The 144,179-nt window shown below is 25.3% G+C and overlaps 5 protein-coding genes across 7 annotated transcripts in view; 2 read left to right on the forward strand and 3 right to left on the reverse strand.

Moving 5' to 3' along the window:
• Positions 1 to 27,307: 27,307 nt before the first annotated feature.
• LOC145828624 (protocadherin Fat 4-like) lies at positions 27,308 to 61,087 on the forward strand. The gene is made up of 56 exons (XM_082936380.1): positions 27,308 to 27,426; positions 29,382 to 29,579; positions 30,168 to 30,400; positions 30,853 to 31,054; positions 31,542 to 31,792; positions 31,873 to 35,288; positions 35,593 to 35,732; positions 36,113 to 36,304; positions 36,447 to 36,711; positions 36,804 to 37,004; positions 37,260 to 37,391; positions 37,450 to 37,605; positions 38,150 to 38,405; positions 38,518 to 38,585; positions 39,638 to 39,787; positions 40,078 to 40,314; positions 40,381 to 40,583; positions 41,079 to 41,274; positions 41,342 to 41,510; positions 41,601 to 41,743; positions 41,915 to 42,028; positions 42,097 to 42,260; positions 42,717 to 42,912; positions 43,005 to 43,159; positions 43,727 to 43,847; positions 44,402 to 44,531; positions 45,364 to 45,529; positions 45,875 to 46,020; positions 46,275 to 46,367; positions 46,426 to 46,513; positions 46,570 to 46,654; positions 47,448 to 47,641; positions 48,269 to 48,510; positions 48,983 to 49,094; positions 49,189 to 49,309; positions 49,671 to 49,818; positions 50,811 to 50,967; positions 51,287 to 51,425; positions 51,546 to 51,665; positions 51,728 to 51,943; positions 52,119 to 52,313; positions 53,276 to 53,425; positions 53,507 to 53,615; positions 53,882 to 54,095; positions 54,246 to 54,497; positions 54,561 to 54,696; positions 54,839 to 54,930; positions 55,326 to 55,541; positions 56,292 to 56,530; positions 56,666 to 56,826; positions 56,926 to 57,135; positions 57,725 to 57,930; positions 58,635 to 58,895; positions 59,118 to 59,505; positions 59,896 to 60,043; positions 60,475 to 61,087. The coding sequence occupies exons 6-56, from the start codon at positions 32,993 to 32,995 to the stop codon at positions 60,725 to 60,727; spliced, it is 10,941 nt and encodes a 3,646-aa protein (XP_082792506.1). The 5' UTR covers positions 27,308 to 27,426; positions 29,382 to 29,579; positions 30,168 to 30,400; positions 30,853 to 31,054; positions 31,542 to 31,792; positions 31,873 to 32,992; the 3' UTR covers positions 60,728 to 61,087.
• An 8,180-nt stretch (positions 61,088 to 69,267) lies between these two features.
• On the forward strand, positions 69,268 to 88,414 carry LOC145829421 (importin-7-like). The gene is made up of 24 exons (XM_082937201.1): positions 69,268 to 69,363; positions 69,782 to 69,996; positions 70,312 to 70,470; positions 70,597 to 70,747; positions 71,134 to 71,235; positions 73,176 to 73,246; positions 74,574 to 74,647; positions 74,813 to 74,961; positions 75,932 to 76,031; positions 76,407 to 76,518; positions 78,029 to 78,200; positions 78,327 to 78,531; positions 79,009 to 79,127; positions 80,871 to 81,090; positions 81,367 to 81,467; positions 82,757 to 82,891; positions 83,093 to 83,194; positions 84,053 to 84,151; positions 84,599 to 84,723; positions 85,031 to 85,173; positions 85,260 to 85,345; positions 86,031 to 86,160; positions 87,761 to 87,856; positions 88,164 to 88,414. The coding sequence occupies exons 1-24, from the start codon at positions 69,286 to 69,288 to the stop codon at positions 88,241 to 88,243; spliced, it is 3,024 nt and encodes a 1,007-aa protein (XP_082793327.1). The 5' UTR covers positions 69,268 to 69,285; the 3' UTR covers positions 88,244 to 88,414.
• A 5,816-nt stretch (positions 88,415 to 94,230) lies between these two features.
• On the reverse strand, positions 94,231 to 102,533 carry LOC145829404 (uncharacterized). 2 transcript variants are annotated; one of them, XM_082937185.1, is made up of 11 exons: positions 102,398 to 102,533; positions 101,998 to 102,156; positions 101,707 to 101,861; positions 101,082 to 101,188; positions 100,791 to 100,890; positions 100,623 to 100,701; positions 100,093 to 100,283; positions 98,569 to 98,657; positions 98,224 to 98,331; positions 97,265 to 97,356; positions 94,231 to 94,484 (listed from the first exon to the last, which is right to left on the reverse strand). In XM_082937185.1, exons 1-11 carry the CDS (start codon positions 102,401 to 102,403, stop codon positions 94,455 to 94,457), a joined length of 1,116 nt encoding a protein of 371 aa, XP_082793311.1. In that variant the 5' UTR covers positions 102,404 to 102,533; the 3' UTR covers positions 94,231 to 94,454. The 2 variants fall into 2 exon arrangements, with proteins under 2 accessions (XP_082793311.1, XP_082793310.1); XM_082937184.1 differs by having other exon boundaries at positions 98,194 to 98,331.
• Positions 102,534 to 111,520: 8,987 nt separating this feature from the next.
• Positions 111,521 to 113,176, reverse strand: LOC145849764 (uncharacterized). The gene has a single exon (XM_082954815.1). The coding sequence runs from the start codon at positions 113,145 to 113,147 to the stop codon at positions 111,606 to 111,608; it is 1,542 nt and encodes a 513-aa protein (XP_082810941.1). The 5' UTR covers positions 113,148 to 113,176; the 3' UTR covers positions 111,521 to 111,605.
• A 17,788-nt stretch (positions 113,177 to 130,964) lies between these two features.
• LOC145829172 (uncharacterized) overlaps positions 130,965 to 144,179 on the reverse strand; it is a 14,122-nt gene continuing 907 nt past the window's right edge. The window contains exons 2-11 of one of the 2 annotated variants that reach the window (XM_082936895.1): positions 143,538 to 143,624; positions 142,901 to 143,032; positions 141,960 to 142,088; positions 140,474 to 140,565; positions 137,466 to 138,439; positions 136,880 to 137,049; positions 133,647 to 133,725; positions 132,923 to 133,040; positions 132,541 to 132,640; positions 130,965 to 132,094 (exon numbers count right to left, since the gene is read on the reverse strand). In XM_082936895.1, coding sequence (XP_082793021.1) covers positions 132,019 to 132,094; positions 132,541 to 132,640; positions 132,923 to 133,040; positions 133,647 to 133,725; positions 136,880 to 137,049; positions 137,466 to 138,439; positions 140,474 to 140,565; positions 141,960 to 142,088; positions 142,901 to 143,032; positions 143,538 to 143,560 — 1,893 coding nt within the window. In that variant the 5' untranslated portion in view covers positions 143,561 to 143,624 and the 3' untranslated portion in view covers positions 130,965 to 132,018. Of the gene's footprint in view, positions 132,095 to 132,120; positions 132,641 to 132,922; positions 133,041 to 133,646; positions 133,726 to 136,879; positions 137,050 to 137,465; positions 138,440 to 140,473; positions 140,566 to 141,959; positions 142,089 to 142,900; positions 143,033 to 143,537; positions 143,625 to 144,179 lie in introns of those variants that run through there. The other variant, XM_082936894.1, reaches the window with a different exon arrangement.

Raw genomic sequence — 144,179 nt, forward strand, 5'->3', positions numbered from 1 at the left:
ACTTTTTAGGTTTTTTGAATATTAATTTTGATAAATTTAAAGTTATGTTTCTTGCTATTATTAGTAATTTTGAAACAGTTCTTTATTGCATAATAATATCAATGAGTTTATTAGTATTAATAAGTTTATAAAAACTAACTTGTTGAAAATAATAAACTAAGTTAGTATTTATAAAAATATTATTTTTTTTTACTAGAACTGTGTGTATTTAAAGGCTTTAACCAATAAAACTTTTAAGATTTAAAAAATCATTAAACTTGATTTATTACAAATAGTAAAAATTAATATTTGATAACTTAAAAGTCAAGTTTTTTTCAAACTACTCAATATAAATTTAATTAAAAAAATAATTTTGAAAATTGTAGTTATCTTTGATGAAGTTACTAAAATGTTAATATTTTTATTGTAGACGTTTTTTCAAATAGTATTGTAATCAAATTAATATTTTTTTAACTAACTGTTCAAAAATATAGGTTTAATCGTTTGCTAACAAAAGATCCTAGTGAAGTAACTTCACTGGAATATAAATAAAAACAAATTGTACAGTAATCTTCCTTTATTGTACCAACATATGTTTCTGTGTGTTAACGAATCAACACACTTCAACTGGGTTGTTAATGGAAAGAAAACCATTTTTGTGTTTTTCTTTCCAAAATGGTTTTCTTTCCATTAACAACCCAGTTGATATGTGTTGATTCGTTAACACACATAAACATATGTTGGTACAATAAAGGAAGATTACTGTACAATTTGTTTTTATTTTTTAATTATTTATTTAAGAGCAAATAGAAAAATACAGAGCTATTAAATCTAAAAACAACATGTTTATTGTTTTAACAATTAAATTAGTGGTTAAAGTTAAAAAAAGGTTATGCTTGTATAAAATAAGTTCTAAAAAATTTGCACATCAAATAAAATATCTTTGCAAATAAGTGAAAAACTTATTAATTTTATTTACATTTAAATTATGATATAGTAATTTGCTTAACCTATATGTTTTTTATGTTTATTTTTTAATTCGGGAGGATTCTTTATATATAAGTTTGACTTTTCTAGAGAAAATAGGCTTAAATTAAGACTAATTTAACTAATTTTTTTTTGATAAAGATAATGCCTAGCATTATGTAATCAATTTTTAATTTACTTGTTTAAGTACAACGCTACGAAACAAAAACTTCTCATATGAAAATTAAAAATTAGTTGACAATATTTACTAAAAGTTTATTGCAAACTTGTACTAATCACTGATTTTTAAAAGTTAAAAAATTTATTTTACTTTTAAATGCAACTTAAAGCACTTATTATCCAACATAAGGATTATTATGCATTAAGTTTTTTTAATAAGTAATTCGACTTTTAAACCGACAAAAAAATTTATTGTATTACTTTTAACAAAAAGAAAAAACGATTTTTTTTTCTAAATTCTTAGTCGTTTACTGTAAATTTGTTCTGTTTTAAAGTCATAAAAGAGGTTAAATAAATAACTACTAGGACTTATTTAATTTATTTTAAGGTTTAAGTATGTATCACTTGCTACAATACCACTAGTTTTATTTAGCGGCACAACTTAATTAAAAATCGTTTGTTGTTACTAACTACCTTGATTTGCTTTGCTTAATCTTTAGTTAAAATTGAAATAATTATCGATTTTATGTACCGTGAAAACAGAAAAAAATGACGTTAAAAAATTCATAATAAAATAAATAGTTTGTTTATTTCATTATGAATTAAACGTACGTATCACTAAAACTACATATGTTTTAATTAGATGGTTTTATTACATGAATCTTCGTACGGTAATCATATCTTTAACAAAAGGTTTTAATGCTTTTTTAGTATGCAATTTTACAGTTCAAGCTTTTTTTTCTAATATAAATATAAAATAACGAAAAATGTTATACTTACGTTCTTGTAACTTAAAAAAAAATTTATACTTTAACAAGACGTTAAGTTTTACATAGACTTAATAATATACAAGTATGCTATTTTTCATGTAAACGTTTTTATTAAAAAATAAAGGAACACTTGAAGTTGTATAAAAGTACAAAAAAATAGTTCAATTTCATGTAAGTTTATAAAAATTTATAGTATAAAAAAACTACTGTATAAAAAACCAATATAGTAAAATTTTTTACTAGGATCACTTAAAGCTCAAAACGTATTAAATAATTTTAATTCATTGAAATGGTAAGCTAGTGTCATATATAAGTAAAAATTAAAAATTTTTTTGAAAGCATCAATTAAAATTTTGGGTACTAATTTAGCAAAGTATTTAATAAGTTATAATAGTTTTTGTTCATTTTAGCTAAAAATGTAAATAAATCCTAAGTAAACTTTTAATTATCATAAAAACTTCTTTATTTTGTTGTAGGTACAACCAAATTTATCAAAACCATCTGTCTTGAACGTTAAATAAAACAAGTAATATATTATTCAAAATTATAACAAGCTTAGTTAAATTGCATAGTTTAAATTAAAGCTATAACATTTATTATCTGCCTAAAACATGCAAACTTAAAATTTTTTTTAATTAAAATTAAATTAGATTCAGAAATAATAAATATTGAATATGACGATTTACAACCTCTCAACCAGATTCAAAGTTGTTTTCTAAAGCAAAATCGTTACAGTATAACTTAAATTAGTATTAATTATTTTGTCTTTGTTATTATTTTAGTTTAGCAAAGTCTATGTCTTAAGTAATATTTCAATATCAAAGTAGAGTGTATTATGTTTAGCAACATTTAAATAAATAAACAATTTCGGCTAATTTATAAAGTTTCTATACTCTAACTGACGATAAAACAAAATATTTTTTATATTTACTTTTATTATATTGTAAATACCAGACTATAACAATTCATTATTTTCTTTTCAAAAAGTTCATTTATTCTCGGGTGCTTATGATTCTAAAACTGTTAAAAAGTTGTGAAAATTTGTAAGGATACACTAAAATTATAAAAATATAGATTTCAATATTTTTTTTATTTGAAAGCGAAACAAGTTGTTTGTACTTATAATAGTTTACAAATCGATTGAAAAAGGTTGAACACATATTATTTTAGATTGAAATTAATTTAATTTAATACTTTATGTTGACGCTTAGTTAAAGTTAAAGTTTTAGTAAAATTATTTGAACAATTTAAAAATCTACTTCAAAAATTTTTTAGAGTTTTATTAAAATATGCAAGTTCAGTTGTATTTACTCAGGTAACTGTTTTTCAAAAGGCATAATTGCAAATAGCTTTAACGAAAAAAATAACTAAACTGAATTACAAACAGTAGAGTTAGAAGACTTAAAAACACAATGGAGTTGTAGAAACTTTGAAAAAACTCAAATAACTTACATATGTTTCGATAACTAATGCCAAAAAAATTGTTGTTAAAGTAATAGTATTAATTAAGTGAGATATCTGACGTAGATGGAAAAAATTCAGGGGGTCTTGGAGGCGACAGTTTTACCGGTTGCCCGTCTGGATTTTCTGGTTTCAGAGGTCGTGGAGGTTTTAGCGGCGCTGGTGAACAAATAACAAACTCCTTAGGTTCATATGGATCTAGTACTGGTACGGCCAAGACAGGTATATTTTGAGAATCATCATACTTTCAGAGTACATGAAAATAATGAGTTTAAACATTTCATTTTGAGTGTTAAAACTATTTAAACTGGTAAAAATGTAAAAGTGACTAACAGTCTAAATAAAATTAAAAATTAAAATTACTTAACACTTGAAATATATTAGTCAAATACACTAGTTACGAATATTTTTACTGAAATACTTAGTTGCTTTAAAATAAAACTTATTCTTAAAAGCTTCTTGTTTAAAATATTTATTTACAAATTCAACAGTTATAAAAAGAACGTTTAATTTTGTGAATAAATAGTTAAACTTTAAAAGAATTTGTACTATCAATATATAACTTAGAATTTTATTTAATAAAGTACAATAATTTATCTTTATGAAACTTACTTATTTTCATTTGTTTCAAAGTAAATATTTTTAATTATTTTATAACTATTTTATTATGTTTTAAGCTTAAGTTTTTTTTGAACTTTGAAATTTTAAAAGACAAAAAACTTAAACCATTAGACATAGTGTTTGTTGAATTTATAATAAAGTTTATATCAGGAACGTTTGTTTTAGAGTTTGACTAAATTAGGTAGAAGTTTGTTTTGATAAAATTATTTCAGGTAAATTGAATAATACTGTCAAAGACTTTTTTGTCTTCAAATATATAAGTTGCAGCAACGTTCAGTCGGCATGATGTATTGAAACTGATTTTACAAAATACTCCTGAATTATTCTGACGAGTATGAAGTTCCTATGAAAACAACTTTAAGCCAAGTTAAATTAGCAAATAGTTATGTAAAACTTCTTAGTTGTTATTTAAATACTATGTTACATTTGTAATTAGCACTTGACTGCCAACATTAGTAAACGCTAACAAGAAAGCGTTAAACTGTTATTGAGATAAAATGATGAGATGGTATTAAATAAACCAATAAGTTTAACTAAGTACTAAATTGAAATAGTAATAATTTACGTAAATTTGATTTAACATCAATTAATATTCAAACTAAATAAAAGTAGTGCGTATAAAAACATAGATTGTATTTTCAGAAACTAAATTGAAATTTATTTCAAACAACCGTAATCAAGTTTAACTATATTTTAACTAAATATTTCTACTGCTTTCCAAATCATTTAAGCTTACTATAGTTTATTAATATTACGTAATGTTGAACATTTATTCACCCTAAGCTCAGTCCCAAGACTAGTAACTTATAAACTGAAAAAATAAACTAAGGATTACTTAAAAACTTTCTTACTCAAACAATTTAAAATATTGAATAAAAAAAATCTAATATATACTCTAATAAAAAAGCTTTACATACTTCTTAAACAGTTAAAAATGTTTGTTTTAGGCTTAGATAGTTAAATTAAAAATTTTAATGACAATTATAGTTTTTTTTACATGAGCTGTTTGAAACTTAAATTCAATAATATATTGTTATAAATTGCTAAAAAGTAAAACCTAGTTTTGGTTGATACAAAAATTTTTTTTTTCATTAAATATACTGTACAATTAATTTTTTATATTTAAATATATAATTTTTTTCTAAACTAACTTACCTTGTAGCCAAAACTAAGATTCTTCTGTTTTCCTACTGAATTCTTTTGACAACCGAAGCAGTTACCCATTTAAACGTTCACAATGCTAGTTTATTTCTAGTTTTCATACAAAATTTATTGAATTTTTTTTTTTAACAGTTATACCTTAAACTATATATACATTTTGCATTATTTAGTAGTTCAAACTTTTCCAAAATAAGTACTATTAAATTGATATAATTCTTCTTTATTTAAAAATACAAAATATTTTCTAGAAGATTTCAATGTATAATTTTTTACCTAGATAAACTTGATCTAACCAAAACAAAAAGTTCAAAACATGAATAAAATACTTTTAAGTTTTGTAATAATTTTTCTAATGTTCAATTTTTCATTTAATTTTGAAATTTACTTAAACATGATCAGCACTATAAAATGCTTTTTGTACCAAACTACTTAAGTTTTAATAGAAAGAGAGTTAATAAAAAAACGAACTACATTCTGGTTCTTTTGTTTATAAACTTATAAATTTTATTACTTTACATATAAAACCTTTTTTACTAAAGTTACTTTATATATATTTAATCATATGGTAATCAAATAAAAGATTTTAAAACAAAGTTTTTAATTATGCTCGTTTTTAAAGCCTAATCAAACTTTTCTCACATGTTTACACAGATGTTTTTAATATTTTACATACAATGTTATGTAATATTTTGTTGGCAAAATTTAAAATAATTTTAAAGACGTTCTTATTTTAAGTCAGTATAGCTCGAGTTATATATCACATCAACAATAATATTTTATGATACCGTGAACCTTAACTATAAAAATATGTAACACTTGTTAAACTTTATCATTATATAATTTACAGTTTAAGCTAAGTTTGAAAACTAACCAATTTTTTTCTCTTTATGAAATACAATAGATTTATTCTTTTAATAATAAAAGCTAGTATATTTTATTTAATAAAACTATTAAAAAAAAACAAATAAAAATTATAAAAAAAATGAACAGATACAAATAAATTAAAAAGAAAAATAACCTACCAACCGAAGGTAAGGGTTAGGGGTAAAAGTGACAGTAAAAATAAAAAAGGTACCGACCGAGGGTAAAGGTTGGGGTAAAAATAAAAGTAAAAGAAAAAAAAATACTAATAAAAAAATCATAAAAAAAATTCAACCCGTGCAAAAATGTCTTCGTGCAATTTTATCCCCTCGTGCAAAAGTACCTTCGTGCAATTTTGTAAACTAGTGCAACTTTGTACGCTCGTACAATTTAGACATTGGTTATATAGTATTGTAAATACCAGAGTTTCACAAACCGGGCCAAGTGGCCCCCTTGAAGGCCGTTACAGAAATTTAGGGGGCCATAAGCAGCAAAGGGGCCACACGGTGGCCATGAGGTCGGCATTTGAAACTTACACTAGGTATTCTGGAGTTGATGATGATGAGCAAAATAAAAATGATCATAGGTGTTTTAAATGGTATTTTTGAAACTTATATTAGATAGTATGGAAAAAAAGGAAGTTTAGGTGGCCACATGCCGTTAAAGGGGGAGCCGCAAGGCCATAATTTGAAACTTACCCTAGATGTTCTAGAGTTGTTGATAAAGAGCTAAAAAAATGTTTAGGCTGATTTAATGGTAGTTTTTTTAATAATCTTGTTGGAGGGGTCATATTTTAATTACTTTAAAGAAGGCCTTTTGAAAAAAAGTTTAGGAAACCCTGACATATACACTATAATCTATTAGTCGTAACATTCATTAAAAATAATATGAAAAAAATATACATAAATGTAACTTATGAAACAATACTTTAGAGTCAGCTTTATATCAGCTGATATAAAATATAATAATTGTGTAGCTTTAATTTTCTTTTAAATAAAGTACGGAATGAACTGTAAAATGCTTCTGTATTTCAAAAATATAACAAAACGCGTTTCATTTTTTAAAATTTATTAGAGTACTTTCAAGTAAAACATGTCAAAAATTGTATCTTACTAAATTATAATAGATTGTAAATAAATAAAGTTAAAATATAAATAATTATAACGTTATAGTTAAAAAAAAAAAAAAATTACGTAATAGTTATGTGTAGACCAAAAATTAACTAGATGCCAATACTAAACAACTTTGCTGTTATTATAAAACTTGTTGGATTGAAATCAAACTGAAATAAACCAGCGATAAAAACTAACAACAAAACTACTATTTTAAAATTACTTAACGTAAAGGTTTAAATAGTCTAGCTTTATATACGAACTTTTTCTACTTACATAAACTGCGCCTTTAAGATTAAATGCATAAGGCTTCTAGAATATGTAGCTTAAAAGAGTTTCCCGCTCTCATTAAAACTAAAAAGTTCTTTTTTATGTAATTTTTCGCAAAAGTTCCAACAATTGTTGTCCAATTCCAAAGAAGTATTTTATCGCAGGTTTGTTGTGTATTTATAGAATCATTTATATAATACATTGAACAAAACTCATTTACCCTAAAAATAGTTTAAAACTTGTTGATATCTAATACAATAAAATTACCATTTAAACAAAAAAAGTACTATTTACTTTAAAATAAAACTTGTTACAACAACAGAAAAAAAAAACGTTTAAGCCTAGATATAAAAATAACTAAAACTGAATTCAGTTTACTTTAAGTAATGTGTTTAAAACAATAAATATGGTACCCAATTACATTTTTGATAAATTTATAAAATTTTACATTTCATACCTTTTCTAAAAACGGACACGTTCAAAATCCACCAAGTCAAATTCGAAAACCGCTTACCGATCGAGGGTAAGGGTTAGGGGTAGCGATGTATAGGACTCACTATCCGGGTCCAGGTCCGGCCGGATATTGCCATTTTTGTCTGATATCCGGATCCGGCCGGACTCTAATTTGAAAAAAAAGTCCGGGTCCGGTTCCGGCCGGATTCTAATTTGAAAAAAAAGTCCGGACCCGGATCTAGTTAGTAAAAAAGAGCATACTAAAGTATTTTTTCAAAAAAAACCCTGTGAAAATTAATAAGAGTCATTTTCGTCAGTTAAAATTAAACACCTACCGTGATTGGCTCATTTTGTACACGTGACTAATTTACATTTGTTTACATTTAAACTATAAATAAATATTTCATGAAATGTAACTCTTTACATATGTTGTAAAATTGAAAACTTTGGAATGAATACTTGCATTATTTATTGTTTAAAGTCGAGCTAAGAGAATATTTAGAGTTAATACGGTTGAATGTACGAGCCAATGAGAATCATATGACGAATTGTTTCAAACTAAATACTTATGCAACAAAACATCAGAACATGACAGGCAGTTTATATGTAAGCAGTTAGTTAGTTTGGTGTGTAGCTTGAAGCAACAAAATATCTTGAACGTTTTTGTGAATGCTTATTGTAAGTTATGTTTAGTGATGTACCGGACTCACTATCCGGGTCCGGGTCCGGCCGGATATTGCCATTTTTGTCTGATATCCGGATCTGGCCGGATTCTAATTTGAAAAAAAAGTCCGGATCCGGGTCCGGCCGGATCCTAACAGAGATCCGGCCGGACCCGGTCTAGTTAGTAAAAAAGAGCGTACTGAAAAGTATTTTTTCAAAAACAAACCCTGTGTAAATTAATAAGAGTCATTTTCGTCAGTTAAAATTAAACACCTACCGTGATTGGCTCATTTTTTACACATGACTAATTTACATTTGTTTACATTTAAACTATGAAATAAACATTTCATGAAATGCAACTCTTTACATATGTTGTAAAATTGAAAATTTTGGAATGAATACTTGCATTATTTATTGTTTAAAGTTGAGCTCAGAGAATATTTAGAGTTAATACGGTTGAATGTACGAGCCAATAAGAATCATCTGACGAAATGTTTTAAACTAAATACTGATGCAACAAAACATCAGAACATGACAGGCAGTTTATATGTAATCAGTTAGTTAGTTTGGTGTGTAGCTTGAAGCAACAAAATATCTTGAACTTTTTTGTGAATGCTTATTGTAAGTAGTGTTTTGTTTTAAAAGTGAATATTTCATCAAGTGTTTAATTGTTTAAATATTTAATACAGGTTTGTAGTTTAATAGTTTATTAAAAATTTTTCAGTTTCTTGTTTACTAATAGTTTAATTTAATTTTAGTTTTTTGTTTTAAGTCTTTTGATATAGATTTAAATAGCTTCCAGATTTTAAAGTGTTACCAAAGTAATTAATAATTTTGTATATGCTAGTATTTCTTGTTGTGTTTTATATAAAAGATTCATCACTCAAAACTGTCGTGTCTGATTATAGAAAGTAGTCTCAGTTATAATTTAGTATTTGTTAGATATTAATTAAATAAGGTAGTTTTTAAATATGATGGGTAGTACTAATAAGTTAAGTGTACCACAATCAGTCCACAACTTTACTACCAAATTGTCAACCTTTGCTAGCTGTTCTACTGATTATTAGATTAATGTAATTTTAAAGTTTTTAAAAACCTCATTCTGACTCAGGCTTGTTTATACTCACTCTAGTTAGTTTTATTGACTTAAACAGTGGCAACTATTAGTTTAAAATTTTTTGGTAATTTTAGAAAATCTTGGACTGCCTCAGGCTAGTTTAGTTTTTTATAAAAACTCAGGCTAGTTTTCTTTTAGATTTTGAATGAGTTTGAGCTGATCCAGTTTTCAATATTTTGTAATTTTCTAGTGTATTTTGTTTAAGAAATTGATTTCAGATTTTTAATTGTAAATAACACCTAAATTTGTAAACCTTGTGGCTAGCTGTTCTACTTATTATTAGATTAAAGTTCTTTTTTTTCAGTTTTTAAAAACCTCATTCTGACTCAGGCTAGTTTGTTCTAGTGATGTACCGGACTCACTATCCGGGTCCGGCCGGATATTGCCATTTTTGTCTGATATCCGGATCCGGCCGGACTCTAATTTGAAAAAAAAGTCCGGGTCCGGTTCCGGCCGGATTCTAGTTTGAAAAAAAAGTCCGGATCCGGGTCCGGCCGGACCCGAAACTGTGGGTCCGGTACATCACTAGTTAGGGGTGACAGTGATAGTGAAAAATAAATAAAAACATGCAAAAAACATATGAAATAAATAAATAAATAAAAAATTGGGTAGATTTTGAACGGGGGAGGATTTAGATAGTATACCCTAAATTTATGAGACTTCGCGTCGCGGCTTTTTAACTGCTTTGTTTTTATTGAATACGTTAAAAGCTAAAATGCAGCTTTGTCAAAATTTTACAAGGAAGCACAACTTCACTACAGATTATCTAAAAAAGGCAAACAAAATTAAAATTCTTCTGTGTTTATTTACTATTATATCGTGCATTAATTTCTATACAAAAGAGTACTTTCTTTATATTTATAGCTGATAACATGATATAGCATATACAATTTCGTCAAGTTAAGAGGCTGATTTTTAGTGGAGGAAAATACAAATTTATATATAAATAAAATTATACTTTACTTAACTATGGAAATAACAGAGATTATGGACTAAGAACACAGTATACTCGGCAAACAGATTTTATTTTAAGTACAAAACAAAATACTTTGAATGCTAACTTCTTTAAACATTTCAGTTTTGGAGTCTAATTTATTGAAGTACGAAATTTTATGTTTCTTTCTAGAATTTTTTTGGGTTTCACTAGATTAAAACGATTAAACTAAATATAACTTTCAAGTTTAACTATGTAAAAAATCATTAAAAAAGTTCAAAGTGGTCTATTTGAAAAAAATACTACTCTTTTTATTTATTTTTAGTTGAGACACTGTAATAATCGCTTTATATTATGCTAAAATCAAATGACATGTTTAAATCCTATCAGCTCACCAACTAATAATGTTATCTTTAACTTATTTGGTGAGAAGACTGTTTAAGTAAAAGGGTAGTCGACGAGCCTGGGTTATTGTCCTAATTACTGCCTGATGAGTCCTAATTAGGACGAAGCCGGTCGTAGGATTGTCTCGGATGCTGTAGTTGTTGATCGTGCGGTGAAGTTCATTGTTTATTATCTATACTTTAGGTCAGGGTTTCCCAAAGTGGACCATATGGCCTCTTCGGAAAATTACAAAAAAATAGCAGCAAAGGAGCCATAGGGAGCCGTGAGGCCATATTTTAAAACTCACTTTAGACATTCTGGAGTTGACGGTAAGGTGAAGAAAAAGGTCTTAGGCGTATTTTATGGTAGTTCTGAAAACTATACAAAATTTTACAAAAAAAAAAAACAGAAATTTATAGGGCCATCAGCTGTAAAACGGGGAGCCTCAAGGCCATAATTTGAAACCCTGTTTTAGACGTTAAAAATGCATAAATAAAAATAGAAAATACAATTGAAAAAAAAAGTTTTTTATGTTTTAAGTGTCTTAAAATATAAGTAACACTTAAGTACTGTAAACTTTAGAACCATCTAATTGTATTCGTGATGTAAGACTCGATAATCGAAAGGTTTTTTTTTGTAAACTAGGCCTTTAGACTAAATATTTTCAGCTTTTTTTTTTTCGTCCAATAAAAAGTGTTGTTTATTGAATAGTAAATAGTATATTCAAGCTATAATTAAGTTTTTATTATAGCAGGTGACAAAAACTGCCATCAGAAAAGTTTTTTTTTCACCTCACTAAGTTTTCTGTGACCAGCAAAATAACTTCTATGCACACTAGTGAGCACAGGTGCCAACCTGAAGATTAGACAGTTTAGGACAAAAATGTTTCATTTGTTTTGTTTGCAAGCACTAAAACCAAATTAGCTTTAGCAAAAGAAATTAGTATAATAATTAGTTCATCACACAACTTTTGTTCGAAAAGTGCCATAGTTCTGTAAATTAATACTATTTAGATTGTTGTTGTTTTGCTTGTAAAACAATTTTGTACAAATCTTAATGCAACTTACAACTTGCATTAAATTCTAAAGTTTCATGAGGCATGTTTTTATTCTACAAAACATATGTTTTATGTGTGATATTGTTTTTATTTTATTCAAAAACATAAAGTTTTTAACTTAAACAATCTCAATATTATTTAATACAATTGAAACTGTTATTTATTTTCAATATATATAGTAATACTTTATTCGCTACTTAACTTGTGAGATCATCTTTATATTAATATTAAACACGTTTGAATGAACTTAAAAGCAATCTCAAAAAAAAAATAATCTAAACAGTAACATTCACTAGTTTTAAAGTACTACTATGAATAAATCTACTCTTATCCAGTTTTAAGCTAAAAATATTTAGTTAAGATTTGTATTTTTCTTCTGAAAATAGCTTAAGAGAAAAAAAATTCTATAAATTTTTAATCACATTAAAACTTATCAATATATAACTTAAAAATTTAAATAAAAAAACAAACCAAATATGTTTAGATTAAAATTGGATATGTTTAATTTAACTTAGAATAGTTTGGTTTTAAAATTAAATTAAACAGTTTAAAAAAATAAAAATAAATAACTAACTACAGTTTGTAATCTTTTTGAATATATTGGTTTTTTCATGTATATGAATCTCTAAACTTACTTGTTTTTAGTAATCTACCGGATCCGGATCCTAAACGTTTAAAGTTTAATGTAGTTTCAATAGAGAACGAACTTATAAAATTTATTTATTAAATACGATTGATTAGTAAAAATTGTTTAATAAAAACATTTTGTTAAAAAAGAACAATGTTATTGTTTTAATATTTTATTAAGCACTAGGAAAAAGTACATTGAAAAAAAAATCTAACTTAACGAAATCTCAGTTTTAATGTTAAATTTCAAGCTACATATACGACTAAACTTGAATTTTGTACCTTGTATGACATAAACGAAAAAAAACTAAATGTTACAATGCTTTGAAGAATACAAACTTTATCTTTTTTTATGACAAGCTTTACATTATACATTTATTTACAAAAGTTCGAACTATAAGAAGAACAATAACTTCTTTAGCAGCTGTTTACATATATAAAAATAAGTAATTCAGTCACATCAGCATAAAAATTTACTCACATCAACTCCATTAAGCTAAAAATTCTTAGAATTCATCATTAAGAATTCTAACCTATTCTTGTTTTTTCAAGTTGTGATGAATTTTAACCAATATATATATTTCAGCCATCATCAATAAAGTTGAAATGTTTGCGCCATCAACAATATTAGACGAAATAGATATTGGTTAAAACTGATCAAACGAGCACAGACTATAATCTCACAACAAGCTGACAACGTCTAAGACGTTAGGCTGTGAATGATTTAGCTGTGTTAATTTTTTTAAAACTTTACTCACAAACGGTCACTTCAGTACTTTGTACTTAACCTCACATGTTGTGGTAAGATCACAACAGCAGTTTCTTGCGACTGTGCCCGCCTGGTGAGTCCTAATTAGGACGAAACCGGTCGTAGATTGTCTAGGATGCTGTTGTTGTTGGTCGTGTGAAGTTCATTATTTAAAGCTGTGATGAAGAAATAAAATATTTTCGCTGGTTTTTGGAAGCAGTTGTTCGCTTTTGTTCGTACAAGTTACCAGCTTCTAAAAATAACCTCTCAGAATACGGTGGTGCCGAAAGATACCTTCTTGCAAACCTGGCAGATGTGTGAGGTATTTTTTCTTGCTTTATTTCTACCAAGACTTCATCTTCTTTAGCAGATAAATTTTCTTCAACTAAAAAAACTTGATTTCTGTCTCAATCTCTTGATCAAGTGAATCTTGTCGCTCACTTTCGTGAGTACTTGCACTTGTTTCCCAATTAAATGTAGAATAGAACGAAACTTTTCTTTGGGAACATCATTTGTAGGTAGTTGAGCTTTAGGTTTATTAGGCGGTACTAGAGGAACTTGACCAGTCTCACGACAATTATGATTTTTTACTTCTGATTTCAGTAGCCTTACAACCTTCTATTTTAGATAAGCAGGGAAAAAGTCGAGTCGATAATGTGGATCAACAGTTGTTGTGAGCAAAAACAAGTCATGAAGGTTTATTCGTGTGCTGTTATTAGTTGTATATAGCTTCTTTCAAAAGCCTATTCTAAATTTTCTTCCAAGGTTGCTAAGGTTGTAGAACTGTTTTGACCTGGTGAACTATAAGCTTTATGATTAAAAAAAAATCGTACTGCTGCATGCGGGATTACACTTGACAGCAATGCGTTGTTTTTACTACACTGCTGCGTTACTATGTAGAAAGGTTCGAGCAGTTCATAAGAAGGCTAACAAGTTTCCATTCATCAGTTGTAAGAATATTTCCAGGTTTAAATTTGTTGTTATTCACGTAGTTATGGACACTTGTTTTTAATTTTTCTAGTCTTTTCAGCATATGGTAGGTCGAGTTCCACCTTGTTTCAACATCTTGCACAAGTAGCAAGAATTTCTGCATTGACACTGATGAACCTAAAGTGACCTGGATTTTTTTAGTTTCTTGCACGCTGTAGAAGAATGGTTAAAGTGGCAAACAATTTGCCGAACTAGCTATTAACACACTTATGTTGTTTTCTGAAAACAGTGAACCTTTAATTATCAGTTGAAGCGTGTGAATGAGACAGGATTCTAAAGAGGACTTTAACAGCAACATACCAGCCTTAATGTTAAATGCATTGTCGCGCAGAAAAACGTAAATGCGGTTTAATATCAATACCCCTATTTTCAAGTATCTTCTTTATGTTATCACAAATATTTAAGCCAGTGTGAGAACCTTCTATTTCTTTACAGTGCAAAGCTCGGTGTTTGTACTCAAAGCTTTCATTTAATTTAACCCATGCGCTGTTTAAAATATATTTACTTAAAATTATAAGAAACAATTAAAAGCGTACTTGTAATGCAATGACAGCTAAATAAGCTAATTATTACTATTTACAATTAAAGTAAGAAGACGTTTGTAAATACAATTTTTTTTTTCACCTAAAACAAGAGTATATTAGTTTTAAACTAACGGTCGCTACTTTAAAACTTCTAAAATAATTTAATAGTGTACATAAAGAAAGATCCAACCAGGTTATGGATAAAGGTCAAATATGACATAAAATAATTCAATATAGTACAATTTAATATTTTTAAGTATGTTTGATTTCTCTTAAGTTTAAATTTCCTAAAGTTTTGATATTTTTATTTATTTTTTCTAAAAAAAAGGTTAAGTCTTACATGTTATATATTAAAAAGTTTATATATAATAATCTACAAAAGCTGTTTATAACATTTTTTAATATTTAACTTTTTAAAATTTAGCACAAAAGCAATGTTTAAAAATTAAATATTTTAAAGAAAATGCCTGAGGGCTCAAATATGATTACACTATAAATAAAAAATATCTTTTTTTTGTGTACAGAATTAAAAAAATAGAAAACTTTGTTAAATAATTAAAACTTGTAATAGCTTTAATATTTACACTGATCTTTTTTTTTGGTATTTCGAGTTTTTATGCAAACTTTAATTTGGTCGTTTGTTGTAAAATTGTAAGCTTTGATTTTTTATTTATTTCTAACAAAAAATAACCTTTTGCATTCTCTGAAATATTTGGTTGTAGTTAATCAAAAAATACCTAACCATTCTTTTAGATAACTAAAATATCTTCGATTACTAGTAAAACATTTTCATAGTATGAGCCTAAGTCTAAAAAAAATTAATTTATATTTTAGTTTGTACAACCAGTAATATTAAAACAATAAAATTCATTTATACTAAATTTGTGATAAAGAAAAATGTATTAAATTAAGCTTTAAAAACTATTCTAGTTCATTAAAATTTTGGTTTTTAAAACGTGGATGATATGAAGTTCTAAATAGCGGTTGAATACATCAACCAGATGTTTAAGATAATATCAAATGTTTCATTTAGCTATAGAAAAATAAAATTATTACTATGTTTTTATCTAATGGACTTACTAATGCTCAAAATGTTTAAAAATACTTCAACAAATCTTAATCGTGAAGCTTTGATTTTAGTTGCATGAGCTTTAAAATAAGCTTAAATTACTAAAAGTAGTATTACAAAAAGTTACTTAAGTACTTCATTAAAAGTTTAAACTTTGGTTTATTAACTTTATTTTTTACTTTACTTAAAAAAAACATGTTAAAGCGTGTTGTGTGTAGTAGAAAATTTTGTAAAAAATGATGATCCGTTGGATCAGAATCTATTTTACAAAAATATATAGTCGGGTCCAGATCTATTAACTTTCTAGAATTCTAAATCAATAATTTAAACTGTTGAAAAAAGTTAATGCTAAATTAAAGTTCTAACACAATTTTTTTTTATCACTTACTGTTAGGTTGTAGCTAGTAATTTAATGAAACTATGTTAAACTTTTCTTTAATTTTGAATTTAATTTTAATAAACTTTGTGATAGAACATCTAGTAAAATAACTAAGATTTAAGATTAAATTTGTTTGGTTAAAAGTTTAAAGAGTACAAAAAGTAAAACCAAACAAATAAAAATATTGTTGCATTATGACAAGAAAGAAGCAAAATGATTACAAATCAGTCATTCAACATGCCTTTATTGATCCAATTAAGAAAGACATATGTCAAGGTGCAAGTTGAAAATTTACTTTCAAATTTTTATTGAACATTTTGTATGTTGTACTGTAACAAGAAAATATTTATAAATGTTCTTAAACCTTTACAACACAGGTCAACTATTACTTTTAGAAGTATACAATACTGTAGATTAGTTTGTGCTTAATGTTTGCTTGAGTTTGTGTCATTACATGGGATATTTTGGTGAAATTAATACCTTTTAATTGAAAAAATTCGTTAAAAAAACTCAATGCTCTTTCCAAATAAATGGATCAATTAATTTAGGATCAGCCAAATCTGCTACATCTTTAGTAAAAATATAGTTTAAATGCTAACTGTCGTTAAACTTTTCCAAAAACTCGTATAAAAAGTTTGAAAATATCTTTTATACCGATTTAGCTATGGCTAAAAAATATTCTTCAATTATACAATTAATTAAGTTCGTATGTATTTGGTAATTAAAATTCTGAATACTATTTTCTGTAAAAGATATTAACACTAAAAATGTTTGTATTGCATAAATTAGTGGTTTTCAAGCGAAAAGTATCTGTGCACACTTAAGTCAAAAAAAATGTTCTCTGTGATCCACATTGTAATTTGGTGAGCCGTCTAGTGGCAGGAAAACCATATATTAAATTTAAAGACATACTTTTTTTTGTCACTATCAGGACAATAAATGGTTTGGAGTTACTTTCTTTTTACTTGCAAAACTTATATAAATAGAAGTATTGTAATTTAAAGTATGTATAATTTAAGAAAAACTATTTTAATTACCTCAGTATAGTTAATGGATTCAGTGTTTGGTTTACGTTTGTTTGGGGAACGGATCAAATATGCACGAAGACACTTTTGCACGAAGCGTCAAATGTGCACGAAGAATTTTTTTCACGTAGCGAAATTTTTGCACGAAGACACTTTTACACGAGGGGTCACTTTTGCAAGAAGACACTTTTGCATGAATGGTCACTTTTGAACGAGAATTAAAGAATAAAAACAAAATACAAAAAAAAAGAAATTATTATTAAGAAAAATGAAGAATAAAAATTTACCGACTGAGGGTAAGAGCTAAGGGTAACAAAGATTATAAAAAAAAAGAAATAAGAGAAAAAAAAATTGTTCAAAATATAGATTTAAGTGACAAAGTGTTTATTAACAAAGGATTCTAGTGAAACAAGTTCATTGGAATATAAATAAAAACAAAATATACAGTAATCTTCCTTTATTGTACCAACATATGTTTCTGTGTGTTAACGAATTAACACACTTCAACTGGGTTTTTAATAGTTATTCTTTCCATTGAAAACCCAGTTGAAGTGTGTTAATTCGTTAACACACAGAAACATATGTTGGTACAATAAAGGAAGATTACTGTATATTTTGTATCATTAAAAAGATAATATTAATAAATAAAAACAAAGACGAAAAATAGTTACCGACTGAGGGTATTGGTTAGGGGTAAGAGTGATAGTAAAAAAAAATAATAAAAATAAAGTAACAAATAAAAAATATATTTTTTTTAAAGTTATTAGGTCATAAAAATACAAAAAAAGAAGAAAAAAAAAACACTGAGGGTAAGGGTTAGGGGTAACAGTGATATTGGAATTAAAAAAGTAAAAAAAAAATAATAAAACTAACAAAAAAATTAGATTAATTAAAAATATTTTTAACCCGTGCAAAAGTTTCTTCGTGCAACAGTGACCCTTAGTGCAAAAGTTTCTTCGTGAGAAAATAACTCTCGTGCATAATTGACTCCGTGAATTAGTGTCTTCGTGCAAAAATTACTCTTAGTGCAAAAGTTTTCCTTCGTTCATATTTGACACCTACCCGTTTATTTAACTTTATGCTAACTACAAACACAAACTGACTTTATTTGTTTTAGGCCGGTTATTAACAAAACCTTGCGTTGGTTTCAGTTTAGAAATCATTGACCTTTATACGTGTAAACATATAATTGAGCACAAAAAATCTCACGACTAATAACTTGATTAACAAAAAAGTTAGCACATGTTCATAAAAACATTAATTCAAAATGTTTGTTTTTAACTATGTAATATTTTAGTTTAATTAGAGTACAATTATACATAAACTATGTATTCGAGCGTAGAAGTGAATTTTTCTATAGTCATTAAATGTGCACGATTTTTTAAACATTCCGAATCAGTACTTACGACTTTTTTTGTAGTGTGCACCTGTGCACAATATAGATTTTATAAATATTTTTTTCTGTACACAGAAACTTAAATGAGTAGTTTAAACACTTCTAAAATGATTGCGTATTATATCTTCATTTTCTTTGAAAAAAAATCTATGCTTTTTAAATAGTTTAATATGATATTTAAAAACAACTCATCCATTATAAGGTTAGTTTAAATAACAATAAAATATCTATAGCATAAGTTGTTTAGTGTGAACATTACTTTTTTTTTTGGTAATTCACTGTACTCAAGTTTGGTAAATAAAAAGCCACACATTTGTACCAAATATTCTATATGGTGTTTTTCATTATAGTCTTAAATTGAAACACTAAGATACTTGGTCGTAAAAAAATGTTGTAGATTTTTGAAAGTCACAAAGGAGGTTTAAGAACATTGTTCATTTAGTATGTATAGTGTAAATTATGATTGATTCAAATCACCTTGCGCTGTAAACTTTTTCTTTTAAAATCGTTATAACTTGTACTTAAAAAAAGAAAACAAGTTTTAAGTATAAAGCGTCTAATATCTTTAAAAGGATTCTTATACTTCCAATCACGTTTGAACAACTCAGCACATTCTATAAAATTATTTTAATCAAATTTATCAAAAGTTTAACTTTTTTCTAACACATTTAAAATATGACTCTAGTTTATTTCAGAATTAGTTGTAACGTTTTACACTTAAAGTTTTTATATTGCTCTATTACATTTTAAAGATAAAATTTTCTTTATATTTTACACGAAATAACATTGCAAAGTTACTTCAAACTATCAGAAACTTTGATTCCTACACATAACTTTAAACAATAATATTAGAAGTAAAAAACTACAAAGTTATTCGAAAGTGAAGAAAATAACTGACATTCTAAGAAGTGTATACAAAAAAATAAAGCAAAAAATTAAATTTTAATTTTTCTCAAGTCTCAAGCTTGTCAATTTTCAATGAAGGGCAACCACCCAAGTTCGAATTCCTTGATCTGCTCGACATTCCTTATTGATCGATACTTTTCCGTTGCCTAACGACTGGCTGGCGGCAGAAGCAAACGCTCCAGCAGCATTTTGGTGCGCACTGTTGCCAAGAGCAACAAAAACAAAATGAGGCCAACAAAAACGAATCAATACGCGCTGCCAATGGCAAATGGATCGTCGTGCTTTAACTTTGATAAGACGTTTCCGACAGTCATGCACTTTGAAACGCGTCTTTTGTGTTAGACATTTTTCTTTTCGCTCCGTATATTTATATATATATTTTTTTTTTCGGACGCGGCTTGAATTTATTTGGCACGAGAATGAAAGAAGTTTTCTATTTTAACGTACATTTTATTGAACGTTCAATCAAGCTAAATAAACTTTCAATCGTAAAATAAAGTGTTTTGATTGATTTTTTTCTCTGATGTCCTGATTCTAAAAAAATATGCGTATAGACTATAACCAGAATTTTTTTCATGTACCATTAGAATTCTAAGAAATACGCTATGATAAAAAAAAATGTCATACGAAAGTTAAGTTTTGTAATATAAGAAAAAAGAAATGCTTCAATATCAAATATTACTTTCATAAAATGATTTTTTTCAATATTTTTTCTAACTACTGACTTATTTATTCACACCTAGTACAAGTGTTATTACGACCAATTAGTAGTAAATAAATTCTGTCTGATTAAAGTATTTATAAAGTATTTTTTTTAATTTCCCTCAGTTTTGCTGTAGTTATATAGTCTTGTACAAAAACTGTTTATCATAAATATTTAAAATGTGTTGCTTTAAAAGACTAGAGATTTTAATTTACAGCTACTTATTCAGAAACGTCAAATTTTAAGTATTTTATCGTTTATAAATAAAAATTGTTAAAAAAAAGTTAAAAAAAAGTGATTGTTTATATGTTATATGCTAATCAAGAAATACAAAACTGATCAGGAAATTTAAAGCGTAATTTCGAAAATTAAAGATTTTTTTTTAATTTAAAGTTATAAAAAAAATACTATGAAAAAATGTTCATTTGTGAATTTAAAGTCGTACATATGTTTAAAGAAATCTATTTGATTAACATAATAAAATACTCTTTGTGCTTTTAAAAGCAACTATAAAGCTTAGTTTAATCATACCAAAGTTTTAAAAAAATTGAGAGTATAAAGCATTGAACGTTAGTTAAGTTAGCGATATGTTTCATATATTATAGTTTTTTTTACTTATTTAAGAGTAACAAGAAATTAGTACATTTAAGAGACCTTTCTCGATTTAAATGCAGATTTGCATTTACTAGTGACAAACTTAAACAATTTAAAAGCTTGTTGGTGTCAATTTGAAATTGGAGAGCTTTCAAGTTTAAAAAGTTTCGTTGTTGAAAACAAAAAGGATATTCAAACTAAGTGGGCCGTTGATTGTTGTAGCGACATGGATTTGGAAAGTGTTTTCAGCTCAGTGATGTTATAATGATGTTTTTTCGATTAAGTTCACCACTCGTTCAAGTGGCGAGCTAAGCGTAGTAACTAGTAACTTTAATTTGTTCTGAAATGCTTCCAAAACTAGTTAAGTGATATTTCTTAAAGTTTTCAACAGAAAGACATTTGAAAAAAGAATAAAAATCCATTAACAACATTTTTTTTACTAAATAGGTGTTGTGTGAATGCATTTTGTTAAACTTTAAACAATTAAAAAACATTTGTTCCAGGTAATAAAAAAAGAATACAAAAATGTTAAAGTTTTAGAACTAAATTATATAGAACGACAATATAATGTTAATAAGTCACAACCAGTGTTGTATCAGTTTCAGTATAGCTTTAAAATTTTAAGATAGTTGTGTTGGCACATAGATTAGTTTCCTACAAAATTTCTATTAAAAAAAAGTGACTTGTTATCTACTGCAAGGTATTTTACAATAAATTTTTTATGGTATTTAAGAAAGCTCTATTTTATTTTGTTCTTATTTTTATACTTATTTGATTAAATAGCCTTATGTTTATGAATATATTTTTTAGATTTTTAATAGTTCGTATAATAAGGAAAAATAAATAATTTTCATTTAAATATTTTGTTTCGCTTCATGAAATATAAGTTGTATAACGAAGACTTGAACAAGTTTAGTAAGTGTTTAGGAACTATGATTGTAAAAATAAAAACGAACATATGCTTTATAGTAAAACCGATGTGTTTAAAATATGTCGAGCTTTAGTGGAGACAGAAAATTGTTTTAACCCTACAAGCGAAAAAATCAAAACATATGTATCCTACAGTTTTAAGATAATTTTATTGAAAACCTTTATAAGTTTTTTTTTTAATTTATTTGTTGTTTTTAAAGATGTTAAAACTATGAAATCAAAATCTAAAAATTAGTTTTGAATCGATCTGTTAACTTTATAATTAAATTTTTTAAATATAGTTTTTACCAAATAAATTATACACTGAACTAGGAAAACTAATGAAGGATACAAAAAAATTTCGATGTAGACTAAGAGAATTTTTTTTTAAATAGCGTAGACATTTTAAAGACATATGATCTAAATGCAGTTGATAAACTTTAATTTCCATGATTTTTAATCAAGTATCCAAAAATTAGCAAGTACCTACTGTAACTTGATGCTTGCTTTGTGAACACAAATACATGTCTAATAGCATCATTATCACAAAAAAGTGTTGTTTGCTGTGTTCATTGCGCAGCGACAACAATAAGAACCAATACGGTTTTCCCTGACGATTTTTCCCAGAAGAAAAGTTTGTTTGTATAAGTATCCATTCATTCTGAAGCAAAAACACGTTCAATTATTTTCGTCTTGCCACTTACTTCTATTGAGTAATAATATTTTATACTGAAAATTCGTTTCTTAGTTTTGATGTTGTTTGAACGTTTCTTGTCGTTTTGAAAACTTTTACATTTTAAAGTGTACGGTTTAAATCTAAAATTTGCAAGCTTTTAGCGTTTTTTGCCACTTTTATTACTCAAATTACAAGTCATTCAAAAAATTTAGTTAAATCATAATGCTGTACAAGGAGTAGATTTAGCGTATTAATATATTTTCAAATTAAAGCCTTCAACAAGACTAGTTCTTATCTTAATTCAGTTATCGGTTTTATCAACAATACTGCAATGCTTTTAAGTAGGAAAGTTTCGACATATTTTTTCGTCAGGCAGTAAATACTTATAGTATACAAACCAGATTTTTCTCTAATTCGCTTGCGAATTAATTTTAGCCACAAACTTTTTTTTTACAACTATGTTGTTGGTTGCATGAATAATATTTATTATTATTGATACTGTTATCAAGCTTTGTCTGACCAGTTTTTTGATAACGCTGCCATGATGCAATAGCGTTGCCTCATAAAAAATTGTACTTTTATTATAGTTTTTAAGGCTTTTATCATTTACTTTTGTGACCAAGCGTGCGCACTGCGCAATTCGAGTAAAAAACAAATATTTAAGCTTTCCCTTTTATCGTAGCAATTAATAAGCTTTGAATTTTATATTTGGGTCTATGTTAAACTAGTACTCGAATTTGTCAGAATACAACTAAAAGAAACCTTTTGTTACTATGACAACCGACGGAAGATGCGACGATCGATACTTATTTGCACAACTATAAAAACTTAAGGGTATTTCCCTTTAAAAGTTTATCCTTACTTTTTAAGACTTTTTGTTGATGTACTTTACCGGATGTATGTTGCTTAGTTTAGATTGATGACATAAGATATAAAATAAAATTGTAATTTAATAGTTTTTGAAACAAGTTTATCTTGTTTTTTTATTTTGCTACATAAATTTTTGCAATTTAAACTGATACAAGTTGTGAAAACATATTTTCTTATAGTTGTAAAAATACTTACTTCTAAGTAATGTTATTTTAATAATTTTAATTATTTTATTTTGACCAATAGTTTTACATTAATTTGCTTAAATTATACACTTTTCTAAGATTTATACAAAAAGCAAAAATGCTAAAGAAATTTTAAGTTAAACTAAGCTCAAAATATTTTTTTAATGAGATAAAATTAGATGTACTTATTTTTAATTTTAGTATTGAAATTATCTTTGGTTTCTATATTACTTTTCGGTAAAACTAAAGTGCTTATAAGTTGATAATAAAATTATAATTGACTGAATTTATTTATGATATTGTATATTTTAGGTTTCAAGTGCTACAATTAGAGTTTTCAACTCGGGTTCAAAGAGAAAGTTACAAATATAGTATTTTTATTTTTTTTATATAGAAAGTAAATCTTTTTACGGTATTAACCTGTTCGTATTTTTCGAGTATAGCAGTAACAAAACAGTGTATATTTTTTTAACCAGAAACTAAATGATAAGCGTTTGAAAAAATTTACTCGCATAAAAATAAAAATCCTGCGGCTTAATTTTACTTAATTTACTATGTGCAGTCGAGTGCCGAAGCTCGCATAAGAAGCGACAGAGGAAAAAAGACAAAGAAAAGGAAGATGTTAAATAAACGCGAAGCCAAGTAAACAAACGACCACGATGTCTCAATACACGCGCGTGCACCCAGAGCATCTTGAATACTTTGTAGATAAAGAAAAATTACCCGAGTAGCAGCTTTTTCTTTGATCAGATTCACAACTCTTATTGATTAAATTCGAGCTCATTAAATTATTTTACTACTTGCAAAAATGCAGAGCCGAGTTTTTTGCGTGATTTGTCTTATCGCCTTAAACTTGTACCTAACTCGACTGTGAGGAATTACTTGCATCACTCATTTGCTAGCAGAAAGTAGTTTTTTGTGACGAAATAGTTGATATTAGTTTTTTACACAAAAAATTGAAAAAATTATAAAGTATACTTTGTTTTTTTGTTTTTAATTATATAACTTAATCGAAAAGAATGAATGTCTGTTTAATTTTAACAGTTACCAAAGGTTTACCTTTGTTGTATTTTAGAATAGTTTCTTTAAAAATTTTAGTAAAAGTCAATTAAATAGACTGTTTTGAAGAAATATATTACTTAGTGGTTGTAATTTATTTTGTTTGAGTAAAATTTAAAAAGTTTTAACAACTTTTTTTTTTAACTTTTGTCAAATAAGACAGAACTTTTGTTAAACTTGGGTTAAGAAAGTACTGAATAGATGATAAAATAAAAACTTAAAAAATAAGACTGTAGACATGATCTTTTAACTACGTAAATAATAGTACATAAAGAATTATTAAAATAAAAAGATTAGTTGCTACTTTGATTAAAAACAGTTTTTAATAAGAATTTTGAAAACATTTAGATTTATTATGAGTAAACTGATATAAAATTCTTTATTTAAATATATATATATATATACTTTGTTAAAGTTAAATAAAGTAAAAAAAAAAACTATTAGTTTGCTTTCTACTTTTTCGATGAGTGGTTTGTTATTTAAAAAAATTTAAATACTTATTTTGTCTTTTTATAAACTTTGTGTAAATGGTTTAAAATTACTAGTTATTAGTTTTTATGAATTATATTTCTGATGAGCTTATAGTAAAAAAAAAAATAAAAATAAAATTGAAACTTAATAAAACTTCACAAAATAAAAGACTAAAATTTGATAATAATTTACAACTAATTGTTTTTTACGAGATCAATTTTACAAAATATAGATTATACACTTAATGATGTTATGAATTCAAAAACTGAAGTTCAACCAAAGACTTATATCTAGTAATGCAAGTTAAAAATTTACACTTGTTTGTAAACTTAATGGCAACTTGTATGTTTTTGATACTTTTGTTAGCTACTATTAACTATACTAACTGTGAAGAGACAATTTACATAAACGAAGAAGAGGATATAAATCTTCAGATAAAACTTCCAAATTTAGCTTCAAGATATAAGTATGTTGTTTTAATTTATGAAGTATTTCTATTTTTTTTTATACTTCTAAGCATTAATAGAAGTTACAAAATCTGTAAAAAACGTTAATTCTATGTTTAAAAATTTACTTGAAATATTTAAACTTTTAAAACAAAGTATTGATTTTCAAGACAACTTAAATCATTGCTGAGACTAAATTAAACCGCTTTGTTTAAATCCTTTTCAATATAGTCGTAAAGTAATCGCGAGTTAAAAATCAATTTACGCTTACAAAAAAGAATGGTTTTTTAAAGTTAAAAATTATCTTTATAAATCTTTTCAAATATTTTAAACTCAAATAAGAAAAAGCTAAGTAGGTCAAAATCTTTAAAGTATTATGACTATAAACAACTGTTTTATTTTGTTTTTATTTTGCAGATAAAATACATAGATAAAGAGAGATTTTTTAGACGCACTTTAGACGTATTGACGTAAAAAAATATAGTTGCTATCGCAAAATGATTGAACTTAGAACAAAACAATAAACGGAACTAAATGCAGCAAAAATGTTAAAATATTTTATTATAAAAAAATAATTTTAGAACATTTAAAATATTCAAGTTTTTTATCCACTAAAAATCTTCAAAGTATTTTAGTGTTTTTTTTCAGGGTTTATTAAAGCTTAAAAACGATGTTATTTATTATAAGTTCGGATTCGAGAAAAATAGCTTCAATTTAGAATAACAATAATTTTTTGTTTACAACTACTTTTTCAGAGTTGAATCAAATCCGTATTTTACTTTTTCTGCGGGTATACTTAAGTCAAAAACTAAAGTAGACCGAGAGTCATTAAACGATAGTGTCATAAAATTATCATTTACAAATAACGTCGATGAAAGAATAACAAAACACGTGTTTGTGAAAGATATTAACGACAACCCACCGATTTTCGGGCATAAATCAGCTGTAGAAGTAGATGTTAGCGAAAACTTACTACCTAAGGAGGAGGTAACAAAAATGTTTATTTTTACAATTACAATAAACGACTTTACCCTTAAAAAGTTTTTTGCCATTTAAACTTATATGACTGCCCTAAACAATAAAAACGTGTATAATAAAATATACTTTGACATTTACCAATTTTTATTATACATATAAAGTATTTTTATTAAAAAGTTTTTGTTTAAATACTATATTACTTTATAATCTGTATCACAGTAGAATAACATAGGATAAAACTGGTTTTAATCACTATAAGTAACAGGTAAGCAATAACTATTTGAAACTCAATTTAAAATATTTATGTACTAACTACTTTGTTTTTAGTTTAAAATTAAAAAAAGTTTTATTTTTTTATACTATAATTTTTATAGTGTGGTAGGCTAATTGTACAATTTTACAAAATTATAATTTTTCTATACTCAATTTTTTCATAGCAGTGTTAAATGTCTTAATATATTTTTGAATATGCGTTAAAAAATATGTATATGTTTTGTTTATTTTGAAGTTTTATGCAAGCATGTTATTTTTTTATAAACAATATTTCTTTGCTGTAAAAATCACGTATAAGCGAAATGCTTACGTTTTTTATTGATTAGTTGCTGTTTTTCTTACAAAAAAAAAGATAAATTTAAGAAAATATTCAAAGACTTGTTATTTGCTGTACTTCATTTTATAAGTATTAAAATAAAAGTGGTTCAATTTCTAAAGATTTATCTCACAAAAATAACGGACGCTGACAAATTTCCAAACAATTTTTCGAATAAAATTAAGATTGTAAGAAGCAACAACGAAAGTCCATTTGAATTAGTTCTAAAAGAAAAAGGAAACGAAACAAAACTGTATTTAAAAATTTTGTCGTCCTTGGATCGTGAAAAACAGGTCAGTAGTTTCAAGTATAAAGGAAACAAAAATATAAAGGTTACTAAAGTTTAAATAAAAAAGGTTATTAAAGTATGCTTTTTTATTTTTTTAGCATTGTTGTTTCACTGATGATTTTAAAATTTGCTGGTTCGAAGCATTATGAATTTAAAACTCAGATGAAAGTATTTTACTTCCTTGTACAGCTGGTTTTTGTATTTTATTGATATTGATTCTTTGTCTCCAACGAGTTTAATTTCTATCACAAAGTTCAAACACTGTGCACTGAGTAACCTCTGTGTAGTTTTATTAAATAATTATAATTCATGAATTGAAAGACACTTTTTAAAAGAGTTCGTACTTTACTTTGAACTTTCTTGATTTTAAAGAACCTATGACAACATTTAATTAACAAAGGCTCTTACCTAAAACAAAATAATATATAATCATAGTTTTGAAATAAAATCACTTACACTTTTTAACTAACGAACTGCATTTTTTTGAATTTCTCAGTTATTAAACTCATACGTAGGTTAGATTACTAATGTAAAGTAAGAGCTCTGAAAAACTTTTATAGAAAATATGTATCGACAAGAAACTTGTTTTAAAATATCTATTGCTAAAATACTACTAACAAAAAAGTACTTAATTTTTTTTGTTAGAAAACTATTGAAAATACTTTTACATTAAATAATATTTTTTTTGGGTGTGAAATATGCAACACATGTGAGGTTTGATGCACAAAAAGTTTGTTACTATTAGGAGAAAGATTAAATTAAACTTTTAATATGTTTTTACGAATGTAAGGTATAAAAGGTAATATTATACTTTATCAATTTTTATTTAATATAATTTGAAGTTTAGTAATTATAATAATATTTAAAACAGAATAACTTCAGTTATTTTAACGAACACTCTATTATTTAAAATAAACGTTTCTGCTTTAAAATATGCATAAAATAGTTAAAGCTTTTTTTAAATTTTCATTGTTCTAGCCCTAGCGTATGGAGGTTTTTTTAAACTAACGAATAACTTTTATAACAAAAAAAAAAAGAAATTATTAATATTTTTATTTGCATTTACCGTTGTATTTTCAAACTTAATTTGAAATATTGTAGCTTTACAAACACTCTAAAAAAATAATGCTACATTTCATTAGTTATAACTTGGGTCTTTTCTTAAATTTTTACAATAGTACTTATGTAATGCTTCTAAATCTGTTATAACTTTTATCATTAAAAACCTTTTGCGGTTTGCTTAATCAATATTAGTAAAAAACTGAAACGCATTAGTGTTTAATTAAAAACATAAGTTAACCTTTTATTAATTTTAGTACTTCACTTTATAAAGCTTTTACTGAAAATATGATTTTAATTACTTTTTCAAGCATATATACAAACATTTAACTTTTTCAAAAATTAATTAAGTTTTCAAGTTTACATTTTTCATTCTATGTATGTATATAAAAACAGTATATGGTAGAGTTTAGTTGATAAAGTTATACAACAAACTAAATTGTTTTATTTTGTCTTAGTTTACTGATAAAAACTAACAGACGAGGTATTTAATGACTGCTATTGTTATACATAAAAGCAAAATTGCGGAAAGAAATAACTGTCCTAAATTTGAAATATAATTTCTTAGTTTGATTTTGTTAATATCTTATTTAATTTTATCGATATTACTTATGCAAAATAAATTGATAATAGTAAGTCATTGTTAATGTTTCAAATATTGTAAAAACTTTAAAACTATACTTTATTTGTTTGCAAACTACCTTCAGTACTTCTGTTGTTGAAATGGTTAAACGATAATCACTAAACAAGGTTTAGTCAATAGACAAGTTATAATTTAAAAGCTGTAAAAAAATTGTACAAAAAAGAGATTTAAAAACAATTGAGTACTCATAAAAACTAAAATTTACCCAAGATTAATTTATATATGATACAATATTTTCTTTATTTTATGAAATATAGGACTTTTACGACATCTTAATAGAGGCAAAAGACGACGGTGAGCCGCAATTGAGCACTCGAATTAATGTCAAAGTTCACGTGAAAGATGTCAATGACAATCCACCAAAGTTTGAACGAGAAAATTATTATCTTTCGTATGAAAAACAACCAGTTTTCGGAGAAGAATTGCTGAAAGTACAAGCAACTGATGATGACTTGGTTGTTTTTTCTAGCTTCTGATAATTGTTACTATGTTTTCGATGTCTTATGTAACAGCTAAAAATTGGTACTTTAATAAAAAGCGTATATTATTATATAATCAAAAATGTTTACTTTTAGCTTACTATTAATACCTTTAAATCATTTGCTGTATGTCGTTACAAGTTTATTGTATGTAAAGACAACGGACGCTGACAAATTATATGTATGCAAAGTTTTAGCACGCGCTAAGGGAAAGTAGTTTTAGTAGAAAGCATAGCTCCTACTAGTATTACTTAATTATACAGATTTTACATTAATTAAAACTTTAAATAGTAATAATTTATAAAACCATACTTTTTAGATATACTTTTGTATTTTTCAAACAAAAAATACAATAGCCTTATAGCTTTTCAAAGCGCGCACAAACTTTTCAAAATTAACAAGCTGTACAAACTATTTTCCTTTTTTATATCATATTTTTACTTTTTTTACCTTATATTTTATTTTAAGAGACATCTAATAAAGTTTTATGTATTGTATTTTTTTATAGATTTGGTTAACGTCTTAAAAAAAAAAATTATTTTTATTTTCTTCTTAATTTACTAGGGTGAAAACGGAAAGGTTTCTTATGGCTTATCAAACAGTTCTGTCGACAAGAATTTGTTCACAATTGATTATATAACAGGGGCCTTAACCATAAACCATCAAGTTATTTTAGAACCAAATAAACTTTATGACGTAATTGTAACTGCACAAGACCACGGAGTTGTTTCACTCTCACAGCAAACTCATGTTTATGTTGTAGTAAATTCAACAAAATCACTGAAAATAAACTTCAGGTTTAACTATTTTTTACTAAAGTTGCTATACAAACGAAAATAAATTACTGTTTTTAAGCTATTAACAAAAAAAAAATTACAAATTTTAAACTTCTTCAATCTAAATAAATTGTATATTTTAAACTACGATAGTTTTGTATAATAAATTTAATTTGTATAGTAAATGAATAATTAAAATGCATGTTTTAGAAGTATTCTTTTAATAAATTTAGTTTTTACATTATTATTTTGCAGTAATGGTAAAATACAAATTCTCAAATGATAATAAGTTTTATTGTAAATATCATTAGCTTTTTCTAATAAGTTTATTTGTGACTTTCAAAAGCTTTTTTTATTTGAACAGCTTACAAAACTTTTTTTTAACTCTCTGAATCTATAAGCAAGCTTAAGTTAACTTTAGCACAATTTTTAGCTTTAATCTTATTTAATAAAAATAAAAAAATATTGTGCAGTAACATTCCAAGTACCTCAAGCATTGCATCAGTTGATGTAGATAGCGATGTGGGCGTTCAGGTGTTGTATGTTTCAATTACAGACCCAGAGACTAAAACAGACACATCTGAAGAACATCACCTCGAATTAAGCTGCTGTAGCAAAGCTAAGACACTGTTTGAACTGAAAAAATACACTTTAGAATCTATATACATTTTAGAGGTTTGTCAAACTTATTCTAATGTATTTTAAAATCAATAATGATTTGTTTTCTTAAACTGTACTATATATTGATGCTGTGCTAGTTAAGTTCACAGCCTAATGAATTGTCGATTATACATACGTAGTGTACATATAAACATACAATAAAAATGTCTTAGCAAACCAATTGGCAAGCAACTGTTTTTCAAACAAAACTATGATATTGTCATATTATTATGATTTGAAAAAAAAGTTATTTTTTAAAACTTACAAGCTTATTTTGTGTAGCTGTTAGTTTTACGTATAACTTGTTAATAAGATGTGCATTATAGTGCAGTTTGTAAAAATTTTAAGACATATAATTTAACTAAGATAAAACAAAACGTATTAGAGATATTATATTAATAAATTAAGTTTTATATTAAGTATTATATAAGTGTATTTAGTTCAAAATATGTTGATAATCAAAAAGTAAATTTTAGTTAAAAACATAAATAAAATTATTTAGGTGGCAAGAAAAATTAATGAAACACCAGGAGAACTTGTTTATGTTGAGTTTAAAGCATGGAGACAAAGTTTGCCTGAACAAAAAGTTCATCGTCAGTTAGAAATTGTTGTCAACTCAAAAAACGAGCATAAACCTACATTCGAAAGCTCGTATACAACAAGCATCAATGAAAACTTACCTTATGGTATTTATGTTATAAAAGTTTTTGCTTCTGATAAAGACTATGGATCAACTGGAAAGCTTCTTTATGCGTTAGTGAAAAATGTTCTTTTAAATTTAATACAAAATTTTGATGAAAAAAAATCAGCTTATAAATTACGCGTTTTAACAGAATCGTTGATGGAAATAAAGAAAACTGGTTTCAAATAGACCAAAGAAGCGGTGTCATAACTACAACTCAAAACAAAGCAAAATATAAAACCTTTGAAAGCAACATTGTCACATTGGTCGTTGAGGCAAGAGACCAAAGCCGTTTTCCTAAAAGTACCAACACAACTGTAAAAGTGTTTATTAACGACGTCAATGATAAGGCTCCGAAATTTATTGGTGATTCTTTTGAAATTGTCTTGCAACAAGATGTGCAACCTTTTACGAGTGTATTTGATTTAGTTGTTGAAGATTATGATAGTGGCTCAGGAGGTGAAATAAATCTATCAATTGATGCAGTAATAAGTTACCCAGAATCTATAACTTATTCAGGGAATTGTCAACAAGTTTTTAGTTTATCTTCAAACCATACGTCGTTAGTTCTTTTGAAAAGTTTTGAAGATTTAAAAAGTAAACGGTATGAAGTAGTTATACATGCAAAAGATAGAGGAATTCCATCGTTGAGTTCTAAAAAAACAATAGCAATAAAAAAGGTCAAAAAAGAAGCACAAATAACTGTGTTCAAGTTTTATCCAGAAGTTTATTACGTAAAATTATCACAGAACCTTAAATCTAACCAAGTTATTCAAACTAAAACTCTAAATAAATACCTTTTTCATCCGAAGTTTTTTATTGCTCAAGAAAATGAAAACTATTTACTAGAGTGTTTTGATATAAACATTAACACTGGATTGTTGACTTTGAAAAGTTTACCTTTAATCAAAGAAAACAAATTAAACATATTAAAAATAGAAGCTTTTGATAAATTTAATAATGTAGCAAATGCAACAATTGTTTTGTTTTTCTATAACAATTCTTATACAGATGCATTCTACAAAAAAAGTTATAAACTATTAGTTAAAGAAAACAATACTAATTATAATACTCGAGTTTTAACTGCATTTACCGCACACTCTTTTTTTATTGATACTGAAATATCTGATGAAAACATAACAAAATGTATAATTCAAAGTGGTGACGTTGACAAATCATTCCGGATAACTGCCAAAAGTAATGGTCTGTTTGAGTTACAAACTCATCGATCACTTGACAGAGAGTTATTGCCTTTTCATAACTTAACCATCATGTGTGAAACCAGCAGTGAAATGACAAGCTATGTAGACAATTTTAAAGAAGTCAATGTTCAAATAAATGTTACAGATATCAATGACAATTGGCCTATTTTCAACTCTAGTTTAGTAAAATACTGTAACATGATAAATTTTACAAAATTGTTTAAAGCTGAAGTTGATTTATTTTTACCAATCGCTCACGCTAAGCTCGATGATTTTGTTTTTAATTCCGTTGCAGTTGATGACGATGCAGGTTTTAATTCAAAAGTTGTATATAGCATAATGGATCCAAGGGATTGGTTTAACATCAATACTGAAACAGGAGTTATTCAGGTCAATTCACAGTTTGAAACAAAAAGTCGCGAATTCGTTCATGAAGTAAAAGTTGTGGCTTGTGACAAAGGTGTTCCGATGAGATGCTCTATTTTATCGCTTGAAATAAATTTAGTCAAAAATATAGGTGATTTCTTGCCAAAAAAGCTTACTTTTGGAAATGTTGTGTTAGGCGATCAGTTTTTTGTTTTTGATTGCTTATCAGCAATAAAGTTACCGTTTCAAACCTCTACCGATAAAACTAATAAAAACGTTAGAGCGACTTTTAAGGTCATGGATAAAAGGTTTAAAGTTTTTCCTGACGGAAAAATTTACAAAAATGCTGATTATACATTCAGCAAAACTGTTGAGCTTAATATAACTGTTAAATTAGAAGATAGCTTCACTAATGCTTACTCAAAAGTTAGTTTCACCGCTGAGTCGTTATTAAAAGAAAACTTTGAAACAAACGAGTATTTCAAATTTAACGTTTCTCTTCCAGTAAGGCGTGGAGATGTTATAGGTAATATCATAGCAAAAGAAACAAGTTTTAATACACCAATACGCTACTATTTTTGCCAAGATTTAAATGGTACTATAGTTAGTAAAAAAATAAAACCCTTAGCTATTGATACATTGACAGGTAAACTATCTTTTTCAGTAAATGTAAGCACTCATAACTTGTTAAAACACTTTGATGTGAATACGCAAAAACTTGTAGTTTTTAAAGTTTGCTACGGTAGCGCAACAAGTAAGTTGGTTCAATTGAGATCTGAACTGAGACTAAACTTTTTAACGTGCCAAGAGCAAATCTACATTCAACAGATCGACCGGTTTAAAACTATAAAGGTTTATGAAAACTCTTCGATAGGAACGGTTGTGTTAGGCTCTTTTTTAGAAAGTAATGCAGTAGCAAATGTTAAACTTTTACATAGTCTGGGTACAAACTTTCCGTTTCAGCTCAATAGCAGAAATGAGGTTATTACGACTTCTTTACTAGATCGTGAGATAAAAAGTTTTTATGAGTTTCAATACGTAATTGAATTAAACAAAAACAATTGCCGTAGCTACCAGAATTCACACACAGTTGCCGTATCATTAGTTGTTCTAGACGTAAATGATTTTGCTCCATGTTTTCCTATTATTAATAAAAATTTCACAGTAAAACGAGATGCAAAAGCTTACTCTCTAATAGCTTCTGTTACTGCTAATGATTATGATGAGATTGGAAAACTATTTTATTCTTTGACATCAGCATATAGTAACTTATTTGAAATCGATAGCCTTACCGGCAATATTTTTCTAATTAAAAGCCTGTTGCACGAAACTAAAAGTAGTTTTAAACTAACTGTCGCTGTAAATGATGGAACAGTATTTTCTTACACTAATGTAACTATTAAAGTTGAAGATGTTTTTGACGGAAATCTAAAATTTGCAAATGTTTATAACTGTGAAATAACAGAGAATATATACGTAAATAAAACAAAAGTATGCCGAATTAACGTCTTAAAAGACAGTTGGTTTAATAAAAGTTTCACTTACGAAGTTTTAAAGCAGCGATCTGATGACAAAGTAAGTGTTTCTATAAACAACAAAACAGGCGATGTGTATATCATTGGTAAAGTAGTTTACAATAAATACAGAACAAAAGGCTACTTTGTCATAAATGTTATTGCTAAAACGAACCAAAGTACTACAGGTTCACCAAAATTCTTTACCAGCGTTCCCATTTTTGTTCTTCCAAACAAGTCAACTGTTCATGAGGTTGAAATGACGTCACCAACATCAGTGTTAGTTGACAAACGAAATCTTGTTAAAAACTTCTACGTATACGAATTCACATGGTCGGGTATGAGCAAGAATGCTGTAAGCTTAGAAATAACTGATCAGCAGATCAAGGATCTTTTTACACTTCGTGGTAACAGGCTGTTTAGTAAAGTGAATCTTCAACTAGACAACAGTCGTGTGATTCAAGTAAAAGTGTTAGCTTCTACAGGTGAGATATTTTTATCACTCTTAAGTTTGCATTAGTATAAGGCTTTTTATAAAGCTTTTACTTATGTTAATTTTTTTTTTCTGATTTTAAACGACTTATTCAAATTAAAATTTGATCGTTAAACAGTTTTTTAAACAAATTCTCTAGCACAGCTTAAAATTTGATGAATATATAAAACTCTTTAATAAAATAGTTGAATTTTCTATAGAAATCTAAATAAATAGCATAAACTAAAAAGGGAAGCTAGAGTGTATTATTTAGTTTACATAAGAGTTAACCTAATAAAAAAGTCTATGTTTCAAAGATTCATGGAAAAGTGTTTTTGTACTGTACGTTATTTTATACGATGGTGAAATAAGTATGAGGTCTTCCAAAGAAGTAACAATAAATGAAAATATTGGATTAAAATCTCTAGTTACAACTTTAAAAGCTACTACATCTTCGGTAGTTTTATTAACTTAAGACTTATCTTAATTTTTTACAGGAGTAAAAATTTGTATTTATAAATAAGTCTCAGCATGAAAAATAAAAGTTTCATTAATTTCTCTAACGCTTTGATGTTTCGAATACTTTTAAATAAATACAATTTTCTACATATGTTAAAAAAATCTTTTTTTTTTAAATTACTATTAACAAATTAAAATTTATTTTGCGTCAATCTAAAAATTTAACTTGACATTTATTTTTCAAATTTATAAATATTATCAAAATATAATAAGTATAAATAAAAGTACAAATTAAGTATAAATGCTAAAATTACTTACTGGTAAGTGATATTGATTGTCTATTTATAACTTGATTAAGTAAACATTTGCCATTTTCAGAGTTTTTACATTACAAATACAAAAACATGCAATTCAACGACAAACTTTCATTCAGCTCCTATGTTTGTTATTAACGAGAATGGGAATATTTTTAATTCTAAAAATCTTGACTTTGAAAGAATGAAAATAAAGTCATACTGTTTAAAAGTTGTTATTGTTAGCGCTGTGGCTTTTAGCATCAAATTAGTGAACGTAAGAAATGTTTTATACTAAAAGTTTTTTTATGTTTTGTTAAAACAACTGTAGAAAAAACATACTAAAGCATAAAAAATATATTAGTTTCAATTAAAAATACTTCTTAAAATTGCAATTTATATCAAGCTATTTGCTTTAGGTGAACATCATTTTGACAAATGAAAACGACAACTCTCCAGTTTTTGATCCTTTCTACGAAACCTACTACGTCAACGAATCAGAAGCTGGCTTCGACCGACTGATAACAGCCCTCTGTGCGCAAGACCCCGACAACGATGATCTTATATATAAGCTTAAAGGAACTCATTCAGATGATTTTAATTTTGTTTCAACTAGCGGTCAGTTAAAAGTTGCCAAGCAAGAAGGTTTAGACCGGGAACGCGTTGAGGAATATGTTTTGTTCGGTAAATTGAATACTTGAATATATATATATTTTTCCTAATGTTTACCAGAACTAGTTTTCTTTTTGAAAATTTATCGGTTATTTTTTTGACAGCTTCAGTGACAGACGGAAAGTTCAAAGTTGAAGTTCCGTTTAGAATAAAAGTTTTAGATAGTAACGACGAGTATCCTGTTTTTTTGAAAAAAGAATACTTTTTTGGTATTTATGAAAACTCCAGCAACAAAACGAGTGTTGGTATTGTTCAGACATTAGATTCAGATCTGAATGATACAGCTACATATAGCATAGTGTCAGGTTTGCTTTAAAACCATGTTAGCTTAGAATTAAAAATAAACTTTTAAGCGTGATTCTGATCAGATCCATAGTATATTAATTCAGCTTAATAACTTATAAAAGTAATTGTACTAGCTAATAAAAATAGCTGATAGAAGTAGTAAATACTAAAGAGATATGAAAAAAAAAACACTTTTATAACACTATTCCAAAGCGTTGTTAGCAAAGTTTATAAAAAATTTAATTATTAATACAAAAGTAACCAATAAAAAAAAGGAAACTACGAAAGTGCGTTTTCCATTAACGAAAAAACTGGAACAATCAGAACAAACGAAAACATGTTGTTTGATTTCGATAGAGAGCGTAAAGATCTGTATCTTTTAACAGTTTCTGCAACAGACAGAGCAGGTCAGTAATTATAAATAACTTTTTAAGTCAAGTGGTTAATACACTATTATACATCAAGGCCACACTTCTGAATGCAGAGTTTTCATTAACGTGTTAGATGAAAATGACAACGCACCTGATTTTCCAATCGAACAAGTAACTGTAATTAATATCAACTCGAGCGTCCCTGTTGGTTACAGTGTTGTTGATTTGTTAGCGACTGACAATGACATCGGTAAGTCTTGTTTTAATTTAGAAATTGAATCTCAGCACAGTAATTGTACTAAATATACATTTTTTAGATTAAAGTCTCTTAGTACTTAAAAACTAAAACAACAAGGTAGATTTTTAGTTCTTGTATATGATTAAAAATAGAAAAAAATACTTATTCAGAAGAAATTTTAGCTTAAGCAGACTGTAGGAAAATTTAGTTTATACTTGTTAATAGTTAATTTAAGTTCACTTATAGCAAATGCTTACTTTTCAATGTCGACCACAAATACATTTTTAATGTAAAATTTGAACTTGAGAATTATTGAAACTATAAAAAGAAGATTTTTTACTTACACAATAAAAAAAGCTTTAACAAAGCTTGGAAAAATGTTAAAACAAAAGTACATTAAATTTTTAAGCTTAAACTGTTTTTATTTATTTAATGATGTAAACTGTTTGAATCATTATTTTTTTTAATCTACTTAAATTTGTAGATATTCAATGTACTCTTTCTTTATTTTATTATATTTTTACTTAAATTCTAAGTTTTTAACGATTTTTTTTAGGTATGAATGGTGTAATTATGTACAAAATACGATCTGGAAACGGCAGTAACCTTTTCAGTATTGATACTACTATAAACAATGTTATAGTAAATTCTCCAATTCCTGCTTACAACAACTCATACAACTTAGTAGTTTGTGCATTTGATATGCCACCCTTAATTACTGATAGAAAGTCATGTTGTATTGAAATAATTATTAACTCAATAGCAGAAGATAAAAAACAAGCGCTTCCTATTTTGAGTATGCCATCAAAAGTGTTAGTCACTGCTTAATTGAATTATATTCATTACAAAAGAAAGTGTTTAAAATGAAAGTTTTTTTAATAATAACTTGAATCGTTTTTAAAACCACAGATTATTTTTTTACAGATTCATACCAGAAAACACGAAGTGCGAAATAGAAATTTTGCAAGTTCAAGCACTAAACGTGAAAAACGGTTTGCTAATATCATCAATATTTTTGCTAATATTTCAAGTGCGATGTACGCAGCAATCGATTAACGAGTTAAATTTCATCACACTGCTTGCGCGGCCAACAAAAGCCCGCTAAGTTTTCAGACCACCGCAGAATTAAAATAATCTTACAGTTGATGATTGTAATTTTTCAACTCGCTAATCGATATCGATCTTTTCTTTGCAAAAGCTCACACATTCGCATTGACCCCGCTATTTGTTGAAGATATTTTGTTCAAAGTGTTAATGCAAAAGCATTATTGCCGCGCGCTGTTATTGTTTTACTTTTTATTTAACGTTTATATTGGATTTATGAAAACAGCAAATTGATTATTTTATTATGCCAAGTTCTAATATAATTTTACTATATTCATAATAGTAATGGTAAAACATTAGGTTTATTATTATTTGTAAACCAAGAATCAATACGAGTTAAACTCTAAACATTTTCGCTGTAGTCTTTTAAGAGCATTTAATACAGTTTAAACTTGTCTTAATTTTTTTTTTGAATTTTTTTTTAGATAAAGATTTTTTTAATCTGTAGATTTTGAAAAATAGTCGGCTATAAAAGTTGATTGATTTTTTTTGCTGAAACATATTTTTTTATGTAAAAAATTAAGATTCAAAAAAAAAAAGTTTCTGTCAAATATTAATATTTAATTATAAAACTAATATAATATAAGTTAAAAAAATCAATTTTTTGAAATAAATTATAAAAGCATTCAAGAACTATTTTTTGAAAACGCAATCAATTAAAAGCATTAGTTAAATTTTAAACTTAGTTTCTTCTTTTATATTCTTATATATATATTTCTTTTTTATACTACTTGTTGTAGGATTTGTAATTATCAACAAAAAATAAACTAATATTTTGGAAGTTTTATATTGTGATTAAAATATGTATATAACTTGAAAACATAGCTGACAAAAAAAAAAGGATTTGTTTTAAAAACTATGTTTTATTCTGATAATAAATAAAATTTTCATTTCAATTGCAATTATTCACTTGATATTTTATAAAAATATTTTTATACAGGAAGAACATATTACAAACTTTATGAAGATTTTGAAAGTAATTCATTTGAAATAAACAAAACCTCAGGTATAATAAAGACAACAAAAACGTGCAACTTTGATCGTGAAAAAGTTGACGTTTACAACTTAAATATAGAAGTAAATAGTGATGGTGAGTAATAAATTGGTAACAGTATAAAACTTTTTAAAACTAGCATATCACTAAAACTTTGTATGTAAATAGGTTAAAGAAATAATTTATAGTACTTTATCGTAAAGATCTTCTAAAGTTTCAAATACTTTTCTTTAAGTATTTATATATATCCCAAATAGCTGAAAGTGTATATAAATATATAAAAATTAGAAGAACTAAAACTCAAAATATACTAATATATTTTTAAACGTCAATCATTTTAATATGTGTACTCATGTAACTTATAACAAAGTATAATATAAAAACAGAGACAATTTTGAACGACACATTAAAAGTATACATTGATGATGTGAATGATAACTCTCCAGTATTCGCACACGATGACCTAGCTGTTGACATAAAATCAACTGAGATGTATGAAGGAATGTTTATAGTAAATGTAACTGCAACAGATAAAGACTTAGGAAAGAACGGTTATATCTACTATTTCAAAAAAGACACTAATGATCAAGACTATGATAGCTTTAAAATAGAAAGTTTAACAGGTTTAATTTTTTGCATTTTTTCTAACTAAAGTTAAATTTTATTGTTGACAATTTTTTTTTTATCAGGAAGTATTTACTTGGATAAAAAATTGACTAAAAAGGAAACGAACATAGTTATTCAAGCAGTAGACGGTGGACACCCTTCTAAAGAATCTGAAATAAGCTTAATTGTAAGACTAGTTGGAAGCTTGCCACCCACCACGGCTATAAAAAGTACTGGATCGTTTATTCGAGTTTCTGAAAATAAGAAAAACTTGAAGTTATTGAAGGTAATTGAAAGAAAAAATTAGTAAATTTTTTGATTGTTAAACTTTAAACAATTTATTTTATTTTATTTTTTCTGGTTAAAATGAACAAATAAAAAGTACTATATTTTATGTATCATAAAAATATTTAATTAAAATATCAGTTTGTAATGCTGTAGTATAGCTTTATAAAAGAAGTGTATAGTTCCTAAATTACATGTTTTTTAAGTAATACACGAAAAGCTTTAAATTAAAGTTGTCACTTTATTGTCTTGCATGTATTAATATACCAAAAAATACACCTACAAATCATTATAATATTTATATAGTTTAAACAATTATATTTTTCTTTCAAACTTTTGATGCATATACTAAAAAAAATCACTAACAGCTAAAAATACATAAAATGCTAATAACTTTAGGTGTCGATAACAAAATTTTATTGTAACTCAGTTAAATAAACTAATAACAAATCCAGCTAAAAATTTAAAACTTACGCTTTAATCTTTATGCTTACAGATACCAGCTGAACAATATCAGAACTATTCGTACTCTGTCAGAATTATTTCTGCAAAATTCGAAAACACTCAGGAAAAAAACGATCTATTAGATTCAAGTTTTATATTTGTAGATAAAAATGAACTGGTTTTGACTAAAAAACTGGACCGAGAAAGAGTATCAAGCATTAGTTTAGAAGTGACAACGCAAAAACAAGGTTTTTGTTGTTAACAACTATCTAATATTATATTTTTTAAGTTTTAAAACAACGTACATTTTTAAAGGAGTCTCAGTATTTTACGTGCACATTGAAGTTTTAGATGTAAATGAATTCAAACCTTCGTTTGATTTTGAGTTCTACAGAGCAAAAGTACTTGAGTCTGATAAAGTAGGATCATCAGTGTTGAACGTTTCTGCATCTGATAAGGATGCAGGGATTAAAGGTCGCCTGAAGTAAGAAAATTGTGTGATAAATTAAATAGAATGACAAAAATTAATAGATTCTTATTTAATTTAAGGACTAAACCTGAACTACTTTTTTAGGTACTATGTTTATCCTCAAAGCGACAACAACATACTTGATCTACCTTTTTTAATTGATGAAGTTACGGGAAACATAAAAATTTCAAAATTTTTAGATAGAGAAGAAATCAGCTTATACGAATTTAAAGTAGCAGTTACTGATGGTTTGTACACTTTTTGAATTCTGAAATTGAATAAAAATACATCAATATAGTTTATTTTTTGTTAAATTTTGCTAAAGAATTTTTTTAAACATTCAAATCCTAGTATAACATCTTTAAATAAACAAATGAACTCAAAACTGTCTTAATTTCAAATATTTTTGTTCGTTGCAGGTGACAACACGAGTTTGTGCAAGGTGCAAATAAATGTTTTAGACGTTGATGACTGCCCGGCATTTTTTACAAGTGATAGATACAAATACTTCGTTTCTAACAACAGCAAATCAGGTGTTTACTATATGTTTAATTGTAGCTGCTTTGTTTGTGTATTAATAATAAGAACTTTTCTCTGGCAGGAAAAGTGATAGGGTATGTGTCTGCTGAAGATGACGATTTAGTAGATAATATTCGTTACAATATCAAAACATCTAATCCAGTTAAATTACCATTCGAATTCGATTCTACTAAAGGAGTTTTCACGATAAAAAACCAACTAGAACTAAAAAGTTATACAGTAGAAGTATGTTAACAATTTTGTGTAAAACTTTTTTGTTGTCAAACAAATAGGTAAATTTAGTTCATAAAACTTTAATAATGAAATAATTTAAATGATGTTATTTGAAAATTTGCAAAACCAAAATATACTAAAATTACTATAATGGTTTTCTATAAATAACGTGAAGTAAAACTAGACTTTGCTTGTTTGAATAGAAATTGAATTAAAACTATGTTCCTAGATGAAAAACAATCTTTATTTAGTCAAGACTTGAATAATTTCAGTTGTTTTTGTTTATTTTATTAATTTTTAAAAACTTATATATCAAACGTAAAAAAAAATCCTATCAAAATAGTAAAGGTAATATTTAAATTTTATCTCAACATATAGTAAGAAAAAGAAAACAATAAAAATATAGTGCTTAAGTTAATGTTCTACGTTCAATTATTTTTCACACGCTACTTCTAATACAAAACATAGGTAACAGTGAATGGAGGAATTTATAAACGACAACAAGCAACTGTAGTTTTTGAAGTAGTAACCGATACGCCGCCTACTTTTTCGTCTCCTGTTTTTTCTGAACTGTTTGTTGATGAGAATGACTTTCCTATCGAATCTATCGACTTCTCAGCAGATTGTGATAATCCAGCATATAATCCTAGCTACTTTATATCAAGTTAAAAATTATCTATTAATTCTTTTAATTAGTGTATTAAAGTAAGTGCTTAGTAAAAAAATTGTATGATATTTTAGTTTAAGCTTTTTTAGACAACTTCGGGAAATCTTTTGAAATTGGAAAAACTAATGGCGAGCTTGAATTTTTGAAGTCATTCGATCATGAAACACGACAATCGCTTGAGTTTTTAGTAGTTTGTAATTGTGAAGACTCTCTAGTGCCAGCTTTCAAACTTTACACAATAATGGTTAATAATGTTTTGTGTATAAAATTTTCACTCATCATAGAAAAATAATAACTAAAAAAAACTTTGGTCTCAACTACATATATTACAAAACTTTTTAATATTTCTTGCTATATTTTCTTACAATGTTAAAAAATAAATGTAATCTAACTAATAACTTAAACATCTTTAAAAACGTATTATATTAATTTTTAAGATTTAAAACTTTTTTAATGCAACATAAGCATTTTGAATAAAATTTTATCAATCAAAGTTGTTTATACATTTTGAAACTTTTGGTAAGAAATCGTTTTAGAGGTTGTGTAAAGATCCTAAAATACTATCAAAAAAATTAATAAATATAACGGAGTAAACTATGTGTTTAACATATAATCATTAATATTACAAACATAATCATTTGATAATTTTCAAAACGGAACATTTTTTCTTATCTATTTAAATACTTTGTTTTAACTTTGTAGATTTTATATAGAAATTAAGAAAAACAAAACAACAGTTAGTTTTTAATAATATAGTTTTATAAAACTTTAGTATTGATTAACAAGAAACTAATACAAAAATATGAATTAGGTAAACGATTTTAATGATGTTGTTCCTGAAACTACAAAAAACATTTATTATGCTCATGTTACTGAAAATCGAGCTCAAGGTGAAAAAGTTTTCAAAGTTGAGGCCGAAGACATAGATCTTGGTTAGGATTTTTTATAAAAAACATTAAACTTCAACTTTAAGTATTCGATTTCAAATAAAGTTGTGTTTATGTTTTTAGCTATAATTACTTATTCTTAAATTTGTTTGTTTCAAAACTTGTATCTTTAAATTTAAATATTAAAAGTATTTACATAACTGATAAAAGTTCGTTTTTAGTGAGGTTATTATTGAATACTTTTAAAGGTAGAGCAGCTACAAAAATCCTTAAAACTTTGAAAGAAATAATGAACTATTATCCTTCATACAGCATTGTTGTTGTTTAAATTATAATGTATATATAATATTGTCCAGCTTTATAGAATCTTTTATTGTGATCATTGCTTCGTGCGTGAAACACAGTTTGAATTAATAAACTTTAAGTATAAAATTTTGTTTTTATTATTTATTTTATCCTAAAAAAAAAGAGCTCTGTTTTGTAAAATAATAAATTGTTTTAAAAGATACTTTTCTCTAAATAGCGTTGTTGTTTATTTAAACTAAACGTTTATTGTATTTACATATTAGCGTTTTAAAAACCAATAAATTATGTGTTAGGGCTCTATGGAAAAATAGAATATATATTAGATATAAAGCGAAACGATGAAAGTCACCATGCGTTTGAAATAAACAAATATAGTGGACAAATACAAACTCTTTTACCGTTGAATAGAGAAAAAAAGTCAAGGTAAATTTAGTTTTAAGTTATTTGAAATTTTGTTGTAGCTTTAGAGTGCTTCAATTTTTAATTAAACAAAATGATCTTTTTTGCAAACGATTTTAGATTTAAATAAATTTACAACAGATTTGACTCCATATAGTTAAAACTGTTTAAAAACAAAGAAATACTTTAATAAGTTTTCATATATTCTACAAAATGAAAAGGGTGTTAAAATACATAAAAAGCTAATGAGATTAAGCTTAATTTTTCCAATTTTTTTTCTAAAATTATATTACATGATTTATTACTAAAATAAAAATAGACATACTTACAAAACTTTTTTATACTACTTACTTTCTAGTTTAACACCTTTCGCTCAGATTAAACAAAAATTAAACAACTAAAATTAAAACGCGGCAGTTTAATTTTTGATTAAATATCTTTTTATAAAAGATAAGTCTTTTTTTTAAATGGTGTATTATAGTTTTCATAAAATCTTTCAATTTTTCAACTTCATTTTTGATTCAAAGCACTATATGAAAAACAACTCAAGTTACTGATTTTTAAATTGTATAAATACGTTTGGCTCATAAAATTAACTTAAAACTTCTTAATCAAAAATTAAGCTCATCAGCTATGCAGAACTAAAAGCAAACTATTTTGTTTAGATTGAACATTTTTGTTATAAGCAATTTTTGTTTTATTAGTTTTATAATTTGTAAAAAAATATATTTTTAAATATTTTTTTTTAATGTTAAATTTAAAAAAGACAAAACTTAAAAGGTTTCTAACATCTATTGTTTTGTTGCAGGAGTGCAACTTAAAAAAACATGTTTTTCAAAGCTATTTTTCATTTAAGATACAAGCTACTAATAGACATCAAAGACAAAGGAACTCCGGCTTTAACAAGTAGCTGTAACGTCATAGTAATTGTTGATGATGTGAACGACAATCCGCCTTCATTTTCTCGTTTGTTTTCAAAAAAAATTTCAGAAGACACTCTAGTTGGAGACTATGTTACTAAGGTTTATTTTGGTGTTTTTTAAAAACTTGCTATTTAATGAACATTATTTGAAAACGAAAATAAGCAAAACTTTTGTTTGGTTAGTACGATATTACAAAATAAAATGTAAAACAAAAAAAAAATTAGTTTTTTAAAATACTAGTTATCTTTCACAAAAAAATGTTAAGAGTATTAAAAACTTTAACTTTAATTTTAATTAACTAATTGATTACATACTATACCTCTTTATACAAATGTTTATAAACGTACCATATGCTTTTATTATCTAAAATTGTATTCGAAAAGCTAGAAACTCTATCTGATATAAACCATTTGTTTTTACACTTAAAAAAGGTAATAAATAAAGGTTAAAATAACTGATCTTGATACACTGAAGAATTCCGAACATAATTATCGAATTGTAGAAGGCAATCTGCAAGGAACTTTTAAAATAAACCAGACGACTGGTGTTATATCATTAGCTAGGAAATTAAATTATAAAGTCCAATCAGAGTTAGTTATTTTGTTCTTAGTCAGATTAACTCTTAGTCTGTGCATTAATATTAAAATAAAATAAAAAAGTTAGCTTACTTGTTGAAGTAAAAAAGCTAAAACTACTAAATCTATTAAACAACTACTTTTACTTTTGTAATTTAATTAAACTTGTATTGATACAAGTTTATAAGTTAAAGTCGAATTTTTTTATCAATTAATTTTTTTATAAACAGTGTCTTTTTATTATTAATAAAACGAATATTTTGTTTTAGATACGATTTACTTGTACAAGCTTCAGATGAAATTTTTAGCTCACGAACTTTAGTGAAGATATCTATTGTTAGAAGTACAGACCAATCACTAATGTAAGTTTTTATAAGTAAACAAAATTCAAGAAATTAAAGTAAGATTCAATTTTTACAGAAAGTTTAACGAAAGATTGAAAGTAGTATGCGGTTCGACAGGTCATATTGGATATGTCAATCCTACCGAAAACAAAACAAACAAAAAAGTTAGCACATAATAGTTTATAAGTAAGTAAGAATAATAATTTTGGTATTCAAACAGGTGTTCTACTCACTTATTGATGGAAATAGCATGTTTGCAATTAACAGCGAAACTTCTGAGTTGTTTACAAACCGAAAACTGTACTGTGAGTAAAACAATTATAAAAATAAGAAAACTATAAAACTTTTTTTAATGATTTTTTCTACGATTTTTTATGTATTTTAATTCATTTTTGGCTGCTTTATTTTGTAAATTTTTATATAACTATCAATACAGTAGAATAGGATGTCAAATTGAACTTACAAATACACTTATAAAAGCTCGTAAGTAATTTGTTACAAAAAAAAAACAGTATAAAGTATATTAAATGTAATAGTATATATAAAAATACTTTGTCTATACCAAACTGTTTTTTTAGATGTCATAATTTTTAAAAGCTTACTGCCTAAAAACAATAATCATATAAAGTCATAGATTTATAAACTTCATACAATTTAGAAAGAAAAAAAAAAGTTTTAAAATGTAGGCAAATTTTTTTTTAAATAAGAATGAATTAAGAACTATAATTTAAAGTAAAGGTGAAACTTTATAGGCTGAACTATTCTGACAAGCAATTTGTTGATATACGTTATTGATTTATTGTTATATTAAGAAATATTCGTTATTCTAAGATTAAATCAGAAAAAAACTACGACAATATAACTATAAAATGACCTAATTATACTTTTTTTAGATAATAAACTACATGGTAGAATTTTAAAGAAAACTTAAAAAACAAAAGAGTTTCTAGTATGTTATATAATCTTTTAATATGTAACTATAGATCAATTAAAGTTAACGTACTTTGACTAATTTCAAATATAAAACAACTAGCTAAACAATATATATTAAAACTCAATCTAAGTTTTTTTAACTAAAAAGTTTAATGTTTTTTAAAGGTTTACCAAACACGTTGAAGAAAAGTATGATTTACAATTTAACGGTAAACGCTTTTCTCACTGACAAAAAGTTTTCAAGTTTAGCAAAACTTGGTGTTGAAGCTGTACCTTTAAACATAGAACAACCTGTTATTTTAAAGTCATCTAAACTAAAGAATATTGCACTTGACAATAGTGCTACAAGCAACACTGTTGTAAGTTTCAACAAATTTTATATTTATATTTTAAAATTTATTAAAAATTATTGGTAACAACTTTCTTGAAAGTTTATATAATTTGAAAAAACGATTATCATTTCTTAACTCAAAAATTCTTAATAACACTTGTGTTTATTTTATAATTTCTACAAAAAAAAAACGTTTAAATGATAGTTTTGTTACACTTATTCTGATACACTATATAAAAATAAAAGTAGATTGAAGTTTATTAGTAATTATAAACAAAAAATATAGAATAAAAATATTAAGAAATAAGTTTAATATTTTCAATTTTTAAACTAACTGTGTAACGTTTATACTCCTAAAAAACATTTTATCTAGCTATAACTATTTTTTTTCCCTGTTTTGTTTCTAAAATCTTTTTTAAATTTTTGTAGAATTATTCAAATTTTTTTCAAAGTATATAAGGTATAATTTTTGCCAATATATTTTTGATATAAAGTGAAGAAATATACATAAATATAGTTCTAAAATGTACTTATATAGCTAAGCCTAAGAAATCATTATATTTATAAAGAGGTATAATCTCAAAAAAAAAAAACTTAACTGACGAAAATTATTTGTAACTGTTGTACAGCTTTTATTTTAGTATTTTCTTTCTAGGTATACAAGATAGAAGCGTTTGACCCCGAAAACACTTCACTTTCTTATTTCATTGCTGGCAAGCTTGAAAACTTCTTCAAGGTAAACAAGACATCAGGTGAAATCTTGACTGCAACTAATATACAGCCATTTGCTGTTGGTACTCAGTTTTCGATCAAAGTTAACGTGTTAGATAGTGGAGTACCTTCTTTGAAAACTGAGACGAACGTAAATTTTGAGGTTGCGGGAGAAAATAACTATTCGTAAGATATTTAATGTTCATAATTGCTACTGTATAATGTAGAAAATATACTTAACTTTAATAAGTTTTATTGTAACTAGTATAATCTCTGACTCTAATAAACTATTTAGCAAATATTCGGTAAAAAAGATTTACAATTGTAGTATAATTTAATTGCTTTAATCATCTAAGTACGAATTTAATTACTATAAAACATATTAAAAAAAAAAAAAAAACTAATCATAGTTTTACAGAAAAAACGATAGGAAAACGAAAACTAGTTTTTTTTTACAGTTGAATAACTAATTAAAACGTTTTTTTAACATTATTTACAAACTCTTATATAATAAAGTTAAACTTGCTCAGTAAAGAGTAATAAATAATAAATAAATAATATCTTTCAAAAAAATAATCTAAAAAAGCATGTATTTTTAGTTTATACCTGTCTTTTCAAACATTGAATTTTTTTTTTAAAACTTCATATTTATCTTTAGACCAAAGTTCATAAAAAGTATTTACACGGTCAATTTAAAAGAAAATTTAGCGAAGTACTCATACGTTACTAAAGTATTAGCATTCGACAAAGATTCTGGTGTAAATGGTCAGGTTAGAGTCTTTTAAAGTTCCATTTCACGTTGTTTTTCTAAACTACCAATATTTAGAACTTGATATAGATTATCTTTAATTTATAAAACTTTAGGTTTACTACAAAATGATGAGCGATAACATACCATTTGAAGTTAATGAGCTGAATGGCGTGATTCTTACCAAAGAGATTATTGATCGAGAGTTTCTATCTTTATACAAATTCAACGTCACAGGTGTAAAACTTGAACAAAACTGCTAAGTATAGTAATAATAATATAAATTTTTTTTTTTATGAATAGTGACAAACAACGAATACTTTTTTGTTTAAATTCACACAAAAAAAACCTTTAGGTAAAAACTCTTTCTTAATGTTTTCAAATACTTAGCATATAATATAGCATACTTGTTTTAAGATTAAAGTCTATACAAACTTAAGTTTTTAGCTATTGAAGTTTAGATTTTATCTAACAAGAAAAAGTACTTCTTTTAACACTGTAGAAACTTTAGTTTTTATATATAAACTTGCATCAGGAATTTATAACATTGTTAAAAGTTTATAGAATTTCTCTACAATAGCAAACAACATTTTTGCAGCGTATGACCGCGGTGTGTCACCAAAGAGCAGCACTACTACGATTGTAGTAAACATAAAAGACGTTAATGACAACAAACCGTTGTTTAACTCCTCATCCTTTGACATTTATGTACCTGAAAACGCTGGATCTTTATACGATATCGGAAGGTTTGTTTAAGTATAGAAGTAGAAAATATTATTTTTAGTACGCAAAAAGTCTTTTCTGTGGAGAACTTTAGAAGGTTTTCTATAATTTTTAGTCGGTTATATAATTTGAATATTTGAAAACAATTTCTTTTTTCAAATAATATTTTAAATACTTCGTAGAAAAAAAAATAGAAGAAATAATTAAATTAAAATTTTGTTAAAAGCTTCTTAATTTATCTAATCTAAACAAGATGGTTATCTAGTATATATCACTAAGTAAGCACAATAAAATTTGTACCAAAAAACATTTTTGATTTTTATCAAATTGTTTGTAATTTTTTATTGATTCATTGACAAATTTTAAATTCCATGTAAATTTTTTAGTAATAGATTTTAAAGCAAAAAACTAGTTAATAAACTAAACTGGACTCAAAATTTAGTATACTTGTATAAGTTTGTAAATACTTTATCGGAAACTATAACTCTTCAATGCAGGTAAGTTTTCAAAATAAAAATGTAAATCGACGAACAGATACAATAAATAAAAATGTTTTTTTCAAAATAGAATTGAAATTCATATTTTTGTGTAACTGTATAAGAACTGGTATTTTTATATGTTTAATTGATTTAAACTTATACTCTTAAGCTGTTTAAATTGTGAAAGTTACTTTATTTTAAACTTATATAGTTTATTTTCGTACAGGTCATTTTCTTATCAAAAAATTTCCCATAATATTTTTTTAATAAACTTTAAAGTATATTTATAAATATTTTTTGCTGTTTTTACTCATTCAATGTTAAAGTGATAAAATTTTAAACGAAATTAAAAAAAAAACTACTTTTACGGTATAAAGCTGCTTAACTTTTCTCAGAAATTTTTATTTTTTTAATTTGATTATAAAGTCTCTGAGGTTTTTTATTTTTGATTGACAAAAATAAAGTGAACTGTTATACTTACTTATGTTACTGTTTATTCTTAAGTTAAGTTAAACAATAATAGTAAATTAAAACAGGATAACATCAATCGATGCAGATCAAGACCAAAATGCAGTTACCGAGTACAAAGTGTTCCCATCTAATACTTTCACCATATCAAACTTGCAAGGAGTTATCCGTCTAATACCCGGAAAAGAATTAGACTTTGAAAAAGAAAAACTGCAAATGTTTCAGGTAAAAACAATTAAGTACGCTAACTAATTTTACTTTTTTTGCTATTTTTAATACCAATTTAGTAATTTATTGCACTTTCTCAAAATGTTTAGCCTTAGTTTTAATTATTGAAAACAACCTATTTAAAAACTAGCTGTAAAACTATTAAAATTGTTAAGTTATGTAAGCTGCAAGCATTTATAAATTAGATGAGACTTTAAAAATAGCCCACATTTTCTATTCATTAAGCTCTATACAGAATTTTTTTTATTAAAAAAAAAATATTTACCAAACTATTTATCTGTTTAACCCGTAAGTAGTTTCCTATTTTTTATTATAGATACTAGCAACTAACGAAGGTAATAAAAAACTTAAAACACAATGCAAAGTTGTAGTTCATGTATTGGACATAAACGAGTATAAGCCTACATTTGTATCTCCAAAAATCACAACCTTTAACATTTCACAAAAAATGAAAGGTTTCTTTAATGTGTTTTAATTTATATTTAGTTTTTACCCTAATTTTTTTTAACTTTGAAAATATACAATTTTTTATTTTAAACTACTAAATTTTTGTTTCATTTGAGCTTTTTTCAAAGAAACTTCGTTATCAACAATAAAAGCGTATGACAGGGATGAAGGACAATTCGGTAAAATTATTTATTATTTATTTGATGATTCAAAAAATCAAGAACATGAAAACTTTGCTCTGATTAAAGGTAGTTTTTTATTGGTCATTATTGCATTATAAAGGTTTAAGGTTTTTTTTTTTTTTTTTAAGATGAAATTCATTCGAAGAACAAGGAACTATCTAAAGGAAGTTACGAAGTTCTTTTACTAGCAAAAAATCCTGGTGAAGTAACTACTGAGGCTCAAATTTCAACGTTGAATATCGCAATAAACGTTTTAGATGAAAACTGTTTGTCACAACCTTGTCAAAATGGTGGTAGTTGTTTATCTAATGGTAAAGATCGTGTTCAATGTGAATGTACAAAAGGTAATGACTACTCTTTTTTGATAAAAACAAGATGAAAAATAGTATGTTTTTTTTTTAACTTTGATGCTGTACACTATATTTTTATATTTGAAAGTTTTAAAAAACGTGTTATTTGAAATATCGTTGTAAACTAAAAAAAAATATTTATAAAAACTATAGTGTAAAATTAATCTAGAATTCAGAGGAAAATATTGTGAGAATAAAGTAGATTTTTGTACATCTGAACCGTGTTTAAATGGAGGAAGTTGTATAAAAGAAAATGCCAAATTTAACTATTGTAAATGTCTTCCAATGTATAGCGGAAAATTTTGTGAGATCTACTATAACAAATGCTTAGATGAAACTTGTTTAAATAATGGAGTATGCTCTTGTTAGTATTTGTAAAATAGCTGTTTTAATTTTTTGACAAACATATTATATTTTGCTTTAATAAGCTTAATAACTAATTGCTAATAACAAAATTTTACACTTTAACAAAAATAGAATTACACTTAACATTATTAAATAGTCCATTTTTGTTCTAATTATCTATTTTAGTTTTTATGATTAGTTTGATTAGTTTTATATTGATTGCTTCTTTAGTTTACTCGTATTTTGTTTGATTAATTAATTTTTGTGAGTATTTGTTTTGTTTTGACAAGGAAATAAGTTAAATTTTGAAAGCATTGCTCAATAAACCGTTTAAATGAAAAAAAAATGTTATTAGCAATTAATTGGTACATAAAATCATGTAAACACCTTTCGCTATATTCTGCTTAATAACTAAGTATATGATGGTTTTTTAATATTTGAAAAGAGCCTTATAGATTGACATTTCCTTTTGTTTGTTTAAACACTTGATAACTTTTAAACAAACTAAGACTATAAACAACGCAATCTGACGTTTACTTGATGCTTGTATACATTTTAATTTATTTTCTGCTTTATACTGCAACTATAGTTAAAATTTTATTATATTTCAAAATTAAGTTATGCTCCGATAATTGTACTTAGAGTCATGAATTAAAAAATGATTTAAAAAACCTTTTTTTCATAACCTTTAAGTCAAAAGTTAAATATAACTTTACAAATTAAAAATATTCTATATAAATTCAACTGAAACATTTTAGTAGCTTTACTAGTATTTTTCCTAAGTTTTAAAAACTAAATTTAAAAGACTCTCTATACTTAGAAAAAAATATTAAGCTACATTTTAGTCCTGGTATTTTAAAAACTCTACATTTTTATCAAAAATCTTAAATTTTATAAACAACATTTAAAATTTTAATTAGAAAAAATATTTTTAACTAAATTTGTAAAATTGTTTAAACTAAACTTTTTACATTATTTAAGATAATAGAAACCAGTCAAAATGCTCTTGTAACTTTGGGAATTTAGGAAAATATTGCCAAACCGATACATTTGGATTTGTTTGGAACTCATTTGTAAAACTAAATGAGTTTTATCAAAGAACAGCATCAATTTCTTTCGAGTTTTCCACTGGTTTGTAATTAACAATACTCTAAAAAATATATTTACTTGTTATCACTATGCAAGAACTAAACTACTAACTTAATAAAACAGTATCAGAAAATGCATTGCTGTTACACAATCTTGGAAAAGATGAAGGTTTTATGTCATTAGAAATTGTGAACAGAGTGCCAATACTTTTTTATGGAACAAGCGAATTAAGGTTCAGGCGGATGTATAATTCGTACTAGCTAAGTTCTTCTTTTTTATAATCTGTTTTTATTTATCATCAAGAACAAAATTTCTTGAACATTGTAATATTGAAATTTAAATTAGCTTTTTTTATTGAGTTTATGATTAAAAAAGATATGATAAAAAAAGTTTACAATTTTGTACTAGCATGAAAAAAAAAACATCTAAAAATATAATAAATAAGTAATAAAACATCTGTGCATTACTAACAAACTTAAAAAACTTTTTTTTCTACAGCACAAGCTCATTAAAGTTGAACGATTCTGTAAACAGAGATACTTGGAAAAGTTTACATCTGCAGATAAAAAAAGATCGTCTAGTTTTATCTTCTGGATCAAAAAGAAACTATAAATTTGGAAATTTTTCAGTCTTATGCAAATTACTACGTCAAAATTCAATTGTTGTTGGAAGTTTGAGCTCATTGAGACTAAACACAAAAGTTACCCATAAAGTAATAATTAACTTGCTTGTATATACAATAAAGTTACTGAAACTTCTAAAAATACTAAAAATACTATAAAAAGTAATAGTCTAGTGTTTAAATATTTAGGTAAATAAAAACAGTTAGCTATTTTTAAACATTTATAATTATTTTTAACAGTTTTCGTCGGCGTTTTTTACTGGTTGTATCAGAAATTTCATAATAAATTCTAAATTGATATCTTTAAAATCTTACTACGATGTCGTTAACGCGAGTAACATATCAAATGGATGCCGGCGACTAGAAAAAAGTAAAATAAAGTGTACAAGTGACAAATCGTGTGGGATAAGCGGGAAGTGCGAAGACCTTTGGACTGAAACACGTTGTAAATGTCCATTGGGCAAAACCGGGCCTAACTGTGAGTCAGAACGGGTAGGAACACAAATTTCTTCTTTCAACAAAACACATCTTTCTATGAAAGGTTATATTTTTCAGACTGGTTCTACTTTTACCGGAACTGGCTGGATCTCATTTTTATTTACTGAAATGCACCAAAGAAAAATACATTTTCAGCAACATAATACACCAGTTTTAACTGTTTCAAAACAAAAACGGTCAAATTTTAAAGAGTGTAAGTTTGTTTGTGTGTTTTTTAATTTGAAAATATCTTAATAAAATAGTTTGAAACACCTATTTTAAGTTTTTTTAGAAACTGAAAGCTTTTTTTTTTTTTTGCAATTATTATAACAGTTAAAGTATAACTTAAAACATAGTATCATCTTTGACGATTAGCTTTCAAACGCGAAAAGTTACTGCTGAAATTATCAGAGTTGCATCAAATGAAACAGATTTTCTCGTTGTAAAAGTAAGTTAAATTAACAACTATATTTTGGAAAATATTTTAAGAGTTTTTCAATGTAAAAAATGTGTTCAAACTTACAGATTTTTAAATAAATTCTAAGAAAAAGTAGGCTTTTCTGTTTGAAATTTGGGATAATAACTACTAATTTTCACGGAATACTTTTAAAGTTTTCTAAGTTAGATAGCTCAGTATTTGACTAGAAAATGTATTCGAAAAAGCTTTTAAGACGAAAAAGTGTTCACTTTATTTAAGTAAAAAAGATATAGACTTTTTACCTCCTACGATGAAGAATCTGAAAAAAAAAACTTTTTTGTTTGTTTGCATTTTAGACTGATTAATAATAAGTATGAAAACAAAACACTACTTTACTTATGAATGTTTAACTTATAACACTCTAGGTTTCAGATGGAAGACTATTTATAGAAAACTCAGACTCAGAAGCATATTTAGTTGACAAAATTTTTAACTCTACTTTATCAGCTAGTTTCAATTACAAACTTGAAATTAAGCTACTAGATTTTGGTCGAGCTCATGTTTTTCTAAACGATTTGTTTCAATTTCAATTTATTTTATCAAAAAGATTGCGAAGCTTCACAGATTCAACTCAAATTACGGTTAGTTCGATAGTTGATCAAAGACCAGGGCTGGACGGCCTTTTAGTTGTCTTCGGGCCGATTTTTGTAAAAAAAATATTTAGGCCACATATCAAAAATAAGTTCAGTAATGAATATAAATTTACTACTTTAAACCATAATAAGATAAAACATGCAAAAAATTAAATCAAATGTAGAAAGTAAGTATTAAATCACGAACCTAGTTGTAAGTTATACCATTAATTTTCTATATCATTGTGTTAGAAAAATATGTTATCAGCTCAGAAGTACATCGTGAGTCACAAATATTTGTTTTGTGGGCTACAGTTTTCCGACCCCTGTTTTAGACGAAATAATACTACATCATTTATTTAAGGCTTTAAAAAAAGTTTCAAACTCTATTTGATAATCTTAATGAAAAGATTATTTATTTTTATTATAAAGAAGTAAAAGTTAATTAAACAATTAGATTGTATAGTTTTTAAGTATAATATTTATACTAATATTTTATAGAAATGTTGTTGTCTATTCTATTTAATATTTTTGTTAAGGTTTACCGTTTGCATAAAATTTATTACTGTAGAGAAAAAAAAATTCAATCATCACTTTTTATTGAGTAAAATTTTACAAATATATCGGTTATTAAAAGTATGATCTGTTGAAAGCTTTAAACAGCTACTAGTTAAATATATTTCTTGTTTATCTGTTTGCAAAACAATTGAATAAATACTTAATAGTTCCTAATAACTACAACATTTCAAAACAAACTAGGAGGTAAGAGTCGGTGGTGATAAAGACAACAAGTCAGCTTTATTTAAAGGATGTATAAGATACATAGTGATAGACGAAGAGACTGTTCCATTATCAAAGTATGACTCAAGTCTTGTGTTTAAAGTCAGCAAAGAGAAAAGTTTCAACCAACAAGAAATAAAAAACTCGATTTGCTCGGCGAGCTGTGGTGAAAAATCGTGCAAAAGCGGCTTTGATTGTATTTATATTGAGAAATTAGGGTAGGCATTAAATGTATTTATTATGCAGTAATAAAAAAAACATTATCAAAGTTAACTTTAGTATAAAAAAAAGCATTTATACCTCTTAAATAAAACAAAACTATAAAAGTTTTAATGACTAAGTAAGCATTAAAGGTTTGGCTGTCAATGCAAAGAAAATCGTTGCAAAATACCAAGTTCAAAATGCATCCAAAACAGCAACTTAACAAACTCAAATGATTACACCTGCTTGTGCAGAAACGAATTCGGAGTTTACTCAGACGAAATGTGCAAAACAATTATAGCATCTAGCTCAAGTATTTTTTATTTATTACGGTTTTAATGTCTATATAATTAAAAAACTAGAAAACTGTAAAGTATATTTTTTTACATAACTTAAACATCCTCTTTTTTAGCCACTAGCAACACGATAACTATCATAGTTGTCGTAATAATAGTTATTTTGCTTTTCTTCGCGTACTTGCTTTACAATTATAGACGAAAGAAGATAACTTTGCAAGAAATAAAAAAAAATAAAACATTCAAGTCATCTAAAGAGACTCATTTTGAGCAGAAAGAGTGCACAAAAGAAGATAGTGACAACAAGGAAATCTTTCAACTTGCTAGTGAGAAAAAATAATTCATAAAATTTAAAAATTCCATAACCTTTATTAAATACAAACAAGCATGATGTTTAAACTATCATTATTTATCACTGGTGCATTTTAAATTAAATTTACAAAGCTAAAGTATATATTTGAAAACTTTGCTTTTGCTTTATTTAATATTTTACTGCTACATTAATTTTATACTAGCTTTACAGGTACTATAGCTAAGTAAATTAAGCACTAAGATTTAAAACCTAAAAACTAAAAGTTCGTATACAAGCTCAAATAATATCAAAAAATAAAGAAGGTGAAATTTAGCCAGTAGCTTAAAACTAAGGTCAACAAAAAATAATAAAATTTAAACAATTAACTAATACCGACACCTTTTTTTACTGATATAGTAATTATTTTTTGTAAATTTAAAGCTTAAGTATAAATTAGGATATTTATAAAACAAATTAAAACTTAAAAAAAGTTTCAAATAATAGGAAAACAAAATTTTTCAAAAACATATATGAAGAAAAGTTAAAATTTATAAACATATAAAAGAAAATTATTTAATCTTTAAAATAGCTATTTTTACGTGAAGTGCACTTATTTTTATCAGATTTACCTAAAACTATTGATGGAGTTTTGATATCAAATGAAAGTAGCAAAAACATCGACCACTCAGTTATCGTAAACAAAAAACTACCACGTCCAGATATTATTTCGAATACCGATTGTATTAAAGTTACAGAACAAAAAGATTCTGTTATTAAAACCGACAAAAAAATATACGATTTTATGGAAAAACCCTTAAAGGCTAACAAAGTAATAAATTTCGCTTGATTTTTAGTTTTATAGTTTTTCAATATCATTTTTAAGGTATACAAACGCTGATAATGCAGTTTTCATTTCTACCGAAAAAAATAGAAAATATAGTTCAATAGTTTTATTTTTTAGTGTAAATAAAAATGTAATGTATTTGTATTTATCAGTGAATATTACTAAAGAGTATTTTATCTTAACTGAAACATATTAAAATTTACTTAAAAAAAAAAAATTTATAATTTTCCTTAAAAATAAATTACAAAATTTACAATTGATAAAAACTGATAAAAGATTTATAACAAAAGATAAAAATATTAAGTAATAACAGTTTTATTATCATTGTTTAAAATAATAATTTCAAAAATTAGGGTGCTTTTAAGTGGTTTAAAATAACAAGAAAAGTTTTAACTATGAAATATATTTAAGTCAAGTAGCTATTAATAATATACATGTTTGTGATACTAACAATAATAGTCTTAAATAAAACTAGATTATTTTAAAATAGTCCACGATTAATAAAACAGACACATTTTCAATAACAGTAAAAAGGAAATTAATTTTGAAAACTTTTTTATGTAGTTTTTACCTGGAAATTTTAATTTCTTAGCATTACTTTTTAGTTTTTTTTACCACATTATAGTTTTTTAATACTTTAAAATTCTTTTAAAAAACGTTAAAATGGAAACAAGTAAAAATTACTTCAGCTGCACGAAGAAAACTCTAAAGTATACGATGAAGTTCAAAACTTGAATCAGCTTAGAATGAGTTCTGTTGTGATGGACGACAATCCTAAAGTACTAACCTTTGAAAGTTCAGAAATATTACAACAAAATGACGACTCCTTAAGGTGTTCTAGCGACTCATACAGCTGTACAAAGATGAGTTGTTACGATAACCACAAACCCGCAGTCGGAGGAAATTTTTCAAAACAAGTTTTGTATGCTCCTTCTGTAGAAATAAATGAAGTTTGTTGTTAAGATGCTTAGAAAAACAAATTAATTTTAAATAAAATAAGATTTTTAACACAAATTTGTAAAGTTTAAACAATTTTGACTGTGTTTTGGTTATTATTTTAAACAAAACACAAAAGTATCTTTTTTAACCCGTGTTTTGTTAATTCAAAAATGTGTATTTGAGCTTTTTGAAAAAAAAATGTTTGAAATTTTTTCTTTAAAAAATTTTAACAGCCTAAATCAAAAAATCTAAAACTTGTTGGATACAAACAAGAAGAGTACAAAGTTCACTATCAAAATACCTCTTGCGACTTTGACTCAAGTTATGGTAGTGAAATAGCTTCATCGTACTACAAACGAAGTGATTCAGAAAACCTAAATTCTGTAAACAACTCACCTGTTTTGAATTGTCACCCAAGGCCTCAACTGTCAAAGAGCGAAATAGAAGCGTTGACAATGAGTAAGAAAGTTGCAAGCCGTAAAATTACCAGAGCCAAATCAGCTACGCATAATCCTTGTAACGTTAAATTCGACATGCAATCTCATTGCTATGTTCCACAGAGTCATAATATCAATGAACGTTTAGATGCAAGAAAACTAAAATTCAAAACTGAAAATTATTGTAAGATTGTAGTTATCATCGACTAGTAGTTTTTATGTTATTTTACTTTTTAATTTACCTAATTTTGATTAAAAAAACTTAAATTAAAACTTTTAATATATTTTTGTATACTAAAATTTGTGTTATTTTTATGACAACAATATTATTTACTTTATCAAAATATTTGGAATTTGTTTTTATCTAACCGAACTATTTATAAAATATCACAAAAAATTCCTTGTCGCAAAATAAAATATTCTATTTTAATTACTTATTTTTAATTTGTTTAGCAATTTTCATCAAAATAATATTTTTTAGACATATAAAAATTACTTAATTTTTGCTTGTATAACTCTTCTTTTAAACGTTCAATTTTTATTTACATCTACATAAACTAATAATACGCACTAGATGGCGATGGTGATTTAACAGTGAAAGTAGGATGTTATTACCAATACGGCGAGTACTTTCAAGACGTTGCACCTTTATTCAAAGAATTATCTGCATTGCCAAGTCAAAATGAGCATTTGTCTCAAAGTGATGAAAAGCGTTTTCTTAAGTAAGTATGTCTTAAAATCTAAAATTTTAAGCCTTAAAATATGTTTTTGTAGAAAAAAGTTTATAACAAAACAAAATAAAGTTTTTTTTTTCTACTAAATTTGTCATTTAAATATCTAAGTCTTAGTTATCCATTGTTTTTCAGTTTTCTTATTAAAATATTGCAAAGTTGAGTTTATTAAAAAAAATTCTAAACTACTGACAAAAGCTATAAAAAAACTTATATTATCACTTTAGTTTTATACGATTTACAACAGTTTAAAACAGAACAAAAATATAACATTTAAGAAACAAAAAAACCTATACTACTATCAAAAAGTAAAAAGAAAACTAAAGATATATCAAAGTGCATGGTTTTTGTAAAAAGTTTAAAAAAAGTTTTATGAAAATTTTTATTTACTTTTAAACTCTTTAACAATATATTTTTTTCAGTAATTTCCGAGCTAAAACTGCTCCACAATTTGACAATCCCAGTTTTTTTCTGGTAAATCAAAAAATTCAAACTCCACAAGTAGCTACTATTGATAACTGTAAAAGATTTGAAGCATCAACACTACGTCATGGTAGAATGAGCGCACCTCCTACTTCTATTCTAAGACACAATCAAGAAGTAAATCATTTTTCTACAAGTAAAAGGACGCGACCTAAAACAGTATTGAAGAAAAAGTTCGAACAACTTGTTTAGTTTGCTATCATTTGTTTCATAAAAAAGCGCTGCTTGGATATAAATCTAAAACAGGAATTTTGTGAATGTACAACAATGACAATATTCTAAAGAATTAAAGTTTTAAATTAGTAAATTTTTTGTAGTAAATTTTCATTTGCAGTAGATAATTCTATTTGTTTATTTTATGTATTTTGTAAAAGTAAATTTGTTTACATCGTGTTATCATAATTTTTGAATATTTTTTACATAGTTTTCAAACTTTGTTTATAATAGTTTTCAAAAAATTACATTTTATAATATAAAATAATTTTCTAAGACTGCATAAAAATAGGAAAAATTGTGTTAGTCACTTCTATGATAAAAAGTTATTTTAAATTAAGTCCAACAAACATTTTAATGCTTTTTATTTTCTTTTTTTGACCGCATTTTGAGTTTTTGTTTTTGTTTTGTGAGTAAAAGTGTTTATAAAAGCTTCCGCAGATCATCTTTTTACTGTTTTTGAACTGTTTTTTTTCGACTTCTAACAATTGAATAATTCGTATTTTACTTAACCTATAAACCTTAAAAAAAAGATAAGTTAAAGTAAAAGTTAAATAGCTATTGTTAAATTTCAGCTTGTGCAATTTTACTTCAAAATACTTACTTTTTTAGATATTAAAACATAATTATGAGATGCAAGTATCTTTTCTTAAAAGTTCTTTATTTTTAGCTTATGATTTTAAGTTTTGGTGTTTAGGTTCAGATTGTTTATTGAACGATAAAAAAAAGCGCTCAATAAGTTTGGTCTAAGGATTTGGTGTACAAAAATACCTTTTGGTTATCGAGTCGTACACCACATGCTTATAAAGTTTCTTACGAGCTATTACACATAATTTTTTATGTTTTAAATATTTAAATCATTACTAATAAATCAATCAGTTAAATTTGTGTATTATTAATACATGACTAATTCCGAAGCAAGAAAAATGTACATTCGTTTATTTTAACAAAGTTTCAGTGATACTACCAATAAAAAAAACAGTTAAAAAAAATAAACATGACAGAGTTTATATTTATAAAAACGTTTACCTGTTTTTGTGACAACTTTAAAAGAATCTTTTCGTTTGCAAAACATATAATTTTTATAAATGGGACATTTTTTGTTCAGTTTAAGGAACAATTAGTAAGAAGTTGAAATTGGCTATAAGTAGCGTGTACAAAGAATTTGTGTTTACAGCAGCACAAAACACAAAATATAGACAAAAACAAGTAAATATAGCAAGATTAATAAATGTATACTTATATAAGTAAATGAAATGTAAAAAAAAAAAGATTGTTTAAACTTATATCAAAGTTAATTATAAAAAAAACATTATTGCAATCCTTTGTCCTCTTGAGCCTGTTAAAAGTTTATTAAATGTTAATAACTTTCACTGAGTTTTTCACTGATGATTTGTCACCTAAATTTTGCAATCATATCATCAGTTAGCTTTACCCATTGAACGATTTCTATATCTAAGTCTTTCGTGTAAGGCTTACAAACGTCTTTGTAACGTAGACTTCGGCAGCCAACTTTACAAAGACCAACGAGCTGTATAGCAAAGTCTTTAAAATGCGCTCGTCATTATTCACAAAACATTACCCAGCTAATGAAGCGTGCGCTAACTTAGAGTGGTGTACATACAGGTGAGATCAGGAAGTATTAGATACTTCGCAAAATAGGCTCCGAGTGCATCATCATCAGCAAGAAGTAAATCTCGTATGATGAAGTTTTTACCTTTTGCTTTGAGTTCAGATGCACTTACTTAACATTTCTTAAATTTCGTGGTAAGCCTATCCCCTGTTGTTAATAAACAGGTACAATAATTTAGTATAGGGGTGGGCAACTTTTCTACTCGGCAAGCCAGGGTTATCAGAAAAAGGTTGTTCGCGGGATAGATTCGGTAATCGTTTTCTGAGCGAGCCAGATCAACTTGAAAATTAGCACCATAAAAATTTGTTTAAAAGAAGGGTATTTCTAAGACACCATTGAATAAGCACTTCTGTGTACTGATAACAAAGTTGAGAGAGAATATTTGTTTAAATAAAGTCTCAATTTTATCAAAAAAAAATATTTGTAAAAATTTAAACTTTAAGAAATAGGTATCTCGCTGGCGAAAAGTTGCTGTTGGCGGGCTAAATTCGGCTTGTAAACTATACGTCACTTCCCTCTTCTTCTATAAGCCACAAAAAGGAAACCACAAATTCAGTTATTGTAAGGATAGCCTTGCTTCACTTCACTTTTAATTATAAATAATAATTATCAGAAACTTCACTATCATACTGACGGTTACCTTTCTAGTCACAATACTAAATAGGCCTGGAGGGCAGGTAATCTTAAACAGTATTGTAGACACTCTTTTTATACTTACTAGATAAAAAATTTCAATAAAGTTGATGAAAGTGATGTACAAAGACTGTTGCAGCTATTGCAAAGAGAAGATTATTTCAAAAGCAGGGGTTGATAAATACCTATTAAGTCCGAAACTTACTTAAAGTTATTGTTTGTTTTAAAGCCAATATAAATTGCTTTGCGTTTTTTATAAAGTGTTAATCGCTTTAAATAGATTTTAACAAAAAAATATTAACTATTAAGAAAAATAGTTATACAACATTTTTACTTAAAAAAAGATAATGTAAACGTTTTATTAGCATGAATAAAAAGTTACATAGTTTTTTTTTTCAAAATAAATATATATATTGATTATTTAACGACAAAAAACGCTCAAAAGAATTGGTCCAAGAACCTAGAGCACGAAAAAATATTTCGGTTATCGAGTCATACACCAGAACAGTTTAACGTCATATCCAGCAAAATTACTATATTATACAAAGCTTTTTTTTTTGTTTTCTACAACTGTAGTTAAAAACAAATCGTAAAAGGTTAAAAGTAAAAGATTTCGTTTAATTTAATAATAAATTTATAACTTTTGTAAGTGATTAGGTAAATAAAACTTTCAAAACACTAAAACTTAAACAGTTACTCAAATTTAAAAATATATTTTAAATTCCTAATTTTTGGTTTCAAAAAAAATATTACAAAAACTTTTTTGTATTCGTTAAATATTAACAAATTGAACCAAAACATTTTTATTTGGTAGGGCTGTTTTATGATCTAAATTCTAAAACATTGTTGAAGTACTAAGGTGTTTATGGGTTTTAAAAACTTTTCAAGCAGTGTTTTAAAGTTTACAGAAATTTCAAGTAGTAATAAAACTTTTTGTAAAATAAACTGTATAATAGTACTTTTTTAATTTAATTTTCAATGCTTCTTAAAAAGATTTGTTAAACCATTAGTAACTAAAAAAATTAGATTATAAATAAGACTTGTTTCAACAGAAAAAGAATTACTAATAGTTATTTACTTTGTACAATTTTTTATAATAAGGGCACTAAACTGAACCATAAAAAAAAATCCATATACAGTTTAATAAATATACTGTAAATTAGTTTCGTATTTATTATTAATGCATTTCAAGCATCCATAGCCTCAATAAATTGTCGTGTCTGTCTAGCAAGGTGAACTTGAATACCACAGCATTAGCACCAAGGCAACTGTTTATAGGTATTATCGGAAAAAAATGACGCAGCTAAAAAATCTTCTTCAACATTGTCTGCAACATTGTGAGATTATAGTTTATGCTTGTTTTAAGTTTATAAGCTATAAATTTTGTAGTAACAACTTTTTTCTATCATCGGCAAAGCCGAGAACTTTTCTCTCCCCATTACAACTAACGCTAAACTGAACACGACCATTCACGAAACTATGCAACCTAGTTTCGTCGTAAACTATTTTGCACATCTTTTGACAACTTTGAAAACCACTTCTTAAACAAAAGAAAACAAAACTCGTGTGTTTACTATTAAACTAGTAGTGAGTTATAATTGTTTACATTTCTTTACAAGTTTAAAAAAATAGAACTCTTACTTTTTAACCTTAATTACAGTATTAATGTTATTAAAAATATTAGTTAAAGCTTAAGAGATACAGATTATTTCTAGTTTCTTTAATAATTAGGCGCATAACCAGTTTTAAAATTAGTACTCATTTTAATCCTATGGGTATGGACCCATGCCCTGTCGTTTATTTCTTAAATAAATTTTATACTTAGTTCTAGTTCATTTTATTATAACTACATATAACATTTTCAAAAGATTATAGCTTATGTCGATCTATAAATAAAACGTTTAATTGTGTAAATAAAAAGTATCATAGGTGTTAACATAAGTTATAAAATAATTAAAAAAAATTAAATAGTGTACAAAACATTTGTGCATTTTTTTTAATAAACAGATTTTATGTTAAAAAAGCGGTTAATAAAAACAAAAGTAAATAATTGATTTTTAGACTTTTTAATTTATGCTAAACTTTGTTGCATAAATAAACAGTTGGAAAATAAAGTAAAAAAGTAACAATTTTTGGTTTTGGTATATGCATAAGAAGTCTAGATCTGGACCAGAGAAGTAATAAGTTGCGGGATTTTTAATAAGTGTTAAAGTAAACAATGCTTTTCAAAATGAGCACATGTAAACATGTATTTTCTGCTATTAGGAAATGTTTTAACAAATTAGGTTTTCTTTATTTAAACTTGTAATTAAATAAACTGCTACAGCTGGCATTTTATTTTTATTATGTTTAGCACAAGCTCTAAGTTTTTATTAAAAAAAATACCATAAGTTTTATACTAAATAGGGAACCTTAAAGCTGCTTGTAATCAAGCTACCAGGAGGCATGGAATGGTAGGCAGTATGAGGGTGGGAGCTCTGAAAGTTGTTGCTTTTGTTGATAATAAATGGTACCTGTTTCAAGAAATAAGATACATGTAGGGACAGAAAAGAATTAAACAACAAATAAAAGAGCTCTAACAAGTTCTCCTCAAAAAAAAACTTTTTTATATATACTTAGGATGATGTTGTACCAATATCGACCTGAAATTATAGTATGTTTGATGTCTTATTTAACTATAATTTTAGACTATAAATTTATATTTTATAAATACATAAACAAAATTAAGCTTATTTATCATAAAACAATAAAACTACTTTTTATTTGTATTTATTTTACAATAAAAAGCAATTATATCAAGACAATAATATATATCAATTACTATGTAGTAAAGTAAAATTGATTAAATATTTTAGTTTATAATAATTAAATTTAATTCTTACTATGTAATTTTATAGATTGTTTAAAACAAAGTATTTTTTAGGTTATATGTATTAGGATTTATACACTGATTTTGGGTCCCTTTTGGACAAGGCTGAAGTTTGATAGAAATTCATATTTACTAAATTCATTCACTTTCTAATTTTTTTAAACTATAGACATCCTTTGTTGTCTAAGCTATTGAAGTCGTCCTAATTATATTAAACCAATGAAACTTTAAAAAAAAAAAATATTATGCGTTGAACTACAAATCCTAAAAGACTCAACGATTAACTTTGAAAACTAAAGTAGTTACAGTGTATGGAAAATATGTATGAAGAAATTCTAAAAAATAACCAAGTTTTCAAAAAGTTCAACTACACCGATTATTGTCTAAGCTATTGGAGTCGCCCTAATTATATTAAACCAGTAAAACTTTAAAAAAATTGTTTATTATGCGTAGAACTACAAATCCTAAAAGACTCGAAGATTAACTTTAAAAACTAAAGTATTTACAGTGTATAGAAAATATGTATTAAAAAAATCAAAAAATAACCAAGTTTTTGAAAAGTTCAACTAAACTGATTATTATATAAGATATTGGTGTTGCCCTAATAAAATTAAATCAATGAAATTAAAAAAAAATTGTTTATTATGCTCACAGATAATTTTTTCCAGGTTTTTGAAAGTAGAACTTTTTGGGTCTAATTTTAGTATAATATTAAGATTTAGGTAAAAAACTGTCTTAATTAGTACAAATCTAAGACCAATCTGACAATGTTCATTTGTTCACATTTGTATGCATAGGAATAAATTCAATGTGCACAGAAAGTATATTTAGATTAAATAACAAAATTTTGTTGATCAATATTAATGTTGATATGATGTTTTAAATGTTTCTGTGCACACTAAAATTTAATGTGTTGTGATTGTGATAAAGCATCTATAATAATACTTAGTTATAAACTACACATTTAAAAGATATCTAAATTTTAAAGACATGATACTTTAGTTAATTACTATGCATTTCTTTTAGACACATTGCAAAACATTTATATTTAGTTAGATTTTTAGTATAACAAAATTATTTTATAGAGCTCAAGTACTACTGTAAGTTCTTGTTTTGGTTCAGTTGTTGCTATTGTAAAAAGGAAGTTATTTACTAAAAAAGGAAAACAACTGCAAGAAATCAAAGGTCTTTTACAGTTTTAAGTCTAGTAAAAAATTTTTTGAAACATACCCAGGGACTTAAAAATAACTTAATCAAATTAAACCATTTTTGTTCAAAAAAAACAACTTTAATTGATTTGATGGGCGAACCACATTTACATGCTTGCGGGTTTTTCTTTTGTGGGTCATATACCATTCAGAAAACAATAATGCTCGCGGGCTGCCCGACCCCTGTTATAGTCGTTCTCAACTAGAAAAAATAAAACTGAACAAAGAAAGTTTGGTTTTTAAAGTAAAGGTCAACTGGTGATCAAATTTTAGAACAATAGTTAGAACAAAAAAATGTTATTTAAACTAGACTGTATACTTGACAACATGAGTACAAAAATTGTACAGTTTTATGTAAGGAATTATTTGTGTCCAATGGTAATGACTAAAATTTAAAAAATATCTTTGAAAACTATAACAAACATAAGCATTTCTTTTTCAAAATTAAACTAATACAAAATGTTTTTTAGTAAAATATTTCGAAAATTATTGTTAGTTATTTATTGTACCCAATTAGTAAACTAATCTTTAGTTGCAAAGCTATATGTTCAATGATATAGATAATTTATGATTTTATTTTAAACTAAGTGATTTTAAAAACAGTTTAAGTTGTATCTTTCAGAATCAGTAGCTCTACGCATAATAATTTTTTTTTTTAAGTTTCATTGGTTTAATATAATTAGGGCCACTCCAAGAGCTTAGACAATAGTTGGTGTAGTTAAACTTTTTGAAAACTTGGTTATTTTTTAGATTTTCTTCATACATATTTTCTATACACTGTAACTACTTTAGTTTTCAAAGTTAATCTTTGAGTCTTTTAGGATTTGTAGTTCAACACATAATAATTTTTTTTTTTAAAGTTTCATTGGTTTAATATAATTAGGGCGACTTCAATAGCTTAGAAAACAAAGGATGTCTAAAATTTAAAAAAAATTAGAAAGTGTATGAATTTAGTAAATATGAATTTCTATCAAACTTCAGCCTTGTCCTTTACTGATAGTTGAGTTTTCCCTGGACAAAATTAGACAAAGCACTCTAACACAAACAATTCTTTATAAAAACAGTTCAAATTATGCAGACATGTTATTAAATGTACAACCATTCACTCTTTGCTTTTTACTGTTCTAACAAGTGTACAAAAAATTATAAAACAGTCTAAATTTTACTTTAAAAAAGAATACCTTAATTTGCTATTTTAAAGTATAGGTCACTACCCAAAGCACTTTAAAACAAACGATTAATTACAAAAAGAGTTCAAATTTTGCAGAAGTGTTGTTAAATGTGCAGTTGTGAACCCATTTGTTTTTCATAGTTCTAACTAGTGTTTTAAAAAACTTATGCCAGTTTGAACTTTACCTTCACAAAAAAAAACATGTATTTGTCCACTCTGATTATTTATCTAATTAATTAACAACTATTCAAAGAGTCATCATTACTTTTATATATCTTAATTTAATCAGCTTATTTTAGAATCGAGTTTGAGTTCAGGCTTTTTATGTCTCTTATTACATTTCTTTAACTTTGGGTATAAAAATAACTTTGGTAATAAACTTGAAATTTTGTAATGTATAGCTTATGGAAGTATTAGATTTTCTATTTAGCAACTAATTTTGATATAAAAACTTAAACATATATATACATTTTTAGTATTTGTTGTTCTAGATTTGTGAAGTTTTTTGTTGTTGTTGTTGTTATTCACAATTACAGTATGGATTTATATTAAAATACAACGTATAAAATACCACTTGAAATTTTTATTAAAAAAGACTTAAGGATGTCAATAGAAGTATATGAGTTAAAAATACTACAAAAAATGTATTTTAGGTAAGAAAATGTTTAGAGTTTTTTTTTATTTGTTATGATAACATATTACTTGAGTTCTTTTATTATAAAGCTACTAACTAAATTTGATATTTCTTATGTAAATCACTAAAAAATTTAATTCTGTTCAAGCAAAAATAAAATATTGTATCAAAAAATTAGAAAATCAACAAGTTTATTTAAAAGTTTGCTGTTGTTTGTATCTTATCTGCTTGTAGTTAACAACTGATAAAATAACTTGTTAATTTTGGATTCTTTATACTAATGTAGTTATAAATTTATTAACCTTTTAAAAATAAAAGTTTATATAAATATTGAAAGAAAAAAGCTGTCAATTATTTTTTTTTTAGTTTTGTTGTATTTATTATTGAAAATGGATGAAATTATTCATCAGTTCAATTTAGCAATGGATCCTAGGTATCACAAAGATGCTGAAAAAAGACTTCTAGAAGTTAGAATTTTTTATAAGTAAAGTTTCTATGTTACAGAAATTAATAATTTTTTTATTAAATTTTTAAAAGTCTAATGAATAACTGTTTTGTTTCTTATAACTTTTTACTGTTTAAAAATTGCCGCAATTGAATGTAAAAAACTTCAACTGGTTTATTTATTATCTTAAGTTTTGTATTAATTTAGTTACGATTTTTACGAGTAAAAATATTAGATACGTTTTTATTTATCTTGGCTTAATATTATAGAAATATTTTTGTAAATACTCAAAGTAATTTTTTAATAGTATTAAACTTTAACAATTAATATACAACTAATAAGCGGGAAACTACTAAGATTTTAATAACTTAACATATAAAAAAAAGTTTCATTAACTTTCCTACCTGTTTGCATTATGATACATTAATAAAAAACTGCAGATGAGCAAAAATACTGGGTTTCCTGAAGCTGTATTGAAAATTATAGTTTCACCAAAAGTGGATTTTCATGTATGCCAACTAGCAGCTATTTTTCTGAAAAACTTGTGTATAAGAAGCTGGGTAGAGCTTAGCTGTGTTATAAGCCAACATGACCAAGAATATATCAGAAAAAATATTGTCAATGCTATTGTTGTTATTTCTAATACCACTTTAAGGTTACTTATAGTTTTGGTTTTTTAATTCTTTTAATACAAATAACAAAATAGATTTATAATAAAGTTTGTAAGTTATGGTTTATTTTTAATTTTATTACTAATACAAGGTAAACATTTATATGTTTTTAAGTTTTAAATTTTTATTCGTATTATAACTTGATTAACAATTTAGTTTATCAATACTTTTTATACAAATGGATTATACTGATTAATGTATACTCATTAAACTTATACTGAGTAAAAGTTTTAGTTTTAAAATGACACAATTGATCTTAATTGGTTTTTCTTTCTAAAAACTTGTATAACCGTTTTCAGAAAACAGTTATTAGTGATTGTAGAAACTATTTCACAATGTGAATATCCTGAAAGTAGTATGAATTTTTTAAATGAAGTGAAAAGATTGTTGCTTCTTGAAAATGCTAATCATTTTTTTAGTATTCTTTCCATTTTTTATACTGTTGTAAAAAGTTGTAGGTAAGCAATCCTTTTTTGTTATTGTAGAGTACTTTTAATATTTTCCCTCAAGCTTTATAGTTTAAGCAAAGTAAATAACGAACTGTATTATAACTTTATTTGTAAATAAATTATTATTTTATACAGGGTAGATGATCGAGATTTAATTAACTCTCATTTAACTTCAATTTTTCCAATGTTATTTAAAATATCACATACTTTGTTACAACAAACTTTTACTCCTGACTCAGTATTGATTTTGAAACAAATTATTAAAATTCTCTACTACTTTTCAACAGTGAGTAAATTTTGAGAAACTTTTATTTACACTTTTTAGCCAAAACTCAGTTTCAGTTTTAAATCTAGCTGCTTTGTTTGAATTAAGATAATAAGTTTTATAGCTAACGAAAAAAAAAGTTTGTAATATTTAGACTAATTTTTTTATTATTAAAAAGTCTATTTTTTATCATTTTTTTGCAAATTTTGATTGAAAAAACTTTATACAAAATAAGGTTGAAGTAAGAACTGTATAAAATAATTATTCTTGAAACAACTAATATTTAAAGAATAATTATGTTTGATTGAAGCTTAAAATTTAGTAACCTTATTTAGCTGTAGTCAAATTTCATTAAGTTAGTGCAGAATATATATACAACTACATTTAATTATATAATAATCTGACAGTTGGAGAATTCATTAAAAGTCATATCTGATAAGGAATTAAATAACATTTTAAAATTGTCTAAAGTCTTAATGCGACAGCCTTCTATTTCAGAAATACAGCAGGTAATAGTTTATATCACTGTAATTTCGGTGTTGTTTTTAAAATATCTAACACATATTTTTATGCTATTTTTTATGCTTTATATAACTAAATGTAGTATAAGTTTTAACGATTAATTAAATATAAACTTTTTGTTTCATTACAATCAATAAAAGTGATTTTTAGTTTTGCACTAAATTGTAGTGATAGCTAAAAAAGTAGTAGTTTATGTTACTATAACTATTTTAAAAGTCTTATTAGTTAAACTTACTTATAGTTTTGTAAGTAGTTTTTCAAATCACTGTAATAAAAAAACTAAGTTAAACATATTTAAAAAAGGTAAATATTTTATAATCTGTTAAAATTGTGATAAGTTTGAACTTTAATGTTTAAAATTGTTATAGTTTGTTATTCAAATTTTTTTTAAGTATAGAATATGTCATCAAGATAAACAAATTGCTTAGTTTATAGTCTAAAAACCAGTATCTTGTGTTTATTGTTGTCATATTACTAATGTTAGGAGTGATTAAAAATATATATCAATAAAATAAGCTAACAAGCAAAAATATACATTACTCTATAGCCTATAGTTATATATAAAGAAAAACAAAAGCAGTATTGCAGTTGTATCAGGTTCAATTTCTAACAATAACTTGATCAAATTTAGATCTCCCTGAATGTTTAATCAAAAATGAGATAAAATTACCCCTGAATAGTTAATTAAAAACAAAGTTTAATTAAAAACGTATTAGTAAATGCATGTAAATTAAAACTAAACAATCATTTGAAAAATTAAGCCACGAAAAATAAAGTACTCAAACATGTATTTTGATTATTGTTAAACTATAACTTATAAAAGTTTTTTAAAAACAACTGTTTTTAGTTTATAAGTCAGGTTTTTAGCTTTAGGTAATTCGAGTTTACATGAATGACTATAACATAGTCAGGAGTTAAATAATCAGAGCAATTAACTAAAACTAAACTGTTGTCTCATCTTTGATGTGATGTCTTGTGTTTGAAATATAGTAAATGAACATATGGAAATTCTATATAAAAAACTGTAGTAAATAAACATTTCCAAACATAGTTTTCATTTTGGGATAAACGAATAGCCAATAATTATTTAGGCATAATATCTAAGTTAAACAAATTTATATTAAGTTTTCAGTAACAGACAACTCAATACAAGAATATGTAGTAAGTCAGTGTTGCTACTCACTCAGGCTACTCAGGATAACTCAGGTTAGTATAAAAAAGGGTAATTAAGGCCAGCCCAGTATAGATATTAAAAAAAATCATTATTTTAAATTTTACTGACTCAGGTTTGTTTGAAATTTTTTGCAAAACTTTTGGTATTTCGAGAATTTTATTACTTACTTTGAATTATTTTAACAGTCATCTAGTCATCAAGTAATTTATTTGAATATTAAAGCTTGATTAAAAGTTTTATTTTCAGTTTTCGTTTCTTAAAAAAGTAAGAAACGAAAACTGAAAATAAAACTTTTTTTCATACACTAATTTGATGTAACCCAGAATCTCATTTTTATTTAAAGAGCGTCAACCCTGGTAGATTAACAATGCTTATTTAATATAATAATCTGTAGTAGGTGAACAACTTCCTAATGTCTTCGGTATAATCTCATTTTATTAACTCAAGTACAATTTTTATATAATGGTGTGACAATTAAATACTTGTTGCTAAGATCTCTTTGAAGACTACTTATGGGCGCAATCAGTATTTTTTATTTTATTTGAATAAGATATTTAAATCCTTAACAAATACCATGTCTTTTTTGTGTTTATAGATTATTAATGTAAATAGAAAAATAAAATCTCTAATAATTAGATATACATATGAATGACATAAATATATTTCTTCAGCTTTACATTACAGTTTTTCAATACTTTTACAACCTTTAATTTTTTTTACTTTGGTTTAGTAATATGACTGTTTTTATTATAGGTAGTCAGCAATGAAGTGTTTTGGAAGGTGAAAAAATGGTCTTTACGGCTATTAGTAAATTTGAACAGAAAGTTAGTCATGTTTTTTAGTTTTATACTGTTTTTATTTATTAAAGTAATTAAAATTAGACAACCTTACATCTGTAAACAATCTGTAAATAGACAACATGTACGTACAGTACATGTATACAAATGTAGTTTAGTATCAAAAATAGAACATTTTTGCAAATGAAATTGAAAAAATAAAATTGTGCTGGTTTTAAAAACAAAATTAGTCTAACCTGACTAAAGTATTCTAATAAAAGGTTTTAATTCTGTTTTCTATAGTTTAAAATAAGCCGTATACTTAAATAAACTTTAAAAATCATTAAAACTAATGTTAAAATGTGAAAAATTATAGTGTTAGAATCATAAAATAAAATTTGATTCATTAATTTGAAGAATTATTTTTATCAATTTTAAACTACATGAAACTTTTGCTTTCAAATGATTTAAAAAAAAAATCTAGAAAAATTATATATTCTTAATCCAAATATTTAAGTCCAAAAAAAGTTCTCATATTGTTGACATAGGTTGATAGACTATAATATATCTTATTTAATTTTTAATATTTGGATGATTAAGTTATTGTACGTTATGATAATTTTTTAATTTTTTTACTTACTTTGATTATTTTAAATAGAAATATATTATAATAAACAATGCAGTAGTGTTTTTAGAATTGAACTTTACTGACTTATATGAAAAAAGGTATTATAAAATTTTTAAACGTTAGTAGCTATAACATGTAGTATTAAAGTTTACTGAGTAATAATTTTTAGAAAATATCTCTAACTAAATTAGAGTTAAGTTACTAAACGTTTAAAAAAAATTGTTAAATATGTCATAATAGCTATATTAAGTATTTACGTAAATGATCTATGTTTTAAACTAAAAAAAATCAGAAGTAGTATTTTATAGGACTAAAGAGGTTAAAAGCTGAGCTATGTTATTTTGTTGTTTGTTTAATATAGTTAACTTATTTATACAGCTTTTAAGGTTTTACTTTTATTAATTTTTATTATATATTGTACTCCATAGTTACATTTGACCAGTTAAAACTAATAAAATTACTTAAATAAAATAATAAAAGTTAGAAAAAAAAGCAGAGAAGTTTCGTTAATGAATGTAGGTTTATTTACTATGGGCTATTTATAAAAAAACGCCTTAGAAGCGGTATTAAAGTCTTATGTACTGATAAGTATTACAGTAAAACTAAAACAGCTAGATGATGTACAATCTTTTTAAAAACTATTTAGACTAATCTAATTGAAATACACTAAACAAAGTAAGTAAGTAATTAAGCATTAGTTTCTGTTACGCCTAATTACAAGACTTATTTTATTTATAACGTTTTCAGGTACTCAAATGAAGATTGTTCAAATGATCCTGGTTACATAACTTGTAAAAATATGTTTATAAATGAGTATGCAAGTAAGTTTATCTTTTATAGTTATTTTGATTAGTTAATTAACATATATAAGGTTTGATCTGAAGCTCTTAGTTTTGCTTTATACTTGGTTTATATATTTTTTCGAGTATCTTGTTAATTAACCTACATTTGGTGTTTCTTCCTTACATAGACAAATATAATTTTAGAACCGTTCATGATGGATTGCCTAGAATACTTGAATCAGTTTATTCAAGGTGTGGACATACCTTCTACAATTATAATAGCCGTTTTTGAATACTTGATTGTAACCTTGTTAAACGAATCCACTGTTCAAAACTTAATGCCATATTATAAGGTTATTTTTTATAAAAATTAAAGTTTTGATTTTGTCATGATTGATGTATTTTTTTAAATGCTACCACTATACACTTTTAATATGCTAAAAGTATGTTTATAAAAATATCGATAAATAACACCTATGAATTTATTTTAGTGAACTATATTTTAATTTCGCTTGCAGTGTGCACGTTTTTTTATTAAGTTTTTTTGAAAATCAGAAGTTCTCAAAACAAAAAAAAGGTGTTTAAAACCATATATCTATCATTATTCATTTATGCCTATCACTTTGTGTAGTTGTGAACTACTTAGTAATAGTTTATCAATCAAAAAAGAAAGTAGTAGTTTTCTGTTTTAAAATGGAGCTAAAAATAGTTGTCTAAGATTATTAGACGTGGTATTATTTGTCATTTGGAAAATCATTTAGTTAAAAATATTCAAGCTATTTACAAAGAATCGTACACTAAATTGTAAAAGTCAAAGCTGGTTTTAAGCATAAGTAAATACTATTAATAAACTTGTATGTAATGAGCATTTCCTTAAATTTTTCTTCTGCACTTTAAAAAAGTTATTTGTTTTGTACAAAAAAGAAAATTTACCAAATGAATAAAAAATAATTCAATTTTTGTTCTAAATTGATCTTTTGTTGCCCTAAAAGGTTATTAGAAAAAAAGATTATTATTTATTTAGAATTGCAAAGTTAGTGCAGTTGAAAAAAAAAAATTATTTTAAATAAAAATCAGTTACAAAATAAAAGTATGTGTATAAATTTGCTTTAGTATAACCAATAGTTATGGTAACATAATTAAAGCTAGGTTTTCATTGTTAAACATAAATTCTGAACTATCGATTACAAAAAATGATAGTCTTTAAGTCTTAAACTAAAAATACCATTTTGCGACGTTGAAGTTTAGATTGTAGTTAATAATTAATTAATTTGTAGTTCTTATAATTTTAATCAGTTGTAAACACAAATATCAAAATATTAGGATCTGATTGAAAAAGTTATTTTGCCAATGATTTCGTTAGATGAAGAATATATGCAGATGTGGCAAGAAGATCCGCAAGAATACACTTTGATGAGACTAAGTAATTTGTTTATACAAAATATTTTATAATGCAGTCCCGCAGTTGTTAAATAATTTTAAAAAGTAATTACTGATTTTTCTTTAAAAGCGAAGGAAAGTAATGTTTTAAATAATATTAAATTGGCTTAGTAAATTATCAGCAGTGTATTTTCAGTTATCAGTATTGCTTTTTATTTCAGTTTTAAAAACTTACTTTAAGCAAGTGTATACAAAACAAGAAGTAAGTAGTAAAACCTCACTAATCACCGTTTCACTTATAAAAAACAATTAATTAAAGTACACTATAAGTATATATATTTTTGAGTATGCTTTGTGAAATTACTTTTTATGATGTCCTTGGTCGTTTATCAAACAAAGCTAACAACTTATCTTGCAGGTGTTGTTTCTGAAGACTTTTGTTCGGTCAATACTTCAGCTATAAAATTTATTTCCATTGCTTGCTGTGACCTTAATGAATATATGCAAGTTACCTTGGATATCTGTTCAAGGTTTTCGTTTTTATTATTATTTTGTAATAAATGTTTAATGACGTTAGTAATTAATAACAAAAAGTATATTGAAAAGAAGACTTAATAAAACAATAGTTAAATATAACATAATTAAAAAGTTAGTCAGACAAAATTTATAAAAAAAATTTCTGAAAAGATACAACCTCTTAAAGAAAAACCATTAACACAAACAAATCTTCATTAATTAAAACTTTGACAGTTATTGACCTATGTTCTAAAGGTTTATAAACATTTTTAAATCTTGTGCAGGTGTTATCAATACTCAATTTTTTATTCAACAATCCAACAATAAATTTTCAACTTGTTCATTATTGGCATTTTGTTTTCCTTCATTGTTTCAATAAAAGCAAAAATAAAGTTGTTATTGACACATTGTCATACTGCTTCATTCGTTTCATGACACAAAATTTACTTTTATTTGCTTTTTCTGTATTTTTTTACCAAGTAATAAGGCTATAGGGGACGTAAACCACTTTTTTAAGTTAGTTTTTTTTTATACATTAAAAACTAAACAACTAGTTGCTTTTTACTGTTTTTAAAGTTTTTCAGTAACTTTTTACATATAAGCCATTAAAGTTTGAGGTTTCAAAATATTTCTATAAGGAGGTGCAAACTAAAAAATGCGAAAATACAATATTTACTTTAAAATTATCTGCTGAAGTTTTGAGCAGTTATTTAAGATTTTTACAGTCTAATTTTTAATGAAATATAAAAATATTGTAAAAATACAACTTTTTTTAATCGAAAACAAACAAAAAATTTTTTTTTTGCTAAATTTTTGTCATAATTTTTTTATTTTATCTACAAAAATTCCCTTCTACATGTTATTCGTAATATCAAAAATAAAATTTATACTTTTTTCAAAGTAATTTGCTTTAAAAAGAAAGATGATTAAGATAAAAGTAATTTTTGAAAATTATATTGACCAGCCATGACTTTTTTACATTATAAGTTTAAAATCGAAAATTTTTTACAAAACTGGTTATATCTCAAAAATTAATCGATTTTTTATCTATACAAAGTGTCTTATAGTATATAATTTAAACTTTCAAATAAGAGTCAAAGTTAATTTTTGTAGAAAAAATCCCCTTATTGCGTTTATGTTTTTTTTAATAAACTAATTCACCTTTGTATACTATATCTAATGTTCTGTAACGAAGTTGACTGAATTGAACATCATTAATCTATAATTTTTTATTGTTATTTGATTATTAGCTAGAACGTTATATTAGGTAAATAAGTAATATAAAACTGTAGTTAGCATAAGGTTTAAGATTCATTTGAAATTTTTTCGTTATCAAGATCCTGTACAGTTCTAGTTTGTGGGTCTGATAGATCAGTATTTAACATATTAACTAAAGTAACAATCTTTTTTTTTATATGCAATAGTTTAAAGAAGCATATATAGATAAGTTTCTACAATAATTTAGTTGATTGTTTAGTTTAATTTTTGAGAATAATATTTGAAAAAAAGTTGAATTTTATAAAGATGTTTTCAATCCTCGAGTTTTGATGAAAATAGCTTTCAAAACGAAGCAATTTTGACAGTTTTCGGTACTTTAGAAGCTCACAGCCTTCAACAAGTCATACCAGCTGAAAATCTTGCTAACGAAATATTGTTTCCAGCATTGAAAAGCAAAATTAATTTTGTGAAAGCCAGGGTAAGTTTTTAGCATAAAATTTTCGGAAAAAAAAACTTTGTTTATACTATAGTGTTATTTTTAAAAAGAACAAGATAAATTTACAAACGAAAAACTACAAACTAAAGCTATTCACAAACATTGCAGGCTTGCTGGGTGGTAAAGAACTTTCACGAGTATGAGTATAGCAAAGAAACATGTTTTGAACTTGCAAACACTCTGGTAGAAATAATCGCCTGTCACAAAAATCACATACCTACCAGGGTGGAGGCGGCTTTCGCGCTTAAAAGTCTTCTGGCTGTCCAGCGTCACCTCGGACAATGGAATCCTGATATTAAAAATCTTGCAAAAAGTTAATATTAACTATTTATGACATACTAATACTACCTAATTGGTCTGTATAAACATTGCATCATCTTAGTGAATTAACTAAAACAACCTTAAACTATTTACCTCAACTCTAAAAATGAGGAAGTTTTCTATAAGATTTCTTAAATTATTTTTAACAGATAGTGGTTTGTTGTTTGACATATACTAAGTTATGTCAAGCACTTTACTTATTTAGTATAGAGTTTGTTAATCAACTTTTAAATACTTTTCAAAACAATAAATATCTATAAAAATATCAACACTAGAATTTACTTTAGTTTTTGATTTTCTTAAATTAATTTTGTTTTTCAATAACTGAGAGTCATATTAGTTTAATGCTAAAGTAGTTTTTTAGTTTCTGATATAGAATCTGAAATAGTAATGATAAATTTAAAATATATTAAAACTCTAAGTCAAAATAGCTTCTTACCGCTAGTTGAAAATTAACATGTGTTTGTAGGTCTGTTAGATCTAATCAGCTCAACTGAGTACAGTGAATTAACGTTTGTTGTCGGTAACATATTCAGCTACTTCATAACTGAAATCCAACCGTTTACTTCTGAAATCACTAAAGCTCTAGTTAGTTTTTTTGTTTTTTTAGAATAAACTTATAAAAACAAAATTTTACGCTAATAAAGCTCAAAAAAGTTTCAAAATTTATTATCTTTTTTTTTTTGTAAAATCGCGAAAATAGAGCGGTTTTAATAGGAAAATTAATTATAATAAGACAAGGTATTTAAAAAAGTTTTGTGTGAATAAAGTATTTTACAAACTTAAAATAACACATTTTTTTAAGAGTGGATAGATTGTATTGTTGATTATTATCTTTTTAAGGGTCTTAAATTAAAAAAAACATATTATTCCACACTAAATGTAGTATAAAAAATTTTCTTGATCAAACATTGTGCAAAGTATTTACTTTTTGTATACCTTTAGGTCTTATTTAATTCCTTTTAAAGCCTATGGTAAGAGAAAATTGTAGTATTATTATGATTTTAAAGAAACTTATTTGAAAAGGAGCAAATTGTAAAAAGTTTTACTGCGCTGTCTTTAAAAGTATGTACCGTATTGCTAATGACAAAACTTAAAAAAGATTTGGCAACTGTTTTAGTCGGTAAGCCAAATTTACGAGAAAAAGTCATTCGCGGGCCCTGTATTTTTATACTATAAGATAAGAATAAAAATTTATAAGCAAGATATTATTTATTTTTTTATTTATAAAACACTACCGGAACATACTTCATAGTATTTGCAAAAGCTTGTATTTTTTTTACAAGTTTTTTACATTGTGGAAAATACGTCGCGGGCCTGAGGTTTCTGTTGTCGACCTTGACATTACCCAACCTTAATTTAAAGAGTTAAAATGATAAAACAACGTTATGTTCATAACATCTTGTGAAGAAGTACTCCGTTTTTAATTTCCCATTCAGTCCCTGCAGGTAAGAGATGACCTCTTTGTGCTCATTTCGTCCAAAAAGTACTTTGTGTCCATGTTGTTGCTGACAAGTTGCTTTCTTTTACCAACCTATTTTTACTATAGCTCACTTTTGCTTTCCAATTTCTATAACACAACAGATATTGCTGTAAGCAAAGTTAAAGCTAATGTTGAAAATGTAAATATATTCCTCTAAAAAGCTGCTGTCATCACTTTTTTCAAATGTTAAGAAGATACTTTTCCTCTACAACATCTTCCCTACCGACCATCGGATGTTCCACGTTGATTGTATACTCTACAATGACTGGATATTCCACATTGACTACTGGATGTTCTACGTTGGATGGATGTGCCACATTAAATGCATGCCTGATTACAGCTAGTAATTTCATCAATTCAGCTACGCAGTTCTTAGCAAGCACATGATCATCTAGCTTTTTTTGTGCACAATGGAGTTGCTGGACTCCTGCATGATCAATACTTACATTTGACCCACACTCAACCGCCTCTCACTTTCTGATAAACGCTGGCCATATTTCTTTATTATCTCCTTAGTCAACTCTTGGTCGAATTAGCGGTGTTTTATCTGTAAAACCTCGAATGAAATGATCGACCGATTATGCACATTGCTGTGAATTTTAAGAAGGCTACTTACAACGGTGCTTGATACGTCCGGCATTTGATAATTACATCCATGAGTTGAACAGTCAATGATAACCATAATACTCAGTTATTTATAATCGTTCATGAAGAATATATCCTTATTTAATTAGTTAATTTTAGCTAGTTTTAAATAATCAAAAATTGGTAAAGGTAATAACATTAATGTAATAAATACAACAAGCTACATAACTCTACACCTTGGAATAACACAAAATTAAAAAAAGGTCCAAAAGTTTTGCTCTTTAGTGAACAATGGGTTGAACGATGAAGTGGGAGGCAAAGGCGACGGAATCAGTTCGAACAAAAAAAGAGACATGGCCCAAGGAGTTCTAGCGTCCATAAGCACGGTTATACAAATAACTCATGATGATGTTGATGCCCTTCGAGAAATGGAACTCATTGTTTTACCTGTAATCAGAAGTATTCTTCACAACGAAGTTGTTTGTAAGTTTTTGTTTAACTTAAGTAAACACTTTAAAATTGTGTTCGTTTTTCTTAAATTTATTCCTTTAGTTTGTACTGTGTGGTGTTTTTATTCTATTTAAAAATACTTTTTCTAACTAAAGTTTAAAATTAAAACATGTTATAGCTACTACTATTTATTTTTCGTTTTGTTTAATTAATTCTTTTATTTCATAGTCTTTTAAAGGATATCATTCCTTGTGTATGTTATGATTTTAAGTACAATTTAAACTTTTATACTAGTTTTAATTTGTGTAGACTTCTATGATGAGTTGTCCATGATTGTAAGTGCGTTAACGAAGCAGTCTGTATCAGAGGAATTGTGGCAAGTTTTTCCATTATTATGTGCATCTTTTAAAGTTAGTTAACATAAACTTTATTTGACTTATTTACTAAACTTTAAAAAAACCCTTTTACTTTGTAAATATATTTCACTCACTAGACTTCTATAAGTTTAGTTAATGTTGGCAAAACTGTCCTAAAATTATTAAATTGTTGTAAGTAAATGTGTAACTGATAGAAGACCTAACAAAATTTACTTTTTGTAACAAAATGATTTTTTATTGTATATTTAGATTTAAAGTTTCAAAAATTATTTATTTATTAAATAATTCTTTAATGTATTATTGCTTTATTTTTAGTACTCACTTGATACAAAAAAGCATAAATCATATGTCTTATACCAAAATAAAATTGTCTACTTGCTTCAAATTTTTATAAGAAATATAAACTTAAAAGGTAAACTTTTTGAGTTATTTTATTTAATTAATTTTAAAGAGCGATTGCATCATAAACAATATTAAAAATGATTTTGACTAGATTTAGTGATAAATTTATTTATGATGCAGATGGAAAATTATCTTTAAACTATTTATAAGCTTTTAAGAAAGATTACGGATAGTTTTTTTACTAAAACAAAACAGTTATAGTTTATTTTTGAAATTTTTATTTTTCTATGAATGTTGTTTTCGTTAGATTAGAATTATGATAAATGATTCAAAACAAAACATCTTACTTTTAAATTTACTTTGTTAGGACTTAAAATGCTGTAGTTTTCTTTATAATACTTTATTGTTTTGTTAATTAAGAGATCTAGTTTGTAAAAATTGATAATTATATAAATTATTACAAGTGAAACTACAAACAAACAAAATACACGTTTAAAAAGGTAATTTATGAGAAAATAATAATTGGTCAACTAAAAAACTAGCATAAAGTTTATGCACTGTAAATTAACATTATTTAAGCACAATAGAATTTTTTTGTTTTGCATTTAAAATCAATTTACAATCATGGATGAACAGTAAGAAAAAATTGGGGTGCAAAGATACATCAACTATATTAAAAATTTTTTTTGATTATCGTATACTATTTCAAATTATATAAAATATTATTTTTTTTGTTTTTACTGCGAACCCCCTTTATTTTTTCATTCGTCTCAACTGCCACTTTTGATCCGAAAACTAAGATATACTATGAGAATGTTTTGCACAGCTTTTAAAAATAGATTAAAACACATTTTTTCATTCTGTCGCAAAAAACTATATTTAAATTATTAGTTTTCAAATATTTATACTAAGTTCCAATGACTAGTGTTGTTGTTTCAGCAGTTTGAGAAGTACTACTAAAACTTGTATTTTTTTTACAGAAAAATTTATCCAAAACAATCTATTACATTGATGACTTTGGTGAATGTGTGTGCAACTTTATTCTAAACGGAAGTTTTGCTATGTTTTCACCAGAGACTGAAAATTTACAAACTATTTTAAGCATTTGTCAACAGGTTAATGTAATTATTAATAAATTTTAGTTATTACTTTTATTAAGCTCGATTTAACTTTAATTATTATTTTTTCTATAGTATAAGCAGTTTATCAACTCAGTTAGTTATTATAGTTATAAATAAACTAATCATTATTTTTAATGCTTTAAAATATTATTGAAGTATAATTTTTATTATTAATTTAAAGCAAATTTCTTACAGGTTATTCAGTATGGCAATGATGAGACTTATTGTATTTCTCAGGCTTGTGCGGCTAATATTCTTTCCATCGTCGTTCTTAAATTTAGAGGTAAAATAAACAAGGTAATTATACAAGTTTCAGTTTTATTTAACTTGTGTTTATTTATATTATAAAATTTTACCTATTAAGGTTAAAGTTAACATCGGCGAAAGTCTATCAGAGCCGAAGCCTGGACTTACGTATTCTGTAAGACCAGCTCAAGTAAAAATAGAACTTTGATTATATCAATTGGAACATCAGACCGTTTATATATTGACGAGTAAAAGTTTTTTTCGATTGAGATAGAGTGGCAAATTTTATTAAAAACGAAACCCGGGTCTCAGTCTACCGAAAGCTTGTGGTCTGATGGTCCAAGTGCTTCATTTAAGCCAGTGGTCTTCAAGCTAAACAAAATTTGTGCATCCTAAATTAAAAATTTTGTGTACCCCAATGTGCGATATCTAGTATAAGTTTCAAATTTCCCGTAATATCTTTCTAAACTTTTTTTTCAAAAGGTTCCCGTTATACTATGGCCCCTCCAACAAGATTTCTCAAAAAACTGCTTAAGACCTTTTTTTTGCTCTTCATCATTAACTCTAGAATATCTAGTGTAAGTTTTCATTATTTTCAAGGTACGACTCATGCACCCCGAAATAAATTTTCTGCACCCAAAGAGTTTCGTGCACCCCAAAATAAATTTTGTGTACTCTACTGTGCACTGGTATTTGAATATCACTGATTTAAGCTATTTAGGAGGTCATATGTTCACTTTGGTTATGTTTTTATCTGTAAATGAACTTCTTAAAGTTGAACTTAATAATACTTACGTTTTTAATTTTCAAATTATATTCAAATACTGTTATAAAAAAAAAAAAAAGTTTTGTTTTTGATTTAAAATTTTTGCGTAGTTTAATTAATAATGAGTTATATTTTTAAACTAGGTCATTCCAAACATTTTAAATATTACGCTGACTGCTCTTATTGGTTTAAACGATGACACAAAAGGTGGCAAGAAGTTTAAGAAAAGTTTACTTTCGTCTGTAAGTGATTTTTTTCTACTGTAGTTCTCATTAGATACTAATAAAAACTTGTTTTAATTTCCATTTTTTTATACACTTTAATTATTAATTTCTATTCTTTTACTTATTCAAGCTATATAGTTTATTAAAAAAACAAGTTCAGTTTACTTAAATTTTTTTTTTATTTAATTTTTAGTTGTTTTATGATACTAAAACAGTAGAAGTAATTATAATCTGTTTTTATTTTGGTTTCAAGTGTAGTTTCTGTAAAATAAGTATCATAGACTAAATTTTTAATTAGACTACTTTATGTTCGAAATAAACACTTAAATTATAGTAAAATTCAACTTCTTTATAACAAAAAGTCGTAATCTTCACAAAAAAATTATAAACACAAAAATTGTCAGAAAAAGTTATACACTTTAAAGTTTAATTTTATTAATTAAACTGATATTTGTTTTATTTCAGGTAATGTCAATATTACTGTATGATTCATCTTTTGTCACAACTTTTTTCAAACATTCAGGAACTCCTAGCTCTTTTTTTGCAAGTTTGCTAAAGGAAACTTTTTGTACTGTTCCTTTATTAGATGGGTAAGTTTAGATATTTTTTGTTAGAATTTTTGTTTATATTTCTTTCACTTTTTTAAGTATTCATACTTAGTGCAACAGTTAGCCAACAAAGTAAATTTTAAAAGTTACATTGTATAAAATTACGCATTACTCGTTTTTGATATTAAAAATAAAAGCTTTTTTGATATAAAAGTCCTACTTTAGTTTTTGTATATGAATTTTTGTTATTGATTGTTAGATTAGTGAATTAAAATGGTTATTGCATAAATATGAAAAGATAGTTTTTTATTTAAAATTGAAAGACCACATATGTACAAACAATGCGCAGAATATACGAAAACAAGTTGTTTGTACTTGGCTTATGTAGCTTGTACTTGAACAGTGATTTTATTCTTGAGTATACCGACCTGCTTCCTTTTCTTCACAAATACGTTCTGCAACTACTGAAAACCCTGGTTCAATTGCACTATTGTAAGTTGAAAACTTTGTTACTTTATTTTTTTTTGTTAGTAAAAAACTATAAATGTTTAGTAAATAAGAATTTATATGTTTTACAGGTAGAGTTAGATTTGATGACATTCCTAAAACAATAAACTGCAACTCTCCTATCTTCTGGCATGGATTATGTCAAGGAAAATTTGAAGTAGTATAGAGTTAAAATAGTTAATTATATAAGTTGTGTAACAAATAAGAACCTTTTTTTTTCAATGATACTTTAAAGAAGTTATTATTTATATTCAAAGTTTGTAATCTATTTTTATATAAAAACTCAATACTTTTTAAGATTTAAATAAATTGAATACTAATATATCAAGGTTGTAAACAAGTATGATAGATTTACACATAGGTTTTTATATATAGGTAAAATATGTGTACTATAGAAATAAATGGCAATAATATTTTTAGTTATATGAAAAATTATATTAAGAATTTTGTACGAAAAACTAGTAAAAATATATTACTTTTATGATATCCTTATAAATTGTGCTAATAAGAAATTAAACATTTGAACATCTAAATTTAAAATGTTCAACTTGTTTCTTTTAGGTTATAAATAACTTTACTTAGCTTTTTTTGTGTGAAACGGAATTCATTTTATTATTAATATATTGTTACTTGCTGGTCATTACAGCTGTAATCAGATAGTATTAAAGTACCATAAAATGATTTTTAGCCTTAGTTTACTGAATTTTATGAACTTTAAAATAATTGCTTTACTTAAAACAAAAAATAAGCTAGTTTCATACATAAAGAAGTATGATGACTTTAAATAGATCAAAAAGTGTTAAAACTAACTAAAAACTTAGTTACTTTTTTTTCGATAACAGAGCTTTGAACTTGATCATGTTGATGTAATAGAAGAAGAAATTTTATTAGTTGAAACTTTTACAAATCCTTTTGATAAGATATTTCTAGATGAATTCATTATTTTCAAAAACTCTTTTCTTAGTCTTAAAGGTTAGTTAGTCTGCATGAAACACAAGTACGGTGGTCTGCTGCGTAACTTCGCATTTTTAACGCAGATAAAAATACAAAGATGACGGCATGTTTAAACTTTGGCTTCAAACTTAAGTTGCTATAAGTAGGACCAAATATAATTTTGCAAGCAGCTTTAGTTAATACAATATTACAATCAAACAATAAGTTGATAAAAATGCATATTTTTGAAAAATTAGAAAAATAGTTTTATTAATACAATTTCGTTAATTATGAATACTGTATTCTTTTCTGAATAACTTTTTAAATGAGGATAAAATATACAAATAAGTTCCCATACTTAACGAATCAGTTAACAAGCTTAAAAAAAATATTCTACTGGGTTGCCACTTTACCTGGAAAAACCTGGAATTTAACAATCTAGGCAAAAAAACTTTAACAATCAAATTTAACAAATTTAACAATCAATTTTAACATGTTAAGTAAAACAAATTTGATTTGACACAAAAAAATCTACTATATAGATAAAAAAAATGTCATCATTAAAAATTTTTTTATTGAAAAACACATTTGAAGTAGCTTTACAGTATCTTTTAAATGTTTTTATAATATTTAACACAGTTTTTTACCTTAAAATTAAGTTTAAACTAAAAATAGACCTAAAAACAAGTACCTTTAAAAACCTGGAGAAAATTTGCCAAAAGTCAGTAGCAACCCTGATTCTATTGAAACATTATGAAGGTTTTTTTTATTAACGTTAGTAAAGATAAAATCTACATCAAATAAATAATTAAATATTTTTTAATTTTACTATAAAAGTTTTTATGAAAGTGCAAATGTTGTTGATATTAACATGAGAATAAATGCAGGAAAATACTGAACTGTTTATTTTCATTCATTTTAAAATAATTTTAACATTTTTAATATACTAAAAAAAATTGTAGTTATACTTTTTTATACAATATTTATTGAATAAAATTATGTTTGTAAAGTTATTATACCAACACTAAGCTTTAAACTAATATTTTTAAAAATACCGAGATTTATTGTCATTATATGAACTTTGCAAAATAACATTATTCTTTGTACGATAAATAACTAAGTTATTGATTTGTAATTATAAAATAATTTACAAACGTCTTATAATATTTTAAAAATATTAAATATAGAATAATACTTTATTACTTATTAAATTTTTAGTTAACGTCAAAATAATTTTTGGCACAAAAGTTTTCTAGTTTTTGGTTTTGATTAATTATAAATATTGTTAGTTAAGTAAATAAAGAGAAGTTAGAAACCAGATTTGTAGTAACAAGTCTTTAAATTCTTAAATTTATTTTTACTGAACTTTTTTTGTTGGTATGCGTTAAAAATAAACAAAAAAGACTTAATGTATAAATCTTTGTTTTTTTTAGTTTAACTTAGATAAATTAAACTTTTTTAAATTTCATAAAATAGTTAATTCTTCTTAATAAATGACTTACTTAACAATTGTTTTGAACAAGTATATTTATATAAAATTTATTAGCTTTTTAAACAATAATTATTTTAGCAAATTAATAAATATTTCTTTTTGATGATATGTTTACTAAACTGTTCTTATTTTACCTATTTTTGTCAGCTTTACAACAAGAAAACATTGATAATGTAGTTAATTCCCAAGATCGTTTAAATAATGATCTTTTAGAATTTGCAGAAGAAAGGGAAGAGTTTTTAAGTAAGTTTGTTGTTTATTTTTTTCGTTCAAACGTTTTGCAGTTTAATTTTACTCGTATTTCCTTTCCTATTTAAAACTCTATGATAAACAGTTATTTAAATGTAGATGACTTTGTTGAAGAACTAAATTTGTTGATGTATTTCTCATAAATTTCTAAATTTTAAAATTAGTTAAGTTATCAATGCGTTAGATTAAGTATTAATGCGTTTTCTATTATCAATTTTTTAATGAGTTATTAACAGTATCTTACTTAACATGCTATTTTTAAATTGTTTTATTAAAAAAACAAATTATTTTATACTTCTAGCACAAATTGATCGGTTTCAGGCTACAACCACGGAACTTTTAGTAGATAACACCAATAGTGAAAATTATTTCTCTAAATAATTGATTATTTTAGTAAATTACTTTATTTATTTATAAACAGTGTTCAAGTGTTTTTATGTTTGATAATTAAAAAAATATATAAAACAATTTATTTTTATCATGCTGATCTAGTCAATGTTTAAAACATTTTTTAAATTTAGAAATAAATAAGTTATAAAAGCATAAGCTGCCTTTCGTTCTTTGAAGAAATTCAAGTATTATTTTTACTCTGAACTTTTAATAGATATTACAAGCTCTATAATACTTTTTATTAGTGCAACATTTAATTATTTATAATAGAACTCATTAAGCTGTTAGAGTATTTTTTCTTCTGGTTTTTATTCAGTGTTAAATATTTTATTGGCTACTTTTAAAAATATTACTTATCTTTCCAAAATAAAAGCGTAAAAGAAATTAGTTAAAAAACAAGAAGTCAAACTACTAACATGTATAAGTATAATTTTAAAAAGCAAAGCTTGCTACTGCATTTAGTTTAACGAATACTGTATAGCATAAACACAAGTGATGTACTTGCTTAATGTGAAAAAAAAAATTAGATAAAATTTATGCCTACTCTTTAGTTGTAATATCGAAAATCTATATAATTAACCTTTTAAATTTTAATAAAAATGAATGTGCTGGTTGTAAATACGCGCAAAAAGACTTAAAAATGCTTTTGTTTGTAGAATAGTGTCCGATATTTTATACACCATATTAGATGCAAACGAAATCTAAAATAATTGATTTTTCTTTCAATTAGAAGTATGATGTACTTCTTATTAAAACACCTTTTAAATTCAATAATGCCACAAACCCTTTAAATATACTTATAAAAACTTTTAGCTTTGCTTATTTGTTTTAGGTTATCAGTCTGTTATTCAAAATTTCATTTTAGTAAACAGAGAAACCCTCTCACAGTGACCCCGAATATTGCTAAACTAAAAAAAGGATTAAGGTTTCATGTAAGTTTGTAAATCTTTTTAAAACAAAATGTTGATATAGCCAAAGATTCTACCAATTGATTTTATTAATGAAATATAAAAGTATTTCTTAAAAAAAAAAATCCAAAATTAAATTCGTATATTTCTATATAAATTTTATATTTTGCTACAAAAATAGGTTTATTTTAATCTAAATAATGAAAAATCTAAAACTCATATTTCAGTTATTTTGTGCTATAACAAATTTCAAATTTAAACTACGATTTATGATAATTGTTAAGTTTTTAAAATTATAAAAAACATTTTGTACTGAAGTTGTTAGAAGAATATCTAAAAAATAAAATACTTTTAAAGATTACGTACGCTAAAACTGTTTGAAAGCTTAGAAAAGACTTTTTTAAATCTTCAAAACATAATCTATGAATTGTAAGGATTTAATCAATAAATACATATACATAATAAATAAAAAAGACATAACACTGAATTATCAAACTACATATGGAAACTAAAAGATGCAAACAAAGATTTAAGTTTAAAAGGGGAAACACTTTGCAGAACTAAAACAAAAACGACATAACATGTGATTTATATAGCCTAGGAAAGTACGAAACTAAAAAAATAAAAAAGAATCATCTCTAATAAAAGAAAGAAAGCAAACCTGCCTTCATGACCAAAATATGTATTTTGAAAGAATAAACAAATTGATCAATAGCAATAAAGAAAACAAAACTAATAAAAACAAAACAGTAGTTGTTTTTAAGGTTAGCTAAGTAAAACTATTCTTTTTTTTTTTTGACAAGTCACGATGTGTATTTTTGTAATTCTTAAAAAAAATTGCTGTTATCTTTATTATTGTTCTGATAAAGCGTTTAATGCGTAGAAACTAATAATCTACTGAATCCAAAATTCGGTTTCGGCCGAATCCTAAATTTCATAGTAAGACTCGAATCCGGACGAATCCTAATTTCAAAATAAGATATATAGTTTTGCGTCTCTATTTAGATGTTATTAATTATTTAATTGTGCCATAAATGACTTGTGACAACGATTGTAAGACTTATATATTTTATTTCACTTTTTTCTTGACTTCTAAAAACTTTATTATGTTATTGTGTCTTTTTTTGGAGAGCCTGTTAGTTAAAATAAAAAATCTCAGTTATAAAAAGGTTTTTTTTTTTGAGATTTTTCATATAAAGGTTAATTATTTATAGAAAGAAAAAAAATCTAGCTTAAATATGTAGCACTAAAGCAGATGCTTTTAGCTATACACTTTTATATTAATATTTTTTTATACATTTAATTGATAAGTTTAAATTTTGACATATATGTATAACTATAAATGTTTCAATATTTTATTTTCACTACAATGTTCTAAAGAAAAAATCTGTTAATAATAAAACCTTAATTAGTTTTTAAAAAAGTTATTTTGTTTTATGTTCTATTTTTTGGAGTGAAAGATCGTTATGAAAACAAAATCTTAAAATAGTTGAAGTTATATCATTTTCTTTAACAATAAGTGGAAACCTTTTATTGTCAAAAATCTTTAATTCGTATATTTCTTTAGCCGCGCATTGGTTGAATGAAAGTTTTGATTGCAAACATCGTGTTTGGAAATGGAGGGTGAGTATACTGACAAAAATATTTGTAAATACATTCAGGATATGCCTAGTTATTGTAATATTACTTTTGATCATGTTCACGTTTTTTTGCGAGACAATGCAAAAAGCACAAACAAAACAAAAAGTCTTGCTTCTTGTTCAAGATATGGATACAGGGTGGAATTCAACATATCTTATGCTAGAGAGACTGTAAAAGCTAAAATAAGGTGTCCAGTAATATGTGGCTAACTATAAAAACGATTAAGATTCGATTATTACAGCTAAAGAATGGCAACTGGTTAATCACATTATTCTACTACCTTTTTTTAATTAAAGGAGTGTAGTAAAAACAATGCATTGCTCTTAAGCTAGATCCTGCATGCAAGATCACTAACGAAGCTTGTTAATACTAATAAAAGTTCAGAAGAACTATCAAATGCTTGTAAAACTTTAGCCAAAACTGTAGGAGAGGATTGCGAAAGAAGGTTCTATTTTAGGGGTGGACAACGTTTTGTTCGGGCTAGATCCAGAAAATTTTTGTTTTTAGCAGGCCGGAGTATTTCGATTTAGTGATTTGCTAGATCCAGTATTTAAGTTAGAGTCCGATCGGATCCGGATGTCGATTTAAAATTAGTATCTAATCAGATCCGGATAATATTTTCAAATTAGGATCCGGCCTGATCCGGATTTAAAAAGGCATTATCCGGATCTGATTGGACACTAATTTTAAATCGACATCCGGATCTGGTCGGATTCTAACTTAAATAAAAGTTTTAGATTTGGCCGGAATCTACTTTATAGATACAGTTGATCACTTTTCTGAATCCTTCTGATTATCAAAAATTTCTCATACTTGACAATTTAAGATGTAGATTGAGAAATGTCAGATGTTTATGTAATGTCTACAAATAGAACTAACATGGTAATTGACAAACGTTGGTATGTAAAATATCAGATTTAAACATATACTTTGCTTTGTGTAATTTGACAAAAAGATATTCCAACTAAGTTAGAACAATCTTAAGACATAATGATTTTTTATCAGTAGACATTAATTTGAAAAGCCATTTTTAAACATGTTTTATGTCAAAATCTTACAGCTTTGTTATGTAAAAGTATGATACAATGTTTTATAAATTTTTTTATATAATTGAACTTAGTGGGTTGGACACTTCTATTGCGGGCCGGTCATTTTAATCTACGGGGCGGATTCTATTATAGTTTAGAGAACGGTCTGGAGCCGTACATTTCCCACCCCTATTCAATACCGATTATAACAACTTAAACATGAATGACAATAAATTATACTTGTCACAACAGCTGTTGATCCACGATATCGACTTTCCTCTTTCCTTTCTTACCTCAAAAATAATGTCAAAGAGCAACTAAAATTTAATGTTACAAAGCATTTCTCTTTCGAGTCTGATCAAAGTGGTGATTCTGCTATATTTCCACTAGAGAAACCAAAACCACAATCCTCTGTAAACTTTGATCCAAAGAAGTTTTCAACTTACTATTCTTTATTTAAAACAGAGTCAAACACAGCTACACAGGAGGACGAGCAACAAGATTTTATTGATGAAGAAATTTAAAAAGAAATAAAGGGGTTTTTTGCTACAGGGAATTTGACTGCAGAAACCAAAGAGGATAAAGTCTTAACTTGGTGGAACTTGAAAAAGATAAAATAACCACATCTTACCAGCTTTACACGGAAATATTTTGCTGCACTCACTATCATCTTCTGTGTATTCTGAATGATTATTTTTTGAAGATGGTAGTTTTTACGAGGAAAAGCTGAATTGGTTGCCTCCAAAGACCGGCAAAAAACTTTATTTCTCCACCACAACTTAAAAAAACAAGAATAGTTATTTGTAGTATAAAAAAGACATTTTTCGCAATTGTAGTTCGTTTTATATTTTTAAACAGTTGCTAAGGTTAATTTATATATCTTTTTTGTAATGATAAAAATGTAATCCTAAGTAGAATTTATAGACTTTTTATTAAAATTGTAATTCATATTCTTTTTTAGGCCTTTACTATAGTTAGTATTACATTCAATTTATTACGGCTTCATGTTATTTTCAATTGCACTTTGTTTTAAAAATATGAACACTTGCAAAAGTTTATGTTCGAATTCGTTTATGGTCACGATAAAAACAAACTCTTAAGTTAAACGTAAAATGTTTTAACTTTGTTTGTGATTTGTTTTTTGCTTTAAGCATTTATTAAAGTCGATGATTTATTTATTTTGCAAAACAAAAGTACAAGTTAATTATTAATGTTGTTTTCCTGGGTATCAAAATACTGAAACTAAGTTTTTGTGTATGTAGCCTGATTTTTTTTTTCAGCAAGACATTCGTTTTTTTGTTCGCTGATAAAATAAATTATTTTTCATTAAAATTTATTAATATATAAACACGTTAAAAATGTTGTTCAAACTTAATTTAGTAAATAAGTAATAATACAATAAATATTTATTATTTATAAACTTGTAATGTAATTACATAACAAGCAGGTTAAATCTTTAGGATTCCAATTCTTAAAATATTCTTAAATATATACTTAAAATATTCGGATTCGGACTCGGCCAAATTTAAAATTAAGATTCGGATCCGGATTCAGCCGAATCCTAATTTGAAATTAAGATTTGGATTCGGCCTAACCCTAATTTGAAAATAAGATTCGAATTCGGATCCGGCCGAACCCAAAATTTTTGGATTCGGTAGATCACTAATAGAAACTATAAAGAACAAAACTTTGTTAGAAAGTTTTTATTTTGTTTTATTAGTTTTAGTACTACATATATATCTTTTACTTGGCCTAAAGTACCGTTATGTTTGAAAGTTTACAAGCTTAAGAACTAAAAAAGTACTCAAATTTTATTTTGTTGAAGTAAGGGTATAAAATCAATTGTTAATTTTTGAATATAATTGAGATACATTTTAAACCCTAGAAATTAACTACTTAGATAAGGTAAGTTTTAAGTTGTCTTATCTTCCGCGGTCAATATTTCTAATCTAAAAACTCTTCAAATCTCCTCGTCACAATTGGTGTATCTTAAGTTTTAGAAGAAATTATTTATTTCTTTTGATTCTTTAAATGCGATATAATAATTACTTTTATTTTTTTTTTATAAAATTTCAAAAATGAAACACATTTTTAGTTGCGGGTCAAGTATGCCTTTGAAAATAGTGTTTAAATGAAAAATCCGTTGTACAATCAGTTAAAAAAGCGACCTGCTTAGGCAGTGGCACTAGACAGAAAAACATTCTTCTTTAGCTCTTTTCGGTTGTAACTTATTTTCTGAAGTTTTTTAAAGTTTAGTTTTATAGTTTTATCGTTATTATTATTTAGCTTTACTTATTAAAATAGTTTTTTATTTTTATATACGCTAAATTGTAGTATTTTTTTAAATTAAGTTTGCCTAAGAAGCTTACGAAAATTATTAGTACAAACAAGTTCAGACAAATACAAAAAGTAATATTTTTATTATAGTTTAATTTTAAATCATAACGATTATCAATTTTCTTTTGAGTTGGAGAAATTATAAATAAAAAAAAGCTTATAAGTTTCTAAAATTACAAGCTTTTTTTAAAAGTATAACTGATTGGTTGTCCAGTAGTATCAGATTCTTAGTAATCTGTAGGCTGAAACTCTTTAGAAATTAAGTCAAAAAACTATTATAAACTATTGTCAGCTGTAGTTACTCCACATTTCAATTTCCTAAAACAACAAAATTAAATAAGTTTTCTTATTAATAGATAACATTACGTTAAAACATGCTTTGTATTGTTTTAACTAGTAAAACTTTTTTTTTAAACTATGAACTGTACAGTTTTTTTTAATAAAGTAATAATTTAAAGTTAGAATAAAACTTTAAATAAAAAATGATTTTGACAAGAAAAAATTTGTCTCGATAAAATTATGGGAACGGGTCACTTTTGCACAGAAAAACTTTTGCAAAAAGGGACACTTTTGCACGGCGACTCTTTTGCACGAGCGTCACTTTAGCACGAGGGGAAATTTTTTTACGGCGACTTTCTTGCACGGAGGGTCACTTTTGAACGAGGCCAACTTTCTGCATGGCAACTCTTTTACACGAGGGCACATCTTTTCACGGCGACTCTCTTGCACGGAGGGTCACTTTTGAATGAGGGAAAACTTCTGCATGGCGACTCTTTTGCACGGAGGGTCATTTTTGCACGATGGGACACTTTTACATACAGGGTCACTTGTGCTCGGCGTCACTTTTGGACGGCAACATTTTCGCACGATGACAATTTTTCACGGCAACATTTTTGCACGACGTCACATTATTACGGCGACACTTTAGCACAGCGAAAATTTTGCACGATGACTTTTTGCATCGAACATCAATTTTGCTTGCAGGCCGATTAAATATTTCTAGCTAGTACCGAATTTGTAACTAAAAAACTGAAAAAAAAAGTTTTATAACAGACTTATATCAGTTACAAAAAACTAAATATTTTAAACTTAAGTAGTAAAAATTAATCTTAGAAACAATAAAAGTTAAAAGGTAAAATAAAATTATTTCAAAAGAATTATACCAGAGACAAAAACTTGAAAAGTAAAATATTTAATTTATAACATTATATTATTAAAATATATTTAATACTAAACAATCTGAAGCAAGATAATAGGAATACTTTATGCACAAAACTTCATGCTTTAAACTAAAAAGTACAAATTAAAAAAAAAACAAACTTTAGAAAAATATAAATTTACTTAACAAGTACCAATAGCAATACTGTTGTACTAAAACAAAGGGAACTTGTGTAAACAAAACAATTTACTTAAGCACTCAACAATAACTAGTTGAAAATACAATTAATTAATTTAGGAAACTAATGTGATAGTTCAATTAAAAACTGGATAGTGCTTAACAAAACTTTTTATATTAAACTATTCAAAAACTGTACAACAAAACTGTACATTTTGACAAGGGTAGGTTAAAAAACGTAGCCCCAATCTGCAATCTAAGTTAAACAATGTTGCCTGGTGATCAATCAACTTTATATATACCAGTTTTTTTGCAGATGAACTGAGTTCAAACTCTCAAATGTCATTTCTCATTTGTTCAATTAAAAAGCATGCAATGCTGGTTTGAGTATCTCTTGATACTTTTGATGAACATAAGTTCAAACTTCCAAATGTTACTCCTTCATTGGCTTATTTTATGATCATGCGACATTATAGTAATGAAATGATCCAAGTTCAAGTCATAAAAAATGCGCACTTTATATTGCTCTTTTATTCTCACGAAAGATTAAAAATAAAACTTTCCATTAAACTAAAAAATCAACATCAAGTGAAATTTGAAATACCTTTACACTTCATAAATTAGATTATTATGTTTTTAATTTAATAACTGTTTAAAATTAAAATAAATATAAAGTTTATTTTTTAAGAACTATTTACTGTTATTTAACATCAAGAGATTATAAGCAAAAAATCAGTCTCACGATTCGTGTTTTAAAGCCCTACTAGATTAAGTTTGTATTGCTTTTTAAAATTTAACGAAATTCTGTTTAAGTTTATTTAGTTTAAAAATTGAAAAAAAATATATATATAAAATTGAAATTTTACTTTAAAACTTCATTAAAACATTATCACATTTTTTTCTAAAATAATTTGGGTTTAAAAGCAAACTTTATTTAAGTTGATGAAAATAAAATTTTATATTTAATTTATCCAAGTTTTTATTTTAGAAATAAAAATTTATAAGCGTGCAATAGTGAAGCCGTGTAAAAGTAAAGCTCCGTTCAAAATTGTGTGGTTGTTAAAATTTTTTCAGTGCATATATATTTCCGTGAAAATAGAACGCCGTGCAAAACTGACGCTTTGCAAAATTGTCGCCGTGCAGATGTAAAGTCATGCAATAGGAGACGCCGTGCAAAAGTTTCGACGTAAAAAACAATTGCCGTGCAGAAATGTCCCTTCGTGCAAAAGAGTCGCCGTGCAAAAATTTCCCTTCGTGCTAAACTGACGCTCGTGCAAAATTTACCCTGCGTGAAAAACTGACGCCATGTAAAAGTGTCTCCTCATGATAAAGTGATGCTCGTGCAAAAGGGTCGCCGTGCAAAAGTGTCCCCTCGTGCAAAAGTGACACTTACCCTGAAATAGTAGCCATAAGGTTTGAATTATATGTCAAAAACTCTTACAAAAAATATCTTTTTTTTTTAATGTTAAATCTCAACAATTCATTTCAAAACGTACTTAAAAAAAAAAAGTGACTAATAAGTTTCATAAAACCAAAAGTACAGTCTGTAGTCGACTCTGCAGTAAGCTAAAATTAAAAACTAACAAGTTCTACTAAGTCAAACAGAAGTCAAAGGTTTTGAAATAAAAACATTAACTACTTATTTTGCTTTTACAATCAAAAAATAATTTATTTTTTACTAAGAGCCAATCAACAATTTAAAACATGTTAAAAAAACTAAGACGTTTTAAGCTATACAATAAATTTATACTTTTTTACTTACTTTCACATTATTGCTTTCTGTTTTATCCACAAGGTCTCTGAAGGACAAAGGTGTAAAGTAGTTGTAGTTTTCTTCTTTTTTTATCTTTAAGGCTGTAAAGTATTTAATAAGTATTAGGATTTTTGTTGTGCGTAAAACTTTTAATAAGACTAAATGTCCTGGACAAGACGTTAAAAGGTATACGCGGTGTGCGACTCGATAACCGTAAGGTTCTTCGTGCACCAGGTCCTAGGACCAAATATTTTGAGAGTTTTTTTTTTCCTTCAATACACTATAATAACTTATTTTACTTTAATTGTTTAAAATAGTTTAGCTTTTAATCAATTTGAAGTTATGTTTAACTAAACTATAGAATAAATAAAAAGTATTAAACTAAATACCTAACTGTATTTTTAAATTTTTTTTACAACTAAAAGTAGTTATTGCCCTACTAACTATTTTTTTAAATTAATACAATTCTAAGGTTAAATTTATTAAATACATTTATATTCAAAAGTTAGCATAAAAGTGAACAAATAGTTTTTAAGTTAAAGACTTATATAGCACTATAGCTAACTTAAGTAATAATTTTTTGTTTAAACATATAACTAGATTCTAATGTTTTAAAAAATAAATAACAAGTATCTTTTTTTTATTAAAGTACAAAACTTTTATTTACACAAGTTTAAATTTAGATCTAATTATTAGAAGCTTAGCTTTTTTTTAATATTTTTGTTGTATGAAATCATAAATTTAAGTAAAATAAACGTTTATGGTTTTAAAGGTTTAGTACTTATTGTTTATAGCGGAAATGTAAACAATTTATGTCACTTCTATTTTCATTCTGTCTAAGTAGAACAGTGGCTTTATTTAGACTAAAAGGCTTAAAAAAAAGAACTATTTAATAACACTGTAATTGCTTAAACTGAAATAAATACATCTAAATCGACCTGGTTTAACAATTTGTTTTCCTTGCTTACCATCATTTTTTGGTTTAATTGGTGGTAGGGGCATTAAGTTGCTCTTTTTAAGTACATTGCAGTCTATGGATGGTTGTGTTACAAACTTTTTGTTTACATTTTTAGGTTCTGTAGAATTTAAAAATAGTTGAACTTAAACATTTAATATTTCAAAAATATAAATTACTGTTGATAAGCTAATACATTTTAAGTAGCCTAACTATTTTAAAATTAGAACTTAACTTAGACTCTTCTGTACTTCAAATATATACACTTTTTTAATTTTACAAAACTATTTTTACTGAACTATTTTATGTTAAACTTGCATTAGAACTAAAATTTTTAACAGTAATAACAGTTTTCAACCTTTTGTTCCTTTATAGTGACTTGTACTTTCAATTACAGATAAATCATTCACGTGGTAACTTTTTGGGCGTTGAACTTCAAACTTGGTCCTTTCGGAAAAAAAAGATAAAAAATTAAACTGTGAAAAAGTGTTCGTACTGTTTTGTAATTTATCATAAAAATAATGGTTTAGTACTAATATAAATAATTTGATACAAAAAAAAAAACGTAATCACTAAGTAGTAGTTGATGTAATATCAAATTTAAATTAAGAAAAGTTTTACTGTGTTAAATTATTTACATACAAAATTATTAAAATGTGTAATATAAAAGTTTTAATTTACTTTAAAAAGTATAAGCAAATTCTTCAAAAATATTAACGTACATAAAACTTTGATTATTTTTAATAAAAGTTAGCAATCAAGTATTTAAGCTTATTTGCTACGTAGAAAATGATCAGGATTAAACAGAAACAACCATATAACAGTATAAAAGTATTTTATATAGAAATACCACAAGTTAACAAGTAAGTTATATTAAAACTAGTTATTACTTTAATTTATAAAATATTTAAAACAATTTTTCCCTAGATAAAAAAGCTATTGTAAATATTATACAAGAAAATAGTTTGTAAAAATAAAATTATTACTAGTTTGTAAAAATAAAATAGTTTAACTTAGTTTTATTTCTCATACCTTCCATTTTTAGAAGAAGACATCACTAAACTACACATAAAAACTTTATAAAAAATGTGTTTATAGTAGTTCGTTGCATATTAACTTTTAAAAAAACAAACTTGTTTTTCAATAAATATAAATCATAAAAAAATAGTTTGGTTTAAAGTTTTACAAACTTTGCAATATAGAAATACGGTAAAGGTTTACACAAAACATTTAAATTATTGTTAATATTCTTTGTGTTATTACAGTTTATCAATTTCAAGTATAAAAATATACACTACAACACATCACAACATTTGAGCTTATTTATATTATAACGTATCAAATAAAATTTAAGTTAAAAACAATTTTTTTTAATACTATTGGCAAATCCCGATGTTGTTGAAAACAACTGTTTGACGACAAGTAGAAAACTATAAAATTATTAAAACTATTTCGTTTAAGTTTAACATCTATACAATACTGCTTAAAATAATTCTTATTTTCAGTATAAAAACGTATTATATATTATTCGTCTAAAGTTCTTATTCAAACTTTAAAATCTTCCTAAACTTTAGTTAGCAAACAGAAGCTTTTCTAACTTTAGCAATTATATTTTTACAACTAATGATAAATTAAGTTTAACACACATCTAAATTTTGTACTACTTAACTAATTAAAATACCCAAAGTTTCATCTATTCTAGAATATTAAATTTCATTAAAATTAAGTGTTTTTGTTTCTTTATTATAAATTCTCCACAAAATTAAAAAAAAAGTTAAATATTTAATTTATCTTTTATTTGGCTTCTTACTTAAAAAAAATTAACTTTATAACTTCGATTTTATTATTTTAAAACAGAATTTAAATCAAAAAACTTAAAAACCTTTTTATCATCATACTAGTAGCAGCTTTGTTCAGTATAGCCACTTGGTACGCATTACATTTTTCAACGTGGTTTAAATTTGTTTGATGATAATTTTTCTCAAATGTTCTTAGGCGATCATTAGGTTTGACCTTTTTGTACTGTCGTATATTATTTCTCAGTTCAAGTTTTGGTAGAATGCATGAAGATTTCTGAATACAGTTCTTTTTTTACAAATGTAAACTAATGAAATGTTTTTCAAAACAATTTACTTAATAAATTTAACTGTTTTGTATCAAAATATAACTTAACTTAAAGACAATTTGATTCAAAACTGATAGTTGTAGTATATATAACATGACATTCAACATAAGTTTCAATAAAGACTATACTAATATAACCTTAGTTATATGCTAAGAAACTTTACAGAGTTAAGAAACATACTCTCAAAAATAGTTTAACTCTAAAAAAAGATATATTATGGTTTTTTTAATATACAATTACTATATATTTGTTTCTTATTTTAGAGAGTTTAGACAAAAAAGTCTTACATTTTGATATGATGAATTAAGGCTGTGAAGTTGTGGAAAACTAGGCTTTCTAGGAAATTTTAAGCTTAGTGATGAGGGTCTACAAAATAGTTTTGTAAAGTTTGAAAAATCTAATTTGATAAAGAAAAATAATGCTATGCAAAATATACATATTGAATGCTTACTCACCGTGACAACTTCATAACTTTAGATGGAGGCATAAACTTCTGAACAATATTGTCTTCGACTTTAGGCTTGATTTTAAATGTTTTTTTCTTTAACCGTTCCCCTAGACATATCACTACTATTATTAACAGCTTCTTTATAATATCAACTGTTCAGACTAAATTCTGATTATATCAAAAGCTATAATTAACTTTAAGACTAAACAGCTGTTATTTAAAATATCATAAAGTTTAGTTTTTAAAATAAAATAATTATTTTTTCTTTTCATTATTCACTACTAAACCAAATACATACTGTAAGCTTTCACAACATTTTCTTTTAACTCATCAATCGAAATATTTCTTAAATCGTGCTTTGTCCAGGTCTTGTTAGCAGTTACCCAAAAAAGGTGGTTTTCATACCTTAAACGGCATAACTTAACGTTTTAGTAAAACCAATTTTATTTCTTTAAAACTTAATGTTTAAATAGTCTTCTTAAACTAAACCAGTTAAAGACTCAAGAATAAAAGTATGTTGAAAGTTTTCTTTTCTATGTAGCTCATAAGTACAAAAAGGTAAAAGTGAAAGTATAAAAGTCTTATTCTGATGTCTTTTATCAAATATTTATACTATTTTCAAAACTATAAACTAAAAAATACATATATATATACATCAGACTTAAGTAATATTTAAGATCTTAGATAATTAATATCTTAGACTAAATAAAGCAACTAGTTTATGTTCAAACATTTTTTATACAACTAAAATCTCAAGTAAATGACTATATATTGTTTTTATTCTTTTATAAAATTACTTAAGCAATATTTTATACTTGAAAAACTAGCAGTATTTTATTTTTTTTAATACTAAAAACAAATTACAAAGTTTAAACGAAGAAGATTCAAAGATACAAATAAGTTTTTAAATATTAAAAACAAACCTTGATTTTAAAGCTCCCTCCATTTTAAGTTTATTTTCAAGCTGAAGAATATTATGTACTTTTGTTGTAGGAATTCCTTTTAAAAAATCGTAACTAGTTGTAAGTTTATGGAACTTGTTTTTGTCTACTGGTAAGTATTCATCAATTGTTTGAGTCTTAAGAAATATTTTACTCAAAAAAAGTTTTGAGAACGCTATCTAACCTTAATTAGATTAGAGTTAAAAACATGATACACAATTTTTTTTTCACTTTACCCAACTTAAATACTATAAAAAAAATTCAATAATTCACTTTTGGTTTTTGAACTTTTGTCATTTTCTTGTCTTTAATAGAAAACTTTATTCTTCCTTCATGACAACTTTGATTTATATCTTTGTCATTTTTTAAAACGTATTTTTTGATAAAAGAGTTGTTCAGCTTTTTCAAATAGTCTACTTCTTTTGCTAGCACCTATATATATGAATATAACTACTAATAATAAAAATCAGTTAACGATTAGAAGTAATTTATATTGATGACATTTATCAAAAATATAACATTAATATACTTGACGTACAGTTTTCTAGTTAGGTTGCATAGCCAAAGTTTAAATAAGTTTCAAACTATCTACTAAACTACACAATTCTGAATTTTGAACAAAAAAAACTGATAAATTTTTACTGTAATGTAGATTTTTAAATATTTTACTAACTTCCATTTTTGAAAATATTTATTGAAATAGGTGCACTTTCATCAAACTGTTTAATTTTTAGCTTTACTCAATATTTATACTATTGTAGTTTAATTAAAAATCACTTTTGAATTCAAGTCTTCAAAAATATTTTACATACAAGCTAAAGTTTTTATTTTTATCTTTAAAAATTTTTTAACACTTGTAAATATAAAAAAAAAAACATTTTGTCAAAAACACTTTATTTAGACAGCTTAAAATGTATATTTTTTAATAAAAGTAAAAACTGCAACGTTTGTGTTTTGAAAGAAAACAACAAAAATAATACATCGCGGTTTTGAAACATGATGTTATCAAATACAAAAGTTCACTTGAACGTTGACGCGAGCGACACTTAACAAACAATACACTTCTCGTTGCTTTTTTAAGTAGCTTTGCTAAACATGTGCTATCTTAATGGAACCGCTATTTAAAGTTGTAATTTGAAATTGCGACGAGAGAACTTTTATTAGTTGAAATTGAACTGAGAACTAGTTTTTACTGTTATGAAACTTTTGTTTGTGCATTTTTAAAGTGAAATTACGAAGATACAATAATAAGAGTTTGGTATAGACAATTTTTTTCATTTAGGCAGTATATACATCTAAAAATTGGATTTTCCTTAAAAAATGATCAAGTAACTTCAACTTAAAGAAATTTTATTGAACATATGACATTAATACATCGTCATATTGTTAATAAAAATCATTTAAATTCATGAATATTTTTCTCTTAACGCATTATTATGCTTTTAACAATACTTGGGTAAATTTTATACATTTTTACTCTATTGTAATTAAAAACTTTTCTATTTAATTTGTCATTTGAAATGAGGTACTTTAACTTTTGATTTTTAGATAGTAATCAAAAATCATAGAGCCTATTTTTTTCTTTTATTTTAGTATCAATTTAAACTAATTAAATCAAATTTTTCTTTTTAGGGTTACAAATGTAATCAAGTGCTTAACAAAATGTTTAATACTATAATTACATATTAATTTTTTAGTGAATATATTAATTTGATTACGTGGTATTTGTAGTTTTTAAAGTACAATAGTTTTTATAAAAATTAAACAATGATAAATTTCCAGAAAAACTATTTAAGATAAAAGAAATTTCCAGATAAAAGCTTATTAAAAAAAACTTTTACTTTGTACAAGTTTATTTTAGTACCATTATCTAGAAAAGAATTTTCCTTGTATTTGGTTAAAGTCACGATTATTTTAATGCGAATTTTATGATGACAGTAACTATGGTCAATTTTTGTTGATAACATTAAACAATTAATTGAATTTTAAAGTCATCTATTTATTAGAATAATTACTCTATAAAAATCTTAACTTTTAAATATTTTACGTTTTTCTCTTATTTATACTATAAGTAAACATAAAATTTATTCTAATATATTGTTAAATTGGAACAGCATTTTTGATAATAATTAGCTCGTTTGGCCGTACGTTGCCAAACCCTACTCTATGAAAATAAGATTAAAAGTCGACACAACATCTTAAAGACTTCAGACCAAAACTTAACAAATTTAAAAACACATCGCTGAAAAACGACAAGTATGGAGATATACAATTAAAAGTTACGATTAAAATAAATTCTTATTGTTAAACCATTTATAAAACATCATTTTACATAGATTATCGTTTGTATTTATTTTGAAATTGAAGTATATTACTTAAGATAATAACAAATAAAACAATTAATGCTGTCAAAGCTTTGATATCAATAATTGAAAAGAGGTTACTTGCTATAATAATAAATAATTCTTGAAACTTTATTTTATGTTGTTGCTTTTACTTATCGGAATTTTAGTTTTCGGCATTTGAATTATCAAAATTAAGATTGTCGGGTTTGAAATGTTGGAGTTTAAGTTGCTGGAATTTAAGTTATTCGAATTTGAGTTTTCCGAATTCGAGTTGTATGTAATGTAACCAAACCTACCGCAAATCTTAGTTTTTTTTTTAATTTTAGTGATTTGTGAAACAATTTTGTAACTCTGATTCTTTGCTTTACAAATAATTTTATCATGAACATCTTTTAATCATTTAAAAACGCTATGTTTTAAATTTTATAGTTACTGTATACACTTTACCAATAATTAAAACTAAGGTATTATTTTATAAAACATAGTTTTAAAAGAGTTCAACAAAATGTTTTAACATCATATTTTTATACACGTCGGAGTATTTTAATTTTTAAGCTATGTTTTTTTTAACTAAAAGCGGGTTATGGTAAAATTTTGATGCATAAAAATTAAAGGTAAGGAAAATAAAAGTTATCTTGAGAATTTACAAAGTTTCTTAGGTCTAAAACACAAAAGTTCTGATAACATAAAAAAAACATGTTTTGCAAAAATAAATGTCTGTTCGATAGAATGCCTAATATTTAGTATTTATATTGTGTTAATTAATATTAATAAGTTTAAAATTTATTTTGGTTTACATAAAAAATTAAAAGTATACTACCTTTTCATAAAAAAAAGTATGTTAATTATTTATAATTTATTTAAGCAATATAAAGTTTAGTAGCATAAGTTTAGTAGCACTCTATTTAATGGAACTTCGGTATATAAATGTGAATAAATAATTTGCTTACGTCTTTTTAAATTGTGCTTAAAAAACTGAAGAAAAGTTTAGAAGTTTAAAGATCTATTCTACAAAAGTACATTTAAGTATTTAACTTTGTTTTTTCTAATATAAGTTTTAACTGTTTCATATAATTCTTTAACATTTATAGCACTGTTAAATTTAAAATTTCATTCTAAATACTAAAATTAACTTTATTTTTGTTTAGATATTCTAAAAATGTATTTGATAGTTTTAAATTAAGATTTACACAAATGTAAACTATGTTCAAAACATTTTATGCATCATATCGAATACACATATCTTAACCAAAAAAATTAGTTAAATCAATTTTGTAGCTTAAAAACTGAATGGCCCTTATTAACTTACTGAAACTTTCTACAGATCATTTTTTATTGCTCACTCTTTTAAAGATTAGTATATAACAGAAATTTTAATATTATGAACACCAGAACTGGTTAAATTAATAAGAATACTACGTTTAAATTAGAAAGTATATTATTTCAAGTACTATAATTAGAACAACTCAAGTTAACAACTTTGATTAGTAACTTTACAGTATTTTTTTTTTCATTATTTGTTGGTAAAAACCGTTTGCAAATTTTTACGAGACTGAAAAAAGTATTTACTTTTATTGCAGTTAACTTATAAAACAATAAATACTTTTTTTTTTTGTTTTTCCTAAAATATGTAAACATTATGAACTCTTATTTTAATAGTAATGATAAAAAAATTTAAGACTACATATGCTTTATTCTACAAAAGTATGCATGGTATAACCTCGTAAAAACGAAAAACTAAGTTACCTCAAATTATGGAAACTCTGCTTAGTATCTTAAAAGTTTAAATGTTATACTACTAACATTTGGTCTATAATTTTGTCGGTAACTAAATTGCAGTTCAAAAAAACTCTGTTCTACATGTTTTAATTTTTAGTTATGTTTTACGCAACAACTAAAGGTTGAATGTTTTAAGTAAAACTAATATCTTTAAAAAGTTATGAACAATAATTCTTAATGTATAATAAAAAACACCTGTCAGTAAAAACACTTAAATTAAATACCAAAAGTACAGTAGTTTATTAAAATTTATAAAAACTACTGCATATATGAAACTCTAAGATATATATAAAAATAGTTTCAGCTCGCAGCTTTTCATAACATTAGAAAAATTAAAGTCTTAAAAAATTTGTAATGTAAATCGGTAAAAAATGAGCTTAATTGTTCCAAAATTTCTTTTTTTTCATAGTTTTAGTAGAGAATGTTTTTAAAACTTATAATTCTTCTAGCACTCATTGCATAAAACAAAAGGTTACTAGTTATAATTTTGGTAAAAAATTGTAGAAACCTTAAGTAACACTAACAGATAGTATCTATCATATAAAAACTTATCTTTATTAATATTTCAGTTATTTAGCTTTTAGATGCTCTAATATAGGGGTGGGCAACGTAAATAGTTGACGGGCAGGATCCAAAAAAATAGTCCTCAGCGGGCCGGAGTATTTTGAGTTAGTGATCTACCGGATTCAGCTAGATTGTTTTTTAGATCCGGATCCTAACTTGAAAATATTATTCTGATCCGGCTAAATACTAATTTTAAACAAAGATCCGGATCCGAATGGAAGCTAGTTTGAAAAAGATTTCGATCCGGCTGGATGCTAATTGATCGGGTATTTCAGAATTTTGAATCAATATTTTAATTACCAAGGTTCTCAAGTATGAAATTTTGTGTTAATTTTTATTAAGTATTCATAACTCTATATTTATTATAACACTGGACCGAATTAATACTAGTTAGTCTTATAAAAACAATAATTTTCTTACTAAAAAATACTCGAGCCTAATATTTTAAGCTAAAACATTAAAAAATTGTTAACTATCCGAAATTATCTAATTTTGGCAATCCTTGGCTGGAGTTAATATTAATAATAGTTTTCAGAAGTTAACTAACATTACAAAATTAAACTACTAACTTTTAATTTGAACAAACTAATAAAGATTCATTACATATTTTTGCACGTATAAATGAAACCAAACAACAAATAATTCTGATATAATAAACAGTTTTACCTTAAAAAGCGAAAAAATAAAATTAAAAGATCTCGATGAAACACTTAAGGTTAATCATATATTACAGTTATTTAAGTCTAGTTGCATGACGGTTTGGGAAAAACTGCAAGTGCACTGAAATACCGATTAGGTTTGAAATAAGCTTATCCTTGTTAAGGTTTATGGTCAGAAATGTTTGTTTTCAAATGTATGAAGTCTCGAACAAAACAACTAGTTTCATGATCATATTTTGAAGTTGACAAACTTTGGCTCGTTCAATAATACATAAAAATCTACTAAAAGCAACGAATACTGTATGTTTGATTTAAATTTTCATATCAACATATTTAAAAAACAATTAAACCTAGATTAAAAACTACTTTGGCTTAAAATTCTAGTACTTTTACTTTCAAAATATCAAACAGTAATGATCAACTTATGAAACTTAACTAAGTTCTGTACTCTAAAAATAATAATATCAAACAATTCATCTATAAATTTAAAAGTATAACATAAAATAACGAAATACTAAAATAAAAAAGAGATTAATTAATAACTAAACATGATAACCATATTAATTTAGTAGACTTTTAGATTAAGATCAGTTTCACTAATGAAAATAGTACTAAACGAAAAACTAACATATAAAACTGTCATATTATATTTTAAATGTAAGGTTAGAGAGTTTAGCAAGAATAATTACACTAAAAAGAAGTAAATGAGACATTTGTGGATCATCAAAGTTTTTAACAAGTTGTTTAAAATCTGGAAGTATATTCGAAGTAGATATTCTCCGTAATGACTGCAGATTGGTATCAGTAAGATTTGAACGCAGCTAACTTTTGTTTATATACATGGTTGAGATTGTTTGTTCGCAAGTATATGTAGACCCAAACAGAACAAGTAACTTTATTGCCATCTTTTTTAAATTAACAAACTTTGACTTGTTAAGTAGGGCGTAAAATCTGTCAAACTTTTAAGGTTTAAATTTTTTTAGTGTACTGTCACAATGAAGTTTAGCAGTTCTAACTATATATTACTAGGTGCATTTTCGGTGTCAAACGTCAACTATGATGACACAATATTAAATTCTTCTATTAGTTGTTGAAAGTCTGCAAAACGACGAACAAACTCATTATCAAGTGAAACTATTGTCATCAATTGGTCATCACTAAACTTTACCATATAAATAATCAAAAAGTCATGAATAAAAAAATCAATAGCAGAAAAGAGTGGAATTTGTAGTCTCAACTTAAAATACTTTATTAAAATTTAATGATGAGAAGTTTGACTTAAAATGATTGTCAGAGCTTAAAAATATTTCTTTTACTTTTCTAAACAAATATAAAAACAACTCATTACACATCTGAAAAGACAGCAATTTTTAACACGTCCATATTTTATGAAACTCATTATGGTAGGTAAGAGCATCAAAGCTAGTTCAGCAAACAATTGTTTAGGGATAATTTGAGAAAGGATTACTTCAACTGACTCGAAACAGAAAAAGATACTTTAACAAAAGAGTGTTTGAATCACCACAAAAATAAAAAGTCAATTTTACAAACGTTTTCAGGGTCTAAGTCTTACATTTTTGTTTTATTAAAATAATTCTATGAAAGTTTTTTACAAATTTTGTAATATTTACATTGGTTCACCGGATTTCATATAAATTTTGAAAATGCTTACCGGGCCGGACCATCTACTGTGGGCCGGATCAATTTTGTCCGCGGGCCGGATTCCATTTAAATTTAAAAAAGGTTTGCGGGCCGGTCATTTTCACCTTGCGGGCCGGATCCGGCCTGCGGGCCTTACGTTGCCCACCCCTACTCTAATACGATTGATTAATGAATATTACTAACTTTCACATAAAAGTAAAAAAAAATTAATTTAATATTATCTTCATGAACTTTTATTTGTATTAATATGACTTTTGATTTAAAAAGTATTAAAACATTTTGAAAAATCTAAATAGCAAATTTTTATAATGCTTCAGCGTAAAAACTAGAATGACAATAATTTTATCATTTTATAAAAATATAAGTTATTATCTAATTTTGCTTTAGTACAATGTATAATTAAAAACATATTTACTCATAAATAGAAAATATAAAATTAAATGATAACAGGTTTTTTTTTTATTTAAACTTAAACTAAATGAGTTAGTTAAAACATTATTATTAAAAAATCTAAATGTTTTGTTATAACAATACATTTTAAGGAAGTTTTAAAATAAAAAGTTATTTACAATTTTAAAAAATCATAATTTACAAAAACTGTTTTAAAAAAAATCTAAACGAATTATGAAAAAGTAAAAACTATCAGGATAAAACTAGTAAAATAATAATTAAGCCATGATATTACATAATTAAATATTTGATATACAAATTTTACAGTTTATCATAATAAAGTTTATTGCAATTATTTCTTGAAACAAACTTTACCAAAGTTCACTGTAATGAAATTATTCGAACTCAGAAAATGTTTATACAAAAAAAACACAAAGTTTTTCAGAGTTTATTCAAATAAACGCAAACTAAAATATCACATGAGATTATCTATTTACTTTCATTAGCAGAACTTAACATTACTAAATGGTAAATATTTGTTTTAAATCTTACAAACACTATAAACTGTTATACTTACAATGAATAGAAATAAGTATTGTTTAAAATATTTAAATTTAAATCTAGTTTTGTTTTTATCTAAAAAATGTATAACTAAGTATAATTAAAACAAAAGTTTTACAGTAAAAAAATCATTAACAAACAAGTAAAAAAATGTTATGTCTAAACTTAATTGTTTCAATTACTTAATTGCAAAATATCACATGATTTTAAATAAAAACTAAAAATATTTCTTGTACATACAATAAGTTTACAAATATCAGGGTTGCCAAAACTTTTTCGAAAAAGTTTTTTCTTTCTAGTTGTTGAAAGTACAATTTTTTTGTCCGTTTTAGTAAAAAATTAATTTCAAGGTAAAATACTGTCTTAAATAGTATAAAAGTATTCAAAAGATACTGTAATGCTACTTTTAAATACTTTTATAATTAATAAAACTCTGAATGATACCAAAAAAGAAACAAGATATATCTTTCGTATCTAATTAAAATATAATTGTTTTAAATGTAAAAGCTGTTATTAGTTTAAACTGCCAAATTCCAGGCTTTTCGGCAACCCTGAAATATACTGTAAGATTTAGTTCATTTTAAACAAATATAGCAGTGACAAACATAAAACTACAATTATAAACGCCATTTATTCCTTAAGTATAACTACTTAAATTTATCAAAAAGTTAAAATAAAAAGTAATCAAGAAAAATGACTTAATTTTTAGGTTACAAATAAATTGCAGTGTCAAGGCTAAAGTATGATTGTCAACTAAATACAGCTATGTTGTTTTCAAAATAAAATTGGTTTGAAGAATTAGATTGTTTTGAAAACCATGTTACTTAAAAATAAAAGCCATTTATAAAAAAAATGTATCGAGGCAAACTAAAAACAATAAAAAACACAAACGGCATTGAATACTAGTTTATATAAACCTGTTTATTAGAAAATTTTACAAGACTGTAAGAAAGGAAAAGTAACAACTTTTTCACGATGAACTTTAATCTGTAACTTAACTATAACCTAAGACGTGTAACCTCTATTCTATAAAATACAAATCAAAAACTCAAAATAATTTTAAAACCTATAGCTTTCAATCTTTGACATAAAAACTTTAAAACTTCTTAATGTTAACAATTTTTCCCTCAACCCGTAGTTTAGACCCTATCATACTTAGATTAATAAGAAAAGTTGCACACGTTGAAATATGATCATTCCTGCAAAAAATGATTTTTTTTTATACGGAAATTTTCAAGTTAAGTAACTTAACATTTTTATGCTTTATTACCCTTATTTATAATTTCATCTGTAACAATGTAGGCCAATTGTTTAAGCCAAACTATATAGCATACTTGGATACTATAGTTTCAGAATTTTCTTTAACAAAACTGTTTTTAAATACGTATATTCCATCATGTCTTTTTTTTTGTAAGCATTTCATAAAAAAACTATATCTAACTAATTCATACACTATAAGTGTATAGTACTTTAAGTTTAACTAAAAAGGTATTTCAGAAAAAAACAATAACTTATGTCATGCTAGTGAACAAAAAGTAACAGCTTTTGAAACGCAAAGTATTAGAAAAACACATTAACAAAAACAAAAAGTTTTAAAAAGTAGTCTATTATTAACTATTTTTTAAAATAATTATAATGTTTTGTCAAAAATAAGCAATTTAAATTTTTAAAGTGATTGAAATGTTTATAACAATTCATAAAATACTTAAATGATTATAACAAAGTTATAAAAACAGACTTTTGTTAAATTTTTCAACTTTTTTACTAAATTCAAAAAATAAGCTACAGCAAAAACTCATAATAATTTGGAAAATTTGAACTAATCAAAAACTTTTTACAGATATTCTGAATATGTTTATGAAAACATTAAAACTTCTCTTTAACAGTGTTTTAGTGAAAAAATGTTTAGATTTTGTTTTAATCATTGTACAATGAAAATGTCTTTAGTAAACAAATTTTCAAAACTATTCAAAACTTTCTCTAGCTTTGAACTTATTTCAACAGGTATAAAAGTATAACCAACCATCAACAATTCTTTAGCTAACAACAAAGTAACGATGCTCAACCTTTGCACTAACAACTTACCATAAGCTTCAAGAGTTTTCTTTCTTCTTTCAATTAATTTCAACAGTTCAGTTCCTGCACATCTGAAGTAGCTATGAATTTCTTTGACCACATTTCTAATATTTAACAATATAAACTTAACTGAATGTGGTAAGTTTCCTGACTTATTTACTATTTCATAAGCAAACTTATATGAAACACTAAATGGCAATTCCACTAAATTACATATGATTTTAATTAGGCTTGTTGATGGAAGCTTGTTATTGTTAATAAATTTTTCAAGTGTTTTTAGTATAGCAGGAGGAAGCAACATATGTAATTGAATCATGCTATTCTGTGTTTTAATTGGGTAAACATGAACAACAGTAAGTACAGGGTTCTGGTCTACTATAGGATAGTCATTTGTAATTTCTTTCATAACTAGACCACTTTCACTATAGGTTTTAACTCTTTTAAATCCTTCATTAAGCTCGTTTATATTTTCTGACATTGATAACTTTCTAGTTAAATCCTGTCTCATTTTTTTCTGATTGATTTGTGTAGAAAATGAAAGATTTTTTTGTAGTCCATGATTAGACTCAAACAAACCATGATCTTGTAAGTACTGTACAGTTTCTTGAAAGCCTTGAGTACAAAAATCTCGCAATACCTTTGGATCAGGTGGAAAAAACATAGTTGAACATCTATATATGTTGCTTGGTGTTGCCTGTATAGACGTATTTACAACAATAAGATCAATTAATGAGCTTTCATCATCGTTTCTTGGACAAATATCACTACTTCCTGACCAAGGAGATACAGTTATAGTGTCATTAAAAGAAGGCAAATTGTTTGATATACCACCATCAACATAGTAAGTCCCTCTGTATTTAGGTGGAACAAAACCAGAATAAAAAGGAACAAAACAACTACATAGTAAAACATTTATGAGCTCTTCTCTTGTGGCAAAATCACTTATAATAACATTTTTGCAATCATACACTCTTGTAAGAGAAACAAAAAGTCTACCACTAGTTTTTAAATGAGCATCCATTGGTAACTTTTCAGTAAGATTTTTAAGCAGTATTTCGTTAAGTTTAAAACCAGGACTAAGTGGTCCTAAAATACTAGACCTTGCTTGTGCAACAACATCCATGGTGTGTTGGCAAACTTCGTCAATGCCTATATCTACTAATAACATAGCAGCAACTAGAGATCCAGCTGAACAGCCATATATTTTATCAAAATTGTGTATAAGATTTTTAGCATGTTGTTTCAAACAACTAGCTACACCAATGTGGTAGACTCCTAGAAATCCACAACCTGAAAATGAGATACTCTTTGGTGATTCTCCTACATGGATAGTAGTGGTTGGGCTAATTTTTTTGCAAACTTGAAAAACACTTTTGTTTACTGTCATTTTCTATACACATTTAGTGGTGTTAATTAAAAAACTGTAATAAGAAAAATAAAGAAATCACTTAAATTTTGGCAGTTTTGCATTATAATAAAAATCTAACAATAGTTTTTGTAATATAATTTTCTACATACAGAGTTTACACAAACTAAAAACTATTTGCAAACAGTTGCCAGTCTTATAAACAAAATATCAATACTGAGTTTATAATAGAATTAAAAAGAAAAGAAGTATAAGTCAAAACTTAAAATAATTGCTCTTAATATAGCTATTAAGTAGTAATATTTTTTCAGAAAATAAAGTCAAAATGTTTTTATGGTATCACAAATAGCACTAAACTGAACAACACAACCACCAACTATAACTTAAGTAACATTCTGCTCCAAAAGAAAATTTGCGCACTCTAGTGCTTTTTCTTTTTTAACCTTTTTTCCATAACATGTATAACATATATCAAAATGATCTACACAATCCACAAAAAAGGATCTTTTCAATAAAATCTGTAGTATAGTAGTTATTTCTTATCAAACTTAAATTTCATTATTTTACATGTTAAAACTGTTCAAAATTTCAGATTTTTTTAAATATCAAATTTCAGGTTTTTCCAGATTATTTTTTCCTGAATTCACAAAAACCAGGTTAAATCAGGACTCAAAGCTAAACAGTTACTCTGGTAGAATTATTAATTGTAGAGTTATGTTTATATTGATTTTACTCTTCATACATCTTCAACAATTCTGCTTATAAATACCAAACTTTTTAAAAATTAAATTACTTAAAAAAGATCTAAGTGAGTACTATCTCTTTGTCTAACTTATTTATTAAGTTACAATGTTTGTAAAAGCTATCTATTCTACTTGATAATAGTGTGAATATTTCATTTCTACTTTTACTAACTAAGACAACAATTATAAAGAAGTATCACCAAAGGTTTGTTTTTTCCTCAAAACAGGGTTGCCACTCTTTTAGTCAAAATAAATTTCTTGAGTGGGAGTTAACTGTCCTTAGTAACCTTACAATGTCCTGAGTCATGAGCTTATTGGAATCCCAAAAAAAAACTCAGATTTATAAAAATCAACAAGAATCAAATTCTTCAACAAAATTAGTTATAAATTAACAAAATTTGAAATCAAATCAACTAAATGTTATTCAAATCTATAAAAAAACTGGCTTGAGATTTTCAGAAATCTTAAAACTATCCTAGTGTTTAAAAAAACTACAAACTGTCCTGAGTTATCTTTTGTTTCTGAGTATCCTAAGTGTGTGGCAACCCTGTTAAAAAGATAAATATTATTCAAGGTAAGCTTGGTGTTAATTATAAAGGCCTAGGTAGATTAACATGTGATGTAACTTACTTGCTTACCTTTAAAAAATATTTGTTGTTGTATGGCAAGGGTTGGAAAACTACCTGCCAAAAAAGGTAGGTAAAGTTGGATTGTGGAGCATGCAAATGAGCAAAATGTAGCAAAAGAAACTTTTGAAACTTACACTAGATATTGTGGGGTAGAATTTAAAAGTAGATATTTTTGGGATTGTAACAAAGAGCAAAAAAGGTCTTATTAGACACAAATTACAGGACATTTATAATGTAAATTAAATATTCTGGTGCTTGAAATAAAGAGCAAAAAAAGGTCTTACGTACAATTTAGAGTAGATTTAAAACTTAAACTATTAGATATTTTAGAATTATAACTAAAACTACTACTGGTCCCGCAAGTACTTTATGTTTGAAATTTGCCACGACCTTTAAATGCCTGTTAAGCACTATATTAGAGTAAAGAGTGATTGCGATCTGTTTCCGCTAAGATTAAGCAAAATCGAGCATATTATGTTATGCTTTTTTTCAGCATTTTTTGTTGAGTATAATTTGAGTATTTTTTTATTTAAAATCAAGAATTTGTAGATTAATTTATGTTGTACACACTTGTGATGAATGCGCTTGAACTTCTACAATAACTATTTATTTCCAATAAAAATCATACCAAAAGACTTTTAATGGTCTTTAGTTTTCTAAGTTTGTTTTTATTTTCATCATTAAAACTTAAATAATCTTTTATTTTAAACTAAAGTTTGGCTAAAATTAACATGTATGTCCTTTGTAAAATAAACACACCTGTGATGAATGCACTTAAATTTCTACAATAACTATTCATTTCCAATAAAAAACATATCAAAAGACTCCTAATGGTCTGTAGTTTTCCAAGTTTCTTTTTGTTTTTATCATGAAGACTTTAAAAAACTTTTATTCTTAGCTAAAGTTTAGCTAAAACTAACATTTATGCCCTTTGTAAAATAAACACACCTGTGACCAATGTGATTAAACTTCTACAATAACTGTTTATTTCCAATAAAAAATATGTCAAAGGACTCCTAATAGTCTGTAGTTTTCTAATTTTGTTTTTTCTTTTATCATAAAGACTTTAAAAAACTTTTATTTTAAGCTAAAGTTTGGCTGAAATTAACATGTATGTCCTTTGTAAAATAAACACACCTGTGACAAATGCGCTTAAACTTCTACAATAACTATTTATTTTCAGTAAAAAACATATCCTTGTGGTATTTAGTTTATTATTTAGAAAGTCATTTTTTTCATATAAATTGTTTTTTTATTAATTTGAATAAAGTTCAATAGTATAAACTTACTATTTGTCAAAGCATGTTACTTTAAAAAGGAACAGACAATTTATGTTTAGCTAAACTTATTAAATAATATGAAATAAATAGTTATTGTAGAAGTTTAAGCACATTTGTCACAGGTGTGTTTATTTTACAAAGGACATACATGTTAATTTTAGCCAAACTTTAGCTTAAAATAAAAGTTTATTAAAGTATTAATGATAAAAACAAAAACAAACTTAGAAAACTATAGACCATTAAAAGTTTTTTGGTATGTTTTTATTGGAAATAAACAGTTATTGTAGAAGTTTAAGCACATTCGTCACAGGTGTGTTTATTTTACAAAGGACATCATGTTAATTTTAGCCAAACTTTAGCATAAAATAAAAGTTTTTTAAAAATTTTATGATAAAAACAAAAACAAAATCAGAAAACTACAGACTTTAAGGAGTCTTTTGATATGCTTTTTATTAAAATAAACTATTAGTGTAGAAGTTTAAGTACACTCGTCACAAGTGTGTACAACATAAATTTATCTACAATTTATTGATTTTTAATGAAAAAATTACTCAAGCAGAACATAATATGCTCGTTTTTGCTTAATCTTAGCCCAAACAGATTGCAATGTAAAGAGTGAGACTAAAGTTCCTAAAAATTTATACTTTTTTATTCAATATCAAGTTTACTCACAAGGGTTGTGAAGGGGTCTAGTTATGGCGTTGGAAATTTTAACAGTTGAACATTCTAAAATTTAAAACTATAGTCAATTTTCAAATACTTAAAATAAATCTTTATTAACAAAAAATATACATAAATCATATTCCTAAACTAGTTTTTTTATATTTTAATTGACTACTGATTTTTTACAAGGTTGCTAAAGGTTTTTTTGTAAAGTTCATCTAGGTTTTCTAAAATTATTCCAGTTTTTGAAACTAAGCAACTTTTTTGGTCGATATTTAGTATAAAACTAAACTTATGTTAAAAAACTTTCTTGATCAGTAAAACAACATTGTAAAGATACTGTAAAGCTACTTTAAATGTGCTTTTGAAAGAAAAAAAAGTTCAATGATACAAAATTGTTTTATCACTTAAATAGATTTTTTATGTAATCAAAGTTTTCTTACTTTTTATGTAAAAGCATTTTTTAAATCCAGGTTTTTTTAGTGATATTTATTCACAATATTGGCTTTTTCTAAAGTCTCTCAATTTCAAGACTTTTTTGCCTAAATTTACTAAAACATCAGGATTTTTGGCAAACCTAGTTTTTATCTTGCAACTTTCAACTGAGAAACTTTTCTAAGTCATCATTAGATTCTTATTGCAAACACCACTCATTGTGCGGCCTGATGGGGTAAGGGTCCTAGTGACGGATTTAAAATTTCTCTGAATTGAATGTTGCTTATATAAATTCCATGATCAGCACATATACATAAAATAATACCATCAAGCCATATTAATATTAATACCATTTATTTTATTACAACTTAATCTAGGTAATAAACAAGGTTATATAGTTAGGTTTTAATGGTAAAAAAACATTAAACTTAACCCTTTCAGGATTGCCACTTGTTTTAGACAAATTTCTTCCACGTTTTTGAAAGTACACTTTTTGGGTCTGCTTTTAGTTTAAAATTCCAGGTTTTTCCAGGATTACAGGTTTCGTGGCCAACCTGCCCTTTGCAACAAAAAACTTTTTCTAGAATTTTTTTTTCTTAGTTTTTCTAATTAAAAAATAATAAATAAATAAATAAAAAATAAATAATAAAAAAAGTTTACAAGACTTATTAGTATTTAAAAAAGTATAGAACTACTTTATATAGTATCGAATATTATTATTTTGTACTAGTCAGAGCCTTATAAGGGTTTGTCAAAATTAATTTATTCAGTACCTCATATAATTTACAGAGGTCTCATGAGTTTTTAATTTTTGAACTAATCAAAACACTCAAATTTAAAAAATCCCCTATAACAAAAAAGTAAACAAAAACACAGGGTAAAAAATTTGCAGTAAAACTATTTAGTATATACAGTAAATAGTTAAAAAAGCTAAGTAAACATTCAAGAGTATGTAGGTAATAGTTTGGTAAAACGTGTGGTTTTTAGCTGATAAAATATAGCAACTATGCTTACAAGCTTCAAATAACTAAACTTTAAATTATTTAAGTGGTAGTTTTAGTTTAAAAATTTTAGCCTAGTGAGCAGATATTTCCAACCCAAAATATTTGGATCTTAGTAGTTTTCTATTGTTCAATTATCTTTGCACTTTTTTTAGATACTATATGAAGAAATTTCAATCCAAACATTTCCAACAATTCCAAATGTTCTTAATTCCTACAAATGTATTTCTTTCTAGAAAAAACCTGAAAAATTTGCTGTAAACTTGATAACTACAGTCACCTATCTCTTAAGTTTTATTTTTGAACTGAACGGAAAGTGTGAACTTGAGAAACCAAGATTTTTTTTTACAAATGGCTAATTTTAAAATGTTTAAGGCCAGTATTATGAAGAGATATAAAACAAAAAAACCTTTAATAAAAACCTTTAATACAAACATTTTTTCTGTCGAATCTATTGAAAATGTTTAACTACTACACTTATTTTTAATTACTTTATAAAAAAATTGTTATCTTTTTTGTATCTATTAAACAAATATTTAGTTAATAATTGTTTGATTAACTAAATGGAGAATTTTAAACATTATATGTGTGTCAGCATTGTTAATAGCTTTAATAGCTAACTCACACTTGATGGCCAGCTCACCCTTGATGGCTAACTTACTGTTGATGGTTGTTTGCAAATTCACAAACTAACTCAACCTTTATTCTAAGTAAAGTTTAAAAAGTACAAATTTTAACTTTGAACACATCGTTTTTTGAGTGAAAAATGCGAACTTAAGAGAAGTTGACTGTGCTAGTCTAAAGTGCTTTATTATTAAGCATTTTGTCATATTTATGGTTTAATATAACATTTTTATTAGCATTAACAAGTATTTTAAGTAGCTGCTGCATACAGAAGTTATCTTTTATCTAGTGTGACTCAGAAATTTTTTTATACTAATTAGTTGGCACGCTACTTCCGAAATTATTGTTTTATTATATGTTTTAAATACTGTATCTTAACAAATGACACATTTAAGTTAATAACCACTAACGGATTTTTTAACTATTTAAAAAAATTAAATCTTAATTGACTATCACTTAAGTACTTGTTTGTATATATAACAAATTTTAAATATGACCAAGTTAACTTAATTAAGCATAGTTTTAAAACGTTAAAAATTAAGTATGAGGTGATAAACTAGATGTATTATTTCTATTCTTTATTGCTAGATAGTTCTCTTTACATAAATTGATAGTAAAAAAGTGTCAAGAAAGTTATTTATATAACACATATACGAAGTGTTGTAAACTTGTTATTGAGAATTAAGTTTAAAGCTTTTAATAAAATATCTTTGTGCTTATTAAATTTATAAAAAATCTACATACAGTTTACTATTTTATGTTTGATAAGCTTTGTAACAATTAGTTTCATTAACAAATTTAGACTTGGTTATGATTTATAAACCATGTTTTCTAACAAAAAACTTCTTAAAAGAGTTAAATGTCACTTGTAGTGCAGGTTTCAAAAGAAAAATAAACTAAATACTATAACATTAAACTATAAAATTTATTGTATTATTATTTAATCAATTTTAGTGCATAACTTTTAATTAAACGTAATTATAAAGTTTAGTACTAAATTTAGAGTAGTTATAATTGATATCTAGTCACAATATCTACTATCTACAAAGTAAAAACACGGGTGCACGACTATTCAAATTCGGACTATTCAAATTCCGACAATTCAAATTCTTAAAATAAAATTGAAATGGCAACAAACAAAAAAGTACTGTATATTTGTCTAATATAAAGAATACATATGTAGGTCATATTAATATCTACAAGAAATTTTTTTCTTTTTGCAAAACATTAAATATTTTTTGAGATAAAGCTTAAATAAGGTAAAAAATATAGTTATTTTTAGTATCTTAAAAGTATCTAGAAAAATGTTTAAGATTTTGCAAAAAAAGAAAAAAGTGGCCTGTTAACAATAAGATATTAATAAGATCAACATATTTATTTTTAATTTTTTCTAATTTATATTACTTATTGAGATATAGTCTTTTGAATTTTTTTTTAAGAATTTGATTTGTTGGAATTTGAGTTGTCCGAATTTGAATTGTCATGTAACCAAAAACACTGTATCTACGAAAAAACGGCGGTCTAATACTTAAGTAGCCTTTAATTCAAGCTGCATGAAAACTTTAACATGAAAACTTTTAATTTAAGTAATGATAATTTATTTTTACATTTTCATCCGTTAAACCGTTTAAGTCTTGATTTACAAACAGCTCCAGTTATTATTTCTCAGACTACCTTTTGGTAAAAAAAAAATTAAACATGTTTGTCTTTTATATTTTATTTAACTTCATTAAAGTAATTTAGAAAAACAACAGAAAACTAAAAGATATAAAATGAAATGAAGAACTTTTAAAAGAGAGTTACATATTACCTGAAATTGAAATAGAAATTTTAAAAATTTAGGCCCTTGTTGTGAACCGAAAAGCATAAATTAGCAACTAATAAAATTAACATCAGTCTGCTATTGTACTTGATCAAAAACAAACATGGTCTTTTATTCAACACAAGTATATTACAACAAGTTTTCATCAATGTGATACAACTGTAACAAAATAAAGAATTTTTTTAATTTAAAAAGCCTTGTAATTGCATCAGAAATTTGTTAATATAGGAAAAAAAAAAAGTAATTAAAATTATAAATAAACATAATTAAATATATAACATATAACATAAGAGCACTAATTAACTAAACAAGGATTTTTAATAATCCAAATTTTCCTGCTTACACCACTTTGGTTTATTGAAATGAATGTATATGGCTTCAATTTTGACCAAGTCAAAATATTGTTACAACTTCTTAATATCTTAAATTTCGTTTCATTATAACTTTTTTCACAAACTGGATTTTCTTTATTTTGTTGTAGTTGTATCACACTGATTAAAATTTGTTGAAATATATTTGTGTTTAATAAAAGACCTTGTTTGTTTTTAATTGAAAAAAGACAAAACTTGGTTTCAAATGTTTACATTTTCTTCTAACACACGCTCACAACCAGAGTTGTCATTTACAATCGACCAGTTTACCACTAATCAAGTTCGCGTCAGCCGATGATTTAAATAGGCGCGCGAAAAATACTTTGACAAATATGCGGTAAATACATTAAAAGATTGCTACGTCAGCATAACTCACACACAGCAGGCGTCATCGACTTGCTTGTTGCAATTCGTCGCATGCGCCAATCGATCATTGCCACTCGAAAATGAGGCCGAGTCGCTTCAAAAAGGTGGAAAAAAAACTGCCGGTTTCGTTGCTCGCGCATATAAGAAGTCAAGTGTCGGGTGGAAGTGTGTTTGTTTGCAGGTAACTTAAGGAGACTCGTGTCGAATAAAAAAATAATTTTTGTTTGTTTAATTATCTAGTTAGTAATAAATATTTTGAACATGTAAACACTGTTTTAATTCGTACGTCATTACTTAATGTACTACTAATATTAATAAAAAATTGATTTGAAACTTATTTGCGTTTGTCGTTTAGTTTACTGACTGAACTTAAAATAACGAGTTTATTTAACTAAAGTGAAATGTTTTATAACACTGGGTAAAAACATAAAAATAGTACCAAAAACATTAAATTAAACTTAAAATTAATAGCATTGAAATATTTTATTGTTAATTAGATCTACATTTTTTGAAGAACTATTAAAAAAGCTCAAAATCACACAAAGTTGAGGTGTCTAAATATTTTTTTTCTATTGTTACATATTCGTTGCAAAAACAAAACACTAAAAGTAAACAAAAATAAATTACTTATAGAAAATTGAAGATTTCGTTTACACTTTTTTCATTTTTTGTTTCACAATAAAAGGTTAGATCGAGGTTTTTGTTTTGAGTATTTCTGAAACAAACGATAACAATAGTATGAAATAATAATTTGTTGATTTCCTTACAAAATATACTGTAGTAATAGTATATACCTGCTAACTATATTATTAAAGCTAAAAAGATATTTTTAGAGATAAAAGAACATTAAAAAATTAAGAACTCCGTCGCTAAGAAAAAAAAAAGTGAATTAGAATAAAAGTTTATATGTTTGTTTGATTAAGTTGTAAAAAAAAAAGTAATCAGCTCATGTACACATAGTTACATGTACTAATAAAATGGATTAATAAACTTGCTTATACTCAACTCGTTATTTTTTACGTACATAACACCTTTTATTTTAAATACCTTATTAATAATTTTAATAAGAAAATTATTGAATTAGAAAGGTATGACTTTAAGATACAAATATTCATAAATAGTTTAATAGAGGCAAAATTAAGTAGTAAAAATGATTTACAAAATATATTTTAAAATAAAAATTTATATTCAAAATTAAAAGTGTGTCTAAGATTTAATAATAAATTTTACAAAGTATTTTTATTATTTTATAGAATTCTTTTTTTTAAAGCCATTTGAAATCATCTTTAACTATATAAGTCACAAGTAAAAAGTTTTAAAACAAAAAAAAACTAATCAAAATTACTTTTTAATATTCAAGACTTGAAAGCTTTTAGGGACTAAAGTTTTGTTTCATAACAAAAGTTTAAAAAAAAGAGTTTTTAAACTAAAACAGAATTATATATACAAAGTACTGAATGTTACGTATTATGTCTTTAGTTAAACTTAAACTACTAATTATTATAATAAACTTAAACTAATAATCTTTTTTTTAACTTATTTTTTCAGTTGGTCTTGTCAGATATTTATAATTTGCTTAATAAGTAACCACATTCTTAGCTTTAGAAAATTTCGACTAATTTTACTAAAATTAAAAGAAAAAAAATGTCTTTCCATAATCATATGATTGAGGAACTTTAACTTTGTTATGTTCTCAAAATACTTTTTTAACGGTCCTTTTTTTTTATTATTATTATGCAATGCATGATCAAGTTTAATTATCTACTTATAAAGGGAAAATGTTCTATAGAAAATAGAACTATAAGTTCATTCATAAGAGACGTTTATTGGAAGTATTTTTAAATTTATATATCTAAAAAATTGCAAATAGAGCTAAATCTTAAGTATATATTAATTATGCCTTTTCTTAATAGAGATAAATTACTATAGCCAACCGTCAAAATACTTTTGTTTACGTTTCTCTGTGTTTAGGGATAATTTGTCTAATTCTCGTTTTTAGATTCCAGTTTTTCAAAGTGTTTTTACTTATACTTTTTTTTTCAACACAACATAAGCCTAAAAATGACCTAAATTTCTTTTTGCTTTTTGTTTATGTTTATGGATTGCACTTCGTCATTAACATAACCTAAATTATAATGAATAACATTTAAATTTTTCTATAGAAATAAGTTTCAATTCAATTTATTAAAACATTCACCGTGTGTTTTTAATGAATTCTTTAACGAAAATTTTTAGTTTTATTTAATAAATAAAAAGTAATGTTTTGTTAATTTCAAAGGAATTTCTTAGAAAGTGAACCTTATATATAAACACGATTTAAAAGCTTTTTTAGCTCGACTAACAAAGTGTTTTGAAAAAAAAAACAATCTTTTAGAACTATCAAAGATATAAAGTAATTCACCAATTTTTTTCAAACTAATAAACTTTTTGAAGTTAAATAACTTATGAGTTTTGTTAAACAAAACTGCACAGTTTTTTTTTTTTTTTTTGACTAAACCGTTTTTGCAATGTTTGATAAACTAAAAGTCTTTTATTTGCCTAAGTAATACTTATAGAAAAAAAAAAAACACAAACCTAATAGTTAAAACTACGGGTATCTATATTAGTTTCACGACAAAAATTATTTTATAATAGCTATTAGACTGTTTTGATAAGCAATAGTTACATTATATACTATTGTTATAAGCATATTGTAAACATTGTTTTATGAAAAAATTCGTGAATTAGCAAATTAAGAAGTTTAGTTTTATTTACAATCATAACATTTAAACCAGGGTTTCCCAAAGTGGGCGATAATTTGTAAGGGGGCGAAAGGGTGGGCGATAACTAGTAAGGGGGCGAAAAGGGGGCGATTTTTAATTTTTGGGCTGTCATGAAATTTTTACTTTATATCTTGATATTTTACTAATATTAGCTTGCTATTTAAATATTTGACCTTGAGGTAAAACTTAAACAAAAAAAATTATTTTGTTTATGTAAAATATAAAAAAAAAATGAACTGCTTATGACTCCTACTTTTAAGTAAATTTCATATTTTCATTCATATATTTTCTTATATAACAATTACATAGATCATCGACGATCGAAATCCTTCTCACCATTTTAAAACCTGACATATATGTTACTTTGGATCATAAATGGTTTGTAAAAATCTATGTTATCTATTATTAACTATAACATCATGATATATTCAATTTGTTTTTGATAAGTCACTAAGTTAGACTAAAAAATAAAACTAAACAGGGTTGCCAATTTACCTAGAAACCTAAAAAAATCCTGGAATTTGACAATTCAGGCAAGAAAAAATCTGGAATTTTTAACAATTTTAACATATTAAGTAGTAATATTTCGATTTCTCACTAAAATACTATTATTTAGATAAAAACATCTTCAAGGCAGATCTTTTTGAAATAAACGACTTACAGAAAACCTTCTTAGACTTATAAACAGACCTTGAACTTAAAGTAAATTTTTCCAAAGAATGATATAAAAGCTTTTGGACTTAACAAAAACTAAGGCAAAAATATCAAATTATTTAATTGGTATTTAGATTATTGTTTATAGCTTTTCCGTCTAGCTATGTTGTTGAGAAAGATTTCCGTTCAGTTATCAACATCTTGAGCAAAAGATCTAATCTAGATATTTGTAAAGGAGGTGACTTGAGGCTTTATTTTACGAATTGAGAGTCAGATTAGAAAAACATGCAAGCATTTATTAACCTCATCCTTCACATTATATTAGACTTCAGTAGCAGACACTGTTTTATGAATTTTTATTTTATTTTATCTGATCTTTTAAAATGTCTTTTACTTAACCTGGTTTGTATCGTATTTGAGTAATCTTTTTATATTAACACTTATCAAGTTATTTATTCTACAACAAGTGCCTATAATGCCTAATAAACATTAATTACGGTAGACTCCCTCTGGAGTTCGCACTTTTTACCCAAAAAAAAGTGTAAATTTATATTGTTTTAAATTTAACCTAAATAAAGTCTATTACTAAAAAAGTATTAAGAAAAAAAGTAAAATATAATTTTAGTTAGCTTATATAGATCTATTTTTTTAATGAATGTTTGTTTTATGTTTTAGTGTATTTCATGCTTATTCATAACATTATTGCATATAATATATTGAAGTTTGTCATTTTGTATAAAAAAAAATTTATTAATTCTTAAGTTTGTACTTTTTTATTTTGTTCAAAGTGCAAAATCAAGCGGAAGTCTACTGTATTTATGAAATGGTTTATGTTTTAAAGTTATTAGTAGTTTTATTTTGACCTAAATAGTTTTGTAGTTTATATTTGTCGTTTTACATTACACTTATAGCATAGTTTTTATATAGCATAGTGATTAAAACATTTGTTTGAAAGACATTTATTTGACAGATTTCTGTTATTACTTGTTTAATCTGTATAAACTAAAAAAAAACTTTATAACCATTTAAGTTTTTATTTCAAAAAGGATTTTTTTTGGTTTTAAAAGAGTATAGATTTGAGGTCTCTATTTGAAATGACTTCAAGTTTTTCATGTAAAAGGTTCTTAAACTCAATTTTATTTTCTAACTTGATTATATTATTGTTAAAAAATATATACTTAAGGAATTTTAAACTATTAATTCAACGGTTTTTTTTTGTTTTATCTTATTTCAAAATATATTAGCAATTAGAATGTGTTGTTAATTTTAATAGTTCAACATTAGCTTTTAATTTTTCATTATTTTCCTTTGTTAAACTATTATAGGCTAACAGCTAGAAAGAATTTTTTTAAGTAGCATTAAATACGCCATTAAAAAGACTGCTACTGTTACAAAACAAAATTTTAACCTAATAAAAAGTTTTTTTTTATTTGATTTATTTTCTGTTCACAGAACTAATTGTAACATTTGATTTTCTTAAGTTAAGAAAAATAAGTTGTTAGAATTAAGGTTTATATTCCTAAATGTTATACCAAGTCAAATACTATTTCATGGTGTTCTACTACGAAACGTATAGTTTAAAAAGTTTAAAATTAAATTTTTAACTTTACAACTAACTCGCTTATAATATATCTTAGCATAAAAGTTAATAATTTTACTGCATTAACTGAAGCTGTTGATGAAACCACTTTTTAAGTGAGATAATCAACCAGTCGGTAAAACTTCCTCAAACTAGATCAGAAATTATATTTTAATATTTATTTTATTATGTGTAAAATTCACTGTTCATTCTTTTATAGTTTTTTAATCTCTGGAATAGTAATTTTAGAATATTCCTTTTTATAAAATAATTTAAGTATTTTTTGCGGCTTAAATAAATTACTTAGTATTAACTTCTAAATGTCCGAATTTCGTAATATGAGAGAGTATTATAATGCCTGGTTTTAGTTAAGTTTTCAGATGGGTAGCTTACGGTTCAGATCGAGTCAAATTTCGAACTGCTAAGTAACTTGAAAACTACTTGTGCAAAATAGATAAATTTAATTTTTTGATAATTAATATTTTGAAATACGCTTTCAATTTGATTTTCAGTTCACAATAGATTTTCCTAGATCACAATAATACTAAATCATTTTATAACAATTTTGTTCGAGTTTTTTAATATTCGTACATATTATTTTTTTTATTTAGGCAGCCCGCAATTAAATTTTTTAACGAGATGAAACTAAAAAAGATTTTTTAGTAAGTATGAACTGCTGACTACAAAAGTTTTCCACCACTGACCTAAAAGTTTCATTAGTTTCAAAACAATTCATATTTAAACAAGATTGATAACAAATTACACGAGGCTTTTAAATAATTAAGTATTTAAATACACTTTACTTGGCTTTAAAGAGAATAACTGTAAATTAATTTCTCAAGCCCTGTAAACTACTTTGAACACAGCCCAAAAGTGCGTTCTTAAGAAGTACCACACTAAATTACATTTCGAACACAACATTTTTGGCTAAAAAGTTTGTACTCAAGAGAAAAACTTCTTTGTAAAATCGTGGGGGGCGATTTTTTTTTCAAATTTCTGAAAAGGGGGCGATTAAGTTAATGAGTTTGGGAAACCCTGATTTAAACTCATGTTTAAAAAATCCTAAATATATTTTACAGCGTAAAATTAAGATGAACTTTGAATACCAAATCGATGAGACGTTAAGCGTATCACAAAATGTCGGAGGACTACGTCACGATGTTTCCTATTTTCCCGAAAACTTTTCCAGCATTGTACTATCAAAGGGTAAGGGGGAGCAAGCTAACTGTGCAATCAGTGTTTGTCAACCCTTTAGTTCAGCGTTAGCTTACCAGAATCATAACAGAAAGAGGAAAACAAACTGCAACGTGTTTCCGTGGAACTATGACGTAATGAGCGATCAAATACTCGAAAGCTGTTTAGCGTTCAAGCGCTTGCGTTCAACAGCGACAAAATGTTCCTCTGTGACTTCAACCGATCAGTCCATGAACAAGTCAGCTTTTGGAAATTTTCTTGCTACATTCGATTGTAATGACAGAGACAGATTATCAAACGACGCTTGCAATGATGATAATGCAAACTGCAACGGTAAATTCGAAGAGTCGAAAGAGGCTAGAAGTTATGATCAAAAAGAAAGAAACCAGGTTATATTAGTTTGTATCAATGTTCATCATTACAAGTGTTTTAGTTCACGGTGATAGTTTATAATTTTATTGATGGTATGACTTAACATATAGTGGTTGTTTTTAAATTATTTTTCTCAAAAAAGTTGTTTTAAATTCATTTTTAACCTTTTTGTTGTTCGTAGGTTTTGAAAAAATAGAGGAAGAGTAATTTATAGCATACAAGTTTAGGCTTACAATTTTTTTTATTTTGTTTTGTTTTATTTTTGCCGTTATACGTATATTCTTAAAGAAAAAATTTATGTTTACAAAAATTTAATAAAACTTATTTTAAATATAAGTCTAACGTTTGTATTGTATATAAACAATAACTTAAAATTCATGAATTTAAAGTATCTTGATAAAAAAAATGTCAACATATACATCGACTACTGAAAAATGTAATAATACAATTACGCATATTTCAAGTTATTCTCAGAACTTTAATTTAAAAAATAATGCTACGGTGTAAACCCTGTTTATTTTAATAGCAGACGAGTTCTAACAACAAACGCCATAGAACAAGATTTAGTGCTTTACAGTTAAAAGAACTAGAACGAAATTTTGCAACAACACATTACCCAGACATTTTTATGAGGGAAGAAATTGCTAAGAAAATTACATTGACCGAATCCAGAGTACAGGTTATATATAACTCTGTGGCACTGTTTTGGTTTAAACTGAGTGATTTTTTCATTTTAAATCATACTAAATTGAGTTATTAAAAAACAGTTAGAAAATGTTGTTTTGTTTTTAGTTAAAGTTGTAAATTTTATATACTTTAAAACGAAATTTTACGTAAAAGCATGATGTGCTTTAAATATAAAAAAACGTTTGTGTATAAATTTATTCGAGTTTTTTAAGATCATATAGGCCGTAACATGATCATAAAAAGTTATATTTTAATTAAAAGTTGTACAATTTAACAATTTTATTGAACTGTTTTATCTCATTTAAACTTTTTACGACACATTATAGTAATCTAAAAGGTTTTTATCTGAAAAAATACTTAAGCTTAAGTATTTTTTGTAGATTGATACAAGCTTCTAAGCTTATTTGTATCGTACATGATTTCCATAGTTTCGTTATAATTTAGAATTTTCTTATAAATAAGCCATAAATAACTATTGATCAGAGCCTTTTATTCTAGTACTACAATGTACCTACAGAATAAAAAGAGGAGCTTCTTAAAGTCAAATGTTTATTTACGCTGTCTGACGTTGACAAAAGCTTACTTAGCTTTAAACTTTTGCTGTGATTAATATCTGGGCAGAAAAATTACTTTTTTCACAACAATTTTGACATGAATGAGAGATTTTTATCGGACTTTATTGCTTTTGTTTAAATTTGTATTATACTATCGAAAAAGTATTTTTATTTTGGTGTGAAAGTTGAAATTGATGTTTGGTCTGTTTCCTATAATAACATTTCTTTTTTTTTTATACTTCAAGAAAAATTAAACAACAAATCATCTATTTCGTATACAAACTTTTTGTATAGATTCTAATTTTACTTCTTTATACTACTTACTACTCTGAAATATATCTTCTATAAATAAACGTTTCAAACTAATAGTTTGTACGTATGTACTAAAGATGAGGGAATTACTAAATTATTATTATTTTTTTGTTAAACTTATTTTCATCATCCCTTGCAAATTTTTCGCTAACATCTTTCTTCTGCAGTTGTAGAATACTAAATAACTATCGTATAAAAACTAACAAATCTGAGTACTTTTTATACAGGTTTAAAACTAATATATTGAGTTCACCATTAGTATATATAACTTTAAGATAAACTTAATCAATTAGGATTTTCTAAATGTTATTAAATCCATTCCTTAAATTCATACTCAATTTATACTGGGTTTAATCTAAAAATTGACATTTAAACGTAAAAGTTAAAACGAAAAATACTTGATAAGTTCTTTTTATAAAAAGTTAGACAATTATGTTTGATACTTAGTGTTAATAAAGTCAATGAGTTTTTATCCTTTTAATAAAACCAAAGTCGTACAAACAATCTCTTATACCGATAATTTAATTTTTTTTATAAAGTGTTTTTACCTTGTTTTCGATAAACCTACCTAGATAGTTATAAAAAAACGGTAAAAATCAACAATGGCTTTTTAATCATCACTTGTTTAAAAGCTAAACTAAACATTTACACCTGTAATATATAATATTTCTAATCATTTATTATTGAAAGTTGTATTGTTTACCAAGTCCTTATATTAAATTTTTGAGCCCTTTTTCTCATTATATTAACAATAAATTATATATTCAAAGTAAATAATAAGTTATATATTTTTAGTGCAATACTTAAAAGTATAAAAAGTAAAAAACAGCAGTATAACAAGTACAAATTGTTATTTTCTAAATTAAACTGAAATGAATTTCAATTTAAAAAACATTGTAAAAGTAATTTAAAATATTTACCATAAATACTTATAAGTAATTCGCATTCACAACTAATACAAAACTTGAGCGTTTGTTTACCTTAGTTATAAGGTATTTTCGGATTACCTATATCTAATACAATACAACAGGTTTGGTTTCAAAATCGCCGCGCAAAGTGGAAAAGACAGAAAAAATGCTCCAGAAACACCAAAACGCCAGAAAATTGCTGGTCAACCTCGATTTGCCAAGACTCAATCGTTGCTTTTTCGCAAACAGAAAACGCGTTCGTCGGCAGTGTGGAGAAAGGATTTTTCCATAACGAAACATTAGACTTGCACAGCAATTTCCAACATCACTTCGAAAACGCCAAGGGAGGTGAGAAGTTTTGTTTGTTTTGAAGGTGTCGGGTGCTAAAAGACTCATGATTAATTTGAGTGCGGAACAAAGGCTGCATAAAAGTATTTTGTGTGTTTTCCTTTTTCAGAAAATCATTAGCATCTATATATTTAATGTCTAATTGGTGTCAAACAGTTTTACAAACATTAACATAAAAAGCTTAAAAGGTTTTTTAATAGGTAAATAATAAATTTTAAACAAAACACTTTGTAGCTTTTTTATTGTTAAAACATTTTATTGTTAAAACATTAATTAAAGTAAATGTTATTAAACTACTATTTTTCTGAATGTTATTACTATAGCTGAAGAGTCCTACAGGACAAAACATTGTTCTAAAAAGAGTCCTTCAAAGTATTAGACTTTAAGTACATTACAAATAGTCATGAAATTCTTTTAATTACAATTCTAATTACAACTCTTGTACATATAAGAACTATAAATATTAGCTATATACATACTACAACTAAAATTTTGAAAAAATAATTAATAAGTAGTCATAATCGGAGTTTTACTATTTTATTTATTACAGCATACAGTTTAAATTTCAATGGTGATGGTTTTACAGAAGAATCAAAAGTTAAACAAAATACAGAATGTTTCAAACAACAGCAATACATTTTACGACACAATACTAACTAGGCGATGTGTTTGAGTTTAAAAGTTAAAAAACAAATAAATGTTTTACAATTTTTTTTAGTGTATTCATTTTTAAATGTTTATCAAAATAAACATAAGTTGTTATAAGTTTGAACTATAGCAAAAGCAAAATTGTTTTGAATTCTTAATTTTTTAGTATTTGGTTTTTATTTTTAGGTATAAGTTCTTCCTTATTACTTTAAATGAAGTATCAACACTGAGTATAAGGAGTTTTAAACATAATATAATTTTTAAAATGCATTAGAGAAAAGGCAATTACTATATAGCATAAAAACTTTGGTAGTCAAAGTATTAAATGTATGTTCCGCAAAACATCTCAAATTTTGTTTCTCTGAAAGTTTTTTATGTTTCCTGTGTCAGTTTAATTGTTTTAGAACTAAAGTTAAAACGTTAAAAAAAATTATTAACTGAAATATTTAAGTTTTTTGTGACCATAGATAAACTCAAACAGCATATGTCATTTTTCTGAGTATTTACAGTAGCTAAAACTAAAATAACATTTTAGGTTTTAATGTCATATTTTTCTTTCAAAATAGTTTAGTTTGTTTTTTTAACTAATAAAAAATTTATACAAAGTATTTGTTTTTACAGTCATGATTCAGTTTAAAACTATTTAATTTTTTTTTTCTTAAAAAAAAACTATGACTTGACAAAAAAGTATCTTAATAGTTTTAATAGTTAAAAAGTAATGTATTATAATTTTTGTTGTTAAAATACTTCAACTAGAACATAAAAGTTTTAATGTAACTAATCTATATTTTAGTACCAAAAATTTTACAACAAAAAAGTGGTTGTAGTTAAAATCAGTTTAACGAAAATCTCTAATAAACTATTATAAAGCGAGCATATAAAAATTTAAACTTCTTTCTATTCATCATTTCTGAGTGATAAAGTCTTCTTATAGTTTTCTTTAATTTTTTCTTTTTCCAACTCTTTTTATGTTAACAAGTTCAAACTCCATGAAAAGGTCCGAACTTGGCGGGATCGTGTCAATTAAACAACAGTTAAGGAATTGAAGCAAAAATTTTAAAACTATATTAGTATTATAAATAGCTAAGCTAATAACCCTAATTGCTTTATAAATTCGTTGTTTTTTTGTTTGCTATAGTTTATATTTGTTTGTACTATAATACAACAAATTTAAACTTCAAATCGATTAAATATGTTATGACTTAATACCTATTTACTAGTTTGATGATTATTTTTATCAATGAGCCTGTTTTTATAATAAAAAATGTTTTTATACTACTAAACTTGTTATAACTTACCACCTCAACAACTGTTATAGACAATTACTAAATAAACTTGCTTTTGTTAATACTTGATTAGTTACTTAAACTAAATATAATGTACTAGACAGTCATAAAATATTATCGCTAGATATTTTAAATAAAGTACGAAGATAAAATTATAAAAATTTACAAAAGGATATTCCCATGCTTCGAATCCAAACTTTCCATACGCTTTCTTCGAATCAATCTTAAAGAAACTTACTTCACTTAGTTTCATAGAAATAGCGGCTTCGTCGAAACCTATCAAAATTATACTAACTTACATAACTGCATTTGTCAACCAAAACTGTAATAAGTTAAAAAATGATAAACATATTTTTAATTATTTGCATTTAACTTAAGGTGATTTTATTGAGAAAGTTTCATAATCTTACATAGTCTTAGGATTCAGAAGTTTGATAAACCAAAAAACTTACAGTTAAAAAAAAGCATTTTTATTTAAAACTAAGAACTTGTAAACTTTTTTTTTAAATACTGTTATATATAATTACTTTTGTTATTATTTTATATACTATTTGATACCTTTGATAACTTGCTTTTCCTCAACTTTAAAGGAAAATTTTCTTTGTCCTAGCTCATGTGTATCCCAAAACTTCCTACGTGGATTAGAGTCAATGTACCCCACACAGTGCAGGCTTACCTGAAACAAAAACTTTATTTAATATGAATTCGGGTATTTTTTTTAAAGAACGTTTTAAAATGTTTTTAAAACTTATACAGATATTAAAATTAATAAAATTTTACAAAAAAAGACAATAAACTACAACTACGTTTATACTAAACAGTTATAACATAACACCATTAATGATAAAAGTTATGTTTATTTTTTCAAAATAGTATTGTTGAAACTTGTTTAACTATTACAAAAATGTTGTAAACTCTTGTTTAAGAGTTCTTACTTTTATATTTTTCATGTAAAATGTAAGGATTTTTAAAGTTTTATGTTTTCTTTTTTTAATATAAACTATTTAAAAATTTAAAGAAAAAGTTAAAAGTATCAAAACTTAGATAAAAATAACAATAAACTCAGTCTATTAAATAAAAAACCTTTCAAAATGCTGTTTTTTTTTACTTTTGTTTTTGATAATTCCAAATGTTATTAAAAAAACAATAATTTAAACAAGATAAGTTTTGTCCGTTGTTAAAAACAGTTAACCATAGTTAACGTTTTTTTTTTTATAAAATATAACTAAAGACGCAAAAAGATGTTTTGTAGACAAAGTTTGTTGTATTGTATTTACTTAACCTGGTCGCCTTTTTTTGGATGTCGTCCAACACCTTTTTTCACCATCCTTTTCCACACCCCTTCGGAAATTTGACTAAATCTATTTATTTTCTTTCGTTTAGAACTTTAACATTAAATGTTTAAAAAAATCAAGTTTGAAAGTTCTATATTTTCAAAACTATGCACAAAAGCTAAAATATACTAAATTGTCACTTTGATACCTTTTAGTTTATGTAGTTTAAACGAAATGACAAATTTATTATTCAAAATATAGCAATGGTCTAATAAAGTTTCATTTTACTTGTTATCTTAAAACATTACTTAATAAGGCAATAAGTAAACTACCGGCTTAAAAAATATTTAAGGTTATCTATAAATACTTTTGACACAAACCAAGTTAGAATTGTAATTTTTATAAATAAATAAAGTATTTACCAATGAAGTTTAAAACATTAAGTTCAGAACTGAAAAATTTTTACGAAATATCCAAACGTATCATCAAATGATGAGTTTTATAAGCGAACTTTTCTTTAAAATAAAAAATATTTTGACTGTCAATCTATCTATATATTTGTTGTTGACGTAGCTTTATTATTAAACGATAAAAAAAGTTTTTAAGTATTATAATTCAAATATAAATGGGTTCATACACAGCATTATCATGTTTTTATAAATAGAAACTTATTTGTTGTCCATTAGCTGTAAAGTTATCATCATTAAATGATAAGTACATAAAGATTACCACTTATAAGATTTTCACTTAATTTAAGATATTTAATAGTAAAAATGGTAATTATTATCTAGCTTATCAAAGTCGCAAAGTCTGGATTGAAACGACACAGACAGAAAATACCAAGGCAATATTTTAAGGTTCCATGTTTATCTTAGGATTATTTTACTAAGAGAACAATTGATTAAACAAAAATGAAGTAAGTTGCTATGGTCCTATAATTTCCATATACTACAGAAGTATACTGATAATTACTTTAGTTTAAGAATCGTTATTGAGTATTTTAATCGGCTTCTAAGTGCATTAATCCAATCAAGACTGTAAACTAGACTGCAGTTGTTATTGTTTTATAAGACTTTAGATTATTATTAGAAATTTAACTTAGTAACTTTATATTTCTTTTGTGTGTATAGTTGTAGACACTTGATAGCACTAGATAGATAATGTTATTTCTTGTTGAAGCAAATAAGTTATGACTTCAAAGAACTTTTTCATTTTTGGAGTTTATAACAAGTTGATACGTCTGAGTGTATTACTCTAAGCTATGGATAGGCAACTTTTTTATTCGGTGAACCAAAACTACCAAAAAACTCTTTTGCAGGACGTATAATTTTGAAAATTTTATTATAAAATTTTTAATACTAAAGTGAAACTTACAATGAAACAATCATTTTATTAGCACTACTTAATACTAAAAAATCAATTTAAAAGCACAACTTAAATCATTTTGTAAGCTCATATTTAGACGATTTGCATAAACTTTTCTTAATTATACAAAATTCTAAAAAGAGGGCCAGAGATTTATATTGTTGGCTGAATTTGGCCTGCAGGTACTCTACTCTAAGCAATTTTTTATTATCTAAAACTTGTTTATATTTTCACATTAACTCAATCTCCATTAAATGGTTTACTTGGATTCTATTTACTTTGTCTTTCTTAATAAAATAGTGTTAAGTGTCGATTTTTTTAATGCAGTTTATTAGCTTAAGGTTGTATAAGTAAATAAGTGGAGTGTTGCTCGATGACCGATAGGTCTTTTGATCATACTTTTGAGCGTAAATTTCATTATCGTGTTCAATTAACTACTTTCTGTTGTCTAACACTTTAGAATTCGCTTATATGTTAGAAAACTAAATTTATTCTATGAAAACAAATAAATAACTTATCAAAAATCGTAGTTTATTAATCAAACAAAAGTGTTCTAGCATCACTAAAAAAAATTAGAAAAATGTGTACATATGTAGTGTCAAAAAAAAAAGTGTCTTAAAATACTGAAATAGTATAAAGAGTAAGATAAAAAAATTAAATTATTAAAAAGTTTTAAAAAATATTTTAAACAGCTATTTAAGTAGGCCTATCATGTTATAAAGTTCTAGATTAAGTCATATTGTTGTCAATATACAAAAGTCTGTTTTATGTGCTTAGAAAAAAGTAAAATGTTTGAAAAACAATTAATTTATTTTAGAGTTTTTCTGATGTATTTTATTTGTTTTTTTACGTAAGTATGTAATGCAAATTTACTAAATCAAAGCTTTATTTTTTTTCAAAAAAGAAGTTTCAACTTTATCGTTACAATAAAATTATATGAATCTAATGGAAAACATTTAAAACTTAAAGAAGCTAGTTTTACATATTTGTCTAATAATAGTAGTAAGGTAAAGGCTGCTTAAAAAACATATTAAATAAAGATTTAAAATAAAGCTTACAGGATTGCAGTAAAAATAGAAATATGCCTAATTAGAGATGATTACATGTATAAGTCGTGAACTTTAGTGTAAAGATGTTAATACTACGATAGTTACAAAGTTTATTTGTAATTAAACAATAAGAAATAGAACAGCTCAAAGGAAAGTAGCGTCTATATATAAATTAATCCAATATAGTTAGTTTGTATATTTAGTTCGGAACTAAAAAAGTTTAAATGTTTTTAAAATAACATTACGTTTTCAAAATAACATTACGCTTTTAAATGACCAAACAACTACTTTAAAATACAGTTACGATAAGTTTTTGCAACAAATATAATAATATATTACATTTCATCGTTAAGTGTATAAACTTTATGATAAAAATTATTTTTTGTTACAAACTTTAAAAATTGTAGTCGTGTTGTTCATAAATTAGTGAAGCAATTTAAAATGGTAATATACTATTTATTGATTTAAATATAGCATTGTATAAATATAAATTTATTGTACTCAAGTATGTTTATTTAAAAATATTTCGAACTATGTTTATCTCAAATATTTTTGTAATTTAGAAATTAAAGGTTGTGTTTGAAAATTAACTTAGATTAAGTTTAAATTTTGTTCATGTAAGTGTGTAGCTAGTGATATTTTAAGTCTTTTGAAAAAAAAAGAACTTACCAACCGGGATAAGACAGAAAATATATACACACTAATAGTTAGACTAGCTTTGAAAACTCTACAGTCTACAACAATTAGCTTCAGTTTTAAATTAGATATATATTAACAGTTAAATAGACTGCAAAAAACTGTTATTCTACTAAAATAATTGAACTTACATATCTCCTTCTTTTTCTTCTTCTTCTTCATCTTCTTCTTCTTCGTCATCTTCATCTTCTTCTTCCTCTTCACCATCCAGTTTCTTATTTTCATTAACTTCCTTCACAAATTGAGCTATGTAAGATTTTTTCCTGTTGACTAATCGACCTTCTTTGTGTTTTGGAATCACCTATATAGTGTTATTTAAATATTATAATAAAAATATTTACTGGATTTTTTTAATATTTTAGAAATTAAGTAAGAAAAAGTATAACCTTTAAGATTTATATAGTATAACAACTGAAGTAAAACTATAATTTAGTTATATAGCTTCATTCAGTATATTTTTTTGTAAATTGTAATTAATTATTAATAGTTGTACTTTCTGTTCAGAAAATGCTGAAGCTTTATACTTTTTGTGATTTTTTTTTATTTAATTAAACATTTATAAGGTAGATAGAATATAAAAAAAGTTATCATAAGTTTTGTTTAAATTGCAAACAGTTTAATTTAAAAGTAAAACAAATAATTTAAACAAATAAAAAGTCCAAAATACATTGGAAAGCTGAAAAAAAAAACTTATTCAAGTTAAAATACAAACAAAACCTTTTTAAGTTCCACAATAGCTTCGTGATCAGTATCTTCTTTTTTTAAATCTTCATTTACTTTTTTATTACTCGAGGTAACAGTTTCGATATCATTGGTTAAAAATTCGTCAGTTTTAAATTCGACATGTTCAATGTCAATTTCGTTTTCATATTTATCAACTTTTGCCTCATTACTTTTTACTTTTTCGGTCTTAGCTGCTACATCATCGTCGTTATTTTCATTAGAAGTCTCTTCAACTTTTTCCTGTGGTGACCAGGCAAAAAAGTTTTCTGTTTCAACAACTGAACTTCCTTGTTCTATTTTATCTGAACTTTCTTGTTTTAATTTATCTGAACTTTTTTGTTCTTTTTTATCTGAACTTACTTGTTCTACTTTATCTGAACATTTTTGTTCGTTTTTATCTGAACTTTCTTGTTCTATTTTGTTTGAAGTTTCTTGTTCTATTTTGTTTGAATTTTCTTGTCCTACTTTATCTGAACATACTTGTTCTACATTATCTGAACTTTCTTGTTCTACTTTATGTGAACTTTCTTGTTCTATTTTATCTGAACTTACTTGTTCTACTTTATCTGAACTATCTTGTTTTAATTTATGTGAACTTTCTTGTTTTACTTTATCTGAAATTTCTTTGTTGTTTTCTTGTTTTTCTATCAATTCAATTTTGTTTGTTTTAAAAGAATCGTGCAAGTTTTCTGAATTTTGAGTTCTTTCACTTGATAATGAATTTTTAGCGTCTGATGCTTTTACTTCTTGTGTTTTTGTTACAGAAGATTTTTTCGCTACTTTTTTATCGTCTATAGCTTCTAATTCATTTATATATTCCTCATTAACATCGACCTTAGTTGTAGAAATGTCATCAGTTTTTTCAATCTTAGTAATTTCTTTTTGGACTTCTATGCTTTTTAGGTCTTCTTTTTTGTTTTCACTAACAACTTTGTTCAATTCTAGTTCTTCAAAACTTTGATCGAACTCTATAAATTTAAACTTATAAAGTATTAGCATTATTACTGTTTTTTCACAACTCGTTATATAAATACTTATCAATAACAAAAGTTTAGATGCTAACTTGCACATTATATATTGTGATCTTTTGAAAAGAAAATAGTACCAAGTATTAATCAACAGTTTACTACTAAATTAGTTAAATTACTAATCAGTTAAATATTAAAATGTTAACATAAATAAACGACAAAGTTGTTTTGTTGATATAAAAAGTGTAAGTCATTCGTGTAATGTTCATCAAATCACTTTTTTTGAGTTAAATAAAAAAAAATTAAATTCTTAAAGTTAAAATAAGTTTACACTTAAATAATTTGTGTTTGTTTTAATCTAGTTGGTATTTATAGTTATTGAAAACTTTATTAATACCTCAATCTAGTATTGTTTATAACTTGTTTTTGTTTTTAACTTTAAATTCAGTGAAAAAATCAAAAAGTGTAGTAATTAAACGAAAACAGATAAAATAGTACTTTAAAAAAATACAATCCTAGTTATTCTTTAGAAATAAAGAAAAGTTTGTTCTTAAAATCTGTACTAAAATAAGGCTAATTTGTTAAATTTATAAAAAAATATTTTTTTGTTTAATATTCATTTTACAAGCCTTTTTTGGTAGTTTATTATTTTGAAGAAAAGTAAAATATTTTTTCTGACTTATTGTGACGCTTAATTGTATTTTTAGATAGTTTTACGTAGTAATTTAATTACCAAATATTTTTACTTCCTTCTTTTAAGTAGACTTAAAAGCCAGTGTAAAGATTTAAATATGTGTCAATTATAAAACTAGGTTAATATTCAAGGTTAGTTTTATCTTTGATATAGTGTCACTTTAAATACTAACTTCGGTTGTTTTAACCAGACAATAGAAAAGTAATACATTGAGCAACAGTTTAATGTTTGAAGCTTTAATCAGACATTAAAGTAAAAGCCTGTTATAGGTTTTTATGCACTTAACTTGTTTAGTTTAACACTAGAACAGAAACTTTGTTTATTTTCATCAGCTTGTGTTTAAACCCCACAAAAACTTACACTAATTTAAACTTTTTTATCAGGTACATAAAACAGTTATCATTGTTTTGTAGGTAACACTAAACAATGATTGTTATACATTAGAATTATTAGTTGCACAGTACTGAAAATAACAAAATCATAGATAAATACAATCAGATTGGTTATGTTTTAACACAAGCAAATTGAAAAAAAAGACAATACAAAACAAACTTTTGCGTTAAATAAATTACTTAAATACAGAAATTTACTTAAAGACAACTAATATTCAAAAACTTTATTTAAAGTCATATCCTAAGCTGTTTAAATAAAAAAAACAACTGAACAGACAGTATAAAAATTCAAAATCGTCGTTAAGTAAAGCGACCAATGTTTACATAAAAGTCTAAAAGCTTTTTTTTTTGGTTTTACTTTTTATGTTTTGCATACTAAACGGTAAAATATAGAAATTACACCTCTATTTTTCATTCTTTCTCGAACAAAAAACCTTGTTTATAGAATACGCAGGACAAAACATTTAAATTCTGTATTTACATGTAAATATAATTTTAGCTCATTATTGGCCTTTGTTGTAAAAACTATATATCTTTGTAAATAAAGCATAAGTTGTTTCAAATGTTTTAGCTGATAGCCTATTCATTTTTTTTTTGCAAAAAAGCCATTTGTTATAATTTGTTTTAAATCGTGACTACTTTAGATTTAGATTATGTTTTTAAATGGCTAGAAAAATTAAAGTAAACCTAATTTCATTTATTCCAATATAATTAATAGCTTTTTACATAATTTATACTGTTATTGAAAAAGATAAGCTAGTTATTGTTATAATTGATAAACTATTGAAAATTAATATTAAAATGAAAACTTTTAGTAAGTTTTCGACTGCTTAATTTCTATTGTTTTCAAAACAACAGTTATTTAAAATCTTAATATATTATATCTTTTTAAAACTATTTTTTGCCTTTTTTAAAATTATTTACTTAAAGTAAAAGTCTTTATACAACCTTTTTCGATAGGTTCTTGAAAAATTTCTTCTTTAGGCAAAAGATCGGACGGTTGGTCTAAAAAGGAGAGCTCATCTTTTAGCGTTATACTCCTACATTTATGAATATGTAAAACTAAGTAAAATTAGACTTGAAGTTTCAAAGTGTTTTTAATATAAAACTTTTAATGCACTAAAGTATTTATTTTGTTAAACTTTTATAACTATTGTTCGCAAAAACAAAAACTAGATTGTATTACATTAAACAACTTTTAAAACTATTCTATTTTAAGCTAAATGTTACAACCCTAATTTTGGTTTTTTTATTGCAAACGTTAAAACATAGTTTGAAACTTTTAGTCGACTTATATTAAAAATAATCTTTAATTAAATACAGCTTATCAAATAAGTAGTTTGGTAAAAGAAATAAACTAATAAAAAAAAGTTTATGCATTTAGAAAATTCTTTCAAGTGCATTCACTAAAAAAACTATATCAGTATAGATGTAACATACTATTTAAAATATTCTGTTTAAGTATTTCATTTAACATCATATCTACTTCAAAAATTGACCAGCCTGCTTTGTGCAACCTTTAAATTTAATTGACTACCAAAGCAATAGTCTAGTATCTAAATACAATGCAACGTTTATACAAACTTTCTCGACATCTTAAATCAAAAAAAGTTTAAAAGTACGAAAGAAAGCAAGAAGTAAAAATTGATCTTTAGTTTGACTTGTTGTTTAAAACACTAATAATTGTAATATTTAAATTCACTGAAAGAATTTAAGTAGAAAAATTATTTTGTTTACAATAAAATGTCAAAAAAATATAAATTTATCTTAGTTTTAATTAAAGATAACTTTTTTAGCTGGAGATAGTAGTTTTGTTTATGAATAACTTTATAAATATCATGTAAAAAAAACGAAAAAAAAAAACATTTAATGACTAAATGACTATATAATAAATATATAAAAATACATTGCTAGTTAAAGAAAAGCAAAATTGTTTTAAAATTTTGAAAAAATCAGATTTAATAAATTGTAAAAAATAAAATATAAAATTTTTTAAAATTTATTAGTTAAAAAGAAAACTACTGCAAATAAGATCTTAGTTCGAAGCAAACTATTTAAAAATACTGTACAACAATAAAAGTGTGCATATTAAAGAATATATTTGCTTTATAAAAAACTATCCATTTATTATAAAAACATAACTTATGAATTAAATTCATTTGAGAATGTATTTAAGATTTTTTACATTACAATGAAAATAAATGTTTTAGAAAGTAATTCAAAGCTTTAATGCTAAACAAAAAATATATACTACAACATCTACAGTTAATCTCTATCATAAACAAAACAATAGTTTAAAGTCTTTTTTTAATAACTAAAGATTTTAAGTTAGTCTTTTAAGACCGAATTACGTTGTATGTTATTGGTATCAATGACAAATACTTAAGCAGTATTTGTTTTTAGCACCCTTTCTAACTAAGTTCTATTTTCTCACTTTTGCCCGTTTGGTTGCTTGTTCACTACAACATATGCAATTACAATCATAACTAAGGCAAAAAAATACAGAAGGAAACTAGTGTCTGTTTTGGTGTTTGAGTTACTATTTCGTCGTTTAATTTCTTCTCTGTTTTTAAAATAGTTTTACTAGTTAGTTTGCATAATAAAGTCTTGAAAGAATAAGTATACTATTTCTCCTCTAGTACTTGAGATCTCTTTATTTGTTTTCTGAAAATCAAAGCATGAAACATAGTTTTATTAAGTCAAATTCGAGTAAAAAATCTAGTATGTAGGAGAATATATACTTATTATTAAAAATTTTACAATTGTAAAACTCTACAATTGAACAACTGACTTAAGAAGCTACTGCTTAATTTATTTTACAGTTGCTTTGTTTAATTAAACAGTTAATTTGTATTAACAATCATTGTATGTTATTAAACTTTTTTGAACTTTAAATATTCATCATTGTTTTACCTATGCAAATTAGTAACTAGAAATGCAAAAAAACGTATATCATCTAAACTAAATGCATTAAATTTGTAATATACAAAATCGATTAAAATTATTCGTTATGTAAAATTAAGTATATATAAAACAAATATAAAAAACTTTTCAAACTTCATAAAAACTAAAAAAATGGTTATTACAACAAGTACGTATGAAAAAAAAAACTACAAAAAAAAAAGTGGCACTATTTGAATTAGATTTAGATAAGGTATATTTAAGAAAAAAGTCTTGTTTTAAAACTTAAAATCAGCTATTGGTTTAATAAATTCGTTTTAAAGGCTTAAATAACACATCATTACTGATTTCTTTTTCATAATTTGAAAACGAAATAATACCGATGTTAAATGCTATGAAGCTTTAAAAATTGACTACAAAATTTTTCATATAAACTTGCTAATAATCATTTTTTTTCAAAGAAAACAATCTTACTTTCTTTTAGGTTTGTCTAAACTTCTACTTGTATCTGTTCTTCTCAAAGTTTTTGTAACTGGACGGTCTGTGAAAGTTGCTTTCTCAAAAGCAGATCTACTGCCTCTCTTTCTAGTTTTAGCCATTTGATTTCTAAACGATTTAAATAAATATATATTTTATTTTTGTACAATAATGATTAAATTGGTTGAAATTGTGAAATAGATTTAAAAAGTGATAAACTCTCAACTTTTTTAAATTTCGAACAACTTTTGAAGCACTTTTTAAGTGGCTCTTGTTTTATAAACACGTCGGCAGAATAAATCAATTTGGTGAATTTCAAATAAAAACGTTAGCTATGTTTATTTGAATTGAGCAAACTAAAATGTGTGATTAAACTACAACTCAAGTTTAATTTTTTTCTCTAGCAAAAACAAACGCTTTTAATTAAATTGTGTTTTAGCTAATAAAACAATTCTGCTAGTTTAGCATTAGTTTTTATAATAATTTTTTGATATTAAAATAATAATATTAAATCATACAATCCGGTAACAAAATACAATTTTAATTTTACTATAAACGTTCTAAATTTAAAACTAAGGTAATTTCAATAAACTGAATTTGTTTCAACTTAAACTCAAAGGTTATTAACACAAACCTTTTAGCAATAGCAACGGGCATGGTATAAAAGTTTAGTAAATTTGTTCAACTTCGTTCTTTGGCTAGATTCTTCGTGTGTCCTTATCTGTTTTTTACAGCTTGTAAATGATATTGTCGCGATGTAATGAGCAAAACAGTTATTAGTGACATTTTATACTTTACAGTTTCATCACGTGATGCATTGAAACTAAAAACGTGCGAGTAAGGAAAAATCAACTAAGCCTTTGGGACTTATCAGTTTTGCGTCATAAGTTAGCATCAATGAAGCTTGATTATTGCTTTCATGTAAACAAAAAGTAGATTAAAAAAAACTCATCTTTAGACAAAAAATAGTTAACAAGTATTCAATTAAACATCATCAATACTTTAAAATAAACTTTTAACAATTTTAAAACATCGGACACAAATTAAGTAAGGAAAAAAAAAACTTTTTTTAATATTTTATTTTCAATACTTTTACGAATAAAAAAAACAAATATTTTTAAATTCATTATTCCTTATTCTTTAAATCATCAAACTTATTTTTTTTAATTATACTTTTATGGATAGTTTAGTAAAATACAACTAGTTATTTAAAAATATATTTAATTTCGCCAAAATTTCAAGTTTTTTGTAAATTTTGAAAATTAATTCTAAAATT

The sequence above is a fragment of the Thalia democratica genome, chromosome 2, assembly GCF_965202585.1.
Source record: "Thalia democratica chromosome 2, ktThaDemo2.hap1.1, whole genome shotgun sequence".
NCBI lineage: Eukaryota > Metazoa > Chordata > Thaliacea > Salpida > Salpidae > Thalia > Thalia democratica.

Bases quoted from the DNA above. Each gene is read 5' to 3' on its own strand.
- LOC145828624 (XM_082936380.1), top strand. From the start codon at position 32,993: ATGTGTGAAACCAGCAGTGAAATGACAAGCTATGTAGACAATTTTAAA. The intron at 53,426-53,506 runs GTTTGTAATTAA...TTAATAAAACAG, and splicing joins TTCTTTCGAGTTTTCCACTG to TATCAGAAAATGCATTGCTG. The intron at 60,044-60,474 runs GTAAGTATGTCT...TATTTTTTTCAG, and splicing joins GATGAAAAGCGTTTTCTTAA to TAATTTCCGAGCTAAAACTG.
- LOC145829421 (XM_082937201.1), top strand. From the start codon at position 69,286: ATGGATGAAATTATTCATCAGTTCAATTTAGCAATGGATCCTAGGTAT. The intron at 83,195-84,052 runs GTAATTATACAA...TTTTTAAACTAG, and splicing joins TTAGAGGTAAAATAAACAAG to GTCATTCCAAACATTTTAAA. The intron at 85,346-86,030 runs GTAGTATAGAGT...TTTCGATAACAG, and splicing joins TATGTCAAGGAAAATTTGAA to AGCTTTGAACTTGATCATGT.
- LOC145829404 (XM_082937184.1), bottom strand. The intron at 101,862-101,997 runs GTGAATTATTGA...ATATTTCTTAAG, and splicing joins CAAAAGTTCAAAAACCAAAA to ACTCAAACAATTGATGAATA. The intron at 98,332-98,568 runs GTTGAAAACTGT...TAAATTCTACAG, and splicing joins TCACTATAAAGGAACAAAAG to AACCTAAAAATGTAAACAAA.
- LOC145849764 (XM_082954815.1), bottom strand. From the start codon at position 113,147: ATGACAGTAAACAAAAGTGTTTTTCAAGTTTGCAAAAAAATTAGCCCA.